At 34.6% G+C, this 144,179-nt stretch overlaps 1 protein-coding gene and 1 pseudogene across 2 annotated transcripts; one reads left to right on the top strand and one right to left on the bottom strand.

Annotated features, from left to right (window-relative positions):
* Positions 1-39,660: 39,660 nt before the first annotated feature.
* Positions 39,661-128,160, top strand: Gabrg2 (gamma-aminobutyric acid type A receptor subunit gamma2). Of its 2 annotated transcripts, XM_004836428.4 has the most exons (10): positions 39,661-40,272; positions 70,489-70,640; positions 72,164-72,231; positions 74,945-75,165; positions 78,400-78,482; positions 81,537-81,674; positions 116,087-116,239; positions 121,986-122,191; positions 124,322-124,345; positions 125,746-128,160. In XM_004836428.4, the coding sequence occupies exons 1-10, from the start codon at positions 40,166-40,168 to the stop codon at positions 126,019-126,021; spliced, it is 1,428 nt and encodes a 475-aa protein (XP_004836485.1). In that variant the 5' UTR covers positions 39,661-40,165; the 3' UTR covers positions 126,022-128,160. The 2 variants fall into 2 exon arrangements, with proteins under 2 accessions (XP_004836485.1, XP_012934003.1); XM_013078549.3 differs by lacking the exon at positions 124,322-124,345.
* LOC106010495 (oxysterol-binding protein-related protein 9 pseudogene) lies at positions 101,212-103,191 on the bottom strand (annotated as a pseudogene).
* Positions 128,161-144,179: the final 16,019 nt, after the last annotated feature.

Below are 144,179 nucleotides of genomic sequence, written 5' to 3'. Positions count from 1 at the left end.
GTTTGTTTGTTTATTTGAGATAGTGACACTATGTAGTGCAGGCTGGCCTTGAACTCACTGTATAGTCCAGGCTGGCATAGAACACATGGTGATCCTCCTCCCTCAACCTCCCAATTGCTGGGATTTCAGGCGTCCACCACCACCACGCAGGGTACTACCCTTGCTCTGTAGACAGAGGTTTGTTGCTGCTGTTGTTGTTTTTGCTGTTATTTTTAGCTGTTTCCTTGTTTCTATAGATGTGTCCTCCTTCTGGACCATGGCCAAGGGGTGGGACTTTGCTTGGACCAGGGCTGAGCAATATTCCTGGCACACACATCCTTTCTGCTGGACCTGGTAGTGTCAGCCAGCCATTCTTAGATGGCTGATAGCCTCCTCTGGCTAACGTGTCCGTGGGCCTGCCACACTTTCCATGGGCTCCTGGAGGAGGTGGCCAATCATTATCCATCATCTCCTAGGCAGTCTACACTGTCTTTGCCCAAAGCTTCTAGCCTTGCTGGGTGTTTTTCTAACCTTTAAGAGTGGGTTCAGAGTTTTCTGTCTTTATTTTCTTTCAAATACATTTTTATGGTGTAATATTCTCATTTTAGAGCATAGCCTATTGAATTCTAATTAGTAGGCTCATACGAAACAAAACTTTTGCTTTCAAGATTAGATTTTTTTCTAAAATGTTTCAAATTTTTGTGCGTGTTTTCACTTTTATTTTTAATTTTGCTCAGTACATGTGAGTCATCACTATTATCTATTTTAATGTGAAAAGCCATGTTTAAAAACAAGCAGAGGTAGCTGATCAGGAAAGGTATCACCAGACTTCATATCAAAATATTGCCCAAGTATAAACTTAAATATATTATTTCAATGTATTATAAAAACTATAATATTCAAATGATGTATGTCCATGAAACCAGCACTATATTATTTTGAGGACATGACCCATATGATCCAGTCTCTAAGAACTGTTGCTGTTTTGCAGCATGATTTACAACCAAATACTAATTAAAGGCAATTCTATTTTTCCAACTTGTCTGAAGGCCATTACAGATGGTCCAATCACTGCCTAACATTATTTCTTATACATTCTTTTAATTTCTAAGCTTAGTCATATACAACTGTCCATCAACTTTGTCCAATAAACTCTTGGTCTCTCATTCATCCTTCATTTAGATTTTCCAGAACAGAACCTCTTACTCTCAAAAAGGAGAGCCTATTCCTACATGTTGTGGAAAAATATAGAATTATAATTCTCTTTAAGTCCAGCCTGAATGAAAGATGTGGCCCATGAACTAGTGCTAGCAACTGGTGCTGAGTGCTTTAGAACACAGGGAAAGAAAAGTCTCCATATGGGTGTGGTTCCGAGATGGGAAACAGTGGGTCAGGAAAGTATGTGTGGAAGGAAGGAATGTTTTGCCAGAAGGAGTGCAGAACAAATGTGTCATCTTTGTCTTGTCTAATCTCATCAACCCCTTAGTTTTCTACTATAGTTCTATTCACACAATTTGTGGTTGTGTATGGTACATATCCTTTTCCAAGGGACCAAGAGATGGAGTGAGACAGGAGGAAGTAGAGGGGAAGAGGATGTAAAAAGAACTAAGATGTGTTATGTAAATGTACCAACTCCCCATAATAAGCATTATGTACTGCAAACATATAGTAACAAACATAAAAATAAAATTTAATAAATTATACATTTCTTGAGAGTAATACTATCCATTATATTCAATTTTCTGGGAGTAATTTAGTGAATTGTACGTACATAATAAAGACATATTTTTGCCTTCTGATGAAAAAATAATAAAGATTCCTCTGATTTCTCTTCTCTTCCATGAACCTAATTCTCTCAAGCAATATGTGGCACATGGAGGCCTTTGAAATATTCAGCCCATAGGAGGAAAGGTAACTATAACTCACAAGTCACTTAACCACATGGAGCCTGGAATAGAAATCTGGAGGAGGGTTATTCCACAAAAGATCACAGATGTATTATTTGTAGATTAGCCAGCATATGGCATGTTTAATTGCAGCTCTGAAACAACAGCAAGACTAAAATTGATGGTTCATTTTTAAAGATTCAAGTTAGAGAGCATTCTAAACATCATTTGAAAATGTCAGAACATTAGTTGACTCAATCCAAGTTACCTAAGCCATTTTCCATAGCTTAAAAAGTGAATTGAAAATTGTAAAAATATTTTAAAGTCTAGGAAGAAAAGAGGATTTTTTAAAAAATGAATGATTTTCATTCTTTTTCTGTCTCCTTTTTCTTCTTTTGCTTTCAGGTAAACTTTATCAATATAGGAAATCAAACCACATGAGGAGAACACAAATATACTCTTTTCATTTGTTAATTTTGAATATGAAAAGAAGCATGAAAAAGAAAAGACTAAGGCCTAGAAACTCATCACACAGAATCTATGCTTATGTTGGGATAATTAAAGAATGAGGAGGCCTCCTTGCTCCAGGTTACATGATACTTTGATTCACTGAAATTACATCAAGACAGAAATATTGGAACTCTGTGTGACAGAGGGTAAACAAACAATTTCGTGTCTCTATGCCATGTCAATTGCAATATCCATGTTATTTATATGTTTGACCCTTACAACTTTAAAGTAGCTAATTAAAGGTGGGCATTTTCAGTTTTTTGAAAAGTTAAGAACCTTACAGTTGCAGTTGCATTTGCTTTGAGGGAAAGGAAAAATGGATTGGCAAAGCCTCCTGCACAAGACTGGCAGGCTTGACTACACTGAAATTCCATGTATTAAATGAAGTTCTACAATGAGATCAAATTATAATTACATTTTTATAGTAGTTGGAAATACACTGCTTTTCCCCAACAGATTTATGAAGTTGTGCTCATCAAAAGGGTGAGGAAAGAATACTCCTTACAAAAGTTAACCCAAGAAAAAAATGTCACCTGTCTTCCCTTAGGACAAGCATGCAACAATTGTTCACAAAATGTAGAGCAATTGCTTGGTTCCAAGACTCTGTTCATCTTTTTGTTTTGTAAAGTCTATTTATTTTTTAAAGGAAGAAAATATCTTAGTGTTATAGAGTGAAACTTATCACTTCCACTCTCTTCATTCACATATTGAAGACCTAACCCTATTGTGGCTATATCTGAAGATGAAGCCTTGAATGAAGTAATGAAGGTTAAATCAGTTCACAAAACTGACCCTCATCTGATAGGATTAGTGTCCCTATTTTAAAAAACAAAACAAAAGACACCAGAGAACTGTCACTATATGAGAAAAATAGCCATATGAAAGCTAGGAAGATAACTCTTCATAAGCAAAACTTGCTAGATCTTGACTGATGACTTCCAGCTTCCAGAACTGTGAGAAAATAAATTTCTGATGCCCACATTGGCCACTTTGGGGCATTTGTTTATGGCAGCCTGAGCAGACCAAAATACTTGCTAATAGCAGACAACTTTAGATTATTGAAAAACAGTACAGTCGGAAAGATAACAATGACAAACTGTTCTGAAAGACTATAATATTTATTGTGCTAGTTTATGGATACATGATATAATTTTTTCTGAGTTTAGCTTTTTCTTTGAAAGTCATTTTTCAAAGAATATACAAACTAGAATATTTCAAAGTAACAGAAATTTTTGAATTCTATGAATCTATATGAATTTCTGTCATTTTATGTCATTTATAAGTTATCTGAAATTGTTAAGTATTCTGAGATTGATCATATTTCTGATTTTTACCATTACTTGTTTCATTTTTTATGCTTTAAAAATGTATTATTGATTTGTCTTTATGATATCTCCATCTCCACTGCACTATACTTGTTCTCTGGTGCCATTAGAAGCATATTTGTTATACATTTTGCTTTATCTTCTTCTGGTAGGAGCTACCTTCTACCTGCAAGCAAAAATCTGATAGAAATTTTGTAAATAGTTTTCATCTAGATTTTTCTGGCTGATAACTTTTTTTAGAGACAGAGTAAAATCCTTTATTGAGGTATAGTACACAATTAATTTTTAATGATTTGATCAGTGATTACTCTGGTAATGTACACATATCATGAACAGTAAGGATAGGACTTTCAAGGCCTTTGGATTTATATAATAAAGTTTTTTGTATTTGCCAAAATCCTAGAAATTTACAAACAATTTCTAGTTAACCAACTTCTAGTTACTTGTATTTTCTTGAGACTTTGTTTATGGACATGAATACTTCTTAACTTGAATGATACATTAGCATGAAAAATGTTACCATACTTACATTTAGTTAACATTGGAAGACTAAACTTTTCTTTGTCAGAATTTTTTCTCCCCAATTTGATAGACAAAGAAACTATCATGATAGCTCAATGTTAATTAAATTGTGGAAAATGCCAAACAAGCCTAATCATGTCTACTGTCTTTCATCTTACAAGGTGAAAGATCAGATCTCTTTGTTATTGTTGGAGAGTAAAGAAACCTCTTTTCATCCATCATGGATTCACTGCTAAGGCCCCTAAAACAAGAGAGATTAACAAGAGAAAAGCACCAGGATTTTCCTAACTTACTTTCTAAACAAATTATGAAATGCTTTGAATCTCATCAATTTATCTTTTTAAATCTATTAACATCAGAGGATTTCTATGTTAGTGTCTTAATTTGGGGAATCATCTGAATTAATATTCTAATATTAAGATATATATCTTACCTTCTTTGATGCCAGTAATTTCAGTATTATCTACTGAAGTTAATTTTTGTTTGCTGTTATTTTGTTATATTAGTATTGTCCTTGCTATAGATCTGAGGTGTCCCTTAAGTTTCATGTGTTGAAGTCTTTGTTCCTAACCTGCAGTCCTCTTGAGAAGTGAGGGAATCTTTAGGAGGTGGGGCCTACTGGAAGGGAATTAAGTCATTGAGAGACTGAATAGGGACATCGGCATCCCAGCCCCTTCCTCTCTCTGCTTCTCAGTTGCCATGAGATGAAAGGGTCTCCTCTGCCTCGTGCTCCCATTCTGATGTAATGTCCTCCACAGGTCCAAGGCAATAGAGCCAAAGAACCACTGATTCATAGCTCTGCAAACTTGAGCCAATTAAACATTTTTATTCTTATAAGGTGATTTTTTTTGCAAGTATTTTGTTACAGCAATGTAAGAAACAAAGGAATTTGAAATGAATGTGGAGGATTGGTGGTTATATTCTTAACATAGAACTCCAAAATAAGACAGCATAAAAAAATACACGATTATATATACCTATGTAGTTACATTGATACATCTGGATGGATAGATAGATAGGTAGATAGATAGATAGATAGAATATTTTCTTTTCAATGCTGTCTTATTTTGGTATTTTGTATTAGGAATAATCTAACTTCATAAAATATGCCAAAGGTTTTCCTTCTTTTTACATTGTGTTAGCTTTTTGTCCCTGTGACAAACAGCTTGAAGGTGGAAAGGTTTATTCTGGCTAATGGCTTTAGAGGTTCCAGTCCATGGTCACTTGGCTTCTTTGCTTCTACATCCATTGTGAGGCAGAACATCATGGCCACGTACATGTGGTGGAACAAAGTGGCCCACCTCAAAACAGACAGGACACAGAAAGAGTAACAGTCAGTGAGGAAGGGACCAGGAAGGAGACATAGTCTCCAAGGTCAGGTCCCTATGACCCACAGCCTCACCTCCTAATAGCTCATCCAGCTATCAATGCATTAACCCATCGATGAGGTTATTGCTTTCATGATCCAATCACTTCCAAAAAGCTCTACCTCTCAACATTCCTACATTGGGGATCCAGGCTTCAGCATAATAAGCCTTTTGGGAAACACTTTAGGAATAAACTATAATGTATATTCTCTGGAACTATTTCTCTTAATTGGAAAATGTTTATTTCTTAAAACTTGATAAAAGTTAGCAGTAAAACTACCTGAACCAGGAACCATTAGTAGTAAAATTACCTGAACCATTTCTTTCTGGAAATATTTTCCACTATGGAATAAATCATATCAAAGTTTTGCATAATAATTTATGTAATCTAGTTCTTTAATAAGGTTTGCTAACTGATATTTAAAATTTTCATTTATACTCTTTAAATTCAAAATTTATGCACATAGACATTTTTATATGTTGTTGTATCTTTGATGTCTGCAACTCCTTTAATTATTTTTTCTCTTATTCATTTCATTAGTTAGATAAGCTTCATTTTCTATGGACTTTTTACTTTTTTCTTTTTCAAACTTTATGAAATTAATCAGATTATTTGTTAATTCATTTGTGTTAGACTTAACTCAGAAGCAGAAATACAAAAGATAATTTTGGTAGATAGATGATACAGATATAGCTATATGCTAATGTTTAACTACCTCCCTTGTCTTCCTATGAGTCCTATAACTTATTTATTATCTATTTAAAATGTGTATGTGGGGGGGGTGTTTATAAGAATTTGGTGTTATGCCAAATGTGAGCTACTAAAACAGCCTTTTTAAGGATGTCCTCTTTGTGTCTTACATTCAATGTTTAAGTCTGCAGGGTAGGAGATCAGGAAGGGACTATGTTTGCATGGTGATGGAAAATGAGGAAACCCACAAAAGCAAGGTGTACCCTATGAGGATGGGCCTGTTGTCTCTCCAGCCCTGCTGCTTTTAACTTTTACAGTGTGTCGTGCAGAAGAAGCCAGTTGCCATCCTCATGCGGTGAAATATTTGCTCTGGAGTTACAGAAGCTGAAGGAAGGTGATGGAGAGGAAATAGGGAAGAGAGAAAGGTACAGACTGGCTCTAGAGTTTGCTAATGAGATGATCCTGCAAGTATAAGAGTTGTGTGAGTTTCAAATGTATTTAGGAGTTTGGTGTTGGATGAAATAATCCATCAGCTTTGCCACAAACTTTTTGTTGTCATAAAATTCCTAAGTTCAACAGCCTCCCCAACTTCCCAGAAAATAGGAAAACAGGGAACTTGAATGGCCTCTTAGGGGCTGCCTGCCAATTCTTTTTTGTTTTGGAAAATTGCAAGGCCAAGAAAATCCATCTCAAGAAAAGCAAAAGTCATCAGCCTATCGGTAAATATAAATCTTTACTATATTTTCAGATCTCCAAAATTTAAAAACTGTTACTAAAGGTTTACTTATTTTTTAATACTAGTATAAATTTTCGAAGTAAGCATTTACACAATATATTAACAGTAATAATAATGGGGGAAAAGGAGGAAATTTTAAATTTTACTTGGTAGGAAAAAATTATTTTCAATGGATTGTCATTTATACAATTATTGTTAAAATAAATGAGTTTTTTATTCAAGCTTGATTCTATAGCTCTTGCTAAAGAATCTTTATAAAAATTTGCTACACATTCTTGTAATTAGAGTTTTAGCTCCAAAAAATATCCAAAAATATCAAGGACACTGTAGCTTTCTGCAATTATCTTTTCTCTTCTAAATACTTCATATGGGAAATTGTAAAGGGAAATTCCAGAGCCCTTGCTTTAGAAGGCAAAATTCTATCTAGATCATCTCTATACAAAGTGAATCATTTTTTATCACCTTACTATAAAATGTGTCAGTTTTGGTTAACCGAATTTGGAGAGATTGTGCAGCCTCCCATATAAGACTCCATTTAATATTTAACTAATATGTGTGTAAATTTCACTCAATTTTACCATCAGGATCGAATAGAATGTTGTTAAATATATACTGCAGCCTATTTACTTTTCTTCCAAACAATTGGGAAGAATATTTGGTATAAAATCAATTGACATATGATATATACTCTTCAAAACTTGACCTTCTGATTTTGTAATCACATCATTATTCTCAAAAGGACATGATGAATTTTTTGCATCAACATGTGTAGACACAGCTGCCAGATGTCTCCTTGTGTGTAGGATTTTCTCAAGAGAGATCAAACATCATTTAGGCTGTCATTGTATTCTCCAACAAAAAATTTTAATGTTAGTAGTCATTTATTTGTATGGGTCTAAATTAATGTAGGTTGACTATATCCTGACATAAATTCCTCAAGGTTCATTAGGTTTGAGAATATCCTCAAAGAGATGAGCTCTCTGTATTAAAATTCTTTAGAGTCTTTTAATTGCCCAAAGTTAAATGACAATTGAATCTGTTAATAAATAAGTATAAAACTTGAAATTTGTGGTTGTCCTGGAATCTTCTGAAAATTGATCACATCAAGTGTTTTCAAAGAAAAGCATTGCATACTTCGTTGATTTCATTTGTTTTTTCTAGTAGCATCTTCTGTTTTGCAGGTGTGTTTCATATGCTCATTGTAGAAACTTAAGTAGGAAGCATATGAAAAATACAGAAACTTTATTTTAAACAATTATTAGTAAGACATCATTTATGTTTTGGTGTTTTCACTTTCATGTGTATATGCATATATATACAAGTTATATGTGTGTACATATGATTTCTATGTTTATATATAATTCTGATTATATATATAAGTATATTTCAGATTTTATTTTGGAACCAAGTTTTTGTCTATCTTATATTTACCAAATCAATTTAATGAATATTAAAATAATTTCATCCAAATTATTAAGAGCCACATAATGTTTAATTACATAAGAATGGTGCTTAATCAATCCCATATTTTACACTTTTATCTTCCTGCCATTGTAATATTTCTTTCAATGATTATTTTAGATGTAGTTATTTGTCTACCTCTCTGTTTATGAATGTTCACATGATAATTAACTAAAAACGGAATTGACATGATACAGAATATGTAATTTTGATTTGTAGTAAAAAAAATACTTGCCATTCATTTTTTTACCAAAATAAAGAAAATAAAACCACTTTTAAATCTCTATTGAAAATACATCAACTTTCATAAAATTGATAGACAAGCATTCTTTGAAAGTAGATTTGTAGTCATCAAAAATGCTCCTTTCCTGCTATTTGATAAGCCTGAAAGAAGAAAATTCCTCCAGAAAAAAGTTTTCTATTTTCTTTAATTATTCAGAGGACAGAAGAACAACAAATCAATTAACAGATTATTCTCTAAAAAAAAATTTGATAATTATAGCTATGAAATTACAATTTGATAATAGGAAATTACAATTTGAGCTGATATACATGAAACTTTCCTGTGCGTCAAATATTTCCCATCCTGTACTAAACACATTTTCCAAATGTCCTTATGAAGAAAACATTCTGTTGTGTCCATTTATCACATACAGAAAAATGGCACCTCAGGAAAGGCACTCCTCCATAGCCCAGCAGAGCTAGGGTGGAGCACTCAATTCTGATTCCACAATTCAGAATAAGGAATTCAATTATTTGACCACATGTTTATAACTCACCCTTCTGATTCTTCCTTTTGATACATACTAAAGAATTCAGTTACTAAAGATGAAAGTAAATATCTATATGGAAGCAATCATTGCCAACACACTTGTGTCCATTGACATTGATATATACACACATTTATTTCCATTTCAGTATTTATCATTACTGTATTATTTCCACTGCTTACCTATACTGCAACAAGTATTGTTATTTCCTTTCCTTACTGTTTTTAAGTTAATATGTAATAATAACTTTAAATTAAGATATATCATATGTATGAAATTAAGATTTATATATTCATATGGCCTAATTTAGTAATATATCTTAATGTGCATATAGACTAGATATGTAGCTCTATGAATTTTTAAATATGAATAGATACTAGCAACCACTATCTTGATCAAGATTTAAAACATTTTTCAGTACTCCATTAAGAATAATATATATATATTTCCACATTTAATCTGTATTCTCATAGAAGAAAAATTATTTCTCTGACCTTTTTGGAAATATTGTAGTTTTGCCTGTTTATAAAGTCCATGTTAATATAAAGATACAATATGTTCATTTTTGTGTTTTGCTTCTTTTGGCATATGCAGTGTAATGAACTTTATAACATTTTTAATGTTATAATAAGCTATTCAATTTGTTGAATAAATAAAAATATCTATATTTGTAGATTTCCCTATTAGTGTACATTTGTTCTAAATCCAATTAAGTTTCTGTGAAATCTGTTGTAGAACATTATACCTCCTTGAAATTGCTCTGTGTGTGTGCATGTGCATGCGTGTGTGTGTGTGTGTGTGTGTGTGTGTGTCTAAGAGCAATTTTTGTTGTATTTATACCCAGTAGTACTCCTGCTGGGCCATGGAGTAGACATATGTTCATCTTTCTTAAAAAATGTGCAATCATCTCCCCAAGTGATAATACTAACTTAAGAATGGAACTAGCAACACTTATTATTGTGTGTGGGTTTTTTTTGTTTTTTGTTGTTGTTGTTTGCTGCTATCAGGGATTGAACCCAGAGCCTTCACACTGAGCTATGTCCCCAAGTCCCCTTTTACTGTATTTTATTTATTTTAAGTTTTTGAGACAGGGTCTTGCTAAGTTCTCTAGATTGTCCTCCTCTTCCACCTCTTCCTTTTTCTCCTCTTTCTTTTGCCCCATATTCTGCTCTTTGATTTGAAATCTTTTTTCCTGTTACTTAAGGAATTATTTTCATTAATTTTTTATAGTTTAGCCCTGCTGTAAGAAACTGTTTAAAAGCATTGGCCTTTTTTTTTTTTTGATCTTCAAACAAGTCGTTTTTCACCTCAGCTACCAAAATATTTTTTTCTATAACATTCTGAGTTGGTAGTATTCTTTTATTTTTCTTGTTTCATTAAAGGCTATCTCTGGACCTTCATATATATTTCTAAAATATTTCCCATCAATGTCCTTATTTATTCCATTTTCAATGTCTTTTTATTCTTGCTGCATTTAAGATATCATCTTTTTTTTTCCAACCAAGAAGAATTTACCATATTTTTGAAGCTCTTGCCTTGCCCTGTGGTCTAAGGAACCATTTTTCCCAAGATCTTAACTGCAGATCTATGTTCTCCTCCTATGGTGATCACTGGTTTCTATTTGAAACATATTTCCCTGTGCCACGTTTTAGAACAGAGATTGAGAAGCATTTTAATAGAGGTGAAAGAGAACATTTTGCTGACCTCTATGTTTATGTATCAGGACTTGAAAGGCAAAGTAAAAGTGGAGTTCATCTTTTATGTGTCACTTTTCTTAATAATTTTACTTATTTTCCAGAATATACAAATGTAAACATCACTTGTGGTTTAGAGAGAGGAAGGTGGGAATGAAAACAAAAGAAAAAAATGAGATGAGGGAGAGAATCTTTGTTTACACATTGCTTTCCATCAACCGGAGAAGATGAATTATCTTTCTGCTTAAAAAGTATATGTGTCTAGAAGCTGGTGCCTGTACTTGGAAGCTTTTTGAAAATTTGAAATGAGTACCTTCACATTTGATTAGCGTCAGTTTTTGACGTACTCTGATCAGAGCAATATATCAATATCTCAGTGTAATATATAAAAATTTCATATATAAAAAATATATGAAATTGGAGAGTCTGAACTATTCCACATTCCTATTAACATGTATCATTAAGATGTACTTCATTGGTAGATACTGTTATAGTCTCCTGATCATACTGGTAAGAGAATACATAAAAATATTCAAGAATACATTTGAAAAATGCTTTCTGAGAAACGTCTGCTCTGAAGCTTAAATGGTGTTACTTTGAGAAGAAAAGTTACTTTGTCAAGTTTTCAATTTAAAGCCCAGATTCATTAGAATGGAAATTTCATTCCTTAATGCAAGTGTTTTCCAGCCCCCGAAAGGAAAATAAATGATTTCTCCCTTAAGTGCCTAGAGAGAATTGGAAAAACAATACCCACAAGAAATATTCAGTGGTAATCCTTATGTCTCAAGGTCTCACAGATATTTGAATTCTGAATATAATTTACATCATATCTTTCTCTCTGCTTTGATCTGACGTTTGTGGATGCTAAAAAGAAAACTAAGTCATTTGTATTTTCCAGGCTTGCATTTGTAAATTCACAAATCTATTGCATGGGAATGTCCTTGATTTCTCATTTAACTCTAGTGTGTTCTGTCAAACATAAAATAAAGAATACTAGATTGATATAAAAAGATATTCCTTGCTATAAATTTTAGAGTTATATTCACATAGGAGAAAGTTTAGAAATACAGTAATACTTCAGTTCACAAACAGAAGTTTGTAAACAGCTCGGTTTGTAAACAAAAGTACTCGGCAAAATGTTGCTTCCATTCACAAACTCCACAACAGGTGACAAACATGACCACAGACATCTTCCCCACACAAACACAAACGCAGCCAACTTCCCCAAAATCATAAAACAAATTTAAGTTCACAGACCAAGGTACCACTGTAATTCTAGAAGAAGTGAAGTTGCCTCTAAGACAAAAAATTTAAAATTTTCCCAAATATGATAATTTCTTGCTATTTAATGTTCTAAGTACAAATTCTGACATATGAACTTAAAATGTAAGGACCACACAAGAAAATCCTACTGAACATTTACAATTGGTGACCTATACATAGATAAACTCACTTTATACAGGAGGAGCCTCTTGAATTTCTAATAAAAGTCCTAAGAGGTACGACATGCTAAAAATTTAAAACAATATCAAACATTTCACATTAGTTATCCATTTTAACTTTTCCAGTATATTTAGAAGTGTTATCTTCATTTTGCTGCAAATAGGAGGAGAAATCCAAGATGATTTAAATGACTTGTCATGATTCTGAGAATTAGTGGCCTTTGGATCAAAAGCTACAGAACTCAATGACTTTGCCATTTTGGTCTTCAAGTAATCATCACATGCATGCACAACTAATTTGATAGGCATTTAGACTAGAAAATTATACTAAAAACTCAGCGACAATGAAACAACTTCTATTCATTATCATTACTCAGTCCTTATTTTCATTATTCAGTCAGTTATTTGTTAACTCATTTAAAATGTTTATTGCATGTAGACCCTCTGTGTATAGAAATTTAAAACAAGACTAAATTTTTGTTTGATCAAATTATATTCTATTTAGGAAGGTTGACACTAGCATAAGAAAAATTAACAATAAAATTGATTCTATTAGTAATAAATTCTAAAAAATTTTAAAAGTATGATAGAAAATGGATAAAATTTATAGAAATTGGATAAAATTTAGCTACACAAAGAAGAATTTTTTGTAAAGAAATATTGAAGTTAATAAATCCACTATCAGCATTTTGAAGACTGGATTTCATTCCTGTCAACACGTAAGTTTGATTAATTCAAATTCAAATTTTCTCTCCATTTCTCTAAAATCATTACAGATGAAAAGCATAGAGCAGCTCACATGGAAAGGTATCCATCTATTACTAACATTCTTCTTTTTAATAAGTTATTGCTTTATAGTGTGAACAGTTTTTAAAAGAAAATTGGCTTCTATATCAGTATATCTTCAAATTTTTCCCTTGTTTATTCCTCTTTTGTCATTGATGTCCTTCTGAACAAGATTCGAATGGTGAGAGAATGATTTTCTTCAGCAGAAGGAGCATACGGACTTGTGACATGCTGCTGACTTTCTTTTTTCCCTACCATGTAAGGAAAAATCAACCACACAAATAGGGGAAAGGTAGTCAGAATACCCAAAAGTTATTTAGACACTGTTGCTGATTTTACTAGATTAAAAACTTGTTAGTACGTATATGCACCTTGTATTTTCCCAATGTATGCCTGAAAATACAGTGAAAAAGAATTCACTCCAAATTTTAAAAACCACACAATTCCTATTTCTTTCATAATGTACTACTAAGGTACATTATAAAATAAGCAGGCTTACTTTACTAAGGTAACCTCTGATTTAATCTTTTGTTTCTAATGTTTCCTTCTAGCATCTGAGACCATCAAATGAAAAATTGGCATGAAGAGAAAATTAAAAACTTGTTATGCATGGAGGAAAATGTATCGCTGAAGACAGAAAATTTAGCAATATCCTTCTTTTAGAGGATAAGATATCCAATGCCTATTAAAACTCTGAAATAGCACTGTAAATTGTAATTACATATCGTTTCATCATGGGCAAACTATGATTATAGGAATATTTATATGTAAATAGCCTTATTACCAAAAAGTTATGGCACATTTTTACCTTTTGCTTCATATTAATTGAAGTAATATAATCTCTAAAGATGAGAATGGAGCCATCTGCTCTCTTTTTCTACCTTTAATTATTTTCTGTTGGCTTTGACAAGGTGTTACTGGAAATTTATTGCAAAGAATTTCACTTCATTGAATCTTATACCCTGTTGTGTAAACATGACCAAGTCTTGTGGCTGGTGTACAAGGTTTTGAAATAGCTAGAATTTCCAAATCAAACTTTAACATCTGCCACAGAGAAAAGATAGAACAGATACCATATGAACTATTGAACTGTTGCAAAAGGCAAGATTTGGTGGCCAAAATCTCTTTTTTGCTAAGTTTTTGTTACCTTGTCTGAAAAAATCATCATGCCTCCCTGAGATTTTGTTCCACAGATGACCAGTCTGTTTTCTCCAGGACTTTACTCTAAAGCTCACTGCATCAGTCAGTGCTCACTAGAGAAGAGATTTAATGCCAGATATGTAAGTATATAAGGATGTAGAAGATTGGCTTACAGTGGCCACCCACAGAGTCAGACTGGAAGAGTGCGGAAGGGCGGTCTGCACACTGGGGATCCGAAGGATCCAGCTGAAGGCTTGAAGGTCCCATGGTGTCCATGAGAGTCCGCATCAGGAGGCTGAAGGGCCTGTGCTGGAAACCGGGAGACGATGTCCAAGGTGAAGGAGAAGACCAGAGCTCCTTGGAAGAAGCCAAAGCCAGCCTGCCTTGTTCCTTTCCCTTTCATACCACTCAGGCAACAAGCCACCTTAGGGCCGGTCTTCTGTCTTCAGTAAATCCCCTCAGTCACACCCAGGACTATGCTCCTCCAACTCAGCTGGGCATTTCTTACTGAAGTTGACACAGTCAGTTAAATCCCACATCCATTAAGGAAGATTGCTTGAAAAATAAACATTTCCTGCTTTTGACATTAGCTATGTCTTTGAAATGATTTTTTAGTAGTGATATTTTCCCCTTGATTATCCCATGCATTTATTTGCATATTAACAGGTAAATTCAGTTAACCTATTGAATTATCTATGGTTTTCAGAATAATTCAATGACTCATCATCGTATGTGAACACTTGCCTCCCATCTCATAATATTCTCCCACACACACACACACACACACACACACACACACACACACTCTCTCTCTCTCACACACAGAGAAGTACTTCCAGAGAGGCACAATCAGAGAATTTGATAACTACCTACATCTTTGACCTTATATCTTCCCACTTTCTCAGCATTAAAAAAACAAAATAATATAAAAACACACACACACCAATAGTATGGAGGCAAAGACATGATTAATCTCGTTCTATACAATGTAGGATTAAGCTACTTAGGTAAATATTTTTATTATTGTGGGAAATAAGGCTTTATTTTTCTCCCTTCTAGGTATGGGAAATTATGAATTTCCTTAATATGAAAATAAAAATAAAATGGAAACTCTGTTAACATGCAACTCAAAGTGGTCTGATATAATATCTCAAACACTGTCAGTGGTAATGTAAATAATTATATTTTCTGGATAATTATAAGCATGTAAGTGTAATAATTTAAAATGTATGCCTCCTTTGATCCAGCTATCAATGCAGTAGTGTGAATTTATCTTATGGAAATAAAATACAAATGATATATAGATGTAGATCTAAGTACTTAACAATCTACTTGGCAGCTACAGTGTTCTTAAATTTGTGAATATTTTAATCCATTTTTGCAGCTATAACAAAACATCTATGATCCGATAATTATAAATAACACATTTTCTTCTCATGGTTCAGTAATCAATTCATGAGGATGTAGCCCTCGTGGCTTAATTACCTCTGAAAGGCTGCATCTCTTAATATTGTTTCACTGAAAATGAAGTTTAAGCATGAAATTTTGAGGTTACACAAACATTCAAACTATATAACAATGGATCATGGAGAAGGTTGTATAATTTTCTACTTGCTCACCAGATATGAATTGAGATCTTCCAAACAAACCAACTACCACTAGGCAGAATATTTTTTATTTATGTTTCAATTTTTATATTATAGATACAGAACTTATACACTTAAATTTAATATATAATAGTATCCTTTTTCTACAGTTTCACTTTTTAAAGGAAACTGCAGTCAGTCCAAAAATATTAAAGATAAAATTTTACAAATAAAAAATTTCATGTTTTAAATCACATGCCATTCTGAGTAGTGTGAACAGGTTTTTTTCTCAATCCATTCCACCTTGCCTAGCATATGAATCATCCCTTTGTCCAGACTGCTGGGTTGCATAGAGTATCTTCCCATTAATCACTAAGTAGCCCCCTCAGATATCAGAATGTCATGATACCACAGATCTTATAGTCAAGACCCTTAATTTACTTCCTACCTGCTCTGGTGTGGGCCATATCTGAATGTTACCCTAAAGCCTCATGAGATCATGGATAGGACCTTTGGAAGGTGATTGGATTATGGGGGCTTATAGCTGGCTTGCTGTTAGGAAGTTGGGCCTGATAGGAAGAGGCAAGTCACTGTGGGCGTGACACAGGAAGATTATGTCAACCTTTCCGGTTCCTCCCATGACTCTCTCTGCTTCCTGATTATCATACTCTGGCCAGCTCTCCCCCACCATGCCACTCTGCCATGCTGTTTCTTTATTGAAACCTGCTGACTATGGACTGAAACCTCATCAAACTGTGAGCCAAAAATAAACCTTTCTTCCTTTAAGTTGTGGGTGTTATGTATTGTTTCCCATCCATGGGGAAATTAACTAAGACCACCCTTAAAATGTAAGAGAAGTGATGCAGGTAATACACATATGTCAGAGAAGCTATTCAATACTTAATTAAATCATTTAATGAATAATAATAATAATTTAATGAAAGATTAAATTGTGTCATATTTATGTTTTAAAGAGTTATTTACTTTGGTAAAATTTTAAAAATCAACTCCCCCCAAAAAATAAAGTAACAGCAAAACAAAACATTTGTGGATTTGTGAAACTGGCTACTATTATTGCCTATTTAACACCCATGTTGTGATTTGCGTGAATAGAAAATATTTTCCTATCTCTGAATCGTTTTTGGCATCTATGATGGTTAAAAAATACTGATAAGACTAGAATTGCTTTCATTTTGATTCACATAGAATTGAATCTTGGCCAGATGAATATTCAGGTTTAAGTCTGTGTACCAATGTGTGTGTGTGTGTGTGTCTACAGTGCAAGGACACTGAAGTTGGCTCAACACTTTCATCCATTTGAGGGACCACTTTACTTTTCAGGAGAAATATGTTTGATTATCTAAATGAAATTTATTGCATTATTAATTTTCTATCACAAGGGAAGCAAGTCTATTATTCTCCAAAATAGAGATGTGAGAAATAGAAATCATTAAAGGCTATTCACAGAAGTTTCTCTATCTTATTTTTATGGTCCCATGTCCAGGGTCCACCATATTACTTCCTCCATACTCCTTGTCTAGCCAAGGTTGGAGATTTAGCAAAGCTCTGCCTACTAAATAACAGAACTGATTTCATCTAATTTGAATTCTGACAAGTTTGTTTCCATGGTCCAATAAATTTGGCAAAGATATTATTAAATCAAAGCAGTGAGTTTCTGTACTGCAGAGTATTTTATATGATATAAAACACTAAACTAAATTTTGATTATCCACTAAGTAGGGACATTGTACACACTATTTCTTAAGCCCATCTGATTGTGATGTTTTCTCCCCTTAGAAGATCTACACCACGAGAGTTGTGATTTTGTGGAATGGACATCGAGAGTCATTCCTGTAAGTTAGTCTATTCTATTATCTACAATTTCCTAAAACAGCATAGTAAATGGAGGGTTTAGACTATGTCAATAGAATATTATATTATGAAGAGGCAGTGGGCTGAGAAGCTGCTATGGGTTAAATGTGTCCTCCAGAAAATCAAGTGTGGCAAACTTAATCCACAGGCAATGGCGTTTGGAGGTCAGGTCTAATAGAAGCATTTACTTCTTCAGGGCTCTACCTTCACAGGCAGGTGAACAGTCATAACAGACCAAGTTCATTCTCTCTTGGGCTCTTGCCCTTCTGTCTTCTGCCATACAATGATGCAGCAATCCTTCCCACACCCTGGCCTCTTAATCATGGACTTCCAGTCTTCTAGAACTGTGAGCTAATCAATGTTTGTTTATGATAATTTTCCCAGCTTCAGTTATTCTGGTACAATGGCACAAAATGAACTAAGAAGAAGGTTTAAATGAAAGTTTGAATATAATAAAGGCTGTCCTTGCATTTAATTATTTCCTTGTAGGTTTCTTTTTTCCTAAACTAGACCCTAAAAATTAATCTGGCATCTTATGTTCTTTAAAAACAATTCCCGCTAGACTTTGGATAGACTCACATTTTCTTTAATCAGGCCAAAGAATTTTCACTTTATATATAGAAGTGTGTCTCACACAAGTTTCTCTACAACTCTCATGCGACCCACATCCTACTTGGTTGTTTTTAGATTCTTAATCTCCATAAAAGGACAAGATGAAGAGGTGAGGAAAGTCAGGTGAATGTTCTGAATGGAATGGAATTAAAAATAATTTGACACTCCATATGGAACTAAGTTCTCTTTAAGTGTGAAACTGAAAGAAAAATAACCTATAGTGTTATGAATTATGCACACACACACACACAGTCCCTCTATGATTTAATTACAGATACACATATATAGAGTTGTTATTTGTGTTTCTATATAATGAAAAATATGCAAGACAGAACAGTAAATAACATGTGAAAATTCAAGAGGATACCTCATAAACCAAGAGCTGCATTAAATGAACATTAAAAACTAATTGCAGATATAATACTACTGAGTTCTACTATGATCATTTTTTCTAGTCTCAAATTTCTTCCAATAACATCAAGAAGGTAAGGCAATAGCAAGGGTACTGAGGTCATATCTAAAATATTTTACCACCTTTATTAATTTCTACATCAACCATTCATCATTTATCCAATGTTTTAGCAAGTCGTGACTGAGTGGGTCACTACTTGTACATGGGTAGAGGGATATTTCAGTCCCTTCATTTTATAGTAGTGGTAGGTAGAATCTTGCCTGCTACCAGTATATAAGCCAAAATACAATTGCATCCAGATGTTGGATGGGTTAAATGAATATTACAATATCGATAACATGGAAATAATGAAATGCCTGGTTCCATAATTTCTGCTCTATCAATTGGATCAGAATGATAGTTTTATAGATCTAGAAAAGTAACATTTAGGTTTCCCCTCAGCCACTTACCTACTATCAGCCATAGCAGGGGCTATGAATTATTTAGCAAATAAAGCTTGATGGTAATGTTAACTATCTGGTAAATCAGATAACATGGATATTAGATAATGTCTATTTTAATTTATACATGAACTGTTCAAATAAACACCAGATCATCAGGTGTCAAGATTGAAAAATTATAGGAGAATGATACAGCTTTATCCCTTATCTTGTGCCAAGACCATTCTGCAGACAGAGAATTAGAAATGCAATCCTTGGCTTTAAAGTGTACCTCATAAAATAATTAGGTGAATTTTAACACAATAAAAATATAGTATGTTTTTACTATGTTTTTAATGTTTGTGTTCTCCTTCAGCCTTTGAAAGAATCTTAGACTAAACTATTATTCCCCACTCTACAAAACAAGAAGTCAGAAACTTCCATTTATATAATGCATGGATGATGTGCTTAAACTAGAAATGCAGTAGAAATGTAGACTTTTAAAATTTGTATATTAATTGGTACATTATAGGTATACATTTACATTTATCATTGGGTGTTTGTACCTGAACATGATGTATCTTAGTTCTTATTTTTCCCCATTACCTGTGCACCCTTCACCCCCACCACCCTTCCCTATTTACATAGACTTTGTTTCCATTATTTTTTCTTTCACATAATTTTTCCTTTCCTTTCTTCCCTTTCCCCTTCCTCTCCCACCACCCCTCCACCTTTGGACCTTTTCCTATTTCAAATTATCAATTATTCATTTTAATCATTTTCATCCTTATTTACACTTTCAGTTTCTCACACTAGAGATACTATTCGGTATTTACACATGTGTGTCCTATTTATTTCACTTAAGAGTATGGCCTCAATATGTATCCATTTAGCTATAAATAACTCTAGTTTCTCATTCTTTATGGCTGAGTAGTACTCCATTTTATTTAAAAAAAAAAACCCACATCTTCTTTATCCAGTTTCCAGCTGATGGGCACTTGGGCTGTTTCCAAACCTTAGCTACTACAAACTGTGGCGCTACAAACATAGGTGCACATATATCACTGGGGTATGATTCTTTTAATTCTCTGGGGAAGATGCCCAGTAGGGGAATAGCTGGATCAAATGGGACCTTTAGTCCTAGTTCTTTGAGGTATCTCCATACAGATTTCCACAGTGGTTGCACCAGTCTGCACTCCCACCAACAATGGAGAAGGGTTTCTTTCTCTCCACACCCCTGCCTGCATTTGTTATTGGTCGATTTCTTGATCAGTGGTCTATTGAGAGATGCAGATGAAAACACTACTGAGATTCCACCTCACCCCACAAAGAAATGTAGATTTTTGGCCTGAAGTTTTTCTTCAAATTCTACCTCTAGCCACACTTTAAAGGGAGGGAGGAAGGAGAACAGGATACAATTAACAGAGCATCTGAAATAAATTCTCCTAATAGCATGGAGTAGTGGTTACGGACATAGCCTTTGACATCATCATGATCTGGTTTTCAAGTCAAGCTCTACTATAATTAGTCTTGTTATCTTCCAAATGTAATTTAATCTTTGTAAGCTTCAGCTTTCTACTCATCTGTGAAGCTGACATGACATTACTCATATTTTAAGGATTTCCGAAGATTAAGTAAGATCATGTGTATGAACTAGATAACCTAGTGGTTGGCCCAAACCATTTACTAATTCTTTCTCTAAGGCAGAAAATATCTAGAGTTTAAAATATCTATTTCTGTACTGTAAGTCCCTGGTCTCTGACCACAGGGGATGTAACAGAGCCTTACACACACTGGCCCAATTATTCTACTTCTCAGTAATTTGGCTTTTGGAATAGAGAGAAAGATAGACACACATATATATTGGAAGAACCATATTAAAAGTAGGGCTTTACAGGCCTGAACTCTTTCCACTTCTTAGTTGGTAGTTGTTCAAGACTTTGTGTCTACAAGATGTATGAAAAAAATCTTATATTTTGTCCTGTGCGAGTTGGCACAAGTTGACTCTAGCAGCTTGCAACAGAAAGAAAGAAAGAAAGAAAGAAAGAAAGAAAGAAAGAAAGAAAGAAAGAAAGAAAGAAAGAAAGAAAAATTCAACTAGTATAAGGCTGAAGAAATACTCCAATTCTCAGGTGGATATTTAAAATTTTTTTCTTTGGCTGAAGTTGGCAAAACAAAGAATATGGGGTTGAGAAATTAGAAGAAAAGAAGCGTATAATATATTGTGTAATATGTATATTTTATAACATGAATAACTCAATTTTACATGAATTGTTTCATGAATAAATCAATTTTACATGAAACAATTTTTTAAAACCTTAAAGTGTCTAACTCCTAATATTATTACATTGGGGCTATAGGCTCCAACATATGAACAGGGAGACACAAACATTTAAATCTATAACATTACACCGCTAGCTTCCTAAAATTCATGTCATTCTCACAAGTAAAATATATGCACATTCAGTCCCAACAATCCCCCAAACCTTACCTCATTCCAGCAAAAACTCTGAGGTGTAAAGCCCAAAGCTTCCTAGAAATACTGTCTAAATTGGGTATGAGCAAGACCCTAGGTATGATTTATCTGAGGGCAAAGTTCTTTTCCAGCTATGAGCCTGTGAATAGAAAGTTATATGCTTCCCAAATCCTAAAGATATGCACTGTGTTTCACCTATAGAGGCCTCTAGAAAAAACAATAATATCCCTGTCATCCACTGGCACTTCAAAGACTATTGGATTTTCTGGTAGCCTAAGTAATAAATAATCTTCACTGTAGCAGAGAACTGTTGCAGAATCTTGCCTTGTTTTGAAGCCAATCAAGGTTAGCACTGGGAGTCACTGGGTAAATAGGAGAGATTAACACATTTAACTGTTCAGTTTCTCCTCCAAAATTCACAGAGGCCCATTAGACACTCTTTTGTTGCTGTTGGAGAGGTATCAGATACAGCTACTTAGTCTTAGGCTTAGAGCAGATATTTCAACACACTCCATTGAAATGGACCTCTTGAAATTTCATTGAAGTGGAAGGCCCCTGAATTTTTGTCTGATTACTTCCAAATTATGACACATGAATGCCTTAACAGCAAGTCTAAAGAAGTTGCTACTTTTTGCTCATTAAGACCAATGAGGATATTGTTGTCAGTGTAATGGACAAGTATGATATCTTGTGGAAGGAAAAACAGTGAAGACTTTTGTGAACTAAATTATGACACGAGGCTAGAGAGTTCATATGACCTTAAATATGGTAATTATTCCTGCTGCAAAATGGGATCGTGCATGTGAATTTTCAACAGTCTCCAGCCTGTAACTGTAGGAGATGAGGGTCTCCTTCAGGGCACTCAGAGAAATTCTCAAATTATTTAGGTGAGCTTGAGCTGGAGATTCAAATCACTGAACTCATAATTTTCGCTCATTGTTTTGACCAATAGCAATAGGAACAACCAATCAATTTTATTGTGTTCTAGACCATTTCAGGAATCTTTGAAGGGTATTCAGAATCACTTCATTCCTCACTTCTTATAAGTGACTGATTAGAATTATTATCTATATTTACAAATGTTATTTAATTATTATTTCAGGCCTTTGGACCTAATGCTCTTAGTTGAATGGTAATGATTACCTGTGAATGCAGGGTGAAGTTTGAAGTATCATAGTGAACTATTTGGCCATAACTAGCTTTGTGTCTTTCTCAAGAAAGTAAATGAATTGAATTGAAGGAGGAAAAGAACTCTATTCAACCTTCAAGCAGATGAAAAATTTTTTAAAATATGAGGTACAATCTCTATTTTTAACCAGTTTACTATTTCTTTGGAAAGATTATAAAATATATTAATGCATTTTAACATTTATCCTAAATATTTAATTTGAAGAGTGCTTAGTTTTCTCACATCTATACACACAGGTGCATATGTATATTCACATATAGATACACAACTTTCTCATTACTAATACATTATACTTTAATATTAACTAATATTTGAGGTTATTTTTTACATTACTTTTTCCAGATTTGAGACTGATATTTGTTAATATGTATGAAATATTACTTGCTCTAGAGCTCAATGTATATTTATTTATCGTTTTGTACACATAGTTGAATATGAAAGAGGGACAGAGAGACAGATACAGGGATTTGAATGATGACCACCATGATATGATGGAGTCTCAGAAGAGGAAGTTTTAAATTATGAGAGGAAACTGGACAGAAATTCTAATTACAGAGATGCTCAAAATCTGGTATTACAGGAAGAGTAGGAGGTTATTCCTTGGTTTTATTATACATTTATAGTGTGATTTTGGCAAGTTATTTGACATTTCCATATTTCAAGTCATGTCTTACTAAAATAGAGTTAGAATTGAATTTTTCTGTCATTAGAGTCCACTCGAAAAATAACTGTATAAGATTTTAAGAACAATAATAAACATTTAATAATGCATATTTCTGAAAGGTGAGAAAATAGATTTTAATTTTGTCTGTAACATAATCTTAAGAATGACTAAAATAACTTTCAACGTAAAAAAATTGCCCATGAATTCATTTAATTAAATAATAGAATTGCCTTAAACTAGACAAGGTATTCAGATTATGAGTGACATGTGGAAAATCGTGATGAGTAAAACAATAAAAAATTCACTTAATCCTGAAAAAGATTAGAAGAAGAATCACCAGAATTCAACTTTCTTCTTTGACTTTTCATTTTCTAACCCTTGTTTTTACTGTTCACCCACTTTGATCAAATTTCATTTTTCTGTAACTCAAGAGCTTCATGATATATGCATATCTCCATATTTTTCTAACAAATCTACATATAGTTGGCAATTAACGTTTGCTGAAAATAAAACACAAATTTAAAAATTATGTTTACAAAGACTCAAATTTGTAATATAAATGTATACATAACAAATCATCTTGTACAAAAATTCATATAAATGTTATAATAGCAATATAACAGCAAGTTCTAATTGCTGTGATACGGTAAGTTATGTGTCAACATGACTGTCATTACTGAATTGAGTGATCTCATTTTACTCACAGTGGCCTATGAACTAATTACCAGTATTACCTGCATTTTACAGATGGGAAAGCTAAGGTTCAGCATGCTTAATTAATATGTATTATAATATAATATTACAACTACTGAACTTTCAACCAGTCTTCTGATAATTCCAATTCATTACATGTGTCTATTGAGTATCTTTCCATCAATCCATTATTCTGCTGCTGTAATTCTGTCAACCCACAGGTCAGCCATTTGTAACTGTATTAAGATAATACAATGCATACTTTCTTAATCTTGGTGATTATTTGATAAGGTATTATTTAATATTCATGTGTTTTCATAGTTTCTGTGGTTTCTTTTGCTGTTGATTTCTACTTGATTCCACTACAATCATGGCATACAGGGGTTTATTACAATTCTTCTGTATTTATTTAAGCATGCTTTATGGCCTAAAAATTCTGTATGCTGCTGAGAAGATTTCAGCAGTATACACCAACATTTCCCATGTCATTAAACAATTTAATATCATTTTAATGATACATATATATTACTCAATCTTTAATATTATTTACCTGTTTCAACTAAAGTAATCTTTTATGTAATTTAATCCATTCCTTAACAGGAACTAATCCTGCAGCTTTGCAAGAAAAACAAGACGTATGACATTTTACTCAATAATTTTTCATAAAATAAAATAAAGCCTTGAATTGAATTATATGTTCATAATTATGCTTTTTTGAAAACCTCTTATAAATAGCAGCTATCTCACTAGAATATGAATTTTTCCAAAATTTTTCGTTCATTGAAATCCTGAAGTCCAAACTCTAAAAATTATAACTGGACAACAACCAGCTTAGCCAGGTGGGCAGGGAGGTCCCTGGCCACCTGGAGCCCCTCTCCATCCAACCCGTGCCACACCCACTGGCAACCAGCCTGACCATGAAGGCCCCTCGCCACACCCACAGAGACCAGCTAAAACCCAAAGGGCGCCTGCAGCACCCCCCATTCTGGCCTCCTGGCTGTGCCGGTACCTGGTTCCACACTACAGAGGCACAGGGGGTCATAAAGGCCATTGTCCTGAACTCCAGAAGACAGAGCAGGAGTGAACAACAGAAAGAGGACTCTCAGGTTCCTTGATGAAAACTGAAGGCCACTAGAAAAGTGAAGAGAATCAGTGCAATAAAGGCACATCAGACCACCGTACTTGGTAACTTGGAAGGATCATCACCTCCCATCAGAACCTGTACCATATTCAGGGGAAGGGAGGAGTTCAACCCTGCAGGAAGACAGGGAGCTCATCTTGGTACTTGCAGCCAGAAATCTGCCTGAATCTCACAGGTCTGCTACTGGCTTGTTGAGACTCATTGACTTAATATCTGCACACTGCTGTCCATGTTGTCTATTGTGACAGGAGACACATACCCTGAAGGAGGCGCTTCGTTTTTATTTATTTGTTTTCAAAAGTATTTTTTGCTCTTATTTTTAATTTTTTCAGATTCTTGAAACTTTTCTTTTTAATCTTCTTTTTCTTCTTTTCTCTTCCCTCTCTCTCTCTCTCTTTCTCGCTGTCCCACATTGTTCTTCATCTCCCTTTTTGTTCCTGTTCTGTCCCTAATTCACATTTTTTCTTTATTTTTCTTTTCTTCTCTTTTTCTTTCTCTCACCTGTGTCCTCTGGCCTCACTGCTAACCTTCCCCTATCCTTCTACCTAACTATCCCTCCCTTGCCAACTCCTTCTAACTCTGCAACCCGAAGGGTAAAGTTGCTATATTGAAGTTTATTCGCTATAAACATATGTTAGGAAGGTCCTTGATTTTGATTAATTTCCACAGTTAAAGGGGATAGATTAATAACCACCACAAATAGTCATTTTTCTAAGATGTACTTGATGCTACGGTGTTGCTCATTGTATCACTTGGGCTGAGGTGTTGCGATTGATCTAATCAGTTGTCCTTCCTGATATAATGAAAATGAGACAGCCTCAGTGTCATTAGAGACTCAAAACCTAAAGACCAGCTATATCAGGAAGATATCTTTGAGAAGAAATTATTCCATAAGGATTCTAAATAACAGCAAAAAGATACTTACAATAAGCAATTTTGATATATCACCCCAGAAATTATACCAAGGACAGTACCAAAAACAAAAATGAGAAGACATTTAAGTAAGGCACAAATTCAGACTTCCACCCCAGCAAAGGCAAATTCTGGGGAAAATGAGGTGGAAAAGTCTGACAATCAACAACCTGGACACCCTGAACTGATAGCACAGGAAGTAACAAAACAGATGAATGAGGCTCCACAAATTCAAAACAGAAATAATTTCCCATATAACTACAGATGGTGAGCAGAGTTAAAGACATAATAAGAGGTTCTAGAACAGGATCAGACAAAAAAAAATAGATGAGCTCAGAACCACGCTAGAAGCCATGGGTGTCCAGTATAAGAAAGAAATGGAAACCATGATCACCCAACATAAGAAAGAAATGGAATCCATGAAACAGATTCAAACAGATATCTAGGAGATTAAAAACTCCATTGAAAGTATGCACAGCAGATTAAAGGAATGTGAAGATAGAATATCAGATATATATAGGAGACAAGATTGTGGTTAATGATCTTGAAAACAGAGATTTCTTAAAAACAGTAAAGGACTATGAGAAATCAATCCAGCAGCTGCTAGATGGTGTAAAGAAGAATAACATTAGACTGATAGGAGTCCACAAAAAGCAGGAGAAAGACAACTGACATAAAAAAAAAACTATTCACAGAAGTAAAAGTAGAAAATTTCCCATATAGAGGCAGAGAATTGGACATAAAAATAAGTGAGGCATATAGAACTCCAACTAGCCACAATCAAAAAATCTACACCTAGACATATAATAGTCAAGATCCCAGAAACCCAACAGAAGAACAAAATCCTACAAGCAATTAGAGAAAAGAAACAAATCACCTACAAAGAAAAGCCCATCAGAATCATGGCAGACTTCTCAACAAAAACCCTCAAGTCAAGGAGAGCCTGGAGTGAAGTATTTCAAGCCCTAAAAGAAAATAACTTTCAACCTAGACTGTTGTATTGTGCAAAATTATCTTTCAAAATCAATGGAAAATCAGATACTTCCATGACAAAGAACACCTGAGAAATTTCATGAACACCAAACCAGCACTCCAAGCAATTCTAAACAATATCCTAGAAAAAGACAATGAAGGTCACAACTCCACGAGGCCCAACAGAGGGAAGCCAGCAGGCAAGGTAAGAAACTAAAGGGAAATGGGGGAAAAAATAAGAAATAAAAGAGCCAACAACAGTAAAACAATATGATGAGGATGAGTCAATATCTATCAATTATAACTATCAATGTTAATGGCCGTAATTCACCAATCAAAAGAAATAGACTGACAGAATGGACTAAGAAACAAAATCTAGCAATATGCTGTATACAAGAAACACACCTAAATCAAAAAGAAATTCATAGATTTAAAGTAAAAGCATGGAAAATAGTTCTCCACGTGACAGGAACCCAGAAAAAGGCGGGGGTAGCAATCTTATTTGCAGACCAAGTAGATTTCAAACTAAAACTAATTAAGAGAGACAAAGATGGTCACTACAGCCTTGTGAAGGGAACAATCCAAGAGGAGGAGTGACAATCATAAATATATATGCACCAAATACGAATGCCCCCAACTATACAAAACAAATATTAATGGACATGGAAAACCAAATAAGCACTAATACAATTGTAGTGGGGGACTTCAATACCCCATTACCACAAATAGATCATCTAGACAAAAAATTAACAATGAAATTCTACAACTAAACCAAGCTATTGAACAAATGGACTTAATGTATGTGTATAAAATGTTCCACCCCACAAAATCAGAATACATATTCTTTTTGGCTGCACACAGGTCATTCTCCAAAATAGACCACATGCTAGCTCATAGGACATGTCTAAGTAAATGTAAAAGAATTGAAGTTATGCCCTGTATATTATCAGACCATAGTGCAATAAAGTTGGAGATCAGTAATATAAGAAACTGCTAAACCCCCACAAACACATGGAAATTGAATAACACCCTCTTAAACAACCAGTGGGTCACAGAGGAAATTAAAAAAAAATTAGACAGTTTCTACAAGTAAATGACAATGCCAGTACAACATACAGGGCCAGGTTTCAGCTCAGTGGTTCCAGTGCCTGCCTTGCAAGTGCAAGGTCCCAAGTTTGAGCCCAGGCACCAAAAAAAAAAGGTCCTGCACAACAAGAGAAACCAGTACAATATACAGGAATCTATGAGACTCAGTGAAAGTAGTTCTAGGAGGGAAATTCATAGCAGTGAATGCCCATATTAGGGAAACACAGAGAACTCAAATAAACAACCTAATGTAGAACCTCAACGTCCTAGAAAAAGAAGAGCATAATAAGCCCAAAGCTCATACAAGAGAGGAAATTATAAAAATCAGAGCAGAAATCAATGCAATGGAGCCTAAGAGAATGAAACAAAAAAATCAATGAGTCAGAGTTGGTTTTTCAAAAGAATAAATACAATTAATAAACCTTTAGCTATCCTTATCAAATGAAGGAAAGAAAAGGTTCACATCCATGCAATTAAGAAAGAAAAAGATGAAGTCACAATCCAGAGGATCATCAATACTTACTTCAACAACCTGTACTCTAATAAAATGGAAAACAAAGAAGAAATGGAAAGATTCCTAGACACATATGAATTGCCAAAGTGAAATGAAGAAGATACAGAAATTCTAAACAGCCCATTTACAATGAGTGAAATTGAAAATGTAATAAAAATTTTACCAACAAAGAAAAGCTCAGGTTCTTATGGTTTCACTGCTGAATTCTACAAGATATTTAAAGAAGAACTATCACCATTAATCTTTAAACTCATCAGTGAAGTTGAAAGGGAAGCAATACTTCCAAATGCATTGCTGGAAACAAGTGTTACTTTGATTCCAAAACCAGGCAAAGACTCAACCCAAAAAGAGAACTACAGGCCAATCTCCCTAATGAACATAGATGCAAAAATCTTCAACCAGATACTGGCAAACAGAATATGGAGGGTCATCAAGATCATACACCCTGACCAAGTCGGATTTATCCCAGGGATGCAAGGATGGTTCAACATTCATAAATCAATAAATGTAATACACTATATTAACAGAGCCAAGGACAAAAACCATATGATCATCTCAATAGATGCAGAAAAATTGTTCGACAAAATCCAACACCCATTCATGATAAAAACCCTACAAAAAATTGGAATAGAAGGTCTTTATCTCAACCTGATTAAGGCTATCTATGAAAACATTATACTAAATGGTCAAAAACTGAGAACTTTCACGATAAAATCAGGAACAAGACAAGGATGCCCACTGTCACCACTCCTATTCAATATAGTTCTGGAAACATTAGCCACAGTGATTAGAAAAGAGAAAGAAATAAAAGGAAGAAAGACAGGAAAAGAAGAAGTTAAACTGACATTATTTGCTGATGGAAATGATACTTTACATAGAAGACCCAAAAACTCCACCAAAAGAATTCTGGACTTAATTGACAGATTCAGTAGAGTAGCTGGATACAAGATCAACACTCAAAAAACAATAGACTTCTTGTACAGAAATAACAGACTCACTGAGAGAGAAATTAGGGAAACAATTCCTTTTACAATAGCATCCAAAACAACGAAATATCTAGGAATCAATCCAACCAAGGAATCAAAAGACTTTAACACAGAAAACCACAGTACTCTGAAAAATAGATCAAAGAGGATATTAGAAAATGGAAAGACATCCCTTGTTCCTGGGTAGGAAGAACCAATATAGTGAAAATGACCATACTTCCAAAACTACTATATAGATTTAATGCAATGCCCATTGAAATTCCAATAATATATTTCACAGAACTAGAGAGAACAATCCAAAAATTCATTTGGAACCAGAAGACACCTAGAATAGCAAAAGCAATTCTAGGCAACAGAGACATGGCTGGGGGTATCACAATCCCCAACTCAAAACTATACTACAAAGCTACTATGATAAAAACAGCATGGTACTGGCAAAGAAACAGACCCGAGGATCAGTGGAATAGATTAAAAGATGCAAAAACAACTCCAGACATATTCAGCCACCTCATCTTTGACAAAGGAGCCAACCACCCTCATTGGAGGAAAGATAGCCTATTTCACAAATGGTGTTGGAAAAACTGGATTTCAACCTGCCAAAGATCAAAACTAGACCCACATCTATCACCATGCACTAAACTAAGATCGAAGTGGATTAAAGATCTAAATATTAAGTCAGAAACACTAAACTTGCTGGAAGATAACTTAGGTAGAACTCTTGATGACACTGGCATAGGAAAAGACTTTATGAACAAAACCTCAGTAGCATGGAATCTAGCACCAAGAATCAACACCTGGGATCTCATCTTATTAAAAAGCTTCTCCACTGCAAGAGAAACCATCAACAGAACTAAGAGACAACCTACAATGTGGGAAAAAACTTTTAGCAGTTGTACCTCAGACAAAGGACTACTATCTAGAATATATAAAGAACTGAAGAAATCAGAGCCCCCAAATTTAAAGACCCAATTCAAAACTGGGCATCTGAAATGAGCAGACATTTCTCAGACAAAGAAGAAAAAACATCAAATAAGCATATTAAAAAATGCTCAATATCACTAGTCATTCTAGAGATGCAGATGAAAACATCACTGAGATTCCACCTCACACCAGAAAGAATGGCTGCTATTAAGAAATCAACCAATAACAAATGCCGGTGGGAGTTTGGGGAGAAAGGGTCCCTTCTCCATTGTTGGTGAGACTGCAGACTGGTGCTACGACTGTAGAAATCAGTATGGAGATTCCTCAAAGGACTAGGACTAGTGGTTCTATTTGACCCACCTATTCCCTTGCTGGGTATCTTCCCAAAAGAATTTAAAAAATCATACCACAGCGATATATGTGCACCCACGTTTATACTAGCACAGTTCATAATAGCTAAATCTTGGAAACATCTCAAGTGCCCATCAACTGGAAACTGGATAAAGATGTGGGTTTTTTATAAAATGGGGTACTACTCAGCCACAAACAATGACAAACTAGAGACATTGATAGCTAAATGGATGCATATTGAGGTCATACTCTTAAATGAAATAAATAGGACACACATGTGTAAATACCAAATAGTTTCTCTAGTGTGAGAAACTGAAAGTGCAAATAAGGATTAAAATGACTAAAAGGAATAATTGATAATTTGAAATAGGAAGAAAAGATGCAAAGGGGTAGGGGAAGTGGGAGGGGAAAGGGAAATTAAAGAAGGGAAAGGAAAAATAAGAAAAGGAAAAAATGGAAGCAAAGACTTTGTAAATAGGGAAGGGAGCACAGGGAATGGGGAAAAAATAAGAACCAAGATACATCTTGTACAGGTACAAGCACCCAATGGTAAAAGTAAATGTATTCTATACCTAAAATGTACCATTAAAAGAATTTAAGCAAAAACATAAAATAAAATAAATAAAAATTATAAGTGCCATAAGTATTTTTCCTTAGGCAGTTGGACATAACAAGGTTAATATGGTCTAAAGAAAAATGTAAAATACTTGAAAGTGTGAATTTTAATATTGGGAAAGAACAATTTGTTTTTTCTTTTTCTTTTTTGCTCATGCTTAACACTTTATATGAGCTTAGTTGATGCTAATGTATTTTTCTCAAATAAAAAATAAAACATAATAACTGCTTACAATTTTGTGTACTTTATGTGTATGAAGTACTTTCGAAAAGTAACAAGATGAAATAGTTGGTTGTCAGTTGGGTGATTGCCTGGATATAATCAAGATTCCAAGAAAGACTATCTTTCTGAAGAGAAGAGTAGGAGGTTCAGAATGTTACCTGCTCTGTGGTTCAAACCAAGTTCTGACATTAAACTAAACTCTTAGCAAATCAAAACTATCTAACTGAATCTCCCCCCAGACCTCGCAACAATAAGCACTCATTTCTTCCATGCTCGAGATGGTAAATTTTGAGAAATAGAGTACTGGTACATTTTTGAACAGTTAAGTATCCAGTAGTTAAAATAGTACAGCATTCTTTGAAAACTGCTGTAATTAAAAGGGAGTAAACTCATATTTCAGAACATTCAATAAACATTCAGACACAAACAGTACGGCAATAATGTTCACTTTGTCTTAAATTATAAATTGAAGTTATTTTCATATATGAGGGAAAATAAAACCTGGCATCTCTCTCTCTCTGTCTCTCTCTTTCTTCTTTACCAATAGAAGCAGCTTTGGTCAGGCTTTCCTAAACTCAATTTCAGACCCAAAATTACATTCAATAACTCTCACTACACATTCAATTTGATATTGATAAATAAAAATGTGGGGAAAGTTATAAAACCATTTAATCTCATGAATACTACATTATCAAACTGCATTAATTTCAAAAAGTTTCAGTTGCAATATCAAATCTCCACAAATAGTCATGATAGTTGCTTAAAATAATTGCTTAAAATGTCAATAGATATTTACTTTCTTAAATTATTTTCCTTAGGTGTGCAAATAGACCCTCAAAAAGCATGAATAATTATGCATACAGCCTGAGAGTAAAGCATATTTTACTAATCTATAGTCTTCAGCACCTGGCAGAGTGTCTGACACCATATTTGGCAAATAATAATAACTTTTAAATGAATGAATGAATAAAAGTTGACTTAAAACTATACTGTGTGGGGCCAGGGATTTAGCTTAGTGGTTTTGGCACCTCCTTGCAAGCGCAAGGTCCCGAGTTCAATCCCTAGTACAAAAAAACCAAAACTATACTGTTTAAGTTTGCTATTAGAAATAGGACTCAAGTAAGTAAGATCAACTTAAAAGCAGGAAAGTGAGTCAGTGCTCTGCTAATGTCAACAAATTCATTTTCCTAATGATTATCCCTACTTATAGTTCCAATGTGATATATAATGTTCCTTGATGTTAAAGTATTTTCACATTTTAAGTTTATCTTACAAATGGAATGTGGAATTTTTGCCATTATTTTTCATCCCAACCCACGAAAAAATTCTTTAATGTGCAAATAAAATCATACAACTTACCAATGAGATATAACCCAAAGAATGGGATTTGAACATAAGCCACTCAGCCATCTAATTTTATTTCAATATGCAAACAGTATTAGGTAGTGTTTACCTTCATGAAAATTAGAGTCCAGTTGAAGAGACGAACACTAAATAACCATAGTTAATGATGATATTATAACCACACATGTTCCAAACAATGAAAAATTTAGGATAGAGCTGAGCATGTAATTCAGAGGTACAGCTCTTGCCTAGAAACAAGGTCTTGAGTTTGATTGCCAATAACACCAAAGAAGAAAGAAGAAAGGAGTGGGCCGGGGATTTCCCTCAGTGGTGCTGCCACCTGTCTCACAAGTGCAAGGGTTTGAGTTTGATCCCTGGGACACCAAAAAAAAAGAAGAAGAAAGAAGAAGAAGAAGAAGGAGAAGGAGAAGGAGAAGGGGAAGGGGAAGGGGAAGGGGAAGGGGAAGGGGAAGGGGAAGGGGAAGGGGAAGGGGAAGAAGAAGAAGAAGAAGAAGGGGAAGAAGAAGAAGAAGAAGAAGAGGAAGAGGAGGAGAAGGAGGAGGAGGAGAAGGAGGAGGAGGAGGAGGAGGAGGAGGAGGAGGAGGAGGAGGAGGAGGAGGAGGAGGAAGAAGAAGAAGAAGAAGAAGAAGAAGAAGAAGAAGAAGAAGAAGAAGAAGAAGAAGAAGAAGAAGAAGAAGAAGAAGAAGAAGAAGAAGAAAGGAAAGGAGTATTTCCGAATGAGAGGAAACCGCACTTTTTACTTGACATGGAAACATAAACTAGTTTGTGTACCAAGGAAGGCTGTGCTGAAGGAAACATGTTTACACTAAGATCTGCATCATAAGTAGGAGATGTACATCAGATAGAATGACATTATAATGCAGAGACAACAGCATGTGTGTAAAGGTCTGGAACCTGGAGATCCTAATGTGTTTTACACAGCACAAAGGAGTAGCGTGGCTACAGCATTAGACGCAGTTCTGAAAATGGCATCAGATGAAGGTTAGGGCGAGGCTGGGATTAGACTATGCTGGGCTTGCTTATGTTAAGAATTCTCAATTTTATCACGCATCAGAGTGATAGTCACATACTCTAAAACTAACACATACACTACCAACACACATCAAACACATATGCACGCACACCCACACACGCACACACACCACAGCTTTTATTATTTTCTCTTATTTGCAGTTTAACTTATAATTTTTTCTAACTTCTAAAACTGGAAGCTTTGATCTTTAATTTAAAGTTTTTCTTTATATTGATAGCTATAAATGTTTCTCTAAGTTCTGATTTAGACCCACAATCCATATTTTGATATGCGGTATTTTTATCGTCATTACTTAAAAGACCTTCAACACTTCCAGTGCTTTGCTGTGTATTATTCAGAAGTATGTTGTTTAATTTTTAAAATTTGGGAGAGTTTCTATTTTATGTTATGATCTCTGAGTGAATTCTAAGTTTTCAGAAGTTTAAAACTTACTGATGCTTCTTTTATGACAAATTTAAAGGAATGTATATTTTGCAAATTATTTTGTAATTACTGAATATGGTGTCCTATAAATATCAAATCAAATGATTCATTTTAATATTTCCAAGTGTGAAGGTGGGGGTTTGCCTGTCTCCTGTGAACTTTTGCTTCATCTATTTTGAAGCTTTGTTATCAGTTACATAAACTTATTACTCCTATGTATTCTTGGTGAATTGATTTTTCATTATAAAGTAAAAGTTCTTTATCTCCCATAAAGTTCTGATATTCACATCTACTTTCAGCAACTATTTTGCTATTTGCCATCTGTTTGTTCCATTATCCCCACATTCTTTATTTTGTTTGCTTTGCATTTATTAAATTGTTTATAATATTAGATTTTAATTTAGAAATGTTTAGCAACTTCTTTTTAGTACTGTATCTTTTTATCGGTTCTTTAAAGAGTAATATTTTCATCTTTAACATATCAAAGTCTATGTAAAGTTAAAATGCCACCACTTCATAAGATATTCAGGAAACGTTCAAGAATACAATTTTATTTAGCTTTAACTGTAGTATACTTTATGTTATTTTCAATGTATATCTATACCTACAAATATATATATATATATATATATGTAAAATGTATCTACAAAATGCACTGTTCTTGTATTTTACATTGCAGACTCAGGTGTCAAAATAAAATGAAAGCAATAACAATTAAAAGTGAAAAGTGAAAAACAAGTAGATGTCTTTAAAAGAAACAAAGATAAATACATGCTGTTTTACTTATTCTCACATATTAACCATCTTCAGTGTCCCAACTCTTATAGATCTGTCTCCATCTGGTATTACTTTCAGTATGAAGTCTTTAGTATTATTTTTAGTTCAACTTTACTGGTGACAAATTCTCTCAGCCTTTTTACTTATCTGAAAATGTCTTTATTTTGCTTTCATGTCCATGCACTTATTTGCTAAATATAGAATCCTTTGCATACAGTTGGTTTTAGCACTTTGAAGATATTGTCACTCCTTATATGCTGGCCACAATATTTTGGTAGGTCAACTACTATGTATTATTGATCTCTAGTGATTGCAATGCTTCACTTGTTTTCTGGATATTTTCAAAATTTAGTTTCTAGACATGTGACTTTTAAATTTTAAAGTGTACTTTTCATTGTTTGTCTTGCTTGGCATGAAATGAGCTTCTTGGATCTACATGTTAATATTTTCCATCAATTTTGGGAAATTTGGGCCATTATTATTTTACCGTGTTCCATATTTTACCATGTTCCAGCTTAATTATTCTCTCTATATACAATTTATTAGTATGTTTGATATTATTTCACTGCTGAGATATTATTGGTTTTTGGTACTTTTTTCCCAGTGCTTTTTATACTGGATAATTTCATAGATCTGTCTTCAACCTTACTGATCATTCTTTCTGCTATTCTGCAATTGTCTATCTGCTATTAAAGCCAAGACAATGTATTTTTTAAGGCATTATACATTTCAGTTGAAAAATTTCTATTTTCCTTTCTTTAAAAAGTTTCCATTTCCAAACGCAGATTCTATACTGTTCATTCATTTGACCGTACAAACATTATAAGTGTAATTTTTCTAAGTTCTTGATCTATTTGTAATGGTTAATTGAATGTTCTTATCTGTTAATTGCAATATGGGTCATTTTAAGCGTTATGTGTTTCTTTTGACTGGAATTGTTTTCTAATATGTATCTTTTTTATACTTTATATATCTTCTGATTTTTATCATGCATCAGACATTTTATATTGATAAAATTCAGATTTGTTATGCTCTTCCGAAGATGATTTTTGCTGTCATAGGAGCCACCTTAATGCTATGGAGGACTGGCTTCACACTATTTTCAGGTTGCTTGGTTGCAGTTTTGTCCTTACACTTGGAGCGAGTCATTAGTCTGAGAACAGAGAAAGGCTTTGATCTATCCATAACTTTGAACAGGTTGTTAGGAAGATCCTGGAACTTGGTGAGATTCAAATGCTAACCTTGGAGGGATTCAGCCTCCAAAATGAGTGGCAGCTGAAATATTGGCTTAGTTTTTTCAGTCCAACTTTCTATTTTTCCATTCTTTCAGGCTCTTGATATTTGTTCCTCCTTCTCACATCATACAAAAACAAATATTTAAGAGAAGTTTATATTCAGATGTGGAGTCTTCCCTTTCTGCTGTTATTTTGTTTGAGATTTCTTCCTCATTTTGGGCTGTTTTAGTAGCCCCAGTATTCATCTGAAACCCCATACCACAAAGGTCACTGCCTTCTCCTGCTTCTAGACATCCTGTACTTTTAGCATTAAGGAGATTCCTGGGAAGTGGGGCTTTTCATGCTCAACTCAAGAAAATTCGAGGAAAATAGAGAATGCCTGGTCACCCTTAAAGTACCTTGAGAGGGAAAAGTCACATAATCTTAGATCTCGTCCAATTCCATTTCTTATTCAACCTCAAATTTTCATATTTTCTAGCTATTTTTTAGGTTTTCTAGTAATTTCCATGGTTGTTTAATTTAATTTTTTCAACAATTATAGTTATTATCTACAAAATGATTATCAACTTTGGCACTGGCAGAATTTGAACCTAAGTAATTAAAAGTAAAATATATCCTAATTCTCAAATGATGAGAAATTTTATACATCACCCAACTTTTATATTCATAATTGGCTTCTGGACATAGGGATCAAACGGTAATATTACTAGTAATAACATAATAAGACTTCAAGTTTAAAGTAAAATTAAAATTATATTTAAAGAAGATTGACTTGCAAACCTGTTCTCCAATACAATGACAATGCCTTATTTAGTTGAGGATACATAGGTGGTAGTTTTCTTCTATTTTCCAATAGTTTTCAAATGTTAATAAAATTTTACATAATATATACTATTTTCAATGAAAATATAAGCATCATGATAATCAAATAATGATTATTTATATACACTATAAACATCTTGCTCTAAATGAGTAAGGATAAATATAACTAACAGCTGATTACAAAATACTATAGAAGGTCTCTTGCAAATATCAATAAATTTAGCATGAAAAGTTTTAGAAAATAAATTTTTGAAACTTATTCTAGATGCTGTTTACTAGATAAGAAAGATCGACAGAGGGAGAAGATTCCTAAGAATTAGGAAGATTCCGATTCAAATTATGCCCAGATATGATAAAAAGTGAAATCTGTGGGTTCTCTTAATACACTAGAAGATATCCTGTTGTTGAAAGAGATTCATCACCCACCTTTTTTTTTTCTTCATCTTACTTGCTTGATTTTTGTAGGCATCTATATGCAGGCATGTAGGCTTTAGCCTGCAAAAGTAATCAGATATTGTTGCTAAAAACAAATATAGTTATGAACAACATAGACTCTTTTAAAAATCAACTGGACTATAATGAGAGGCAATGTTCTTACTGCAGCACAAAGAAAATTTCAAAGAAACTGATTTACATGTGCTCTGCCTTTATTTCAATCACAATAGAAGGAAATCAACTGATGCATAGGAATGCTGTTGTTTTTAATTGTATTTTGCCCAGATCCCATAAAGACATCTTTGCTTATGGCACAGTTCTAAATCCATAGAAGTTTCCAGGTGTGTCTGTCAGGCCTTTTTTGCTTCATTGTCAGAATGCATCTCCTTAGCCTAAGTCATTGGAAGTAGCTACCAGTAATTCTCTCTGCCTTTCTTGTCTATATTTTATATAGTTTTCAATGGAGAGTCCATTGATTATCTTGTGTTCTCTTCCTAACTCGTGGACTTTGGAGTCTAATTTCATTTCTGGAAGACTTTCCTCTTGCAGCAAAAGTGCTAGTTTAGAGATGATTCCCTGGCATTTTCCAGTGAGGGGTCCGCTTCATTCTCTTCACTGATATCTCCTCATGAATATCTTGGTTGTGGCGTGTTGACCCATTGTCGACTCATGAAACCCTCCTCTACTCTTTCCCCTGAGGAGTGAATGGGGTTTCCTCTGTGGTGCATAAAATAGGTTGACATAAAGAAGGATCTGCGTTGTATCAGTATCCATGGTAATATTCTAGCCAAGAAGGAAGATTGCTAAAACACCCACCCACCCCAGGAATGTTCAGGATTTTTACCAAAGACCAATAAAAGTCAATCCTCTCCCAAGAATCAGAAATCCTTCTTCATTGTTAAATGACCTCTTGACCATCTTCTTTTGCCCTCTCTTCATTCAAAAAGCAGCCCCTCTTTTGTGGTCTATATTCGTCTTTTTGTTTGTTTGTTTGGTACCAGGATCAAACTCAGGACGTTGTGTTTGTGAGGCAGGCGGCAGAAACACTGAGCTAAATCCCTGGCCCTATGGTCTGTATTCTTTACCCAAGCAGATGTCCCCATGCAGAGTATTCTTCAAACTTCAAGAAGTTTGTATCATTACATTTTTATTGAGGGTAGAGATGAGACAAGGGCAGTATAGAATCCTGCTGATCATAGAATTATTCTATGGCTTTTAATTTTATCAGAGTTTTCTCCTTTCATTCAAATTAAACTCCCCAAATATCTCTTCCCACAGGCCGGCTTGGAAAGAGGCTGCCACCCCTCCCCCACTGCTTGCTCCCCCACCGCTAACAATGTAATCATGATTTCTAAAACTGCACGATTTTAAAATAAGTACTCTTGGCAGATCTGACAAGATAAACCTTCTGGCGTTGGTGATACAGTTTCTAGGCTTGCTAAAGGATCTCTTGTCTCCATGAACACCAGTCGCTGAGTGTTTGTGTGTGCAGAGAAGGGTTAAAAAGCGCAGGCAAGACACCACGCATGTGTTAATTCCTGCTGCAGCAGCGCGCATCACTTCCACTTTGACCTCACAGTTAATTTGCTGCGTGATAGTTAATCACGCAGAGCCTCTAGTGATTTTTTCTCTTTTAAAAATACACAAGGAGTTGAGAGAGAGAGAGAGAGAGAGAGAGAGAGAGAGAGAGAGAGAGAGAGAGAGAGAGAGACAAAGCCAATAAATAAACCTAAAAGGAAGGACCTGGGGGAGTTCGCGTGAGTGTGAGCATCGTGATTGTGTGCGCCTTTCTGTCTCTCCCTTTCTTATTTGTCTTGGTGTGAATCTCTCCCCGCCAAGAACCCTCCCCCTGGCTCAATTGTACTATTCCCCTACCCTTGGAAGCCGGCTGCCAGAGCTGACGCTTTGATGATATCGGAAAGCGTTTGTGCTGATCTTATTTCTGCCCCCTGAATATTAATTTCCTGAAGCTGGTAGCGCTACATCTCCCCAGTGACGGTCCCTACTAGAGGCAGGTGGGGGAAGCCACCATCAAATCATAAGCATAATAATAATACTAAGGGGAGGGATTCTTCTGCAACCAGAAGGCGAGAGGCGAGAGGCTGGGGGCGGGGGGGGAGCGATGAGTTCGCCAAATACATGGAGCGCAGGAAGCTCAGTCTGCCGGACTCCTGTATTTTCGCAGAAAATGACGATGTGGATGCTGCTCCTGCTAGCTCTCTACCCGGGGTAAGATGTGGTATTTTCAGAGTCGTTTCGTTTTGGAGAGGTGGGGGAAGGGGTGAAGATGTGGAACTGTGGAGATCACTCAGATTTAAGACACTCTCCTAGGATTTTCGGTTTGTAATTCAGGGAAGGGTGAATGCATGAGGCAGGAATGGGAGGTATGAAAAAGGAAGGTGACGTTTGTTTATTAATGTACTGGATTTTATTATTCGTTTTGTCTTGGAGTAGTTAAGCGAACCTCATAAAAGACTTTGCGTTTGGGAATATCATTTTCACCTTGCTGCAATCTGATGTGGAGTTGGGCTATGCTGATACACGCCTGTGTTTGAGGCCATGTTGAAGGCTTTGGGTGAGGGTCTGGGGGGGAACATTTCAAATGGGCTCTTAGCGCTCACCGGAGAAATCTGTGTGTGGGAGGATGGGGAACAGGGGCAGCTCTGTTTCTGTATAATAAAGTATCCCTTGCTTCTGTACCTGGGTATTTGCTCAGCCAGGTTTTCTATCCAGCCTCATTGACCCAGCGACCCCATAGCAAAACATGGTTCAGCACCAAGGACAGCGGATTTGTTTCGGGCCAGAGGGAAGGAGGCTTGCCCAAGCTAACTAGACCTCTCAGTCTGCACAGGACACCCAGACTCTCCGCCTGAAAGCCCAGGGAGCCAAGGAGATCCTACACTGATTATTGCTGCTCCCTCTCTCAGGCTGGAGGGGGTCTGTTGGGCCTGAGCTGGGAGATGTATTTGTGAAAAGACTTGGCCTTGCTACAGTGTTGAAAATCGTGCTGCACCAAGTGAATTCAATGCCGAAATTCTAAAGTACGTATTAATGCTTAAGGCCTTGCTGCACTAAGTAGGAAAGTGGTGTGGGCGTGGCCGCCTCAAACTCCTAAGCATGTGGACTCTGAAATGCTCTACATCTAAAGGTTCTTTCACTTCCTGGAAGAATATCAGGGGAGAATCCCTCCACACAGTGTGGTACAACATTCATCTACCCATGTAAATAGCACCCATCTCTTCATAATTTCCAACTAGGAACATAGGCAGGTTAGAGGATATTGCTGACAACATCCAGTCAACACGTCTGGTCCCTCCTCTCTAGGATGGGTGATGGGATATGTGAGTTTCTGATAAAGAGATTAAGGCAACAGAAGGAGTAAAATCCTAACTTTATAGTTTCAAAGCAAAGACAGGGTCTGCTTGATTATTCCAGTACTTTTCACATCTTACTCCTTCACCAGAAAAATAAAATATATTCCAATTGGAAGTATCAGATTAAGAAGTTTTCTCAGCGGAGAAGTGGGCCTTTTACTAGAAATGGTTTTATATGTAATGCATTTTAGTGAAATCCTAGAAAAATTACTTTTTCTATTCAAAAATAACATTTAATGTGTGTAGTTTGTAATCTGTATTTATTTCAGAGACTAGGGAATTTATTTTTGCTTACTGATAGAAAATGTCCTTCCTTTATTTCTACAATTTATGAAACCTGTGGATTAAACCTAGACAAGATGTGTGGAAGTATATCTTTTACAAGCAACTTAGTAAACAAATTTACGACTAATTAGATGAGCATGTTCTTATGTGTTCTCTCTCCAATATTCCCATTTTAGCAAAAAATACTTTTTATTATTCATAATATTATAGTATTTAAGATGCCTCCTTATTGTAACAGCCCCATCTTTTTTATTCCAATATCATATAAAAATCAAAACTTAAAAGTATATTTTACTTCTCAATTTGTACACGAATAGCCTAGATGAGCATTTAAAATAGTTTTCAGTAATGGAAATCATGTATCATTAAAATTTTAATTATGATATCTTCCTCTAGAATGTGGAAAGTATATGATAATGCAATTATTCTCATGTTTAAATATTAACTCAAAGATATTTAATTTTATGCTTTCTATTTTAACATGATCCTTAATCTATTTGAATTTCCCCACAACTGGTTTATTGAAAAAGCTGATCTTAGAAGGATACAGTCTAGAAATTATGTTTTTTTTCCTCAGGCCTCATCTGTTGAATATATCTTCCCCATATTTCGATAACATACCAGTAAATCTCAAAGCTTTTCCACTCATTTAGTATTTTTTTTTCGCATTTTCTCAGTAGCTATAGAGAATAGAATCATTGCAGATTGGTGCAGGAATGTGATCAGAGTTTCAGTTTGCTGCAATCTCATAAAAAAGCCATTTGAATGGCTGAATAGGGCTGCAGAGAAATAGAATCTTTGGTCTCTAATGATGATTTCAGAAAAAGCAACATGTCAGTGGAGACAATTTGAGACCCTAGGAACCTTTGGGGGTAAGTAAATAGTAGTGGTAGGATCATATAGAAAGTTGCAGAAAAAATTTTAAATTGACTTTTTAAATTTACAAAATCTCAAAGAATAAACTTTTCCACTCTCATTAAATGACTAAATGCATTAGATTGTGTCTATATAAAGGTAAAACAAGGAGGAAAATAAAGCGCTGGATTAAGCATATTAACAACTAATATCTCTTCTTAGAAGTGAAGAAATGAACTTTGGTAACTCAAAATTTTCTCAGCTGTGACCTATCTTGTCTGTGATGTTATCATAACAATCACCTGAAAACTTACTGAAGAGGCAAGATTCCTAAATCAAACACTGTATGATTCTAAATCATTACGAGTGGAATGAAACACAAGAATATTCACTTTTAACAAATTCAGTAGATCTCACTCTGAAGAAATAGTTTTTTATTTTGCTGAATTCCAAAACTTTATCCATCTCTCTAGCTAATGTTTACAAATGCCTTGATTTCTGCTACTTTATTATTAAGCTGGACACAATTTCATATCCAGAAATTTTTTATTTATATGTAAATCATTAAGTGTAACATTCAACCCAAAAGAATAAGGAATAGTGTAAAGAATTTTAATAAACTCACATCATATGTGAAACAATATTTGCTGAAAATAATCAAATGTATATATATGAATGTGTATGTCAGCATATTAAAAAACTCTGTAGTATTCCACATACATATAGTGATACAGGTTGTAAAACAGATTTTATAAATTACATATTTCAATGTAACGTCTTTCTATCTCAGAGTAGAAATATCCTAATTAGAAGGAAAATTAAAATACAGCAGAACATTATAGTAAGCAGGAATAAGTGCTAGAAGAAAAGATATTTTTACTTTTATTAGAATAAAGAGAACATCTCATAATATAGAATATCTGAGAATCTCTTTACAAAGGTCAGATTGAACAAAAAAGTACTGAAGTTTTGATAATCAGACTATTTCTTTAAGAAAGGTGGATTAAAGATTCATAAATACTTTTTGTTCTTGGTTTTTGATAAATAGAAATTTTCCAGATGACACTTTAAGAGGTTTTAAAGGTTATTTTTATCCCATAAGCACATTTTACACAGATTTTAACTTTTACAGACTATGATTGTGCCCATATAGGAAATACTGTAATTTTTTAAATATAACCCTATTAAGACAACCTTGTTATTCCTTACATTTACAAATGTTTCACATAGTTTTTTCTAGCAAAAAAAAATGTTCTTCAGCATGTTTGATTGCTTTAGTTTTAGACATAGCATTCCTCAGAATCTACTTAGGGCTAACATTTGAGCCAGAATTTGCCAGAATTCAATTGTTCATCCGTATTTAGACAAAACATTTAGTAGGAAGGAGATTAAAAATTGGCTTTTAGGGGCTGGGGATTTAGCTCAGTGGTTCTGGTGCCTCCCTTGCAAGCGCAAGGTCCTGAGTTTGATCCCCGGTACAAAAAAAAAAAAAAAAAAAAATGGCTTTTAATTTAAAACATTAGCTATATAAATTCTTCTTTGATATTTTAGAATAGGCCATCTCCTCAAAATTATTACATCACAGAATACTGAATTTAATGACAGAAGTATGATGTATACATTTTAAAATTTGTTTTATGTTACTTAAATTGGAAAAAAATTAAAGAATGAGTTTCACTGATTTTACCGCTCTTGTAAATATGATGTTAGTGGGATTATAGAAGTCTTTGTTACAATTTCCTAGCCCTTAGAAGATAAACCTTTCAATGTTTAATGTAAACGTTGTGTAGATTACTCAAGCTACTGCACTTATAAAAAGGTGTATTAATGAGTTGCACCTGATTAAAGAAAACAATATAATTAGTGACAGATCTAAAATATAACCAGCTGTTATTTTATATATATATATGTCCATCTTCACTTATCATTATGTATACATACCTATATCTCTTTACAAATACACTTATTATACTATGTAACTTCTAATTATCTGTTGGCTTCAAGTAGGTTATTTAATATCTGTTTATAATTTTATTTTCCTTGATGTCAAGTGTGGTTGATTACTGTACACCAATAGTGAAGATTAAACATGTGGGTAGACATTCCACACATATTTTATATATTATGTACAGTTAAGTATATGTATATATATAATAAAAGTAAACTAGAAAATATAACTATATTTTTCCTGACTTTGAAGATGCCCTATAGATCTCTTATGATGCCTTTTATTTTCTGGTGTTGGGGATCTAATCCAGGGCTTTGGGCATACTAAGCACGTGATCTATCATTAAGCAGAGGCCAGCCAGATGTATTCTTGTCTTCATGTCTACCTGAATAAAATATCATATCTGATACATTCATCTGAATTGAAATCCCGAAATTCTACAACTTTAAGCATTTACATTATACAGACACCCACAGGGGTCAAACTTCCAGACTGCTCTAATTATAATTTTTAATTAATTTTCTGTGATCAGGCACGTTGGCAAAAGTAATCTGGAGAATCACAAATACTTGTTATTCCTGTAAAGCATAATTTAATAGTATTAGTTTGGTATTCATAATACTTTGATTCTATTTTCAGATGACAGAATTTAGACAGATATCTTAGATCCAACTGGACTATTGGATAAATGAAAATTCCAAACTAATCTATCATGAAATGCTTTGAGACACTCACTTTTTTGATTATATATTATTAAATTATATCTTATTGGATTGTTGAAAACTCTAGACAGAAATCCTTAGAAATAGTTTGCTATCCAGTAGTTCTACACATTTAGAAACATATTAAATGACATCTTTAAACCTTAAAACAGAACTATATTTAGAAAACATATTTCCTTAATGACCATTCTATGTAAGTAAAACACAGTTCAATTTGCAATTCATTCATGTCCCAGGAATTTAAGTATCCCATTTCTCTCTTTTTTTTGCTACTGGGTATCAAACTCAGGACCTTGCGCTTGCAAGGCAGGTGCGGCGCCACTGAGCTAAATCTCAGGCCCGCCATTCCATTTTTAAAGAGGAGATCTTACTCTCTTTTAAGCAATTTTGCAGTGTAACTTCAGCAACATTTTCCTTCAGTTTGTTAGAAAAATTTCTAGAAAAGTAAAAGGCAAATCTGAGTCAACTATACTGAATATTAAATTAGAAATAATCTTACCACTTCATTATCTGGATATATACATTCGCAATTTATAGATATTAAAAAACATTTCAATCACCTCAATCATACAGGAAATTGCTTAGTTAACTTTACTATAAAGTGAGTTAATATTAAAACACTGAAATTTTAATATCTAGAGGAATAAGAAGCTATAGCTCCTAGAAATTGATAAGGCTTTAATTTTTACAAGAATGTTTGCATTCACTTTCCTATGCTCTCAATAGACTTACGAGTTAAATAGGAAGATAATATTGTCTTCTTTGAGAATTGTCAAAAATGACATATGAAGATTTTAAGGAACTTGGCCAGGACTTCTTGAATATCATCTATCAGGAATGACTGAGATGCCTCTTAATGTATTCTTAGTACATATGATACACTGCACAAGTGTAGTCACTCTTTTTCTTTCTAAATATAAGAAAGTACTTGGATTGTTTTGAGGTGCAAAAGGCCTCTCCACTTTGCCTTACTGGGAAGGTTATTTCTTATTCATTTGTTCCATATAGTAGAGAATAAATATCTTTTAAAAGGAAATAAAAAGCTTTTTTAAAGTTACATATTAGTGGCTTAGGGTAAAAATAAAATTTAACTCCAAATAATATTAATCCCTATAGTATTATAGTATAAGAGCATAAAATATGGTAATAATTCTATACTATTATAATAATCATTTTATAACTTTGCATAGAAAAAGTACCATGTAAATGCTAACTAGGTAGCACTGATATTACACTCCACACGCACTCATAGAGAAAACCATATGAATAAACTAACAGTGGGGGAAAACAAGGGATGTTTGTAAAGCAAAGATCTTTGGAATAATTGAAAGCCTGCCACAAAACTAAGTTTAGTTGTAGAACCAAAATCTATTTAGTGAGGCTTTACTATAGGATGACAATATCAAAGCACTGAAGTTTTAATTTCTAGAGGAATAAGAAGTTCTAATTTCACAGTGAGACAAACACACAGTGAGCCGTGTAAGTAATTTATGTATATTTAAGTTAAATGGACAAAACAAATACACCACGTAAATAGTTCAAGTATTTTTTGAAAGAAAAATATAAATGATAGCTTCTTTTTTGTTTTGTTTTTTGATGGTTATCTATCCTTTTTTATAAATTGCTATTGAAAACACCTTAGAAATATATAATTAGCAAAAGCAACTCTAGATACATAAAAAGTGTAAGTAAATATATAATTTCTTAATTCATAAAAGGACTAGTATTTGAGCAAGGTCTCCTCTAGATATTGGATGAATAATTACTGAGAAGCTGAAGACGTGATACTTGCCATCATGGAATCTGCAACTGTATGCATGAGATGAACAGCAATGTTCAAAAAGGAATACAAATAATCACTGAATTTTAACTCAAGTAAGTTCTGCACAGGATAGAGACATGGTACTGTGAGGGGATAGACCAGACTTCTAGTGTGTGCAAGAACAGAGCAGAGAACCTGAGATGCACAGACCAGCTACAACTCATCACAGTCATTTTCTTGTACAGTTCTGACATTCTCTTCTTAGTTACTGGTTTTAGGTGAATTTGCTCCTGTCAATTGCAAAATTAAAATTAAAATGGATAATTCTTGGTTCAATTCAACTAAATTTTTTAAAATAATATTTTAGATTATTTAAGTACTTATTTCATAAACCCATAGTTTATTGACCAAATTATTAGAAATTCTAACAATTTACATATTTTTAGTTTATTTTACCCTCAGGCAATTTCTATAAATTAAGTTCCTTAACACTACCACCAGGACTTATATCTAGAAGTTATTTAACTAACATTATGATATCTTCCTCTAAAATGTGGAAAGTATATAATATAATTATTCTCATGTTTAGATATTAATTTAAGATATGTAATTTTATGCTTTCTATTTTGATATGATCTTTAATCTACTTAAATTCCCCTGCAACTGGTTTATTGAAAAAGCTGAACTTAGAAGGATACAGTCCAGAAATTATGTTTTTTCCTTTGGCCTCACTGGTAGAATATATCTTCCCCACATTTGTATAACACCTCAGTAAATCCCAAAGCTTTTCCATTCATTTAGAATAAATCATTTTCTGGTATTAAAGTCTCATCTAAATTAATCCTTGAATCTGTTACTCAATTTAAATCTCTTTTTGCTCTCTATTCATATCTAACCAGAGATTTTGGCAGCCTGAAGCTATTTCTTTACTTTTTAGACTCTCCTATCCTCTCATATCCTGCTTTCGGCTTTTCATGGTTAAGGTGAAAGGTAGAAGGTGGGGGAAAAGTAAAAGAAGCAAAAATATCTTAATTTTTACTACCTGGTGACAGATGCCTACAGGCTGAATCATGCTCTCACAGTGGTGGGGGTGCAGTCTCACATAGTTTCTGTGGAAAACCCTCTTCCTTCTGGACCACTTCTCATGTTTCCTAGAATTGCACCACTTCATCACCTGGATTTTTCTCTACAAAGATGAACATTTCACATCTCCCTCCACTGTACTCAGAAGATATAACCACCCTGAATTTCACAGTATTTTCATTTTAAGATGGACCAGCATGACTTTCTCTCTGTCATCCACTTAGTTCATGGGGAACAAAACCAAACCAAAGCAAACGAAAAGCTTTAGCAAATATGCCTATCAGATTCTGAACATGAAGGTCTTTTTACATTTGACTCACTACTGGGGTACTTCAAACCAGGTGATCAGCTTTTAGATTTCTTTAGGAGAAATCTGCTACAGCAGTTATTAGACAGCTTGCATTATAGAGAATACAGGCCAAATTCCCCAAGAATTTTCTGTTCAACCTCGGTTCAGAGAGCATTAAGAAGCAGTTATGCAAGTTTTTTAGGGGGTAAATGTAAGAACTGCCCTATTATTCTTCCTTCATGGTAGACTCAAAACCTAGATTATTAAAATTCTTTCTCACCTGCCCTAAACTGGAAATGACTCCAAAACCACCACGAGAAGACAGGCTATGAAACAACACAGCTCCTTCCCTTCTTAGATTACTAATGCTCTTCCAGAACTCCTCCCTCAGAGAATCATCAAACTTTAATCACATAGCTGCAAGGCAGGTGAAGGACAAGCAACCCAGAATTGGTTTTTGACCTTCTCTAGCAAGTTCTGTCTCTTCTTTGGAGTCTAGCACATTTATATTAAACAAAAGTACAATATTTGTCATCAATTTTTCGTAGATCTCAAATATCAGGCATGATAACAACAGGAAAAGTCTTACTATTCCATGTCTTTTGGAATGCATTTTCCACAAGTAGTCACTAGATAACTCACCTTCTGCAAGTCTGTGATTAATCATCACTTCTCCATCAGACACACATTAATCATTCAATGTCATACTGCAAACACCCCTCTACCTTGTAATTACAATTCTTTTTATCATCTTCAGTGTTTTATTTTTCCTAAGTACTTAATTACAGCCATCAATAAGTAATTCAAATATTTTATTATGTTTTACTCTTTATTATTTTTATTGTTTATTTTCTATCATTCTCAGCTAGAAATCAAGATCTGTGAAAGAAAAGATGGTATTCTGTGTAGTGATACAACCGAGGATTTTAGAAAAATGCACAACCTCTACCAGATGCTCAATAGTTGTGTAAATAGTTGGAATTACAACTCATTTTTCTGAAATTTCTCTTTTTTTGAAAAAAAACTAAAGAATCTTTTTACCTTTTCCACAGTATCTTCTTCTACAAGCATATATGGCTGCATAAAAACAAAAACAAAATCAATCACCCCCACCAAAAAACCAAACCAAAACAAAACTTATCCTAGGCTATGGAGTAGGTGATAGAGACACATTTCACTAGGATTTGATTCCTAGCCTTGCCAATTATTACTTAATGGTGCTTAATTTCATTTTGCCTCAGTCGCTTCATATAGAAAAGCAATATTTTAATTATTGGTAAGTATTTTAAGTAATAATTGTATAATTCAAGGAACATGGTACATAGCAAACATTCCTTATGTTATTATTATCATGACTATAGTTATCATTTTTGGTTTTTTTCCTTGTTAATTTTTGTGTTCAGTGTTAGGGGTAGAACCCAGGCCCTCACATATGCTGGACAAGCACTTTACCATTCCATGTGTTATTATTCTTATTTTTATTATTATAGAGTCATTATTTCCTAAGTATTGGTCTAGAGGCACAAGTAGCCTCTCTACTTCTGCTGAACCCTAAATTTGGGGAGCATACAGAAACTTATTTTTCTAACTTTTCTAATTAGAATAATTGCTAATTGTTTTTTCCTCTCTTAATTTCTATGAAATAAGCAAGTTGGGTGAAAATTTTTAAATTTCTACAATTCCTAATATTTCTAATTCATTTTAAACATATCATTTCTGCAAACTCAATAATATCACTGACAATGTGGACTTAGATCTAGTGAGGAGATATATGCTATTGAATGAGACTCCTTAGTGAGACCAACTTCCTTAATTATGTGTAAAGAAAAATATTTTTCCAAAAGAGAGTGTGGAACCATTGAAATTAAGCTGCTAAGCAAAATTACTTAACTCATTATTCATAACAAATGTGGATTGCTAATCTTGAGAGTCAATTTATTTTTAACAGCAGGGAATTAAACCAATGACTCTTGAATCTGCTGAAGAATAATAAAGAAAGAGAAAAATCCAAGGTGACACTTTCCTATTCAAGGTCATGACTAGCTCTTCATTTTTCTCTGTGCCTCGCTGATCTGTTACCTAAGTTTCTGTATCAGTTACCCAAAATACCTTTCTGATACCAGTTTTGCTCTCTTCAAAGTCATTAGCTATACAATAGAGAAACATCCCCCCAAATTACTCATTGAAATAAAGTTGTTATAAATACTTGCTGCTATAGATATTATCTGGCTTTGGAATAGTTATCTGTCTGTATAACCAATTATCCAAAAGCTAATGGTTTAAAATAAGCAATATTACTTATTTAAAATATTTGAAGAACAGGAATATAAGAGTAACTTAGCTGAGTGATTATAGGTCAGAATCTCTTATGAGATTACAATCAAATTGTGGAATAGTGCTCTCCAGACACTGTGATCTCTTCATGAGGTTGGAAGTTAGAAGTTGAGAGATAGAGAAAGAGAGGGAGGAGGGAGGGGGAGAGGGAGAGAGAGAGAGAGAGAGAGAGAGAGAGAGAGAGAGAGAGAGAGAGAGAGAGACAGGTTCATATAGTGAAATCTCAAAGCATTTTACACCATATGCTGACGGTAACATAGGCTAACTGTGATATATTATGAAAGGGACCTAAACAAAGGCACTGTCTTAGTCTGCTTGGGTTTCTATAATAAAATATTGTAGGCTGGGTGGCTAGCGTATGACAGAAATTTCTCACAATCCTGCAAGCTAGAAGTCTGAGACCAGAGTACCAGCACAGCTTGTTTTGAAGAGGACCTTCTTCTAAGCTGCAGATTGCTCTCTTATGGATACTCACAACTAGTTGTATACACATGAATCTCATTAGATCCCTTCAAACACCAGACTCATTTTTCTAATTCTTTTATAGGTACTGCCTTCAGAGCTTCTTAATTATTTTCAATTTTATTTTGAACCACATTCATCCTCTTTATGAAAATTTCATGAGACAGATCATTTAGGATTTGAGAGATAATTTTTCATACATTTTTCAATTTTATAATTTAAAAGAAATCATAAGTAAATTATTTTAACTAATTTTTTATTTTTGAAAACATGAAGTAATAAAAGTGATTGTCATGTCAGAGTGGGAGGAAACAATTTTACAGTCATAGTGCTCATCAACTCAAGCAAAATCCTTAATAGAGTAACAGTACATAGCCAACAAAGCTAACTCAGTGCCCTAAAATCAAGGATTTGTGAGCAAGCAAGTACTCCTCAGAATATCCAATTAACTCAAAGTTTCCAGGTACTTTTGTTGTCAGTAGGTCATTTATAGTTTTCCGTGTCCAAGATGGAATTCTTCCTTAAAACAGCTGCCATTCCCATTTGTAGCACAATTCACTGATTACAACAAACAAATGAACAAACAAACAACACCTGTATAGAAAGCCATTTGGGAGAGAGAGATGTTTTCATTCAGTTTTATTCATTTTGATTTGATGTATTCTCCCTTGAAGCTTCTTAACAAATGTTGAAGTTACATTAAAATATATCAGAAATATACAAGCGTAGGTACAGCAGAAGAGTGAAGATAAAGTTAACACAGGTGCCTAAAATGTACACTCTTGAATTTCTATTCATTGTATGAATCACACTTTTGCACCTACCCACTATGTTCCTAACACTACACTAAGTGCTGAAGACACAGCTTTGAACATGATAAGCACCTCTCTTGCTCTTGTAGAACTTATACTCTAAACAAAGGCATAGTTTTAAAAACAGAGTAGCACTATAGCATAATAGTATGTTATAAGACTACAGATAATGGTATGTTTATATATTGGTTTGTTTCACTGATTGCCTCTGATTTAGGGGAATTGTGTATCCTGATACATATTTTATGCTTGACGAATTTTTAACCATGTAAATGCAAATGATTCTGTCCATGTTTTCCCCTAGAATAACACGGGTCACTATTTGACTGTCATTGAGCTTTGAAGTACTGTGTTAAATGTGTAATGAAAACTAGTGAAAAGTAGACAAATTCCCTCTTGTCTAACATCTGTTTTTCTGCTTTGAATACATGTTTATTGAGTTTCTAAAAATTTTTTGGCCCTGTTTTATGCTGGGGCTAAAGCAATGAGAAAGAGATATCTTTAATCTCATCCTCACAGTCTTTGCTGACTTGGGGAAGGTAGGTAGTAAACAAATAACAAAAAAGCCTTCAGGTTTTATTAAGAGTTGAAGCAATAACTAAAACATTTGGTGCAGGAAGAAAAATCAAGAAAATTTTACATAAGGTGATCAAGAAAGACCATTATAAAGGAAAGAAGGGTAAGAAAACATTATAAGAAAAGGAAAAAATGGAAACAAAGTCTTTGTAAATAGGGAAGGGTTGGGGGGGCTAAAGGGAGCACAGGGAATGGGGAAAAAATAAGAACCAAGATACATCATGTACAGGCACAAGCACCCAATGATAAATGTAAATGTATCGTATACCTAAAATGTACCAGTAAAAGAATTTCAGCAAAAAAAGAGGCCATTATGAATGATGGATAAGAAGTTGAGCCCTATATGACATTGTAGCCCTGTAATTCTGGCTGGGAGGCTAAAGCAGGAATTCAAGGTCAGCCTGGACAGTTTAATGACTTAGCTAGATCCTGCCTCAAAATTGAAAAAGAGAAGAAGGTTTGGGGACTGAGCATGTAGCTCAGTGAGGTGGTCCTGAATTCAGTCCCTAATATCACACACAAAATAAGTTAAAATAATCTTTTTAATTAAGAAAAGGAAATTGAATTCTGGAGATGTATCTCCATGGTAGAATGTTTGCCTAGCATGTACAATTTGGTTTCCATAAGTGCCGAAAGAAAAATAAAATAACCCAAGAAGCTTGAGGCCATAAATAAAAGTGGAGGAGAACCTAGTCTCCAGCTCCCATACTTATGATGACAATGGACATAGGTTACAGCAGGCACAAGGGCCCTGAAAAGAATAAGAGCTTTGTATAATTTGAGAACTTAAACAAAACCCGGATGTTTGAAAAACAGTGACCAATGATGAAGGGGTCAGGAGACAGAATCCAAGAAGCACAGTTCTGAATACATGTCCTTGGACCCATAGTAAATACCACAAATTTTATTCCTCCTCAGAGGTTTGGATCAAGGGAAATACTACATAGTAATAGCATTAGTTTCATTCTTAACGAAAAGGTGTACCTATATGATTTGGGGATTGACTAGTGTTGCAGTTAGCCAATTTTCATTTGCTTGTTGAATAACTGAATTGTTAACTCTTAGCTTTCTCAGAATCTAGTATCATCCCATAACCCAGCAACACCAAGAACCAGTCACGGATTCTGCTATTTTATCAGTGATTTGAAAGGAATAAAGATTTTATGGTAGTAATTAAATTATTGCACTATATTTATTTAATATGTTTATAGAGATTTAGATCTGTAGACCTAAAGGCATCTAATAAATAGTGAAGACAATCTCTAAATTCCAAATAGGTTATTTTGTTATTAATTGATTGCTTTAAAATATTAAGGGATTCTCATAGAGAGCATTAATAAAAATATGTCTATAGCTGGGCAAGTTCAAACACAGCCTGGGCAAGTAAGCAGATTTAGTGAGATCCTGTCTCAAAATAAAAAATAAGAAAATTATTGCTGAATTTTATCTGCACATAGAAGTACCAGATAAAGTAATATACAAACTAAAAGCCCAAGCAAAAAATATACAAAAAATTTACATTAAATTAACTAAAAACCACATTAATACTTCACTTCTAAAATTTCTTTCTTCCCAGGAGATTGTTAATAAATAAATATTTGACTCAATTACCTCATCCTTTAGTATTAGGAAATTTCAGAACATCATGTCAGAGAATATTATGAAAAAACAATGATGTAGTTTAGATTAATAGTTTTTATTTTAAACAAACAGCAATATTGACATTTTTCAAGGTCCAATTGTGAGAATTTAACACACATGTGTTTATGATTTGGGGGTTGTTGTTTTAGGGACAGGGTCTCCCTCCCTCTGTAGTTTAGGCTGGCCTTGAACTCACTATGTAGCCCAGCTTGGGAAGGAATTTATAATCTTCCTGCCTTGGCCTTCTGAGTGTTGATATTATAGGAAGACACTGCACTGATTTACACATGTAAATTCTTATAAGTCATACTACCTACCTCCCCAAGAAAAGCTTCCTCATTCTCTTCTTTTTCAGTTGGGTTGCACCTTCTCCCATCTTTAATTCCTTGTAACAACTGGTCTATTATTCATCACTGCAGAGGCTTTTTTCAAGAACATTTTATAAATAGAATCATACAGTTCCACATTTGAGATTCATCTAAGTTATTGAGGTGTCAAGTGCATGAAAAGAAATGAATCATTTGTCATTAGTCACCAGGTAAATGCAAATTAAAACCACAATATGATATCACTACATATATATTAGAATACATAAAATAAAAAACAATACTGGAAAGATCCAATGTCAATAGAAATGTCAGATAACTGGATATCTAACACATTGCTAGTGAGAATAAAAAATGATGTATAGCTACTCTACAGAACAATTTGACAATTTTGTGTAAGATTAACAAGCACCTAACATACAACTCCTCTCCTAAATATTCACATGGGATAATTAAAAATCTTATACAATATTCTAGAATAATAGTTTTGAAACATGATTATTATCTAGTTAATTTTTAGTAATACTTACATAAAATGATAACATTAAGTTTTCCAGCCAAAATAGAAGTTTCTTTCATCTTGAGACCATATATAATTAATTATATTAACAGTGAACTATAAGCACATAAATACATGATAGTGGTTATGTGTTTTGGTTTGGTATTACTGGTGATTATGTACCTAATGATGTTGGAAAGACTAGAAATGATAATTACAGAGAAGATGGGAAGAAATATGCATTCCATGGGGGATCCTTTTTACAATCTATGCACTATAGTTGCAGGCTGTTGAAGAAAGAAATGCGTCTTAGTTACTTTTCTCTCGATGCTGAGACAAAATGCCCGACGCCCAAAGTTATTAGAGGGGAAGGGATTTATTTGGCTTACAGTTCATAGAAGTTTCAGTCCATAATCAACTGGCTCCACAGCAGGGTAGCAGAGGAGCAACAGTTCATGGCAGCAGAGTACAGCAAAAACAACAAAGGACCTTATGGCAGAGGTACATTGCATGGGAGAAGCAGTTCATGGAGCCCACACAATACCAAAAGCAACAAGGGACTTTAGCAGTGTCTTTCTGCCCCTTTAATCTCATTCAGACTCCTGGGATCAGGGCAGTGCCAATCCAATCATTCATGTACAGTGACTCAGTAGGCACACGCCCTTAATCCTAGCATCACACATTCCAGATTTAGCTACCTTTGAAACAGACTGCATGACACTTTGGAGGGGACATCTAGACACAAGCTACAGCAAAATGATGGTACATTGCTCAACATAATAAAAAGGAGGGCACCTTGTTTTCCACTGAGGCACTCTCTCCATAATATGAATCCAAAATGGTTTAAGGCTTCTAATCTTATTTTATGACAAAAGACATAAACATAAATTTATAAATAGTGATAAAACCCTGTTTATGTTATATAAACTTTTTATTTGCTTACGAAAACAAACACATTGAGTTAAAATATGCTTAAATTTGCAATAAATTCAGAATTATTTCAAATTTCATTGGGTCTTTTAAAAAAATATTGTTCTAGAATCCCTGGATCAAAAATGCATTCCTAGCCAGGGATTTAGCTCAGTGGTTCCACCTCCTGCTTCACAAGCACAAGGTCCTAAATTCTATCCCTGGTACAAAAACCAATGCATTCCTAGGGCACTAATTTGTACTCATTCTCAGAGACAGAAATTTTTTAATAATAAATTTGTCTTTATTTTTTGAATTACAAAAGGAATACATGCTTATAACCAGTAAAAGTATGTAAAGATGTAAAATATTTAAAGACTTCTCCACATTTCATTCTTCTAGTATCTAAAAAGTAGCCAAAGTTAACAGACTGGTATGTGTTCTCTGGCTTCCTCCATGACAACATGAGTTTTTCAAGCTTTTATATTTTATTTTAAATAGTGGAAGATTATAAAGATGCACAACAGAAAGAGAATCGTATAATAATCTTCTGTGTACAAGACTTCCAGCTTCAACCTTTATGAACACATAGAGAATACGGTTTAACTTCCTCTTTTTTTTCTTGGAGTTTTAAAAACTAAATCTCATGCATCATCCCAAGTAGCCCTCGATATTTCAGTGAGGATATGTAACTTTTCAACAATATCACCACCTACTTGTCACACCTAGTAGTGATAACAACATGTGTTAGAAAACAGGCTGACAAATGGAGGAGTCACCCTTCTAGCCCTCCTGACCCCAGCTCCCTACTGCCGAACACATGGCTTGCTTCTGTGGCTTCTTGTCTAAGTGTGCTGTGTGACCATCCTCTCAGGTGACTGCCACCTGTCTCCTGCCCCTGCAGCAGTGCTGCCTGCCTTCTCCCTAGAGGCTCCCTTGGTGGATCCCTGAAGATCAGGCTCTACTTTAACACAGCTCTGGACTCTGTAGACCTTTGCATACTGCAGCTGCAGAGGGAAGCACAATTGCTTCTTGAAGGAGGAGGTGCTGGGGAAAAGCCAAGGACCTGTATCAGACCTGGGACATAGTGAAAGAAGGTCTAGGAGGGAGGTGGAATTTAAGCAACCACACACCGCACACATGCACAGTGACCCTGACATTGAAGCTCTCCTGGTTTTGGAGAAGGAAGGAGGACAGACTTTTAAAAAAATTAATAATTCCCATTTCTGAGAATAGTGCTTAGTTAATAGGAGATGGCTGTGAATAAACACAAATATTTCTAGAAGAAAATATTCTTCTTACCCATAGAACTGAGATTTGGAAATGAATATGGAGGCTCATTGGTAGATGTAACCTTAATGTCAAGTTGGAGGTGCTAACAAACAGAGACTAGTCATGTTCTAACATGTGAGAATATTTTATCATTGTCTTGGTTTGTTTTGAAGTGTTACCTTCTTTTCACTGTTCATGTATTTGCTTTTCTCCTTAAATAGATAAGAGGTATTCTTAGATTAGCACTGTACTTTGGACTTCTTCCAATTTGCAAATGTCTTATATGCAAGAGTGTAAAAGATAAGATGATTAATTGAAGGATTGGAAAATCTAAATCTGTAAAGAATTGTTTCCAAAATTTAGCCAGTCACTTTGTTTTTCTTGCCACATCTAAATGACATCTGGTTGTTCATTTACCAAATTTTTTTCTTAATACCAACTGCTGTACTTTTAATGTAATTATTTTGTCTCAGAGATTTAATAAAAGTAATAAAGCTGGCAAGTTCATGTTACTTTTCATAATAGCAGATAATTGCCAACTAAATGGAATAAAACCAAAACAATGTTTTCAAGTTTTTATTACATATTTTTGTTTAACGGGATGTATTGAGTTTATTATTTCTCTCCTTAATAAGTAGATTAGCACATTGGAGAGAGTAGCTAAAGACAAACTACAAATAAACTAAACTTTTCCCTTAATATAATTAGATATGCTGAAAGAACATTAAAGTAGGAAAAATTTTCTAATTATGCACTTTAATGTCTCTTAATGCTATACTTACGTGACATTTAAATCATCTTATGTTGTAGGGACAAGTGTCCCAAGCTGTCTTAGGACAAATAGGGCTACCTCAATAAGACATAAATATTGGGATGGTGTTATTTTGAATTGTGAATATATCTTGAGATACAGATCTGACATCTGCCTTGCCTGAGGGCAGTTACTCCAGTGATTATTTATTCTTAGAAAAGAGAGGCCAGGTGGATCTGTCAAATTCTGTTGCAGTAGCTCATAACTCCTTGTGCACCTTTGAAATTATTTGGAAGCCAATGTCCTGCTCCACCCTAGACCAATTAAATTAGTATGTTAAGAGGTTGACTTTCAGCACTGGCTCTTACCTGCACAGAGCCTGTTAGGTATTCAGCCAAGGTTAAGAATGGCTGGCCTGTATTCTCTTTCAGCTTTGAATGTGGGTCAGATATTTTGCATTTATTTATTTATTTATTTATTTATTTACTTATTTATTTATTTACTTATTTATTTATTTCCAGGGATCAAACTCAGGACCCTGTGCTTGTGAGGCAGGTGCAGTGCCCCTGAGCTAAATCCCTGGCTCTTATGCATTCCTAATGCCTAACAGTCATCATGTAAATTTCCTTTTGAACTGTTACATGGTGGTAAATAATCATATTCTTCTCTGACATTATCTTTTTATGGCCTGCATATCTTCTGTGGTTAAGATTGGTCTTAGGGTTTTACAGTCAGAATACAGTAATAAATATAGTCCATGTATGTTTCTAGAATGAGGACGAGAATCCCACCAAATTATATTAACTTTCCTTATAACTGTGTTGTCAGTATAGGCTAATCATAACTCAAGAGTTATTATTTAGACCTAAAATGCCCTTCAAAGGTCTCATACATTCACAGGTGAGGCTTTTTGGAAATGACTGGGTCATGGAGTTTGATGATGAGTTCATGGCTGACTGCACTATTAGACAGTGGTGCCTGGCTGGAAGAGGTGTGTCACTTGGGGCATGACTCTGGAGGGCATATTGTCATCCTCAGCTCCTCCCTTCGGCTAACATGACAGAAGCAGCTTTCTTCTAACATGCCTTTCTACCATGCCATTTCTGTGTTAAATCCAGCCAATCATAGACTGAAACACCAAACCATCAGCAAAATGAAACCTCTGCTCCTTTAAGTTTTGAGTGTCAGGCATTTTGTTGTAGTAATGGGAAAGCTGACCCATATAGAAAATTGGAGCTAAAGAAGTGGGGCCATTTGTTTAACTACGGCTGACCATGAGGAACTGGTTAGTGGGATAAGTTTGGAAAAATTTGGAGATACAAGGTAGAGAAAACTCAGAAAGTTGTGAACAGTGCTTGATTGTGAGTCTGGTTGGAATTTAGAAAACCAGACTATTGATAGGAATGCAGATAATAGAGGCCAGGCTCAAGAGGTTTCAATTGGGAATGTGAACTCCATCAACATTTGTCCTAGAGATTATGAGTGTTAACTTGGCACAAAACCTATCTTAATTTTGCTCATGTCCTGAGACTTTATAGGAGACAGATATTAGAGGTATTGTATCAATGAAACTGGTTGAAGAAATTTCAAGACAGCTCTACATTCAGATTCCAGCATAGGTACTGCTGGCTGATTTATAGTGAGAAGCAGGCACAAACAATAGACCAGAAAAATTAGACAAACTTAAATTTTGGCCCAGAAACACCCACATATAAAGTTGGGACCAGGGCCCGGGATTTAGCTCAGTGGTTCTACCACATGCCTCGAAAGCGCAAGGTCCTGAGTTCAAACCCCAGTACTAAAAAATTTTTTAAAAATTAAATAAAGTTGGGGCCAAAGGAGGTGTGGCTGTTGAAGACATTAAGACTATTAAAAGGAAACAAAGCACTTTGTACAAAATCAAGAATAAAGATGCCTTCAGACCATCTCAGAATCAGCAAGACCCAAGCCATCACAATGTAGAGTGCAAAAATGTAAACCTTTCATTTGACGAAAATCACTGGTATGCAAGCCAAGAAATGTTTACTAGGAAATTGGTTCCCTGGGATTCATTTCACTGTGCCCAGCCATGTGGTACTCAGAGGCCACTACAGTGGTGCAAGGAGGCCTGGGCACCCCTCTAGCTGACAGCTGAATTTGGCATCATCCATATGATGCTGGTTTCACTGCATCCAGAATGTAAGAGTTGTAGGGTCAAGAAAGCATCCATTCAAATTTCAAAGGAAGGCTGGGAGGCCAAGCAAGGAGCCCTTAAAAGGACAGTGCATGATATAGTGGGAATGAAGCCAAAGGGAGAATGGAAACCCAAGGAAACAGGATTTGCCAGGGATGTGGATTGTGTGCTGAGGAAAGTGACAGGTAGTGAGTGGAGCCAGCCCAAGAGAGAGACCGTGAGAATTGTGCACGGTAAGGCCATAGGAATGGGGCTACCCGAGACCTTTGGAGTTCACATCTGGTCAGAACCTGCTGGATATGTAGTTACAGGATATAATGTTTGCTCTGCTGGGTTTTGGTCTTGCTTTGATCCAATTTCTTTCTATTCTCTTATTTTTATTTTTGGAATGGAAATGTTTACTCTGTGCCATTATATTTTGGAAGTAGTTAATTTCCTCTTGATTTTTATAAGGTCTCACAGCCAAGAGTCTGCCAGAGGAGACTTTGGACTTGGATTTTTCATCAATGCTAGAATAATAAGACTTTGCCACTCCTTAAACATGGACTATATGAATTTTACATAATGAGATAGACATCTGTCTTTTGGGGGCCACAGACAGAATATTATAATTTGGACCTAAAATATCTTCTCCCAAATTTTTATGTATTCAGAGTTGGAGCTTTTAGAACGTGGTTGGCTCAAGGGAGTGCTAGATTTATAAATGGGTTAAGCCATTAATGAATTCACAGCTGCATGTGCTAGGAGGAGGAAGAGCTTGGTTCGTAGAGTTGTGACACTGGGGGTGTGGCTTTGAAGGGTATATTGCCAGGCCAGTTTCTCACTTCTCTTTGGACTTCCTGTGTACCAAGAAGTGAGCATTTTCCATCTACCTGTCCTTTCACTATGCCATTTCTTCATTGGAGCCAACTGACTATGGACTAAAATCACCAAATTGTCAGCCAAATTACACTCCTCCTTTAGGTTGTAGGTTTTAAGTATTTTGTTTCAGCAATAAGAAAATTCATTAATAGAACACATGTAGTTTATAAGATCTGCCTCCTGATAGGGCAAAAAAAAATTCCACCTGAGACAACATAACATGAACCAATTTCCATCACCGCCTTCAAAACTTCCATACTAGAATGCAGTAAGCAAGGTGGGCTATTCCACTTGTCTAAAACCATTCAGGTGATGAGGCTGTGTATTAAATCCCATATTTTTATGGCAGTGTATAAAAGAGAAATTATTAATACCATCTTTATCACTTTGGTTAAAGAACATTAAAATTCTTTATGCATAGATAAATCAAAAATGTCAATTTGATATTTACCCATTGATTTTCTAACTACAGTTTAGCATACACACTTTTATTTCTTTCCTATCCAAGAGCCATATACAGTTGAGAAATGACTTTAGAATTAATTTCTTGTGTTAGTATTGCATTTGTTTCATTTTAATCCAAAATATATTTTGTTTATGCTTTCACACACAGTGAATCCATAGCATTTAAAGAAGAGAATGATGATGGATACCCTAGCATGTTATAGATGTGTATTAGCTACAGTAGCTTCATAGTTTCATATATAAAAAGAGAGAATGGTTTTTACTAAGTTAATTTTCACAAACATTAAATCCTCTTTAAAAATAACCCATACTCTCATTGATTCATTTAGGACTTTTAAAAGCATTCACAGTGCATAAGTTCTGGAAAACAATACTTGCTGATAGAAATAGTTCTTGCCCTTAGGGGATTAATGTTCTGCTTTTAACCTTGACATTTAAATCTAATTATTTTAAAGTTTATTGTTGTTATTGGGAAGTACAAAAAGTATATATGACATAAACAGAGCCCAGTGGGTTATTTCAATTTGAAATAAAATCTCATAGTCACCAACCACATCTGGAAAAATATTGCCATTATACCAGAAATGTCCTCATTCCTTTCTCAATATCTGTCCTTTTTCTCTTACTTCAAACTAAATGCTGTCCTTTGAGCAATAGAGTTAAATTTTTCCTGTCATTAAATTTTATATAAATGAAATATAACATATTTTTATGTGCATAGGGGTGTATTTCTAACATCTTTTGCTCTGATTTTTAGTTCTGAAATTCATTTTCCTGCATGAAGCAGTTTTTCACTAATTATTTTGATGTATATTTCATTGTCCAAGTATACCATATTTTATTATTCTCTTGTCAATTTGCATTATAATCATTTCTATCACTAATACAGTAGCCCAACTATGATCTTTCTTATATACATCTTTTAGTAAGCATGTGTATGCATATTTGTTTAGAGTAAATCTAGCAATGGAATTTCTGAGTTATAGAATATGCAGATGGACATCACTAGCAAATGATTTTCTTCCAGCAATGTATGGGGCCTAGCCACTCTACATCTTCCCATCTTTTCTTTGAGAAGGGTTAAAATGAACAAACAATAGCAACAAATCATGATAAAAGGGCTAACCCAGAGACAACAGGACTTCAGTACTAACCCTAGAACATGACCTCACACTGAGGACTCTTTTCTAACATATACCTTTTTCCTCAGTGAGTATGTGCTTATTTTGTCCTATCTTCCCCTATCACCTTCTCAAACGACCCTATTTTCATTTTGCATCTGTGAAACACACTTGTTTTTTTTCAGAAGCTGGTTCTGATTATTATTATTAGCAGTAGAGAAATAACTAGCCTAAAATATTCAGCAAATTTCCATCCTGTAGTTCTAGATACAGGTTTCACCGATATGATCCCATTCATAGTAGCAATATAAAAAATAAGACTTTCTATAAGCTTTTAGAAAAGAGGGCATCTCAGCCAGGCATGGTGGCCCACCCTCTTCTATCCTAGCTCTCTGAGAGGCTGAGGTACATGGACAGCAAGTTCAAGTCCAGCCTGGGCAATTTAGCAACTTAGCTAGATCCTTTCTCAAAAAAGAGATAGATAGATAGATAGATAGATAGATAGACAGGCAGGCAGACAGAGGGTTGGGGATATAGCTCAGTGTTAAGGTCCTCCTGTGCTCAATGCCCTGTACCACAAGAGGAGGAGGAGGAGGAGGAGGAGGAGGAGGAGGAGGAGGAGGAGGAGGAGGAGGAAAACAACTTTTTTGAGCTTTTTGGAAAGTTTATCTCTCTGTATTTATAAGTGGTAAACAAAGAAACATATTAATGAAGAGTCATTGGCAGCATTGTGACAACATTGCCAAGTTAAGTCTGGGTTGAAACTGACACCATGCAGGATAGAAGAGACAGAAAGAAGCTGAGATTGTAAATACATAGTTAAGAAGCAGAATCAAAGCATTCTCATGCTCATCCTACGTTACTCTTTATAACTGTATGTGTCAGTGATTCCCAATTTAGAATGAATGTTATGATACTTGCAATAAAAATTCATCTTAGCTAATAAAACTATACAGACATTTATTTGATATGGGTCATTGGTGACCCTTAATAAAATACAGTTTGCATTTTAAATATTGGAATATATATTGGAAATCGTTTCAGTCAAATAGACACACTTATTGTTAGCTGTTAGCCTAACATCAAAGAATTAAACTAGATCTGAGATCAGGAAGTCATTCAGAGTAGGGTAATTCTCAGATGTTTCACTTTCTCCCCTAATCCCACTTGCTTTGCACATAACACTCCAGTGTACACAAGTATGCATAAAGCAGACATCTCAGCAGGTGCTGCATACATCACGTACTCATTCTCACTGGGAAGTACAGAAAGCCAGAGGCTACCAATGGGTTCTACAAAAGGATGACCTGGCACCCCAGTTTTGTTCACTAAGCACTGTTTTTAAAGAACTCCCGGTTCTCCCAGGAATACAGAGTAGAAACTCAAATCCTATTTTTGTATATCAGGTTCTCTGTGCCCTCTGAGAATGTAAACTCCACTACAATACCCACTCCTGGACCTTCTACCAAAGTCCTCCACCTACAGAGTCTGAAAGGCACCCTTTAAAATGAACGAGATTATATGTGCGTCCTGCTCCTGCCCTTGTATTGCTTTCCAAAAGAGGAAGAGTTTAAATGAGACAGTTAACACATCCTTTAAGTTAAATTGGAAGTTTTGCTGTTACTTCTCAGCAAGAAGAGATCAAATCATTGGTATTTGCAATGGCAAATTTATGGAATCTGAGTGTTTTTAACTTTGTGCTGAAGATTCCATTTCCTTTATTGGGCTCATGCATAAACTAATTTATTCTCCAAAGGGAAAACAAGCTGAAGTGATCTTTTTTTTTTTTTTTTTTTTGCTTTCATTTCTTTTTTTAAATTAACTTTATTGGTACATTTTAGGTATACATTATGATCACATTCATCATCCGGAACTTGTACTGGTGCATGATATATCTTAGTTCTTGTTTTTTCTCATTCTCCTTCACTCCCTTCTACCCCCCACCCCTCCCTATTTTCAAAGGCTTTGTTTCCATTTTTTTCCTTCTTTTCTCATATTTTCCCCTTCTTTCCTCCACCCCCCGCCCCACTTCCTTTTCCTCTTTGAACGTTTCCTTCCTATTTCACAATATCTATTATACATTTTGGTCCTCATTTATACTTTCAGTCTCTCACATCAGAGAGTCAATTCAGTATTTACACACGTGTGACCTATTTATTTCACTGAAGAGTATGGCCTCAAGGTGCATCCATTCTATAAATGTCTCTAGTTTATCATTCTTTATGGCTGAATAGCACTCAATTTATCTTTGATGCTTCTACTGTTTGATAAATATATAGTAGCAGATACTTTGGTCACAATTATTTTTCAAAGCCTTTCAGAATAATGGTTACAGTTTTGGTTTTAGCAAAACTGTCTACTATTACGTATAATTGCATATCTTTACTTGCCAAAGGAGGATAATTATAGGCATATCAGTGCTTAAGAATTAAATGAGAGCAGTACTTAAATCTTTAAAGTTACTTCTATAATATAATTAATATATAACAGTGGTTACTTTAGCATTATTTCTCTGGGGAAAAATGAATATAAAAAAATAATGCTTACCACAAATCCTCAATAAAACATGCTCATGGAATTTGTAGTTTAATAATGAAAACAGAAAGCAGGCAAATCACTCAATACAGATTGTGTTTAGTGCTATGAAAAAGTCAATAAACTGTTTATATAAAGAGAGGGATGGAAGTAATAGAGGTAAGACAGTCACGATGTTTGTGAGGTGACATTTGTGTTGAAATCCCAACATTAAGTTTATATTCCCACCAACAATGCAGGAGGGTTCCTTTTTCACCACAGCCATGGCAGCATTTATTATGTTTTTGATTTCTTGATGAATGTTATTCTTTCTGTAATAAGATTCCATTCAATTTTGATTTGCATTTCTCTACTAGCCAGGAATGGTGAACATGTTTTCATATGTTTGTTGGCCATTTGTACTTCTTCCTCTGAGAAGTGTCTGTTCATTTCACTTGACCATTTCTTTATTTTTAAAAAAAATTTTAAGGAGTCTATTTATTTTTAGTTCTTTATATATCCCAGATATTAGTCCTTTGTCCGTGGAATAGGTAGCAAATTTTTTTCCCATTCTGTAGGTTGTCTCTTCATTCTAGTAATCAATTTCTTTGTTGTGCAGAAGCATTCTTAATTTGATGTAATCCCATTTGTTGATTCTTGCTGTTATTTCTCCTGCAATGATGGTTCTACTTAGGAAATCCTTTCCAAAATAAACCATGACGAATATTAGGTTGAAGGGTAGAGGAAAGGAAAAATTGCAGGCAGAAAAGAGAGCATATATAAAGCTAGTGCAGTTTGGCTTGGCTTCTGGAACAATGTGACCAACTCTCAGGTAGCAGGAGGATGGAAGGAACAAGAACTTCCTGTGTTAGTGATGCTTTTGCAGCAGGGGATTTTCCTTGGACTCTACAGCGGATGCGACTATTAGGGAGCAGAGAAATCCTTGAGTACGGCTGAAGTAGGAATAGAGACTTGTGAGGTATAAGAAGTGGACATAAACAGTTTAAAGGTAACACTACCAAAATAAATCTAATGTACAGCAAATTTTAATAGGAAAAATATAAAGTATTTTATGGCATTTATATCTTTGTAAATCACAATGTATTTATCAAATTCATATTGGTGGACATTTGTATTTTTGCAGTTGTTGACCATTATTAATGAAACTGCTATGAATATCCCTGAAGCTTCCATGAACCTGTTAACATAATTTTGAGACACATACTTGACTTTTTGACATATAAAATACTACATATGATTCATTATATCTATAAAATATGTTAACCAAAATTGTATCCCAAATATTAGTAAAATTAATGCTATGAAAAAATGAAATATCTGTGATTTAAAGGTACATCAAGTGTAAAAAATGACCTTTTATTTATTTCAACTATCTTACTTCTATATGTGGTCCTGGGGATTAAATATAGGGGCATTCTACCACTGAGCTATATTATCAACCCTTTATTTTTATTTTTTATTTTGAGACAAGGTCTTACTCAGTTGTTCAGACTGGTCTCCAGCTTAGATTCTCATGCCACAACCTGTATTGATATTATGATGCTTTTTGTATTAGTGTACTTAGATACATCAAAGAAAAAAAAAAGTGTTCTTGTTTCTCATTTGCTGTTTTATTATCATGGTAGAGTGTAACAATGAGACATAAACATAGAGCTTTATTAAATCTTTGGGAATATAAAATACCTAGATGAAAATGAAAAATTCTGTAATATACATAATTTATCATCACCTTGGCAAACACCAAATTAGGTATCAAATTAAGATACTGAGACTCTTCTATGTAATTGTAAGCAAATTCTTAGCGAACAATGTCTATCCAATATATTTTGTTTCACATGCTTCTTTTATTCCCAAAGAAAATCAATTTTATTGATTTGAAGGTGAGTTTATATTTATTATAATGCCTAAATTATAATCATGCATAAAACTGTAAACATGAAAATCTAAGTGAATAATTTAACTTACAACACTGAGATTTGCTTTAAGAGCTAAAGCGGAAACCAAGGAATCCGTAGTTTTAAAAAGCCTATTAGCCTGCACATTTACACACACACAAGAGAAAAAGCACAGCTGAGATAAAGTCTCACCAATCTAACCACTATAGGGCTGATATTCTCAAATTTTAATATTTGTATGACTCTCTGGAGAACTTGTTCCAAAAAGATTCCAATTTGGGAATCTAGTGGGTCTCAATATTCTGCATTTCTGAAAATGTTGATGCTACTGGTCTAAGCTCCTAGACAAATGGCTTTGTTACAAAGTTTTGAATCTTTCAAGAAATGAAAGCCACATGACCTTCACTGTCTCTCAGGTATTATTACTCAATGACAGAAATGCTCTTTAAGAATGATTAAACATTAATGTCAATTTCACTTTTCTCCCTCTAAAACTTTTCTTTTCTTTTTCTTTTTTTAAAACTAAAAGGCACCAGGAGGAGTAATAACCTCTGGCTGCTGCATCTAGCTGCTGCATTCAGCTAGGTGTCTTTAGTCAGAAGTTCAAGTTTCAAGCCCTTTCAAAAGCTAAATCAATTTTCTGGAGTCATTGCCAGTCTATTTCTGCCCAGTCTTTCTCCTGGAGTTCACAGGTGCACAGAAAACCTAATGGTCAGACTTTATTGTTCCTAAATAGCCTACCTATGGGTACAGAGATTTTACCTCCAAAGAATCCCACAGCAAGAAACAGCCAATCTTGAATATCTTTTTTTACAAGAAAAATCTGGAAGCAATCCCAGATTATGCATCAGCCCCTTTAATTTAGACCTCAGCTGGGAGAGCTGCAGGAAGAAATATTTCATTTATAATAGTAGTAAGGGCTCATTATTTTTCTTCTTGGAAAACTGCTTTTAGTTCTTCAGAGCCCATATTAGATAAAAATCCATGAAGCAACACCTATAGATTCAAGTTTTAGTTACATGGTTAGAGCTGTTGCAATAAATCTAATAGTGGTCACTTCATAGCAATGATTATAATGGGTTTATTTCCAGGGCTACGTGTCAGGTTTTTGCTAAGCACTTAATAAGAATTATCTTCATATTTTATAAAAATGTCATATGAGTAGTAGTATTAATTCTACTTTTAACATGAGAATTTTGAGGCTTAGCACAGTAAAGTAATGTGTTTAACACCATAAAACAGTTAACTCCCAAGTGTATCCTCTTAATTTCTTCTATTTTGCCTCCCTATGACTAAGTATACTTTCTTAAATGTGAAAAAAAACCCTCTCACCAATATGTTTATTTGAACTAATCAATTAGACTATTGTTTCAGCATCCAATAAGTACTGATTCTGAAATATACTGGTGCAATTCTGGAATAAAGCTTTCATTCTAAGCAAGTAGTTTTTATCCCTTAACATTTTATTCAATGTGCTTTTCCCCTTCATTGGCCAGATACAAGTAAAAACAGTAAAACAGCACTATCATGCTTGGATTATTTTTTTGTTAATATAGGAGGCCCTAAAAACAAGCAAATCAAACAGTCTAATATATAATCCCTCCCATTAAGGAAAACTCGATTGGGTACATGCATCTGAGAGATATGAGAGAGAGAGAGAGAGAGAGAGAGAGAGAGAGAGAGAGAGAGAGAGTTGAAAATGTACTTTTGCATCACTGATGACATCTGTTTGGGCAGCCATATTCTTTTCCTCTATTAGAGAATTTGAAAATCTCTTTGCCATATAGCTTTTTCTCCCTTAAACTAGTAAGATTTGGGTCATAGGATTAAAGCTCTACTAGGCAGAGCTTAGTAATGAGTAATGCTCTGGATGAAAGATGAATTGAGGCCCTAGAGGGACTCTTCTAGACAGAACTGGTGCCTATTCCTGAAATGAGGTGTTTCTCTTTGAGAGCAGATTGAAGCACTGTCCAGCCTGTCCTATTCACTACAGACTCTATGAAATTAGGGTTTGTTTAAAGTGCCTATGCTTGCTGAAATGCATTATGTAAGACACCAGCTATGTTAGGATTTTTTATACACATATTCTCAGAGTGCTTCCTAAAACAAAAAATAACAGAAGTGGAGGCTATTATGCTTGCTTACTGATTGATCCACACCAGTTATTATTCTTAAAACTTCATTTTCCATCCATATTATCAAATCACATTACATATTTAATCACTGTTCTTCTGTAATAGTTACACACATACACATATATATGTGCAAATGTACATATCCAAGCTGCATATATATGGATATGTGCATGTATGTATATATATAATATAGTTAAACTAGGTGTGTCCAAATATTTCAATGACTATGACTGAAGGAAGGTTAAATTTTATTTGAGGATATATGCCATATACTTAGAAAATAGACTGAAGTTCATGATGGGATAGGAAACATATTTTAAGTTCATATTTCTAAAAAATGATATCCTAAACCACAGATTAACTGGCTACTGATAAAAAAAATTTAAATGGAAGCTTTTGCAAGAATTTTCATTGTCCCTAGATCAGGAAAATATAATCATCTTGTATGGGGGAGAAGCTGGATGTCAGAACTGGGGGCATGAGAAGAAGTAAGCTCTTCAGAATTCCATTCACCATCCATATTTGCCCTTCATTACCTTCCATCCAAAGTGTTGGATGGGGGACTTCTAGCAGGTTTGGGCATATGAGACTGAATTCTAGAACATTATGTGAGTCTTTGATCAGTCAAAACAAGTAATTTCATTTACACAATAGGAGTATATCAACATTTACATGAAATGGTAGCTTAGGAACCTTCGCTCTAATAAAGTGTGGCTTAACATCTACAACTACATTTGTCTCCATAGTATCAGGATCTTAACAATGAAAGATAAATGAACCACTCTTGTCTCCTGTTCAAGTAAAGGGGTTAACACAAAGACACATAGCCCGGGGGAAGAAAAGACAGCAAGACTGAGTTCTCCTCAGTAGTTCAATTGAGGGGTGAGAGGCAAGGCTGGCTGTTTGTGAGAATGAATCTAATTATCACTCTCTTACTTTCATTAATAGGGGAGGCAAGTTAACTTCTCCAAGAATAAGAAGACATCATCCCTCAATTCTTAGACTACTTTCTGATCACTGAAGCAGTGTGTTCACAAAAACTATTTTATAAGTCCTTCATGAGGCTGGGCAAGTGGGTACAAAGAACATAAAATATGAAAAAGCCAAAAATAAATAATAACTCATAGTATATTTATAGATGGGAAGGCTGAACACTCTTGAAAATTGGCAGTAATGTATTAATATATTTTAATCTCCATCTGCACAATTTAATTAGTTACATTAATCATCAGGTGGAATTTTTTACTGTTTTATATGTTCCTGTAATCATACTTAATCTTTCCTTTTCCACCAGTGTGTTGTGGTAAAAGAGAACTTGATGTAATCTGTGTGTTTCTTGGCCAATATTTTTGTTTTTTAGCTTCACTAGCCAAAAGTCTGATGATGACTATGAAGATTATGCTTCTAACAAAACATGGGTCTTGACTCCAAAAGTTCCCGAGGGCGATGTCACTGTCATCTTAAACAACTTGCTTGAAGGATATGACAATAAACTTCGACCTGATATAGGAGGTATGCTAAAGCATTTGTGCTGTGCTGTAGAGTGGAGCACATACATGTGTCTATTTTATTAACCTTGTTAGAAGAAAATATTACCATATTTCTATAGGGAGAACATTTAAATTATATTTCTATTATATGTTATAACATAAATGAAGTGTATATAAGTAGCATTCCAGTTTGGAGGTAGTATTAGTGTTGCTAAGTTCAACATGAAAAAAATATAATTTTCGAGTGAAGCATGAAAGTTAAAAATTAAAATTTTCTTAGATATTCCAGACAAGGCAAGAGGAATAAATGATAATGTTTTATGAAACAACTTCAAAAATCAAAAAAGAAAATAGAGAGGCAATATTGGTTATTTATTGCTGCATAATAAACGATCACAAAAATCTCAGTAGCACACAACACATTTACTTAGCACTTCACTAGGGGTGAGTAAAACTGGGGCTGCTCAGTAGCTCTCATTCTTCTGCTGGAACCAGCACAACAGCTAAGAGGATCCTTCACAACAACAGAAGGTAACACAGTGGAAAATAGAAACTCCTAAAACTTAATGCCTAGTTTTAAGATTGACACACTAACTCGTCTATATATTATGCACCAAAGCAAGTCTGGTCAAGCACAATACCTAGAAGCAGAGAAACAGCCTGAGGTAAAAGTATGGGTGTAAATGTTGGTATTCATGAAGGATCCCATCTATCACGGACAGTTTAGGCATACTGCTTTCAAGGGAAATTAATAAAGATGAGGAAAATGTAATTGTTGAATTTAGATCCAGAAAAATGTGATGAATCTTTGTTCATTAATTGTCAAATGAAAATGGAGTACATGCATTTGTTCATGAATGTTGTACTACAGATTTTTAATAATAGTCCTGCCTGATAAATAGGTGTATAATGGGCTTCCATATGGTTTTCTCATATTATCTGTGTAGCTATATCCTCTAAAAAGTCATTGAGGAAGATGGATTTTGTGCTGGATAAATGCTGAGGATAAAGTGGTCATGAAAATCAGTAGGGATCAATGTTTCGAAACAATTCATTCTACTTAAGTAATTTTGTTTTCTCTATTTGAGTCAAGTCAGGTTAAAATATGCAAATAGATTCCAGGTCCTGAAGGAAAAATGGTGAAATTTAAGATATGAGAGAAAGATGAACAAAAATTGAGAATAGTGTCTTTTAATTTCTTCATTTTATATAGTTTTTAAAAAATAATCAGTTTCAAGATGCTACTATGCTTCTTATTAACATCATATTCTTAAAAGGAGATACTTCCAGGCCAGGAATTTAGCTCAGTGGTGCTGCCATGCAAGGTTCCAAGTTCAATTCCCGGTACAAAAAAAAAAAAGAGAGAGATACTTCTTTGAAAACAAAATTGTTACTCAAATGTAGTTAATTAGTAACTAGTGCCAAACTAGATATAAATAAATCAATACTAATGTAGCTCAATAAGGCTGTTCTAGAAAATATAGACTAAGAGAATACAATTTTGTGTCTCTCCACATGCACATATATTTATGATTTTCTTTACAGTGAAACCAACATTAATTCACACAGACATGTATGTGAATAGCATTGGTCCAGTGAACGCTATCAATATGGTGAGTTTCAAATAAAATTTCTATTTTATAAACATAGGAATAATAAGAAACATGATAAAAAATTAGGTTCAAGATTTTGGAATAGAAAGGCAATTTTCAGATCCATTTGTTCTCTTGTAATTTAAAAATTATTAAAGTTTGAACTTTTTTGCTTCAAGAATTACATGTAAAAAAATGTTAAAAAAAGGATTAAATGTGATCACATGTAAAATTAAGTTGTGTAAATATGCTATTATTGAAATGTAACAATGATTATGTACTTGTCAGTGCTAACCATAACAAAATAAAGTATAATACTACACTAATTTTAAAAATATTTATGGTGTGAGGTGGCATCATTTTCTTCAAATGAGAAATATTTCTCAAAGAAAATAGTGTATCATTTGTAATAATAAAGGTAACTTTGCTCCTATATAACAGTTTGCTCTGAAATCTGAAATGAGAAACTGGAGCCAGTCCATAATATAATAGAGTAAAAGAGAGTAGGGAAGAGTAGAATAGAATCAGTGTGATGTAACATAAATACTTGTATTGTGTGTTACATGATATAATGTAAGACTGTGACATAATATGGTGATGCTATAATTTAAAAGTAGTGTTTATCAAGCTAGCAATATAGATACTTCATTAAAACAGTGAGAGATAAAAGCTTTAATTTTTCTCAGTTATGGTAATAAAAATACCGCCACCTGTATAGTCCATGAAAATAGTTAATTAACCATTAACTATTAATTCTAACTTTTGTATCTTTCTCATTAACATCCTCAGAATCTTTCGTATTCTAATATGAACTATAAATACTTAAGGAGAACTTGTAGGTATCAGTCTAACTTTATTTTTATAGGTTGTTAGTTTAAATATAGAACATTTTTGCTTTAAGAATAGGAGACCCCAGAACTACCTCAGCATCAGTGTTTGTGAGACACTGGATTTAATCCTCAAATATTTTAATTTTGTTTGTTTTGTGGGGATTTTTTCTAAATTATCCAAACTTACTTATTTTACTTCCTGGCACATCACCAATTAGGTGATAAAGGGTTTGATAGAATAGGTTTCCTTCTCATTATTCACAGATTGTAAATGGGGAACTAACTAGTGAACAGGGCTGGCTTCCCACCATAGAGGTGCAATCAATTCCAATGAGACTGCACCAGGTGCTACAGACACAGAATATAACGTTGCAGATGAGATAAGCAAGCAGATCCAGCAGTCTGCATATTCTTGGCCAAATCAAGCATGTCCATGGTTCTTCATATTTTTCAACATAAAATGGTGTGTAGGGAACTAGGCTAGGAAATGTGGATGAACTTCTCCTCGCCAGCTTTTATATTAATTTTCTCATTTATAGACATGATTAAAATCAAGCTATAAAATAATACAAGATGTACTTAGAGCAAGTTATTGGGAATCGTAACAATATAAAGCCCTTGAACCAGTTGTTTATTATAATAGTTTACTCTTTGCTTTTATTGTTCACATAAAGTGATTTATTAAATGAGATGACACATGAAGTGTTTAGCCAGAGAACTGACATAAATAAGTACTTGATTAATAATAACAACCAGAATAAAATGATGCCAGCCTGTTGATTAACAATTAGGATGATAATAATGATAATGATGAAGTGGAGAAGCAAAAAGGCTTAGTTTTAGAGCTGGAGGGAACCTCAGCCTGTATTTGTGTTAATTCTTCATTTGTAAAGATGAGAAAAAAGAAGCCAGAGACTCAAGCTGTTTTCTTCAAAGGCTATCTGTGAATATGACAGTCACACTAGAACTCCAGGGTTCTGACCACTCTTCAATGGTGTGAATTTCACACTATATTTGCTTTGCTTTGCCTGAAATCAACCACTCTTTAGTTTAGTGATATATACTTGAGAGGAACCATTATAGTCTTTTGTCATCATACTATTTAAGAATATATTTTCTGGTAGAGATGTGTGTGGTATGAAAAATTATTTTTACTTGGCTTACTACATCTTGTTTAGAGGGAAGAAAAGCAGCAATAATAAATAGTAAGAAAATAATGAGCTTTTTTATTGCTTGCATGCTATTTTCCAGGTTTGGTATAAAGGATTTGATGTGAAGCTCTTTTCTAGCTTCATGTTATCTAACCTGTAGATTCCTTAGTATCTTCATTTTATTATAAAGCCACTGAACCTCCACTCCTGGAGCTTAATTTTTTTTTCTTTTGAGTATTGTAGTCCTTGATTCACTCTACAGCAGTGATTCTGAACATAGCAAATTCTGTACCTAGGATATTTTTGGTAGTGTCCAAAGTAATTTTAGTTTTGCAAATTGGCAGGAATGGTGGTAGGGTGGAGGGTTTCCTACTGACATTTAGGATATAGAATCCAAGGATGCAGCTAAACATTCTATAATACACAGGACAGCTCTCCATAGTGAAAGAAATACTGGTTCAAAATATTATTACAAAGTGTTCTATAGATACGGAAAGCAAAGGATTATGTCTGAGCTATGATCCTTTGTCAGAATTCATTGAAACAAATTTAATTTTTCATAAAACTATCAAGCTGTTCTACAAATTTAGTGAAGCAATAGCCTTATTAACTAAGGTATTTCTTTTGGATTATTCAAAGCCAAAGTAGCTTTGGTTCATACTGACAATTGCATGAGAATGAGATATTCAAATATTCTGCAATATATTCATGTTGTATTTAAAATGTTCTGTTTTATCTTTTTCTTTAAAACAGGAATATACAATTGATATATTTTTTGCCCAAACATGGTATGACAGACGTTTGAAATTTAACAGCACCATTAAAGTCCTCCGATTGAATAGTAATATGGTTGGGAAAATCTGGATTCCAGACACTTTCTTCAGAAACTCCAAAAAGGCAGATGCGCATTGGATAACCACTCCCAATAGGATGCTGAGAATTTGGAATGATGGCAGAGTGCTCTACACTTTAAGGTATTCCTTTGGAAAAATAAAAGAGTAATTGCTATAAATAGAACAAAAAGTAAACCATACTCCCTTTTTTAAAAAAAGAGGAAAATATTCCAAACTGATATCAGGTTCAGCATGTTTGATTAAAATAGCATGTGACATAAAAAAAGTTAGTTCTTTGTATTATCAGTAAGCTTCTTCAAAGCGGACAGCCCATAAACACAGGTAGAACTTATTTTCTATGACTAATGTGAAGTGAAAAGGTTGTTGTCTCACAACTGACATGAAATTTTCCTCTCCTTTGTGAAATTACCTGACCTTTGTGCCAATCATGGCTTTTGGGTATGTGTCCTGTTACATAAGACTATGGAAGCTAAAACAGTCTGGACCACCATACGTGGAAATGTTTCATTCCTAAGGAAATCATTACTAAAGGAGAACCTTTGAGGTAAAAGTCTCCACACAATGAGAGAGACCCAGCGTTTATTACCTCCCATCTCCAGGCACCCTGATCCCCATGACATTAATAAGGTGTGAATTAATTTATTGACATTTACTGACATTAATAATTTATTGACATTAATAAGCTGTGAATTAATTTATTGTCTATTTGGTGAATAATCATCTTTTGGGAAAAGTTGGTGGGCACTATATCCTCTGAATTTAAATATTAGGTAACACTGGAAAAGTTCTCTACTTAAATTATTTTATGGCATTATTTTAGCCCACTTCGTATTCACATGCATGTAAAATACTTTTTCATTGAAGTTTCCCATTGGTGACAGTATATTATTAAATAACATACTAGGTAAGTAAATATGCTTAGGAATCAGACTGATCTGGATATGGTTCTTTGCTCTCTATCTTACTATCTGTATGAAGTAGGGCAACTTTCCAGAATTTCTTTGACAGGGAGTAAAGGGAAGAAATAAGCTAGGTTCCTGGTTGTAGAAGACATCTCACAGCTTTGCGTGCATAGTAAGGATGACGCTTTTACTTGATTACATGTTTTGTTTAGATGAATGAAGTGAGAGCTGATATAAATTTTTAGGAAAGACGGCATCATCATGCCACAGTGCATCTCCTCCTCTGCTGCCACTACAACTGAGCAAACTCATTTACCGTGCATTGTTTAATTTCTATAAAACATAGATAATCATTCTTACCTTACAGGATTGTTACAAAGATGAAATGGGGTAATATATAAAATGCTTAACATAAAGCCTGATACATAGTAAGTAGTAGATATTAAAATTATCTATATTTTAGTAAAAAATGCATATGATTCTTCTACATCTTAGCATCCTAGAACTTCTAGCTTGCAAATTATTCATACTATATATACATGTGGCATGTACTCTATACCTTATAGAATGCTCAACATGAAATACAGCATTGATGATGTCTCCAAGTCCTTTATCAGAATTACATTAGCTATTAGGAAAAATGGCCAACAATCACAAAAGAAAGTCATTGCATCTATTTTGTGTTCATCAAGCATTTTATTGAATTAGAGATAAGGTAATGACTAAAATGAGAAACTAGTGGAAATCAAAGTCTATCTGATAAAGCATATCTCAGTCTAGCTTTTGAAATATGAAGTCAGTCACCTTAACTCAAGCTTTTTCATTATTCTCATAAAATTGTAGTCATTTTTTACTTCTATTAATTTAAGGAATCAATACAATATTTAATTATGGAAACCACCTAAAAATGTCACTCATATGATTCAGTTAAGACTTGAACCATTATCAGTTTATATAGAGAGATTTTACTCAGGTTGCTCACCTATAGTGAGCTCTGTGCATGTGTGTGTGTTCATGCATGTATGCCTCTATGTTTGTATATGCAATCTATCTGTATTACTTCCAATTTTAATAATTCCTGTCTAATATGAAGAGGTAATACTAGTAAATGTCAAATTCAATTTTTATTTCATTTATAAATAAACTAATCTTTATTTTTTAAGAGCTTGTAATTACGGACTGACAATGATTAAAACTTCTAACTTTGGAAACAAACTTAGGTCCACCTTTCAACTGTGGCAATAGTTATGTGACTTTGAGGAAGTTTAAGTACAATAAAGTCATAATAACAGTTACTAAATGAGGAAATAATTCAATTTCCCCACATCTACATAGTCAATTAAGGATATATTCCAAGACCAGTTATCATTCTATTATACTACAGAACAGTAAAATCTCCTCAATTAAAAGTCATGTTAATTGAAGAATCTTTAAAAATTAAACTTTATAAAATATTTTCATAACTTGAATAGTACTGTCTGTATATTGCAAGGAAATACAGCTAATAATATAAAAATTAAAAATTTTTTAACCCATTACCACAATTTGGGATTATATCTGCACTTCTCCAGAGGTGATCAAAACATTTGGACTCCTTTATTTTCCCTCCTAAAAATCCTAGCTCAGGACTTCAAACTCAAAATATACATAAACTTTATTTAATAAACTGACCATGAAATAAACTGAGACTCACTGGCAAACCTTTTTCTAAATATCTGTGACTGTATATACATTTCTTGTTTGCTACGGCTCTTTACCCTGAAAGGCACTATTTCATGATTTCAGAGTATTCAATTGTGAAAGTGTATAAAACTCTACTGTGCAACATATACATTTTTAAACTTGTAGAAACATAAAGCCAGCAAATAACAAATTCTTACAGTCAGAAAGTCCTGATTTAATTAGAAGATAAGATCTGAGAATTGTCAGCATTCGTTTACTTACAAACAATAAATAAGCTTAAATTCTTAACAGTTTGTTAAGTTAAATATATTCACTGAGTAATCTTATCGTGTAATTAATTTTCCAAAACACCGAACAAAATTTAAGTAATACAGATTTTGAATAAATGGAAATGAAATGAATGAGATACTATTGTTTGGTATGGAAAAATGAACAGACTTCATTTAGGCTTTTATTCCCCCCACAACAGGCTCTCCTTATATTCCAGACTGGCCTTAGACTCACTGTTCACCCCAAGATGACCTCAAACTCACTGCAATCCTCCTGCCTCATCCTTCCAAGTGCTGGGGCAGGGGGCGTTTCCTGTACTACTATGCCTAGCTTCCATTTAGTTTTAATTCATTTTTATTTAATATGATGAATTTCTTCAGTGAGCACCACTTTGTGTTATACACCAAAATGTGAAATTATACTCTAGAAATTCTGTGAATGTACATTTAAAAATTACACTTACAGCCTTCCTATTTATTTTTAATACCTGTCTACTTAGGTTGACAATTGATGCTGAGTGTCAATTGCAGTTGCACAACTTCCCAATGGACGAACACTCGTGCCCCCTGGAGTTCTCCAGTTGTAAGTAATATTCGTTTTGCATTTTGTATTGCCTCTCAACAGGTAGTCTTTGATTGTAATTACAATTAATTGGAAAATTTGCAGACAAATGCAAGATGGCCCTGATCTATGTTATTGACTTTGAATATTTTGGCAATCTCTTTTTTTTCAAAACACCTACTTGTTCCAATTAAGAAAATGGATCTGTTTTATTAGGAATTACAAATAGACTTCACTGAATTACAAACTTTTAACAAACTGGCAATGGTCCTTGGAACCCTTTGTTAAGATGGGTTGTTTTGCCAGAGCAGGACTCAGTAGGAAGGGTACAATGGTTGATAATGCATCCTCTACCTCATTCCTTCAGTGGATCCAGTAGAAGAGTGTTGCTAATGAACAACTGCCACATAAAAATAATGTTTTGTTGTCATCATATATGTGAAATTCTTGATATATTGACACAGTTAGATTCAAGAAAATCATGACACCTTTTTAAAATGTTTTCATTAAGTTAATTGGTATATTTTTGATATAAAATACAGTTACATTCATCATTGGGATCTTGTACCTGTACATGACCTATCTTGGTTCTTATTTTTTCCCCATTCCCTGCCCTCCCTTCACCCCCTCCACTTCTCCCTATTTACAGAGACTTTGTTTCCATTTTTTCCTTTTCTCATATTTTTCTTTTCCCTTCTTTCCTTTCCCCTACCCTTCCCACCTTCCCAACTTGTTTAGAACTTTTCTTCCTATTTAACATTATCAATTATACCATTTGAACCTTATTTACACTTTTAGTTTTTCATACGAGAGAAACTATTTGGTATTTACAAGTGTGTCCTATTTATTTCACTTAAGAGCATGGCCTCAATGTGCATCCATTTAGCTATAAATGTCTCTAGTTTCTCTTTCTTTATGGCTGAGTAGTACTCCATTTTATAGAAACACCACATCTTCTTTATCCAGTCTCCAGTTGATGGGCATTTGGGCTGTTTCTAAGCTTTAGCTATTACAAACTGTGCCGCTATAAACATGAGTGCGCATATATCACTGTGGTATGATTCTTTAAATTCTTTGGGGAAGATACCCAGCGGGGGAATAGCTGGGTCAAATGGGACCTCTAATCCTAGTTTTTTGAGGTATCTCCATATTGATTTCCACAGTGGTTGCAACAGTCTGCATTCCCACCAACAATAGAGAAGGGTTCCTTTCTCCCCACATCCCTGCCAGCATTTGTTATTGGTTGATTTCTTGATAGCAGCCATTCTTCCTGGGGTGAGATGGAATCTCAGTGTTGTTTTCATCTGCATCTCTTGAAAGACCAGTGATGTTGAATATTTTCTTATTAATAACTATTGTCAATAGGTAATACAATATATAGAGAAGGTCCATTATAATTCTAACCCAGGTTAAATTTTAATCATCTTCACAGATGTCAGAACCCAAGCAAACAAGTCTCAGTTCCCCAAAATGTTCACTTTAATATTTTAGAACCTCTGTTAGATTGTTCATCTCCTCCTTCTTACACTCCGCCAATTTTGCATATTAGGCAAAATAAAAAACTGATACTTTGAAGTGTGTGTTTATAAACAATTTTCCAACCAGATATTTAGGAAGGGTCTTAGTAACAACTAAATCAATGCTATAAATAAAAATAAAAATGAATGACCAGAGGAGCAATTACTTATTCATCATTACATCAATTCCAGTGGAAATCAGAGGAAAAATATACATATACATTAGATATATTTATAAAAGTTCTCATTATAAATCATTTTTCATGTTGCTTCATTCACAAATAGAGCACATTTAATTATAAATATAATACTTCCATGAGCTTTAAAGAGATTAACCTTTTTATCTTTTAATTTTCTAAATTGGACTACTTCTCCCTGAGTAATCTAAAACCCAAGAACTGGTAATTTCTGTGCCTTCAGTTTCCAGATGACTTACTCTGAGCTTAAATAAAATATAATATTACTTTCACTACAGAAAAATCAGTCACCAGATCATTCCCCACAGAAAATTCACTAATATAATTGTTCTTTTCCTCAGTTTTCAATCCATTCCACCACAAACATCCCCAACAATTCTCTAAGGATTATTTTTTTTGTCCTGACTTATCTGAACACAATAAAGAGTTAGATAGAAAATAAAATTTTAAAAAAGAAATGAATAAATATAGTAGATTTTACTACAAGCATTGAATCATACTTGACAATGAAAGGTTATCTTTATATAGCATTATCAATGCATGAATAGTTGAGGTGATTTTTAGGTTTCTTTAATTTATTAGTATTTGAGAAAGTTTATTCTACATTTAGTTTAATAATGTTTTCCATTCAAGAAATATAGTCTGCCCACTAAGTATCATGCTCAAACAGAAACAAGTTAGAAAAAAATTAAGAAATTTTCCCAGGGAATTTTGACTTGGAAAATTGTCCTTATAATCATTATATTATCCCACCTTTCACTGTAAGCCCTTTTTCATGAAGACTTTTTGTTGTCTTGGTATTAGGATAATTAGTGTCTTCCCCTTAGCATGCCTACTTACTGCTTTGTGTATATGTACACATTAAATTAGCCTAAACAAATGGAGAGATAATAATAGAGAGATTTAAAATTTTTCCCAACTATTTTTCACTCTGGAGAGGACTTGAGTCTACTATTTTTCTTTATTTTTTGCTTGAACATGAGTCTCAAAATCTTCCCTGTGACTACCCTTCACTATAAAACAATATATTACTTACTTGTTAGTTTATACTGGTCACTTTTTATAAATTTCCTAAGATGATGTAGAATATGGATAGCATATAGGAATTTATGTACAGTATGCCTTCTGTGTAATTTAATCTATTATGCCAGGGTAAATTTGACCTTCTGGTTTTTGAATTTTGATCTAGATTAACACACAATGGTATTATATTCATCTTGACTACTGTAACAACTCTTAGTCTAGGATGTTCATCTAACTATGACACTCTTATTAGTTATCAGTGTCTCATTCCTAGGAGGTGGCTGGTACATATATTCATGAATTAGCATTTGTAATGTGAGTTTTCCTATCCATTGTAGATGGCTATCCACGTGAAGAAATTATCTACCAATGGAAGCGTAGTTCAGTTGAAGTGGGTGACACAAGATCTTGGAGGCTTTACCAATTTTCATTTGTTGGACTGAGAAATACTACTGAAGTAGTCAAGACAACTTCTGGTAAGATGCACTTGAAATGAATTTTAAGTGATCCTCTCAGACTTTAAGTTCTCTTATTTATGATTTGGAAGACTTTTCAATGCTTGTCTACAAATGATATTAAAAAAATAAAGAAGTGTTTTAATTTCCTAGAGAAAATTACAATCGGTACTCTAGTAGAATAGATAAATATGAATGTATTCCATCAATTTGAAACAAATTGGATTCAAATTGGATTAGTAAATTATCTGTTAATTTTTAAACAAAAATTAATAGCAATTATTTTTAAGAATAAAACATTTATTGGATGCAAATTTATTGTTTCTTTTAGGGAATATTTTTCTAATATGTTGAAATAGCATTTATCATAATCACACAGAGATAATGTACATTTTACAAATGCAGAAAAGGGACTGTTGTGGATATAGACTCATTCTTCTTTCAATAGCTTATTATTTCAAGTTGTTTCTATTAGTGGATAAGACTATGATTTGGGTATTGGACAGATTTGGGTTCAAATCTTTATCAGTTAGGGTTCAGCTATAGATACTGGATAAACTTATTAAATCTCTGAGGGGATCTGCTTTTACAAATACTCAAAATAGATAAAAGGAACTGCTCATAAGGATTCTGTTTATACATAAAAAATGTAAAATTCTTAGAATGATACCTGCCACATAATGAGCACTCAGTTAGTGGCAGCTCTTACTAACACTAACATTGGTTATAATTATCCCATGTGTTTGAGGTACAATGTATTCCAGACTTTATATTTTTCAAATGAAGCTAAAAGTCATTATTTGATTTGAAATCATGTGATTTCTTATTATATTAGTAGTACTATTTAATTTAATTAAAATCTCATGAAGGAAAAGTTAGACATATTTCCAGACCAGATCTATCTCACGTATATCTAGTTTGAACTCTTTCCAATGTTGAGCATATACTACATGCAGATTACTCCAATTAATCCTTTAAAAAGTATGTAAGTTTAAGCATGTGCCAATTTAAAATGTAAACATTATGTTCTAAGCTTATTATCTATTAGGATTTGTCACTTGGTTTCCATGAGCCAAGCAGATTTCTGTTGATTTATTCAAACATTTCTTATTTTTTTCTAGAATTTATGGGACATATTTTTGTTCTGCATAATGTTGGAATAGGCTTTGGTGTATTCTACAGAGAGAAGTAAATTAAGGACCTACACAAAGATGTCAACTTAAGATTCTGCCTCCAAAAACATCATTCTCTGTCATGAAGTTATCTGGCTCTATTATTGTTTTTAGTATTCACAATTTCTTCCAAAGGCTTTCTGATTTAGCTAAAAAGGTCAAAGCAATGTTTGAGTATATTTGGGAAAAGTGGCCTTCTGTTTCCTTATATACAAGAAGTTCTGACCATAAAGTACAGAACAATCTTTCACGTGCTTCAGGGTGAAAAATTCAGGTTTGCTTTACAACTAAGGTATTCCATCCATGAAAGAAGAACACATGTAAAAATAATCTCCAGTTTTTTATGCTTCCAGAATGAGGAATTGGGCAATACATTCTGCTGTATATTAATATTTCATAATTATTCCTGTCCCCTAAAACAGAACACACAAACTCATGACTAGTAGATTTTTTTGTGTAGTCATTCTGACTCCAGAATTGGATTAAGACCAAGTGGCTGTAGTGGAAGGGTTGAATTTTACATAAAACGGCCTAATTTTATTCCTGCTTTAATGTTCATATGGAGAATAATTTAAGGCATTTACTGACTACTAAGAGATACTTCCAGGAGAAAATCTTCCACTTACTTTAAGCATAGAAAAGCAGACTACCAAAGTCCTACAAGGCTATTAATCCTTCCAAGAAAATCACTGCAAAAATTTTTTGAACAAATACGAGGTATGATTTGAGTAGCATCAATTAATAGAATTTAACAACTCCTTTTGAATTTTCTTCTAGTTGTTAGGCTTCACATTTGGTCTTGGTGCTTTGTGTTTTGTGTGCTGCATTTTTCTAGCTCCCTCTGTGAAGAGAGGGGGCTGAACTGAAAGCTAGTATCAATAACAGAGAGGCAGCCTGATTTTTGTCACAACTGATTTTGTACTGATTGGAAGTTCTAGTTTGATATCTTGATTATTTTTTATGAAATTCTTATCTTTGGAGCAAAACCCCATAAGTAGTTAATATCTACAAGATTTTGTTTCAATGAACTTTTCTGGGAAACTATCAGAAGTTCAAATTACAATTCTTTTGAAATTCAGCCCTTACTATAATGTGGCTTTCTTACAGACTTGTAGTAAAATATCTCCTTTAAGTCACCTCCATTGAGACTGGACAGGAATATTGCCTAAATATGACATAGCTGTTTCCTAACCTTCATTCATGCTACTTTATTGTATCTTATGAGTGAATCTGCTGCAGGTTCCTTAGTGCTCCCGGGAAAATATGGTGTACAAGAACCAGCCAAAAGTGTCCTGAGACCAAAGAAAGACTTGGATAGATTTAGAATTTCAGATTGCAATTTCTGAAGACTCACTGATAGAATCATGGTCAAGGGCAACAACAAGACCAGGGGATCCTTGTGATTAGGGTCAAATGGTGGGGTGTATATAATGCTCAGCACAAAAGTGACTTGTATGCAAGTCAGAACATACCAGGTTTATCGCCAGCTAACATCAAGGGTGTTAGGCACATATCTAGAATGAATGGTGCCAGATCTGATAGTAAAGCCCTGGTACTACTCTATGGATGTTGTTTATTTATGTTGTGTGGGAAACTAGGCAGGGAAAAGAGACCAGGGTTGCTCTGGGGTAATCACGGCAGTTATAAATCTAGGCTGTGGCCAGGTCAAGCTGGATCTCTACCCTTAATAATTTGTTTCTTTAAAATGATTTATTACTTTTAGAAAAATGAGTATTTTTTCTTAAAATTAGGCCATGTGGAAAACTAGAACCAATGGACATAAATAGAAATTGATATAGAATATAATTTAAAAATAAACAAATGATCTTAAATTTTAAGTACATATATTTGGGTTCTCCAGACTCTGAGTGTATTGAAAAAGAGAAAGAGAAAAAAAGAGAGATATCAGAGAAATAGTTTAGTACAACTATTACCAAACTAGAACATTTTATTTAATGTAAACAAGGTAGAGGGAACATTTCACCGGAAAATGTTTGCCTACAACGTAATTAAATGCTCTTTGATAGTCCTTTCGTCCACCACCTGAACCATCTTCTTTCCTACCAGTCTCATTGTATCACACTTCACAAAAACTTTCCTTGGTGGTAGATCAATAAGCTTAAGGATAACTTTAATTCAGAGTCAATACATCAGAACTCATTCTGGATTTATAGTTTCTCCTTGAAACCATCATCTTTTTCTCACTGTTCTATATCTGGCAAAAGCACCACCATTGCCCCAGCGAGCCAGGCATGAACACTCAGAGTCCTGTCTCTACCTCCCACACTAATGAATCATGAAGGAACTTATGCCTCTGAAAAAATCTTATGTAACTGCCCTCTTTTTCAATGCCATTGCCACTGTTCTAGTTCATGATTTCATCTGTTCTTATCTAGGCTCTGTCAGTAGCTTATTAAGAGCCCACTGTCAGTCACTCCCTTCTGCGGCCTCTGCTGAACACATTGATGACAAAAGCTCACACTATGTGTATCGTAAGGTAGTTTGTCTAAATGACTGACTTTAATTTCAAAACCATAGGCATACCTGCAGTCATCACCACTGATGGAATCACGGTGACGGAGAAAGCTGAGACTTCGATGGGTCTCTTGCAGGAATCCAGTGCAAGCAGAGGGACGTAGTGTAAATTTGTTCCTTGAAAAAAATACCATTTGAGTAAAAACATGTTAAAAGATTTGCATGACTACTCTTTAAAATGAATTTGAGAATTAATGTTTTAATTTATAGTATATTTAAACCAACCTGATCAAGATAGCATTAATTTTTATTGTTGTTTCTTCCTAACTCATTTGAAATGATCATTTTTGCTACATTTAAAAAACATTTACACCATTGTGATCAGATGTACCTAAAAGATTCCTCCTGTCCAGCTTCCACCCCAAAGTAAATTTAAACATTTAAGATCCAGATCATTACAGGATATCTCCAATGAATTTATAATATCTTGCATTTAATCCAGAAACCTCAACATAAATTTCCAGTTTTTCACACTTCTTTGTCTTCCATTTCATCCATTTTCAAATTATCTGCTCCTTGCAAACACCATTTTCAAATGAAAACAAAAAGATATACTAAAAAGTAGCATTTTTTAAAATACATGTTTTTCCCCATGTTCAGCATATATCTGATTGTTTTGCTCATAAATACTTAACTGCCAGCTCCATAAGATGATATTTTTATTTATGAATACAGGGGTACAACAAATATGTGAGGTTGATGGCAAGGCTTAAAGATGAATTTCTCAAGTTAGACAATTGAGTTTATTGTAACAGTAAAGCCAACCATGGTTTCTTTTCTGCCTATGCTTATATGACTAAGCGGGCCATACACCTTGATTTTCATCATTTATGTCTATTGTTCACTGGTAAATGGTGAAGAGCTATTGAATAAAAAGCATAATGTTTAATTCATGAGCTGTGTAATAGCTCCTTGTTACAAAGAAAATGCAATCATGGGCACCAGTTGTAACAACCTAATGATTACTTTTCCTTCCTTGGTGGTTCCTTGTTAACCATATCAGTGACTGAGAGTAAAATTAGATCGATACAACAATAAAAATGTAGGGGTAAATCTTAAAGATCAATGCCAATTGTAATTTTACTTACAGGGAAATTACTCCAAAGAGGTGAAATCAGAAGGTGAGCATTAGTAGCCAGGTGTCTAACTCCCACCTAGAGCAGAAATCTTTAGTTAGAGACAAAGTTAATTTTATTTATTTCAATCAGCATTAAACAATTGATAAATTTCATAGGATGATATTAAACATCTTTGCATCTTAAACATCAGCATTCCATTGCCCTGGAATTTATAATTTTGTAAAGCTGAATTTGTCAACTGACTCAACAGGTGGGGACATATACTTTCCAGTTTCCTAGTTTTAGTGTTTTTTAAAAATTACAGTTTCTTTACTCTAGAAAGCAATATGTATGCACAAACTTATCAAAAATAGGGGAATTTAAAGATATTGAATTCCCAAATGACAATACATATATACCTATAGAAATGAAGAATGTTCTCCTAAAAGGCAAAGAGAATTTCTACCACAGAACAACACTGGAATATGACATGTGAAAACCATGACTCAACCAAGGTTTGCCTGGAAATAAATGCTTGACTTTCAAGGATGTGTCTGAATGTACCCATTGTAGATATAGTTTCCTTTTTACCATCTGCACCTGGGCTTATGAATCATAAATATCTAGTGCAAAGAAGTTAAATTTATTTTAAGCTCGTTCAGTTTATCTTTACTATCCACTTTCTTGGAAAATACATTTGGAATAAAAATAATCTTCTGATGTTCTAGATATGAACATTTGGGGCCTATAGTCTTTGCATTTCTCTCTCAACTTTCATCCAAGCAGCTAAATGCTTTGTTGCCATTTTTCTTCCACATTGCTGATTAGCAGCCTTGTGTTGCCAAGTAACATTTTGTCCTTTTGTAGTTTTCTGAAGATATAGCATTATTGTTCAACAACAAAATCCTCTTCTTCATTTTCTGTAATAAAATCAAGCAGCTGAGTATAGGGCAAAAAAAGTATCCTCCTTATTTGAGGGTTGTGGTTTTGGTCATACTGCCATGTGTTTGAATGATCTTGAACAAGTAACTTTCTCCTTTGATTCACCATTTCTCCACCTTAAAGAATCAGAATAGACTGATTTCGAAGATTCTGTACTCCATCAACTTGCTATACTATATTTCTGTATATTTAGTAGCTCTGTTATAAAACAAAAATTCTAGTGGAATTTAAGTGTTCTATATCCCCAAGAATTTCTAACAGAAATGTATCCTGAAAGAATGAAGGCCTTTTCTAAGATCATGGAGACATGACTAAAAAGATATTCATATTTCCTTACTGACATATATACCAATCAAGCAATGACTCAAACACTAGGTTGTCTCTGAATTTCACTTGCAAAAAGACATGGCCTTACACCTATTTTCTCTTGTTTTCTTATATGTCACACTCCAAAATTAACTGAGGTATTTTATTTGCCATATATCAAACACTTAAGTAGCAACTGTAGGGGAGGAGACCCAGGACATTGCCTTAGAAATGGGTGATGAGTTAGTTAAGGTCTGATGATGTGAATTTGGCATGGGGAATATAGACCCACTCTGAGTGGGAAGAGTGAAAGTAGCTGATAGTTAAATTTACTGTGAACAAGAAATTGGGAGGAGGGAAAGGTAGGGCAATGATTGTGACAAGGAATTTATAGTGGAGAATGAACAGAACCTCTATCTTCAAAGAGAAAAGATGCTTGCACCAAGAGTATATAAAGGACCTTCATTTATTTACTTATTTTAAATAGCTTATTTTTATAAATCTGGATGAATTTGTACAATCCTGTGGATCAGCATTCCATTACAAAGTAATTGTGATATTGCATCTACAAAACTAGTGGTAATAATAATGATAGTAATAACATGTGCTACTATCCATAAACTCTTTATATTTATAATATAATCCCTTTATATTTATTGCCTCATTTACTTTCTACAGCTAGTCTGTACATGATGTTCATTACTCACAAGAGGTTATCATGTACATCCAATTTTGAAAATTATTCTGAAAGGGTGAGGACATTTTCCAGACTCACGAAAGATATGACTGAAAAGATAATTTCCTTACTGACATTCTGCTGCCCATCAAGTGATAACTCAAACACTAGGATTGTTCCTGAATTTCTCCTTGCAGAAGGACATGTCTTTAGACTGATTTCTGTATTGTGTCATTTGGTTTTCTGCTGTTGTTATGGCACCGCTCTATCTATCACCTATCTCTTTTCTCTCACGTATTTATCTAAAGCCTTCCTGTGTACAAGTATGGGAGAATCAATCTGAGCTGATTAGTTTAAGTGATGCTATGCTTGAGTAGCAAATATACTCAAAATTTCAATGTTTTAAAGCAAAAAGAGTTTGCATTGCTATCCATCCTGTACTTTCTTCTGTGGCATGTCATTCTCACAGACGAAGGAGGAATGATAAAGAACAAAGTGATTCTGAAAGCATCTGCTTTGATAGACATAAGCCGTTTTGATTTATATCATAATGCCAGTCACAATGGAAGCCTGATATCCAGGAGATGAGATGCATATTCTGTTCACAACAACAATGGGCAGGCTTCTGAAGGGATGGACTCAGGAAAAAGGAGCAACAAATATTTTGAACTAAAAACATAAGTAAACATTCCATTAGTATATTCCCTGGTGCTGTGAATGCCCCCTTACCTGATCACATTAGCAGGAGTGGAAAGTCAGGAGGACCAAGTCATACATTCTCGTGGAGTCTGCTTTATGAACAGTGGTGTGTACAGGGCACAAGCCCAGCTGACTCTGAAATACACATGCTAACTTTGACAAAGATCCCTCAGAATGGGAAGAAGGAATTCCTAACCATGCATGTGGGGAATGAAGTCTTTGGCTGGTGCCTTGTCAGCTTCCGTTTCTTTTGGTCTTCAAAGCTCAAGGTCACAAGTCAGGAGAAGTTATCCCTGAAAAAAGAAAAGGATAACTTACTCTCATGTCTCAGGCATGACAGTGGCTCTCACTCTGAGAAGTATCCTCTGGAAAATAGACTGTTAGGGGTCAAATCTACTTCACTTTGTCAGTGACCTACAGCAATGACTTCTTATTTGCCTAAAATTGGTTTCAGCAGGAATAGATGAGAAGACACAATATTAACATGAAAATTTGGGGAGGGTGATAGAAACTGTCATGTCTTATAACTGTGGGCAAGATTTCCCCTGCTTTATTGCTGGGACAGCTTTATTCTTTACAAGAAAAACAATACCATAAATACAATTTGGCAATAAATTCAATTTTACAGATAGTCAGTGGTAACTTCTAAGAAACAATAAACTTGAATCATCTTTTTGTTGGTTAAAAGAAAATAATTGGAAATAATTTAATAAAGGATGGCCACAAAATAACGAAAAGGTCAAACATGTTTAATTAGAAAAAAGCCTTAATGTCTCTAATAGTCCTGTATAAGAAGAAAACATGGTTAAGTACAGTAGTTTCAAGGAAAATTAAATTCTTTCTTCAATTTAATCTTAATATTGAAGTGTACCTTTAATCTTTTCTTTTATAGGAAACATGCTTAAAATGAGCTCTGGCTTTTCCATTGTATATATGAAGTACATAAAGTATACTGCTACTAATAAGCTAAAACATTGTCACATGGCTAGATAACAGTAGGAGTAGAGCTAATCAACATGTATTTGAACTCCAAAGCAAGTGTCCCCTGTATGAAAATGGCTAAAAAATTTTAGGCATATTTAATGTCTTCAAGAAAAGATAGATGATTTATAAATTATAAACATTTAAATAAAATAGTTAAAAATGTATATTAGTATATAATGTATGTAGTATAAAACAATACATAAACATTTAGTTCATATAATCATATTTATAAATTTACATTTTATTGAAAAGTTTGTAGAAATTAATGACTGAGTCAGTGGTCTACTACCATGACTTAGATTTCAGAAAGAGTAGATTTCAGAAAGTACTGTTAATAGGTGCTCCACAAAGTGGCTTCGGAAGAAAAGTTCCTGAGTACTTGGGAAAGGGAAGTTAAATTGACTTGTGGGTAAACAGTTTGGAGGTCTCACACACACACACACACACACACACTCACACACTCACACTTTCAGAGTTTGTTATTTTCCATTCCTCATTACTAACAGTACTCTATGTCATAGTTATAAAGACACAAGTATCAATCAATGAAATCAATGAAACCTTTGACTTTTGTAGATGAGTTCATATATTTCCTATGTTTAAAAACTGGTGTATAGAGAAATAAAATGGTTGCATATGGTCTAGGAGGTAGTTCTGTGGAAATGTGGCATATAAACATTTGTTTCCAATATCATGATAATAGATCTCTCTTAAGTCCCCTTGATAAGTTCTAGAACATAAAAGTTTACTTTGGCAGGTGTTCTCTCTGACATTAGATAGATGCCAAAGTGAAGCAAAATGAAGAAAACTAAAAATTAAGAGAGAAAAACATGAATGAGTTAACAAGAGGACAGTTGCTGGAAGACTTTAACCTTAAATACTTTGTGAAGAATAATTTACAAATGGCCTAGGATTCTTGGTAGCTTTTGTACTTATGAGTCAAAATATTAGAGAATAGTGAAAGAAAAACCCAGTTCCCTGCCCCAAGCTGCCTCTAACTTGTTATGTCACCTTGATCAAATTCATCTTTCCTTTGGGCTTCAGTATATCATTATTAAGAGGTATATGACATCAGCAGGCTTCCTTTGTCAGAGACGTTTATATGAAGAGAGAAGCAAACAGAATAATGGAAGTGAAAATGCTTTATGACATACCAGGAGTGCAGTACATATCAAAAGTAAAAGGAAAAAAAAGTATTATCATCAGCATTTTAAAAATAATTATCTGTTAAGATGCTCTGCAGGTCTGTTGTTCTTAAATCATGCTTTGGAGTTAAGGCTCAGACACACATATATGCATATACACATACGCACGTATTTTTGTGCCAGTAAGAAATTTGAGACACGAAATAACGAGTCATTTGTTGAAATCCAAAAGGAACTAGGCTGAGAGTGTGACTCAAGCTCCTATTTCTCACTCCTGGGATCCTGTGATCAGACTTTGTCGTCATCGGGACTTAAGGAAGATGACAAGCAGTACCATCCAAGAATGTTACCAGCAATGCAAAAGGCAAAATTCTGACTTTTTCTGCTATTCTTGGAGAAATATTGCTATTAAAAGCTCAAGACTAAATGTAGATGGGAACAGATGAAGGAGGTTCCACTCAGAGAAAAACAGGAAGGTGGAATTTGAATGGCCTCTAGGACCCATAATGTGTTTTTGCCTAAATCCAATAGTCGTACACAGTTTTGGAGTCCCTGAGTATGGTGAACTATGCTAAGTTAAATGCAGTCTTTTAACTCTTTGGGAATTGGAAACAAAACTTTCAGATGAAGAATGCTGTGTGGAAAGTAACTTGAAGTAAGACCAAACATAGAGATTTAGAAACAAATTTAAAGAGAATTGTCCTTTAATTTCAAAGTCATTGCTATATTTTCTTTCCTCTAAGTGGAATGCAAGGAAAATTACAAAACCGCATCAGTACTATCCTCCATTGTGTGAGACTGACAGAAACAATGCTCATTTCTTCATGAAAATTAATAATCTAGGTGAACATTTCTGTCAGGATAATTGCTGTTTATTTTCAGAACTCTTAGTTACCCAAAGTTTGTAGTAACCAATAACATGTTTTATTTGTTGAAAACATGCTGCATACAGCAAACTGCCCAATTTGTATGAAGTCTTTCTTTTAATCCACATAAAAACCTCAAAGTGGACATGATTACATCCTTCCTTCAGAGATAAAACTGTAACTTGAGGAAATTAGGTAAGAAGTATAACCCTCCCAACTAGTGAAAAACAAATACTGCAGGAAATGTAGATTCAACTTGCCATGCATCCCAAGTTTTTAAACGTTCTGTTGTCTAGCATTCCTTTGAGAATGATTGCAGTGAAAGGGTTTGCAGAGAAATAAAGTAGGAAGAGGAAAAAGGAAATTATTTCTGCAATTGAACGTGTTACTATAGAAACCCGTGTAAATGCAGAGCAGCATGACTCTGATGCACTTGTCAAACTGCCACTAGAATTTGCAAAGGTAGTTCACCAGTTTCTCAGCCCTGTCCCCTTAACATGTGTTAATTTATGAAAATAAGCATTTAAGGGTCACATGAGAGACACCTGAATGCATCAGCTTATTTCTCAAAGCCATATGTGCTGAGGGATTTCACTCACTTGAGGAATAGTCATAGACTTAGTAGGCATGGAAGATTCATGTGAATTAGTCAGCATACCCAGTCAAAACTTCAGACAGAAAGGTGGTTTTTTCACTCTTAACTCCTTCAGGATGTTCATTGCCCTAAAGTAAATGTACTTCACTTTTTGGGAAAAAGGAAAAAAACCACATTTTTTTTTTAATACTATTTAAATAGTAATTGATTATTAGTAACAACTTTAATTCTTTCAATTACTCCATGATGAGGGTTTTAATTCTGCCATTCTATAGATGGAGAAATTGATGCTCAGAAAGGATAAGTAACTAGTCCAAGGTCCCCTGGCTAGTGGGTGGAAGAGCTGAGATTCAGATTCAGTTTTGACTGTAAACCCTGCTGTATACATTTATGTAACCATGTGAAGTACCTTTGTTGGGGCCCAAAGCTTCACTTAGCTACTTTTCTGGGTCTGTTTAATTTAGTTCATGGCTATTTATTTAGGGACTCCTGTGCTCCACGCATCACTAATTGGGTTGATGAGAGAGCAGACCACAGGCCAATGGAATGGTAATGAGCTGGATCTAAATGAATTTAAAAAGAAAATTTTTACATAAATCTACGTGACAAATCTATAAAGCATTCATCATATACAAAAAATCAGTATATTTTTGTACTACAGCTAGCAGATCAAGGAAGGCCTTTTCAATAGGATGTTGTCCTTGCTTTCACTTTTTTAAATGAAGTCATTATCCTAAAAATACCTGAAATTCTTAAAATACCTGCATATGTTTGGACTATAATTTGAAGGTATGGGAACAGTCATTACCCTGTTTAAGAGCTATTGTAGTACTTCATTGTTTGGGACTTACTTTAGTGCCTTCTTGCTTTCTCCCCTCTCCTGGCAGTTGGGATTCTCCTCCCCAGGTCTGGGATGCCTCATGCCTCCCAGAAAGTGGCTGGTGACAGAAAGGTGCCTGCAGATTTCAAAGGTGCCTGCCAGCCCCACACTCTGATACCTGGAGTTTGCTTGGTGGGGAGGACTTTACTAAAGCATCAGACAGTGGCATAGCAGCTGTATCCCCCTAATGCTGCCTCAGATTGTGTATGTTTTTTGCTTGCCTTCCTCTGTAATTTTTTTAACTTTCAATTTCTGCACAATGGAAGTACCAGATCATAGCATTACATCCAGACAAACCTGATCCTCCTGTGGCTGGAGATACAATAGTCATTTGATGTTTATTTTGCCATTCCATCTACTCACAGTCAACTGAAGTTCTTCCTCAAGTCTGGCAGAATATGATAAATCACAGTTAAGGGGTATATCAAGCACTCTTTGTGATCAGTGCTCTAGTATTGCAATGTAGGTTTTAACATGAGGTTTTACCTACATGGGTTCTTCATGCAATGGAGAAAATACAGTCAGCACTGCAGCATTGCAACATTTGCCTAAATGCATCTTTCTAACTTATATAGTGGATTAGGAGAGTACTGGATGAGTCAGATAAACTACTTTCTGGTACCATCTCTGCAAGCTGCATGAATGTGGGCCAGTTTCTAGATGTCTGAGACACAGTTTCCATGTCTTTAAATAAAGATAGATGGCCAGGGATTTAGCTCAGTGGTTCCAGTGTCTGCCTTGCAAGCGCAAGGTCCTGAGTTCGATCCCCAGCACCAAAAATAAATAAGTAAATAAAGATAGAAATTTTCAAGTTAGCAAAACATAAAGGAACATTAAAATAATTAAATGAGTTTAAAGCATATGAAAATGACTTTGTAATTGCAAAAAATAACTATGGGATCATTTGTACTGCATGTATGGATAAGTTAGTCCTCTCACTAACTTTGCCACATCCCTATATTTGGTGTTACTAAAGGCAAGAGTCAGATTTGAAAACGTTTTTGAGTTTACAAAGAAACAGAAGAGAATCTGTGCAAATAAGTCAGCTTAATTTATGCTGTTCCTTATTCCCCTACTTTGGAACTTGAAATATTTCACTGACTCTGTAGCAAAACGCACAGACACACATATGCATGTACACAAAATACTAGTACACATGCTCATCTTAAAATCTGACCAAAAATTCTTACATAACTTGAAATAATCTTAAATTATTCAGTGTTAAGAGGGAGATACATTAGGTAGGGGATTTAGCTCAGTGCCACTGTGCCTGCCTCGCAAGGTGAAGGTCCTGAGTTTGATCCCTGGTACTGGAAAAAAAAAAAAAAAGGTAGTTACGTTGGCCACATGTGAGGAGAATGTGGAATATGTGAATGCAAACTCTAGATTCTGTACCCTAATAAGAGTTAGACATCTGCTAGACTATTATACCTGTAAGGTTTAAAAAACCCACACTAATCAAATCAATAATTTACTATTATCCAAACAGTCCTTCACTGCTTCCTTTACCATAGTAAATATCAGGTATACTATTATTTGCTTAATATTTTTATATAAACCACCTTAAAACTTTGATTAAACTACAATACAAGCTGATGCTGAAGACCACAGAATCTGGAACCAAAGTGCCTAGACTCACCCAGCCTTGACTTTACACAAGTTCCTGTCTTTCATGTGCCTCAATTTATTTATCTAAAATAATGAGGTACAGTAATAATAGAATCTCATAGAATTGTACAAATATCAACTAAAATTCTAGGAGAACTGCTTACATGAGTGCCTGGTATTTTGTTGCTAGTGTTATAAGTATAAAATCATCGTGTGGGAATTGAGAAGGAAAAAACAAACTCATAAAGTATTTTAAAAGTCTCTACATTTATGATGAAAGTTTCATTAAATGCTATGACTCCTATAATGAAAGAACACTGGCTGTAAAGTCAATGAAAGATGATTTTCACCCTGTCTGTGCTATTAGCTGAATGTCTTGGAAATACTGACCAGTCTTATGGAGCTTCATCTTCCCAATCTCCATTGAATGGATGAGGCCTTAAACATGTATTATATCATAACATGCTTACAGAAAGTTGTAAGACAAAGACACAAAAGATCAATGTTTGCAACTGATGCATGCCTGTAATACTAGCACCCTGGAAGGCTGCAGCAGGAAGACTGTAAGCTCAAACCTACCCTGGGCAACTTACTGACTGAGGGAGTTCCTGTCTCAAAATAAAAAAAAAAAAAAATTTAAACGGCTAGGTCTGTACCTCAGTGTGAAGGCCTTGGATTCAATCCCTAGTCATACACACACATACATACTCACAAAGACTAAAAGAAAAAGGATAAAATTTCATATGATGGACTGATTTTTAAATGAAAAATACCTGGCTAAAAATTGACTGAAAGCTCCCTATGAAATTACATGATACTGTGAAAAGAAAGGAAAAAGACAAACTAGTACTTCTACATAGAGATTTCTCTCTCCTTGAAACTTGTGATGGTCTGGTACTATTTGATGATAGAGACCACCGCATCTTCACAAAGCTCTTATCAATTTTGTCAGATATTGTATAGTGAGTATCTACTCTAACCACACAATATTTTTTTTACTCCCTGCAATTTACAATAAGAAAACAGGAGTTTCCTTTGCATTCCTTTCTGTCTCTGGTTTAATTTTCTGAAAACAGTTAATGCATTCTATTTTTCCAGGAACCATGCCAAGTCTGCTGTTTAGAAAGCCCAGGTAGCAACCACTGACAATAAGGAAGTTAGAGCTGAATGTTCCAGGATATTAAAAGGCACATCAAATACAACAGAAAAGGCTTCAAATGAGGCCTCTGGAAGTAGGAATACAGAAGTTATTAGAAGAAATTTGAGGTCGGATTGATCACTTATGCAAAAAGAAGTAAAAAGACCAGCTTATCCTTAGCAACCCAGGCAGCACTTCTTAAACTTTGATTGTGCCTAGGAATCTTCTTGGGGTCCTATATAAAATCCTGATTCAAAGGCCACATCTCCAGACATTTTGATCCTCAAGTATGGAAGCAGGGACTGGAAATTTGTGTTTTCATTAAGTGGCAAGAGGTGATGAAACTATTATCCTATGAGGTCTTCTAAGCTCTGTATATTGGACTACCTGCCACACTTTTTTTTTAACACTTATTAACATTAATCATGAATGACACTTTACACAAGCTGAGACTTTCTTGTTTATTCTTGTATCTCCAAATCTTACCAATGGGAATGGTGAGCAATAAACACTGGTTGTTCTAAAACTATTAGATTTCCAGTAGTATTTGATATGTCTGAACTTTTAAAAGTTCAAATTCATAATAATATGATCCCAGAAGTAGTTTCTAGGAACCAACACTTCTACACATTTAAGATCATTAGAGTTTGCTAGTGGTACTTTTAAAGAATGAAGAAAGAAGGTTATTTTACTTTTTTCTCTTCATTTAACCGCTCATCCAGTGTGCTTTAGGGCGTCACTAAACCTAAGACGTTTGTGAGATTGTAGAGTTGGGTGCACTGTTATCATATAGTTCAACCAACACTGAAAGCTCACATTACCAGACAAGAGCAGTAGTGATGCTTGATCTAAAGGGTGAAATTAAACAGTTAACCTTCTTACTGTGTAGATTTCCAGTCTGAAAATGTTTCTGTCCTCCTCTGTTATGATGTCAAAATCCCTACTGTTAAGCATCTTGTCCACTGAGTTCAAAGGATTGTTTCTTTAGGAATCTTCTATTAAATGCAAAGGAAAAACAATTATTACACATCTAGTCCATCATGTTTGTTTTCCTGCAGCCTCAGACAGAGGGAGGAAATGTCACACAGAAGGCAGCTGACTATAGATAGAAAGAAAGTAACATTCCATTTATGTTGTAGGCATAGCAAGAATCAGAGTCAGGGTAGAAATCCAGATTGATCTCAATTCCCACATTGCTTTTACTGACTCGACATGGGGAGAGCACAGAAGTAAACTGATCTGGCAGAGATGCTGTTTGAAATTGGGTAGAACACGGAAAGGAAATCTGGTTTCATGGGACAGAGAGTTTGAAGAAGAAATGACCAGCAAAATGGGGAACACGATGTATAAGTTCAATTTTCATTGTGGTTTTATTTGTGTCCTCTGTATTTAACCAGAAAAAGGAAAAACCCACTTTTCTTAAACTGTCAGTCCAAATCCTAAATGCCTTTTCTTGTCTGGAGATCACAGAGTTTGGATAAATGCCAAGCCAAGTCTCTCCCCTAATTAGCCATCCCACTTTCCTTTCTTGGCTGAGATACAGTGATGGGCTATATTGATTTCATCTCAGATTCTCATCAGAGTGATTCAACCTGCATTCAGCAAGTGGTGCTTTTTCACTTGTAGAGGCAGAGAGACACTGACATTCCCTCCCTGGAGGACAGTTGACTAAATGTGATGAGATTGCTGCCAGCATTTCTTCCCTTATCTAGTTCATTGTACGTAATCACATGCCACAGCCCTTCAAGGAGCAATTCCAGAAGCTGCCTGGCTTCCTCTCTCCTGATATCTGGAAGAGAAACAGGAGCATTTGCCCTACGTTGTTGGGCCCAAGCATAGTTCTCACAGGTGGATAATCAATTTTCCCCAAATCCAAGCTCCTCTGTCTCCTATACTTTCCCTCTTCTTCCACATCTGAGGTGAATAACCTAGGATACAGGAGACAAATAGATCACGTTCTCCGGGAAGCAGGATGGGGAGAAAAGTGCCTTAGTTTTCTTATTTCTGAAATGATAGAATTGAAAAAGTTGATATTAAAATTGCAAATTTCTATGATTATGGTAGTTGCATCATTTTAGTTACATGGATTGATAAATAGGCACAGAGATTTAATGGAATATCTGAGAAAATTTTAAATTCAGGATCAAGTAACTGGAATTCTATATCCTAGATTTTTACTAACTATATGATCCTGGGTGTATAATTTCAACTGTGAGTTTAAGTTATGGCTGAATTGTATCACCCTTGATAGTCTTTCTAATTACAAAGATTCTAAGTTGTATATTTTCTCTTTTTCAGTTAATATACCTTTAATATATTTTATAGTGATTGTGGTTCAAAGGAATAGTTCTAGAACTAAAAATAAAGGAAATTTTACTGATCAGTGTCTTAACCAGAACAATAACCACATTGGTATAAGAAAGAGGGTTAAAAGGAATATTAACAGCACAGAATTTTCTTTGCCTTTCTATAAAAGATGAGCTGTACATGTTTAGTGAATTTGACATTGGGATGGTTTACATGTCGTGTACAGAAGCTAATGGCTGGCAAACAAGAAAAGAAAAGCGTCCTCCCCCTTTTCAGAATATGAGCCTTAAAACAACAGCAAGAGTACCTTCCTTATCATAGCAAAGGTTAGTTTAAAACAGATATTTTCCTTTTTATAATGTCCTACATCAACAATCTTTCACAACTTGTTCCAATTACTATGCCCCTGCAACTGAATTCTATATGTTGACATGAAAGTTGATTTATACATTAATGTATATAAATTCTAAAATTGGAAACCTATAGAAACTGCTTGAAAAGAAAGAGTAAGGTTTTTTTTTTCCCTTAGTGAATGAAAGGTTATTTTTGCTCATTCCTTTGAAACCATATTCCAAGTAAGTTATAAATTCCTTAGAAGTTAAATCAATTTCTCCTTGAGAAATCTTTTCTAATACAGCTGACTGAGAAGTTGTTGTCTTAATCCTGAGAGAACAGTAATGCTTCAGCAAATAAGGCACTCTTTAAAATTAATGACAATTCTTCCCTTCTCATTCTTTGCAAATCATAAAAGCTGTTATTCCACAGCAAAGATTAGTTGACTCTGAAGTTTAATTCAGGAACTTAGGCATGGCAAAGGAGAAAGAAAAATCTATTGAATACTTAATGCATTAACTGTAGTTCAGTTTTATAACTCATAGTTTATTCATTTTAAATGACAGTATTTTTGGCGGGGGAAAGCATTCTGGATAAACTGAGTGAGGTGGCTCTGATTTTAGGTTCTAAAATGGCATGTGCAGTGACCTCTGGTAGACTGTTTACCTCTCAGGCTCCCAACTTATAACCTGTGAAATGAAGGAACTGTCCCGATCTCTAAATTTCCTTGCAGTTCTGACACTGTAGGATCAAGTCCAAATTCAGCAGTGAAAACCCTGAAAATTCTCTGCATAATTAGTGCAGAGAGAGCTGCAGTTTTGCTGAGCAGAGCACTAGGCCATTGTTCTTGATGCTGATTAGACACAGAATGCCATCTGTGAAAAAAAATTAAGTGCCAGCTCAAGAGAATGGATTTGTAAGGTCTTTGCTTATCCCCTATATGAATCTTGGAATACCAGAAACAAGATACAGGGCAGATGCCTACACACCTCTGTTCATATAATCCTTTCCTCGGAGAAATTGCACCCAGAGGCCCATTCTACTAAACAATATGATATAAATCTTCTCCATAGACAGAAAATGCTTGATACCAAGCTGCCAATGATCTGCCCTTTATAAATGAAAGAGATCCAACAAACCAAATTGGCAAAGATTTGGGTACCAGAATTTATTCCTAGACTTGAAAATTAAAAACTGGGACAATCTTGAGTTCTGAAATCCAAGCACAGTCTGAAAATGCATGTGGTTGCATGTTGTTTTTGGTCTCTGTACTATTTTACTTAATTTCATTAAGTCACAACAAAGACTTATGACGTGCCTACCAATGGGATAGATAATGGTAAAGTATTTTTGAAGTTCCATTATCCAGCTAAATCTGTTACATTTTATAAAAGAGAGAAAAAGGAAACCAAAGAGGTGAAAGTATTTACGCAGGATCACAGGAGTCCAGCAGGAGTTAGAAACCAGTTCCTCTGGCTTTGAGTTCTGTACTTTTCCCAATATATAAAGTTTCCTTACTGAGGAAGCCAAGCTTTCTAAAACCGACTCTGTGTAGTATGGTGTAATTTACAGAATTTAAAAAAATAAATTCAGGAATGATTTTTAACAACAATTTTTTTTAAATCCCAACTATTACAAAAAATAAAATTTCCTGGATGAAAGTATTCCTTGGGGTGGGTGAAGAAGGACTTTACAATTGAATGCTTAGGAATCAAGAGCAAGTAAGCCCAAGGTTTTTAAGCTATAATTTTGCAGAGCATCAGCAGGAGCGACTTGACATCTTGGGGAACATTTTATTTTATTTTATTTTATTTTATTTTATTTTATTTTCCAGGTTTAGATAAATTTAATAGTTCAATTCTAAAATAAAAGTTATTATAGATGAAATAACTAAATTTCCTAACACTTGATTTTTGATACATTGCACTAGTTTTCTAAACCAACTCTGAGGAACCAGTACTTACAGATGAGTATTTATGAAAAACCTGCCATCAACATGTATCTGTTTATGTGTATGTATATATATGTGTATGTGTGTGTGTGTGTATATATATATATATATATATATATATATGTAACCCAAGATACATAAAGTAGGAAACACTTGGTATGTCATATCTTAAAAGCAGAACTAGAGTGCAGGGTATGAGATTTGAGTTTATAAATGCTTTTCAAAGCATGGGGTTTGGAAAAGAGCAGACATCTTGTTTCAAAACCTGAATATTTTCTCAGGACTGAAGTCAAAATTGTAACTGCCAGAGGAAAAAAGAAGCTTTTCCTCCTTTAATTGTTCATCTGCATCAGAAAGTACAGTATCCCTGAGATAGGAACCACTGCAGTAAGAAGGGAGCAATAGGTTCTCCCAAAGGAAGATTTGTTTGTTGCTTCATTAGGTGGAGCTACCATCTGGGTCATCAGGTGTGAATTCATATTTCCCAACTTAATGCTTCCCACCACCAAGACGTTTCAGTAATGGTTCATCGTAAACCCAGCATTCTCCATCTTCATGGAATAACCTTATCTCCCACTGAATTTCCTTTTCCTTCCATTCTCAGGCTTCTGCTCTTTGCCTTTCTTAAGTCTGTACTTTGCTTCAGTTGGTGCATCAATGTCTCTGAGTTTTAAATTGAAAGTGACATCCTTCTAAAGGCAGCGGGACTCATACTCATTCTGATCTTCCAACTTCCTCACTTTCTTCTTGATTATAGGCAACTTCTTAGTATCTACAAAGACTGTATTTCCCCCTGTTGCATACATTGCGTACATTATACCATTCCATTCCCTTTCAATTGAACAAAAAGACTTTTATCATTTGGAGAAAAAAATCTCAGCAGTAATTCTGTGTTTCTTGCCCCCATAGAAAGGTTTAGTGTGGAAGACGATGTTTGCACTATAGCCTGTTTTGGAACAATTAATACTGTATTCTCCTCCTAATTCTACCCAGGGCACTGTGAGGTAGACCTTCCATAACCATTAAGGAATGTGAGGATGTAATGTTCATCATAGTCTAGACACGAGACACAACCTTGCCCTATGTTGTGCACTCCAATTGCCATCCCAAGGAACTTTGATTTGGTCCAGATATGAGCACTGAATTGTATTTTCTTGTTAAAACACTCAGCATAAAAGGCTGAAATTGGTGGATGATGGGAAACCTGCTTAGCCACAAATGTTACACTATTTTTAGAAACCCAAGGAATAGGTCCTTCTGAAACTAGTTCTGTGTTCTCTTCAGTGTCATTTGGTAATGTCCAGTGACACTGAAAGATCTCACCCAAAATGCGGCTGTATGGCTTTTTGACAACTGATCCTTTCCTTCCTGCATGAAAGGCTGAGAGGTACCATTTCGCGACCTGAACCATTCAATCCCTGGGATCCTTCTGGTCACTAATGCTCACAAACAGGTCCGAATGTGCAAAAAAGTCTGCATATGTTTCTAAAAGAAATTTTCTTTCAAGAATAAATGTTGGAAGAACTACCTTAGTAAGATCAATTCTGAGCCTAACCTGAGACAAGAGGTGCATGATGACACTTTTGTGCTCCTCCACGGACCCTGCCTCCCTGTCATCATCTCTGTCATCATGTGAATCAAAAAGGTCAGCATCACTTGTTCCATTGGACATGGAAAATTCAGTGATTCGTGGTGTCTGGACACTTTAGGCTATTTCCCGAGCTGCTGTGGGTCAAGACTGAGGCAGATCCAGAAGAATCTATTAAGTGCTTTGGGGATGAGCTGCTTTGATGGAATTCATCAGCGTCATAGAACTCATCTTCACTGCTAGAGTATGAGAACTCTGAGACTGTATTTGGAGACAAGTTGACATGGCTTGGAGAAGTCAGACTTCTACTAGGTGGTGAATGCCCGCTGCCTGCACCATTTGACATTGGAGTCTGATGATGTCCCAAGGTAGCTAACACAGCCCAATGGGTAGGGAAGATGGACGCTGCTCTGATTTACACAAATGAGCAGGTTCTGGAGGTAAGACAGTCTGGGAAGGCATTGTGTTGATCACAGGCTCCAAGGAACTAGGTTGATATATTGCATCTACAGGTTTAATAGTACTTTTAGCAATCTGCAGCAATACAGTACAGTGTTTAATTGATTCTACCATGCTATTTGCTGTCTCCTTGAGAGTTTCAATTTTCTTTCTCTGTTCATCATCTTTACAGTTTTGAAGCTTGTTGTCAAAAAGCTTTAGTTGTTCTATCAAGATCTGTAGGTAAGCATCAGCCTCTGTCAGTTTCTTGTCAAAGTCTTGGACACTAGGAACAAATCCTGAATCTAAACCCTTTTGTGTTTAAAATCATATTCTGAGTCATCTTTCCAAAGGAAAACTAACTACGATAATCCCCCCAAAAAGGAAAGCGAGTCCTCCCAAGTCTGGTTTTGGGGCGAATCTCCTGCCACCCGGGTGAGGAAGTGGGGAGCGCTCGCCCCAGACAGAGGGGGCCCCATTTTATTTTATTATTTGACCTTTTGCAGCCATTCCCTGCAGTTTCCCTAATTTGAACTTTTTTTTTCAGCTGCTTCCAGTGCCATTTTAGAAAGCTTGTATTACGATCACATTAGTTTCCTCAACCTCCATGGAGACTTTTCTTTAAGAAAATTTCACTGCCTGGGTAAAATTAATCAGGTCAGTCTTCAAATGCAAAGTTAAATCAGGCTCACCAAAAGGATAAAAAAAACAAGAAAAATAAAGATTTTTCTACTAAGATGCTTATTTCATCAGAAAAACATTTTTCGGTTTAGGGTTATAATAATTTAGCAACAATTCTCTGTCTCCAGAGTTTGGAACTATTTGTGTGATATGGTGATAATTTGTACAGATAAGGTTCAAGTATCATCTTTATTGGTGGTAGCATTGTTTTGGAGGAGTGGTTTTTAATTAGTAGGACTTGGATTGTTACTACCTTCTCTAAGCCTGACTTTGGTATTAACCAACCCAAAAAAGACGTGGGTGTGCAAAATGGAAATACTTGCTAAGAATAGCTGGCTGATACCTCCTGAGTGCCCAAAGTTGGGGTACATTAAGACTATTCCATCAACCTATTGTCATGAGTCCATGCCTTAACACAAGCGAGCTTATCAAAAAGAAAACAGAAGTTACTAGATCCATGGAGTAAGTAATCATCTAAGTAGCCAAGTGTCTTGATTTCATCAGTCAAATAATATGATATGAATAAAGGCAGAGCACACAAATAAGTGGAATATTTTCTTTCCAATACTGCTGAAAGGGTGAGCATTTCTGTGTCACAGGTCAGGTAGAAATGAGGGAAATGGAGGACATTTAGACCGCCAGTGAGAAGCGTGTGCCACAGTCAGTCCTGGTAACCAGCTGTATCATAGGCTTTAGCAAGTTCTCTAAAAAGCTAATTCAAGATAAAATATGCTTAGAAAATGTCAAGGTAGAGGCACACATCTTCCTGTACTGCAGAAACACAGTGATGCTAATGCACATTGTGAATCTCCAGTGCTATGACACAATGTGACACAATGTGACACAATGTGAATTTCCAGTGCTGTACACAATGTGCATCAAATGTTCCTGATGGAAGAAGTCACTATTTTTAGTATATTACAGGACCAGTGCTCAGTGAAATGTGTTTTCAGAAATACTGCTATAGCAGTTCTTCTAGCTGATCTCTACTTCTTACTCCTCTATCGCACTCACTCATTTCTTTTTAAATATTGTAATTCTTGTGGTTCTAAAACACTGCCAGAAAAAAAAAAAAAAGCTGGGGATGGTGGTGCACACCTGTAATCCCAGCTCTCGAGAGGTTGAGGCAGGGGGATCGCCAAGAGTTCGAGGCCAGCCTGGGCTACATAGTGAGTTTAAGGCCAGCTTGAAGAACATAGTGAGACCCTGTCTCAAAAAAAAGTTGCTAGAAATGTGAAATCCTGAATGTAGTAAACTCTAGGCTGAAAAGGGAAGAAATTTTATAAAAACTAATAATTTATAAAGAATAAGAATATTTATAAATATTAGATTTATATAGAATAAGAATTTATAAAGAATTAAAATGCTTATTTTCAATTCCACAAGGCAGCATCCACCTAGATATAAGTGTAATAATATGTCATAATTCAAATATCCCCAATATTTGCACTGTCTTTCTAAACATCGCATGCATTATCTTTTTAGAACTAGTGGAAAATGTTGGGTAAGCCTTGGATTTAGAGTCAAAACCTACTTATATGCTTTCTTCAATATTAGCAGCTATCAGACAGTTACTACACATTAGAAAACTTTATATGCTAATCATTGACATAGGCCTAGTAATACCCAAACATAGGATTCGGGTGGCCTTCTGTAGCAGTCTCAGGCTCTTAAGAGGGGCTCAAAAGCAGTGGTAATTACATGAAATATTAATCACTGCAATATTAAATCTGTGAGGTAGATTTTTGTCATCTCTAATATAAAAGGAAACTGAGGCCCAGACAGTTTAAAGTAACCTCTTAATATCACAAATGATCGGGCCAGGGATTTAGCTCAGTGGTTCCAGCACCTGCCTTGCAAGTGCAAGGTCCTGAGTTCGATCCCCAGTGCCAAAAAAAAAAAAAAAAAAAATCAATATTACAAATGGTTCCTAACCAATTTGAGACAAGAACTCACTTTTTATTATTGATATTTTGCTGGTTTTTTCCAAAGTTTTAATTACCAAACAGCTTTTCAAGAGAGTATGCTTTCCTCAAAATAAATGGAACAAGTGGCTGCCCCTGGCTAAAGACTGGCTGCCAAGAGTGACTGGCACACCATTTTCTATCAGAAAATCATGTTCCTTTCCACAGGTCACAAATAGGATTTCTAGCCTAGCATGGTGGTGTATGCCTATAAACTAGCACTTTGGGAGGCTGAGCCAGGAGGATCTTAAGTTCCAGGCCTGGCCAACTTAGTGATTTAGTGAGATCTTGTCTCAAAATAATAAATAAATAGATAGATGACAGGCAGATAGATTGATAAGTAAAATATTTTAAAGGGGTTGGGGATATAGATCAATGAGAAGGTCCTGGGTTCCATCCCCCATAACAACAACAGAAATGATTTTTATTCATTTCCTCTGTGAAATGTAGTCTTGTTATTTATATATGAAATATACTGATGATTCCTCTGTAGTTCTGGGATTAGAACTCTGACAAAGTAATTATCATCTCTCACTTAAAGGAACATAGAGATTTCCTTCTGCTACCACTCACCTACTCATGTATAGTTAACTAGAAAGAAATGGCACCATCCTTTCTCAGGACTTCACAGATCTTCATGGATACTCCTTTATATCCCACTTCCTGTTTTAAGGACTAAGTTTCTTATCAAAATTAGTAGAAACAACTACACTACTGTATGTCATCCTGTTGGTCTCTCTCTTCTGAACTGCTGAAAATATTTTCTGTGTATTACAAGAGCTAAAAATGAAATATTAATTCAAATTTTAAAATTTCTCTTGCAATAGGACTTGTGAAAGAGGCCAATTAGATGATCTTTTATTGCCAGGTAAAACTGTGCACACAAAGTAACTACATATAAAAGAATATTTTATTACCTTTGACTACCAAACCATGTTGATATGTAATTAGCCTGCATTTCAGTGTCTGAGCTGAACGAAATCAGTAATTTTACTGGCACAAATCTGTGAGCTATATTAAGGTGGGAGTATATTAATAGTTTTCACAGATACATTGATACTGATTTAAACAAGAACAAGATTAGCTGCTTCCATATGATTGCCTAAAGTTGCAAGTAGTCCTTTAACAAAGGCAAAAAACCAAACCAAAACAAAACAAAAAAACAACTTGTCACTGAACAGGAAGTTTACCTACCAATGTCAGAGATTTTGCAGAACAACTCTCCTCCGAAAGCTATACTTAGTATTTTGTTTATACATTGTGATTGAAAGATTACAAAAATACTTTCCTTACCATTAGCAAATGTGGTTTTCGCTGCAGCTTTACCAGTAATATAAACCTACTTATTTTACTGGAGAATTTAAAGGACTTAGCAAGGCCAGATACCTTGTTCTCCTTTTTCTTTGTTATCACTATATTTGTCCTTAAATCCTGGGGCTAGACTTGCTACTGAAAAGTGCTCTGTACTTACGTAAAAACATGTTTTTAATATCTAGTCAGATATTTGCAGGAGTTAGATTTAATTATGGTGGGAAATTGCATTCCCTCTTGATGGATCAAAGTGGCAGATATATTCATTTGTATCTATAGCTTTCAATTTCTCAGCCATAGTAGTTGTATTTAAGTAGATTCCAAGTGAATTCATTTGCTGCACTTTTAGAATTTGACTGTGGGTCCAGAATAATGAATTGCACTACAAAACTCTACACTGAGTGAGTCATTTGTGGTGGCATTTTTAGAGAGCAAGAAAGACACTGCTGCACTAATTAATAAAGAGTGTTGTCTGATAAAGTAGTGCAGAAAACCGATGTTAGAAAATTCCTCATTTGTGAACCTACAGAGAACCACCCCATTGGACGATTTGTAAACACTCTTTTCATCTAAAGCTATTCTCCAAGAGGAAAACTCTGGTATAGTTATTGAGTCAGATAAGCTAGTATTCTGTTCCCAACCTTCTAAAGGTTCTGTGTACATGATATGTGATTTAAGAGCAAAGGAAGGCAGTTATTGTTTGAGATTGCTGGCCTCAGTTATTCAAAACAGCTTTCCACATTAACCACATCCAATAATTTCTCTGCTTTTCACTCCTCCCCTCCCCGCTTTTATCCCATGATCCTAACCACTGATTCAAAGTAAAGAGAATTTTTCTATAAAAGGTGCACAGATTTGGGGAGCAGGCTCCAGAGCCTGCCACCAGGAAGTTATGTTTTGGATGAACCATCTTTCTTTCTTGGGCCTTAATTACTTATTTTTCTACAGGACAGAATTGCATAGCATAGAAAAATTCTAAGATCTTTTCAAACTGATTCTCTGTCAATGATTAGTAATCTTTTTTGTATGTTTATTATGGGTCAGTATGGTGTTTAATGTTACATAAATTAACCTACTTTTAAGTGACATTAAAGAACTTTTTACTAGTGCTAGATAGTATACCAAACACCGTTTACATATAAATTGCTTTTATGTTCACAATAAGTGTATGAAATGAGTTCTACTACTATCCCGGGTTTACATATAAGGAAGTTGAGACTCAGAGTTGAAATTGTGTGAAATCACATAGTTACTGATAAGACTGGGAATTTTCCCCCCTCAGTACGGGGCACTGGATTCAGGGATTTCACAATAAGCTACATTCCAGCCCTTTTTAATTTTTTTTTAAATTTTGAGACTAGGTCTCCCTAAGTTACTAAGTTGCCCAGGTGAGGCTTGAACTTGTGATCCTCCTGCATTAGCTTTCCACAGGGTGGAGACTACAGACATGTGCTATTAGGCTCAGCTATGGCTAGGATTTTTGAACGCCACCAACTTGGTATCATGGTCCTCGCAGTAGACACTATAATTGTCCCCTGGCACTATGTTGCCTTCCTTGAGCTGATGCATCCATCCCCTGAATGCTTAAGAGTTGGCAGTTCTGCCCCTTTCTCCAAGGAACTGGCTGTGTCAAAAATGCAGCTCTCTCAACTCAGAAATTAAGAACACTTCATCTCAGGTTACAAGAGGCAGATGACAGCTCCTGCCTCTGTCTCCAGGTGGGACTAACACTATAGTGTACACATCCTCCTAGAAGCTGTCTTCCTCAAGCTGAAGCAAATCTGTGCTGAGGATTTTTCTTTCCCACTTCCCTCACTGGCCTTTTTCTGAGAGCCTAACCCCAACAAATGACCCTGTAAAAGTCCTGGGGTCAAGCTTCATTTCTAGGGAACTTAATTTATAACGGTGCACCCTACCTTCTTTTCCACGAGTTCTACACTCAGTATAGATTCAGAAGGGATCTTGAAAAGATAGATTTAACCTAAAAAACTACATTATTTGTGTCTTTTATTTTTCATTACATTTTCCTCAGTGGCTCTTCTGTTCTTATTCTTCAACATTTGAACTTAACAGACAAAATGAAAATGGTGATTTTTTTGAAAAACAGAAACATACCCATTAGACAATGTGCAAGAGATATATGATTCTGCTTCTGCAGCCAAGACCCTGGCTCTCTTCTCTCACTAATCAGATCTGCCCAAGAAGCCAAATTGCCCATGGATTCTTTCCTAATCATACTGAAACCCAATGAAGTTGATTTCCTTTCCAGTTTTTCTTCTTGGTAAGCAGTCCATATTGGTAACAGCACGCTGAGATCTTTTCACATCAGAGGGGATTGACTTCAGCAAGATATCCAGGAAAAAAATGTCCAAATGAAGTCATTTGTAAAGTACAAATGTAATATTTTAAAAGCTCAGGTCAATCCCTTCCCTGGTCTTCAAGATTTCTGGTTTATAGTTTATCCAGGATTTTCTTGATGACATTCTGAGCTAAAGAATTTGTTACTTTAACAAATAACTGTTGAATTTATTCCGTTACAGGCATTTACTAGATTTGGAGAATAGAGTAGTAAATAACATAGGACCAACTACTTTCCTCACGGAGCTCATGGGTTAGTTACAACCCAGAGTGAAATCTACTATTCACATCAATCATATCCTTTCCACTATTGCCTTACTTATATCTTTCTATGAAATTTTACTGAAGAAACTTGACAAAATAAGGGCTTCTTTTTGATGACGGGCTAAATTAATTGATATTTGAAGAATGAAAGCAGTTAGTTCTGTAAAGATGAGAAAGAGGGGGATATTAGAATTTGAGCTGCAAATCTATTGTAGTCAGAGTTTACAAGGGAAGAGATTTAATGTAGGGTACATAATTTACAGGATGATTGCATAATATTCGCACAAATGTCAAATGCAGAAGAGTGCAAGAGATCTGTCCTCATTCTAGAGACCTGAAGAATCCAGCCCAGGGCCTGGATCCCGTGGCAATGTCCCATACAAGTCCAGCCAGAGGCCTAGAGCCTATCCACAGCAATGTCTCATGCAAAACCATATGGAGGATCTCCGCCAGGAAGGCCCAAAGGCCAGTGGTGGAAATTAGAAAGCGTGCACTAGCAGGTTGAAGGATCCATGCCACCAGGCTGAGGGATCTGCACTGGAGCTAGGAAGCAAAACTCAAGGCGAAGACCAGAGCTCTGTTGAAGAGAGCAGCAGCCATCCCTGTTGACATCAGGGACTCAAGTGAACAAGAACAGCCGAGTTCCTGTCAGTAAAACCAGCCGTGGCAAGCTTCTCCAGAAAGATCAACAGCAGCAATCTTCCCCTCCAGTTCTCCTTTTATGCCTTTGGTAACAATTCTCAGGTTGGTCTTCCACACCCAGAGCCATGCTGACTCAGTTTGGCTGGGCAGTCTCAGTGAATTTGACCATTCGTTAATCGACCAAAAAGTATTAGCATATAACATGTACTCCTTAATGGCAAAGGCCACAAGTTAACTACATGTTTTTCCCCTCCCTTGGCTTCACAGGAACTAGGAGATGAGAGACTGCTGAGTGTATTTCAGAATAGTTAATGAGAGACTAAGATACCACTAGACATGGTGATGGGTGGAGAGACTACATGGAGGTTGCAGGCAGAGGTCTCAGTAATTTGGTAGATTTTTCTTCCCAGCTATGTTCTAGCTGGCTAAAAGTCAGAGATGGGATTGTGTTGAAGGACTTGGACTTCCCTCACACTCTGGGAACTCACTGGGCCTTGAGAAAATATCTTGGGGATAACTGAAAGGCAATATTTGAGAAACCATTTTTACCAGTATTTATTTCAGAAATCTAAGAGTAAGTATGTCTTAATAACGGTCACATTACCTTCTAAAAAGTTGATATCAATGTGTACACCTCCAGTCCTCAAATATGTGAAGCTCTGCTATAGGTCAGATCTTGTCAGTGCTGAACATTACCAATCAGTGAATTTTTCCCCAGTCTGATAGGATAAAATGAAACATTATTTTATCCTGCATGTGCTGATCAGTACTGAAATTGAGAATCTTTTTTTATATATTTAGTATCTATGAGTTCTCCATTTGTTATTTCAGCTGAGTTAAACATTTAGGGTTTTTTCTTAATGAGTGAGAGTTATTTCTGTATCACCGATATTAGCCTTTGATGGTTTCTTTTTAGTTTGAAAATATTCTGTTAAAGTGTTGCAGTTTTCCTTTTAAAACTAGTTATATAATTCTTTATAATACAGAAGCTCTACATTTTACACAGTAAAAGTGTAATTTTTTTCTTTATATATTTTATGTTTATATGATAAAGCCTTTTCTCTAAACAAATATGATAAAGATATTCTATATTTTTCTTGTGTATTTATATTCACTCATATATTTGTATCTTTAATTTATTTCATGTGTTAAGGTGAGGTATAGATCTAATTTCAGAAAATATTTCCTCAAAAGAAAATGGAATCAATCAAATCTACCTGCCATAGGTCAAAATTAACAATTAATTAATTAATTAATTATTTTTAGTATTTCAAAGGTTCAGTGGAGATAAAGAAATTGCATTAGTTAATTTTTTGAGAGGAAATATTTTCATGTATGGAATAAGAAGCCAACTACCTTAATAAATACTGATTTTTTTGCTGTCATATGACTTTTAAGACCAAAGCTAAAATATAATTACAGCCTCATTTTTGTTGACATTGATATTTGCTTCCTAAAATTAGTCATAAGAGGTTTATATAAAAAAGGAAAATGATAGACATTGTGGTTGTTATTTCAGATTATATATCTCCTCTTTTCAATCACAGTCTGTCTGTATATACTAGATTTGGGTCAAAGCAGGGACAAAACTAATATTTTAAATATTATGAAGGTAAACATTGCTTAGTAGGATAAATCAATGGAAAAACTAAACTTGAAGAGCCTGAAATAACAACCTTTGACACGGCTGGCATTTAAACCTTTTTGACTTGGGAGATCACTGAGGCAGCACTTGAAGGGGATTTGATTGTATAGGCAGGCGCCTCAGCCCAAGAGTTGTTTTTTTTTTAAGTTCTTTTATTGGTACATTTTAGGTATGCAGTTCGTTTACATTTATCATTGGGTGTTCGTACCTGTACATGATACATCTTGGTTCTTATTTTTTCCCCATTACCTGTGCACCCTTTACCCTCTCCACCTTTCCCTATTTACATAGATATCATTTCCATTTTTTTTTCCTTTTCTCATAGGTTTTCCTTTCCCTCCTTTCCTTTCCCCATCCCCTCCCTTCACCCCTTCGTCTTTGAACTTTCTTTCCTATTTCACATTATCATTTATTCATTTTAATCATTTTAACCCTTGTTTACCCTATCAGTGTCTCACACTAGCCCAAGAGCTTTTAAAACTACAAAAAGTGACGTGGCCTCGGAGATAAGACAGGAATCAGGCAGACACTGTGAGGATGCTTTGCTTTTAAACAGCTTGTTCCTGAGTTTGGATCCATAATCCACTGAAGGAAAACCTTGGTTTTATGGCCAAGATGAAAGATGTTCTGAGGCTTGTAACAGAAATTGATAAAAAAGAAGACTCTGGAAGCTTAGGCCCTGATCTAAAGGGAAAGGGAGAATCGAGTTAAGATAATTATCTTGTTAATCTTTGGCAAAATTAAAGTTCAACTTTAAAGAATCAGATCCTTAATATGCAAGTGCCGTTTCTCAATCCGCGATGAAAAAGAGGAAAGACGCTACTAAAATCGGGAGGCTTTATAGTATTTAAAGTATTAACATTTGTAAATTTTAATTTAACACATTGAAAATGGGGAGTAAATTTAAGGACATAGTAAACAGGAGAAAAACTACCCCTGGATATAATTATTTCAAAAGAAATGCCGCTTTGTTTATGTTTCCTATGGAGAAGCAGAGAGCGTTTATTTGCTTCCGGTATTCTGATCAATGAAAAAAATGGATGTTAGCAAAAATCAATGAAATGTTTTTTACTCTTTAATCCTTGTCTGTGTCTGTTACATTTGAAGTAGGACAGAAGCAGAGGCCAGACTAATTTATTACATGCTATGACTTTAAATGGCTCTATATTCAGATAATACAGTGCAGCACAATAAAAAGAAATTAGGTAAAATGTCGCTATCGTTAATAAAAGATGTCAACCTTCAATTATTTGACCATAATTGCTAAATAATTTCTCCTCACTTATCTCTGTGAGAGTACTAGTGTCTCACTGGAAGCCCAATGTCACTCTTGGTGCCAAATCACGATTACTCCCTCATTCAGACTTAGCTTAGACCAGAAGTGATGAGAGAACCTTCCAAAACACAGTGCCAAGAAATATTCAGAGCCTACTGAGGAAATCTTGCAGCTCTGCAGTCCCTAAAAGTAAATCTAGGAAAGATGTTCTATCTCAGTGGCTTGGAAGCCTCTGAGGTAGAGCCTGAGAAGAGCTAGAAGCTTGACTGAGTGGTAATGCCCAACCTCAGTCAGCCTCCCCCTCATGAGGCTTCTTACTCTGTCTTATGTTCAGATCAGATTAAAGGAGCCGAGTAGGGGACCACAGCTATAAAGCCAAATCATTAAGTTGGAAAGTGATATGAATTTGATTATTGATATATCTCAAAACTAAATATTATTTATTAAGAAAAGAAGCAACATTTGAAAAGTGGTGTTATGCATTGATCTCTCATTGTAAATTCTGATAGGGTCTTTGAATGTGATGTTCTGTAAGGGAACATAGAAAGTGTAAATGTATAGGAACTTATTGTACAGATGAATCCATAGTATACTTTATAAATTGAAAAATTAATTTTTTTTAAATTAAATTTAAATTTCAGTTGGAATGATACAAAATAATGGAAATGATTTTTTTAATTTGCTTCTTTCCTTCATAGGTTTTTATTTAAGATTGAGTACATGTTCTCAGTAAATAATGATCAAGTTCATCACGGGGGGATTTGTACATGTACATAATGCATCTAAATTCATTTTCTAACCACTTCTCTTCCTCACCCTCCAACCCTTCATCCTCTTCCCACTTTCAAAAGATCTGTTTCCATTTTTTCTTCAAATTTTTCCTTTTTTAGTGAATAAAATAACTTTTATTTATAGTCCACCCACTCCCAAATTCCCGATTTCTTTCATCCTGATCTTTTTCATTTCTATTAGTACATGTTTGCACTACATACTGATTACATTCACTACAGGGAATTAGTATATGTATGCAACAGATTTCAATTTCCTTCCTCCCTCCTGCTACCCTCCTTTTATTTTGCCAGCATCCAATTCATTTTATCTTATGATACCTTATAAAGTTAATTATTATATATACAGATTGAAAACCAGACTAATAGCCCAAAGAATATATAAAATATGTAAAACAACTGTACTGTCAAGGTACACTTTTACATGCATTGTCTATGTTGGATTACAATACCTTTGTTTTCTTTCTTTTTTCCTATTATTTGTTTTTTAACTTTGCATTATGCATTATATTTTGTATATATACATATATATGTATGTATATATACGGGGGGGTTCACATAAGAGAAACCATGTGATATTTAAGTTTGTGGGTCTGAGTTACTTCACTTAACATCATGGTCTCAAGGTGCATTCATTTTCCTACAAATGACTCAAGTATACCCTTATGACAGAGTAGTACTCCATTTTGTATAAATACAACATTTTACATTTGTTTATTTCTTGATGGACATATAGACTATTTCCAAGATTTAACTACTATGAATTGTGCTGCTATAAATAGGGGTATGCATACATCATTGTGGTATGATGTCTTTAACTCTTTTGGGAAGATACCTAGAAGGGGAATAGCTGGGTCATGTGGAATTTCTACTTTTAGTTTTCTGAGGAATTTCCATAGTGATTTCCATAATGGTTGTATCAGTTTACTCTCCTACCAACAATGGAGAAGAGTTCCTTTCTCCCCACAGCCTCATCAGCATTTGCTAGTGGTTGATTTATTGATAGTAGTCATTGTTTCTGGAGAAAGATGGGATCTCAGTGTTGTTTTAATTGGCATTTCTTGAATTCAGTCTGTGTTCAGTTTTGCTGACCTTTTTTTTTTTTTTTACATATTTATTGGTCGATTGTATTTCTTCACCTGAAAAGTATCTATTCATTTTAGATGCCCATTTCTTAATTGGGTGTTTAAACTTGGGTGGTCTAATTTTTGTGATTTCTATGTATATTCTAGATATTAATTCCTTGAGGAGTAGCTGGAAAATTTTTTTTCCCATTCTGTAGTTGTCTCTTCACTCTGCTAGTGGTTTCCTTTGTTGTGTAGAATCTTTCTAATTTGTTGTGATTCCATTTGCTGATTTTTGGTATGATGGACTTTTAAAAGTTGTTTATATGTCATGATTATAGAAAAATCAGAGACTTCCATTTTTTAAAATAAAAAATAATTTTCATGCATACCTTTATGATTGTTCTTTGGTTCCTCAGTATTTTTTAATAGTACATATCTTCCATGATTTATATGCATATTTTTGTTTTTTCAAATATTTCTTAATATAGTTTCTGGACTTCTTACCTTTCTATTTAAATTTTGAAATCCATCCATCCATTTATTAATTTAACCAACATATATTACTGAGCACCTATTTGAAGTCAAGAAAAACACTGAGTTGTGAATGTCCCGTGATGAGATAAATTGGGCACAGTTCATGGACATAAACAGGTAAAGTCAGTACAAGAGACTGATACTACAAATTAAGTAACTGCTACAAAATATAATTTGATAAAACATCAGAAAATGTCTTGTCTTAGGAATCTTGCTATGAATTCTGAGTAAAGTATTAATTTATCCATGTCAAGTCACAAGATATTTCTCTCTGTTCTAAAAAGGCTTTAAGACAGATAATGTCTACAAAATGTAGACCACATTACAGGTAACATAAACATCTGTAGAAAAAATTTCCCAACCAAAAAAAAACCAACTTTGTGTGTCAATTACAAAGAGAAGCCAACATAAAGACTCATTTGAAAGAAGAAGATATAATCAACATATTAAAAGTGTTTTTATGTATTGTAGTAACACTGCTTCTAAAACAACCAGGACTCAGTTAAGGAGCAGTATTGTGTTTTGATTGATTGTGCTTTAATTTCAATGGTTAGAAGTTTCCAACATAAAGCACATCTAGAACTCTCGGTTTAAATGTGTGTGCAGGAGAGCTGAAGACATGCTTATTTTTAAATGCATCCTGTTTAGATACAATCCTGGACAGTGCTTTGTTCTTTTGCAGGAGACTATGTGGTTATGTCGGTCTACTTTGACCTGAGCAGAAGGATGGGCTACTTCACCATCCAGACCTACATCCCCTGCACGCTCATTGTGGTCCTGTCTTGGGTGTCTTTCTGGATCAACAAGGATGCTGTTCCAGCCAGGACATCTTTAGGTGAGATTCATTTCTTCCTCTCCTAAATCGATGTGCTTTAAATCCAGTCTGTAGTTACACAGAAATGCATTTGCTTTATTTTAAAGAAAGCCAACGTATTTAAAACCAGTCTTAAACTTCCCTAGTTCTGTAGTTCTGTTTTTCTTATTTACATCAATTGGAGGGGTTTTCTTTTAGCACATTTTAAAATAAATTTAATTTAACAACAACAACAAAAACTAATGTCAACAGAATTTTGTTTTAGTTTCTGGGCACTAACATGCTGAACTTGCTCATACCAGCTCATGAAAACTAACTGTCTATCGTTTTCCGATTCTGTGTTTATTTGTGTTGCATAGTTAGCTAGAAGTCAGCCAGGATGGTAGTATGAACAACATAAATATCCAAACATTAAAAATCAGGCTGTTCTGTTTTCTTTTGCCAGTTATTATACATTTCCCAGCACATAACAGTCCATTGGTTAATAGCAACATGCATACTTATTTTGAAGATATTTGAAGTAATTGGTTGTCGATAAAAGAGCCAGGGAAAAGAACACTTTTTTGGAAAAACATATTCACCTGCAAAATTTTAGGAACAAAACCACTTTTAAGATTATTTGCAGTTTGTTCAGTGTATTATAATTAGTAATATTAGTGTTAGATTTTCATATCTTTTCTGCAGCTGAGGAAGAAGTCTTACATAGGCTAAAACAAAGCCACAGACTCCCAGGGACATTAGGGGCTATGTGCATGAATGAAATGCTCATATTACATGAAGCTCTGTAAAGTATTAACTAAATACACAACAAGGGAAAGATGAATTGTAATACCACAATCCCCTCTCATTAGCTGTGTGATGCCTAAAAGTACTACCCTAGATAATCCTCTGACTAAAGAGGTAATTGTTGTCTGACTAAAGATGCAATTGTTGTGAACTTGGGTTATTAAGTGTAACAGATCTGGAATTTGAGTCACACAGACAGTATGACCTCGGAATGCCCGTTATTCTCTACAAATCACACTTTCCCCGTATGTAAAGTATTTATCATTTTCTGTATTTTATTTGTAGCATTCAATTAACATTATTCTATGCAAAGCACACTGAAGAGAGTAAATCCTCCTAAATGATGGCCACTATAGTCTTTTTCTGATAAAATGAGTTGTACTAGGTTATTAAACTGAGAGCAGAAATGATTACTGGAGAAGAAATCTTTTGCATATCTGTCCTCTTGCAAACCTAATTGAGTCCCCCATCTGTTTCACAATGAAGCTATTTTAATTTTTCCTGTTATACGCAGTACTTTGTGTTAGAAGTCCTATTCAGCAATTCAAATGTCTAATGCTACATGCTGAAACAAAACCAACATACATGGAACCTAATACTTGAGGACGATTACTTATCACTAGTGAGTAGAATGTGTGGCATTCAAAGCTTACCTTTCCATCTCTCAGATCAGAATGTAAATGGTTTGCATTTCTAGCATAGGGCTTGCCACATAGCTGGCACTCTGATGATTATTTAATTGATGTATATGCTTATGAATAGATGGAAAAATACATCAATATATTCTAGTCCACCCTGTTCCCCAAAAACATTTTAAGGAAAAGATTTTAATCTCTTCTCTTGAAGCCTGGATTCCTGCTGGCCAAAATCCCTTCTATGACCAAGTAGGTAGCTCATTCAGTCACTCACTAACAATTGTCCATTGGCAAAAAGATTGTGTTGAAAGAAGGGACCAAGGTGAGTTAAGGAATGTGGGAGAGGGTCCTGAGTACCATGTATATACTCCTGTTGCTTGATTATTTACAACTCAGGCATGCTCAAAAAAGAATACTTTTTAAAGTGTTCTCACTAACACCCAACACTATGTTATTAGAACAAACCTAATATGTGATTATTTAATTTTTCAAAAGCACAGCCTGGGTGTTAAGATTTAAGAAAAAAAAAAAGGTGGTCCAGGGATGTAGCTCAGTGGCACCATGCCTGCCTCACAAGCGCAAGGTCTTGAGTTCGATCCCCAGTACCGCAAAATAAATAAATAAATAAATAAATAAATAAATAAATAAATAATAAAAGGTAATTCTAATGCTCAGTCACCTTTCAGAATGCTGCTCTAGTTTTCATTGAGTTCCATTACCTTTTTCAATGTTTATAATCAGGGCATAAAGGAGATAACTTTGAATGCCTGTCCCTGCAAACTTTAAGCTTATTGCTAAAGAATAGTTAGACCCAAGTTGCTGGATGAGTGAGATAAATATGCCACAACTGCTCAAAGATATTGGCTGTTCTCTGAGCAAACATGGCTGGTGCATGAGTCACAGTCATACTGAAGTTGATACTGTTTGCATGTAGTTTGGTACACAGATGGTAGCTAGTGAGATTTAATACACTGTAATGATGACACATGAAAATAAAAATGGGGTTTTTTCACCCACATAATCAGAGGTGAACTAACATCTTTGAAAAGCTTATTTTCTTGGTAGAAGTTATAGTTTTCATCTACCTCAAGTAAGAGAAGTCTAATCGCTTTGTTTGGTTAAACTAGATTTAAAAACCATTTCAAGGTATTAAATTGTTGGTGGGTGAATCAGATAAAACCATGACTTCTCGACTTCTTATTCTTGATGTGATAGCAATTCTATTCCCTCTACCTCCAAGCAGCATTCTGAAAATATGAAGTAATTATTCAAGATCACACATTGCATGGCTGTGATAAACATCCATGCAGCCAAGACAAGTATATAGTGTATGTGTCAGAATTTTTTTTGCTTAAAATATCTCATTCCAGGTTTTAAAAAGTGAACTCATTTGTATTATCCACCATAAAATACTGAAATTTTGCGCCAGGGATTTAGCTCAGTGGTTCCACCGCCTGCCTCGCAAGTGCAAGGTCCCGAGTTTGAACCCTGTTTCCAAAAAATACCCTGAAATTTTCACCTGTCATGGGTCAAGTTTGGCTTGAGGCCTGATTGTGAAATAAAGACCATGGTTCCAAGGTAATCTTTAAATTTTTGATAAAAATAGGTATAATTAGGTACAATCAAGAACTCTAATATTAATTAATTCATAGACAGCCTAATTAAACTTTTTAAGTTTAAGAAATAGAATTTTGGGCCTGGGATTTAGCTCAAAGGTGCCCCAACTCCTGTTTCACAAGCACAAGGTCCAGAGTTCAATCCCCGGTACCAAAAAAAAAAAAGAAAAGAAAAGAAATAGAACTTTATTCCCTAAAATCAGTGATAGCAATTTTTAACTTTATTATTGAGACTTTACTAGATATTGTCACCTGTATTTGTCATTTTCTATGGGATAATCACGAGGGGCCTAACTTCCTTCCATTAGGTTCCCCTGCTAAAGGGTCTACCACCTGCCAATACATAGAAGACCCTCAGATCCACGTCATTTCCCCAATCAATACTATAATCTATAGTAGCTCCTAACTGCCTGATGCTTCATAAGATACATATAAGGAGATTGTGAAGATTTGATTGGATAAATATATAATGCACTTGATGTTGTACCCAGTCAAAGGTGTTAAGCTGTCTCTTACATATCATAAATAAGGATTCCTGTTCTCAAATGGAGATTGAGTCTCTTTGAGCATTCACATATATATTATTCATTGATTCTTTACACTTTCACTCAACAAATATGTACTGAGACACAGCACTATGCTCACCTGTGAGTTTACAATTGTCATGAGACACAGATGTTGTCACAGAAAATACAAAAGAGAAAGAGAGATGGATCATTAGACAACCAGTAGTAAGGCCTTGGGGATTTAGAAGTATAGTTCCCTTGATCACTCCTCTCCTTTACTAAAGCCTATTCTTTCCTGTGAAGTGAAGTTGTTTCAACTAACACCCTTTACCCCTCAGTGGGATTTCATAACACTGAAAACTTTGATGTTAAGCTAAGATTAAATGACCCAAGAGAGCCACATGTTCTTGGAAACATAGTTAAATGTTTTAAAAATGGCTCTGACAAAGAACTTGAGAGATTAGGGAAAAAAAATGTCAATTTTTCTTCTCTTAATGTTTCAACTGTTTTAGTTCTGCTCTTTCATCTTCTGAGCATATTCTATCAGTGACCCACGTCTTAAAAGAAAATGTTTCCCCTTTCCTGGATGATGCCACTTTTCTTCTCAGCAGCTTCTTTCCCCCATGCTCTTCATTTCAATCTGGCTGATTCCTTGTGAGTTATCCAACATATCCTTTTGGATCAGGATAATGTGATTGTCCTCTAAGAGTCTCTTGGTTGGCAATAATAATCACTGCATGTTACTAAATGATATCTTTGTGAGCCTTTTTCCCCTGTGAGAAATATATCACAGACTTGGTGATAGTAAAGGGATGGACATATTCTTTCTGGAGTAGAAAAAAATATACTGCCAATTATTAGAGGAAATGCAAACTTAGAATCAGAGAATAAGCCCTTCCAAGATTTAAATCAAAAGATGGGAAAACAGAGGTCCAAATGGTTAAGATGACAAAGTTCCTATTGCATGATCTAGAACTGATTAAAATCCTGAATCCATGTTGCCTTTCTTAAATAAACAGATTTTCCCAGAGAACCTCTGATTGTTCCCTGGTTATTGCATGCAGGTTATATTAATTTTATTCCCTGTCAGGAATCAACCATTTGGGGGTAGTTAGTTTTCTTGGGTATGGTTATATAATATAGAAAAAAAAACAGTTTTGAAATCAGATATTGAATTCTTTTGTTCAAACCTTTCTTCTGCACCTTTACTAACTTCTGGATTTGGTGCTGGGGTTTTTGCCTCATTTTCCTTACCTATACAATCAGAATGGAAATATTCATCATGAAGATTCAAAGAAATAATGCACATAAGGGCTGGGGATTTAGCTCAGTGGCACCATGCCTGCCTTGCAAGTACAAGGTCCTGAGTTTGATCTCTGATACAAAAAAAAAAGCACATAAAATATTCGTGATAATGCCTAGAACAAAGGAGTTTTCAGTAAATTCTACTTATTATGTTATTTCTGAGATATTTGTTTTCATCCTACAATAGTTATCAAATAATTCTAAGATCATATCGTGTCATTTACATGTGACCTACCTCTTCTATTCAATACTTCTGCATGATTTCTCCTTGCTCTTTGAATGAAACTATCACTTTCTGCAAGCACTGCATGATACAACTTCTATTTCACCAACACCACCATGATCTCCCTATCCCTCCCCATATGTCAGGTATTCTAAAACCTCAGAAGTAGACAATATTTCCTTCTCAGAACCCTCAACTTATGTACTCATAGTCAAAACTTTGGTTTTTATTACATTTGGAGCTTGACTTCAGATATCAACCCCTTCAAGAGGGCCTCAAAGAGTTAGAATTATGAGGTAGGTACACCTTGAAATACCTCAAAAGATGGGCCATTTCCCATGAGCATTGCATCTAACTAGGTTATCGCTGTCCTTGCCATTTTCCATGGCACATACTGTAACTTGAAATCAAGTTTTCCTTTGCTAACTTGATTTATCCTTTGTCTCTTTCACTGATATATAAGGCACATACAAACCAGGACCAAATCTAATACATTTATTCAGTGCTTGCCACCATTACTGATACCCAGTAGATAGCAGTATTTGCAGAGAGAGAGAATTAATTCTAGTTATACCTTCTTTCCCAGTTACTGAGGTTACTTATCAGAAGTCACAAAAGAAATTTCCTTTCAGGAGTGACTAAGTCATCAACCGGCTGACACTACAAGGTCATCTATTTTCTTGTGCTTCTCTTTAGGTATCACCACTGTCCTGACAATGACCACCCTCAGTACCATCGCCCGGAAATCTCTCCCGAAGGTTTCCTACGTCACAGCAATGGATCTTTTCGTATCTGTTTGCTTCATCTTTGTCTTCTCTGCTCTGGTGGAGTATGGCACTCTGCATTATTTTGTCAGCAATCGGAAACCAAGCAAGGACAAAGACAAAAAGAAGAAAAATCCTGTATGTATCATTTCCCATTGGGACCACTGAGATTTTTATGCAGAAAGAGCACATAGGTTTCAGTTGGTTTTCTTCTGTTAGCTTATCTGTATGCTAAGGCTCAGCACTTTGGGCTTCAAAATGAAAATAGAATGAATGAGCTTTTGTCATGCCATAAATAAAATTTACGGTCACCAGTTAGTTGAGAGAGAGACCTGTTCTCTACATCAGAGTCCTTCTCCTAATGTAACTAACTACCTTCTCTTTGCATTTTTGGGGGATTAAAATTACTGCTCTGGGATGCATTGATATACCATTTGCTATTATTCCACATTTCACTGATTTTCATCTTTCTGTCCAACTCCCTATAATACTTTAAATTACTGATATTTTAAATTAAAACTTTCATCCAAGACATTTTGCTGGGAAGCCTCGGGTTCTTGAAGATTCAAGAACTACCAAACTTTTGCAAATAACTTAATGTGTGCATGTGTATTGAGTGTGTGTACATGCATGTGTGCGTGCATGCCTGTATATGTGTGTGGCTATCAGAGGACTTCTATTGGCTGTGTATTAACATGTATGTTTTTATTTTTAAAACAAATAGCTCATTATGGTTTGAGGAAGTTACTCAACCTCCCTGGGTCTTTTATTTTCTTATATATAAAATAAAATTAATATTGTTGAAAATAAACATCTTAGAAGGTTGGTATGAGAAATAAATGTAGTAATGGAGGATAACAAGCAAAAATAACCCTGAAAATATTATCAAGAAATCACATAAAAATCCTTATCTTTAGTAGTTAGTGATGACAGTTGATGATGATTTATACAATTACAACCTAAATTTCTTACAATGTCTATAGGATTTGGAGAAAGGTAGGAACGACTTTTGCTTGTACTAAACTTTAAACAGTGAGGATGAGACACAAATATAAATATCTAAGGCACTGTGTTTCATTGTGAGTATTGGGGAGAGCACGTGGCTCACAAGGGCCTTCTAAGACAGGAGCTAAGGTAGTGGTCGTACACTCTGGCTTTAAAACCTTGCCTGGTTTTAGCTCTGAGACATGAGAACCATGACAGGGGCAAACTATCTGATTCATGAACTTTTCAGCCTAAAGTGTAAAGAAAGAATCTAGAAGCCCACTTAAAATTCTACAAATGGCACATGTCTATTTGAATATGAGACTTTGTAGCAGGTAAAGAAAGACCAATAATTATTCCTGGTGATTAATAAAAACAAAAATGATTATTTTTAATTTCTTAAATATTTACTATACTTTATGCCTTCCTTCCTTCTATCAGTTTGCCTCTCTCTGCCTTTTAATATTTTCTGTCCTTGTTTTATTTTCCTTGTTGTGCTCTTTTTTTTGTTTGCTTCCCCTCCTTCACTTTTCATCTCATCCTCTCTCAAGAAGATGGCTCTTTTGACACTCCATGTACCTACCTGCCAGCTAGAGTGAGCATATGAGGGCTGGCTTTCAGACAATTTCTAAAGAGATATTTAGAAAAAGTCCTATGGTCTTTTCTACCAGTGGTGTCATTGCTGAGTGGATTTGTTACAGAAATAGAAACAGTTGGATTTCTTAGTGTAGGGTCATGGAAATAGCAGGAAAAAAACAGGAAAGAGGATTCAAGGAAGTGAGAAAATGATATTACCAGAAAAATTTCCCCTTTAAGCCAATTCCTTAATTTATAAATGCCAGTGGGACCCTAAATGGTGAATGAGAAGCTAAAATTTCATTTTCCTGTGTAATAAGATCTTGGCTCATTTTGTCAAGATTGACTTGTGAAAGCCTTCTTGATGGCAATTAGAAAATAAATTAGTAGTTTTTCTATATGGGATATCAGATAATAGGAAGTTTATTAACCATTGAACAAGACTGGCTTTTGCAGTCAGATAATTGTGGGGTAATTTATTGATGCTTTCTCTAGAATCACAAAGTTCCGTTTTCCTGCTTTAGGAATATGCTTTATCCAAAGCTCAGAGCTCCTCTTCTGTGTTCATAATTTCAGTTTGTTTTAACTACTATGTTTTCAAAATGTATCTTTAATTTATCTTATTTTGTCTCTCTTTTCTTTCTGTTCCCTTTTGCCTTCTTTTTATTAAAAAAAATGCGATTCTCTTTTCTGTCTACAAACCCAAAGCTCCTTCGGATGTTTTCCTTCAAGGTATAATGTTTTTGGAATGGGAATTCACTGCATGCAACTGCTGAATTTAAGTATTGATGCTTACATGGTGTTTTTTTTTTTTAATGAATAGACATTTAAGCATTCTGCTGATGATAATATGTTAAGATAGAGAAAGTTCTATGGATTTCTAAGCTGATTCAGCAAATACTAATTCACATAAATTTTGATCTTACATCAGGCTCTAAAGCTATAAGCCCCATGACATGTCCCAAGTAATGAGGGTCTCTTTAAATATCAAAGCCAAATCTGACCCACTCTCCTCAGATTAAAATGTGATGCAGTTTCACTGGCTATCACTACCATATATGCATTCTCTTACAACTAAATGTAACTCTGTAAATCCTAATTCAAAAATTGGATTTTCGATGTTGTTTTGAAAACTTACTCCTCATTTTTCTGAGTTGTACTTATGAATTTTTTAAGAAAATCCTGTCTTTAAAAGACTAAGTTAAAACATCCATCCTTCCATCCTATGGCACTTACCAGCCAGCTGCCTATATGAAATATGGCAAGGAGATTTCTGTTCAATTCTGATAGCTCTTTAAGAAAAATTAAAATTTGTTTTTATATTATCCTAAAGCTAACTCAGACAAATCAAAATTAAACAAATCCTTTAGTTTTATAGAAATTTTATTAGGCTCTGGAAAAAAATGACAGATTAGCATGTAGAGAACTAGTACTAGTTTCTCCTCAAATGCTAAAATGAGTTTGATAAGTACTTACCTTCTTTTTCTTTGGAAATTTCATACATACGGAAGTAAATATTGCTGACATTCTTAAGCTTAAAGTTAGAGAATGTTAGGCAGAGTATCACATTTTTCTAAAATTTAAACCTTTGTAATATAAAGTCAAGAAGCTTTAATGTTTATATTTACATATATATTTTAACATTTTCTATTAACATCATTTAACACATTTGCTCAATGTAATAATGAGGTTTTTCTATTTGCCTATAAGTAAGCATGACTTAAAATTTGATTTCAAAATAGATGCATTTTTATTTCTCTGTTTCACTCACATGCAATACCATTAAATGCCTTCATGTTAACCAACTTCACATCTAATGATTACTAGAACAAGATTTCATGTAGTTTGATTTAAATCTTTAAACTTTGAGTTCTTTTGGTGTTCAATATTCTTGCTATAGCTATTAGCTTGATATCATTTTCAGCTGCACTGCTTTAAGCTCAAACTTTGAAATCTGCAAATGTGCTATCCTTCTGAGTTCAATTTTATCATTGTAGATCACGATGTCATAGCAATTTCCTGAGTATCCATTTTCTGATTCATCATCACATTGGTGACATTGTGGAAAAACAGTCTAAGATCTGTCAAGTATTACTCACTTTGATCCCTCTCCCTCCCAACCCTTGTCTCAGGCCCCTACCATTGATATACGCCCAAGATCAGCCACCATTCAAATGAACAATGCCGCCCACCTTCAAGAGAGGGATGAAGAATACGGGTATGAGTGTCTCGATGGCAAGGACTGTGCCAGTTTCTTCTGCTGCTTTGAAGACTGCCGAACAGGAGCTTGGAGACATGGAAGGATACACATCCGCATTGCCAAAATGGACTCATATGCTCGAATCTTCTTTCCCACTGCCTTCTGCTTGTTCAATCTGGTTTATTGGGTCTCCTACCTTTACCTGTGAAGAGATACGGGTTTTGTTGATGAGGGTCTTATTCACTGAATCTCATGGAAAGAAGATGTCCTTTCTACGTTTATTTAAAGAATCCTCCATGTAGTCAATAATGATCGAGTTTGTTTTTATGTCATAACACGGTAAATTGTATAATGTATTGTTTGTGCCCAACTCTCCTTTAATTAGTGTAATTTGAACTTCAGTGTGTGCTGTGTTTCAAACCTGCGAGGAAAAGTAAAATGAGGGCAAGAACATTGAAATCAAGCAAGATACTTTTCAGTTACAGCAACTGATATAGGCTATTTATATGGTAGTGGTATTCTTACTGATTCATAATGCAATTAGATGCAGAAGTCCAACACTATATCATTTGTGCACTCGGGGTCAAGTTGTGATAAAGTTGAACACAATAGAATATGTCCCACATTTGAGAAGAATCACAACTCAATTTAGATATTAAACCCTAGTTTAGAAACCTGTTATGCCTTTTTCCCAAGATAGGAAGAAAACTTCCTCCACGTCACATGTACAATGATGTAAATATTTCAGTACCATAGAATGCTTCAAGTTTAATGCATGCCTCTTTTTAAAGCCAAAATAAATGGATTGAAGTTATCTTCATAATGTACTGTCTTTTATTTTTGTCTTTGGGCTTTAAAAGAATCATGAATGTAATTACAAAGATTTGGGTTTAGAATTGGAGGGAGGAATTTTCAATGCTTTCTCCCTCATGCATGAAGATTTGGATTTTTTTTTTCTTGTATGACATATTACAAACTTTAAGTAAAATATAGGCTGAATAACTGACATTTGCCAACTCTAAATAAGCCCAGTTTCCTAAGTGGAATATTAAGTAATGACATGTGCTTGCCGCTATTTTTTCTTCCTTTTAGGATGATAGATCTTAACAGAACTTACTCTCCATCTCAAGACCTGCTTTTAGTGACTGTGAGTGCCTTGTGGGCAGAATCCCTGTCATTTCTTCTTTGGGTTCTCAGCACCCTGCACAGTGCCTGGCACATAGTGCTCAGGAAATAGAGTTTGAGTTGAGTTGCCCTCACAAGCTTCTGGTGAATCTTTCTGTGTTGGCCTTGGAAAGAGTGAGCCATCCTTTCATAGTGGCATTAGCAAGTGATATTGGATCTTATAGAAATAAGCAGAGGATCCAATGAACTTTGGCTATTTTTTCATCTTGAAAAAATTGTTTTAGGCAAAGTCTGTACTTCTTCTAAAACAGTAGCTCTGTCTTATGTTTGTGTACAGAAATGACTACTGGAACATAGAGTTTTATTTATTATTCTTCCAGGTTTGGGTATGAGTCAGTTATGACCCATCCAAAATTCTGCTTGTGAATTTATGATGGGCATAACCAAGATTCATACCTGACTGAGGTTTAGAATGTAGTATTCTATACTCTGAAAAAAATGTACTGAAGATTAATTTAAAAATTGAAAGAATAAATGAATAGCTTACATGGAGGCCACTAAGCCTGGGTTAGTGGCCTCATTAGACTATATTTTAATTAAAAGAAATGATTGCCATAGACTTGAAACATGATGAGTTCAGCCCAATTTTCATATACTCATCCTGAATCCTTATTTTTCTAAAATAGTATCCCTTGTTATGCTTTATGGCAATCATTTCTCTAAGTCAGAACTTATCATAGCTAGTATAACTTTACAGATAATCTAAAAAGAATAGAAAAGAGAGAGTGGCTTTTTTGCTATAAAACCATGTAAAAGTCATCATCAAGTCATGTGGATGAATCTTGAAATACATTTAGCTGCCAACTTTACAACCATTTAATGTATCAGTGGTGTAGTATTTAACCTCACATGTAAATAGAATGAATTATTTTCTTGTTTCAAACTGTCAAAATATTCAATGTTGACTTTTTGGGAGAGTTGTTGGCAAATTTCAATGATGAGAAATATGTTGTTATTGTCAACTTGAAATGTGTTCTGTAATGAGGACACTAAAAAAAGCTAGCTTTCCAATGTGTGCACAGTATTGGCAATATGATATATATTATATATAATTGAATCTTTAGTTATCAGCTGCTCCCTGTCTATGTATTTGAAAACCTTTTCACAAAGGAAATTGCTTAACATGTGGACTTTTACAATAAAAATTCTACATTGCAATCTATGGTGGCATCTCTGTGGTCTGTTTGAACTATTTTTCTTAAGGACTGTGACCCTCTTTACTATCTTTCCCCCAAATTACATTTCAGTGAGCTTTATTTTGAACTTAATCATCATGTTTCACAGGGAGACTCTCTTCCCTTCAAAAGAACTAAGTGATGCATTTGGGTGTAAATAAGGAAGGCAGAAATGTTACATAATATTATGAATGGTTGTGTGCACTCTATGCTGACAAGGTTACAAATATGAATTCTGGCATTAGAGTTTGGATCCCAAATTGAGCACTAACCATTTCTTTGCCACTTGTCAAATCAGGCTTTAGAAACCTCCATTTTGCCAGTTATAAATTGGGCATAATAATGTTGCTCCATCTAGTAACACTCAGCAAATGCTCAAAGATCTCTACCTCACTTCCAATGGCTCCTGTGCACTAATGCTCTGCTCCTCCCACTCGCATCAAATTAGCCCTCCTGCAAGCAACAACCAGTAGTCATAGTTGCCTTAAAGTGATGCTGTCTCATGGTTTACCATCTTCAAGGAGAATCTGCATCATGATTCTTCTTTTAAACTAGATTGGAAATACAGGTCTCTTGTTAAAAAAAGGAAAAAACTTACACAGAGATTAGTTATTTGAAAGACCTAAATAACCCCAAAGAATTGTACCCCCACAAATTTAAAAACATATGGAAATTACCCCCAGCTCCAGAGAAAGTATCATATTTTCTTGAAGTCTTTTAAAATTCTCCAAAGAATAAAACACTGTGATCCTTCACTAACAGAGCTGCCCTAATCTTCCTCTGCCTGTCATTCTCTTGGCCCCTTGTGTTTTTCTGTATCCAATGTAAAAATTTCTCACCTTACAGATATGTACAAATGCAGTTGTCACATAGGACTTGTCTGCTGGAGACTAAATGCTTTCTCTTTAGTTGAGTGCATATTCATGGTATGGCCTTCCTCCCCTTTTATGTGTAGTAGCAAGAGTGTCTATGATGAAGGTCAAACTAAATTAACCAAATGATGTGGTCTTTGGAAATTCTGTTAAAATTTGCTGTCTCTGTGCTTTGTCATTATAGATTTTTGTCAAATGTGTGAGAGAAGAGAGAATGACCTAGACCAATAGTTCTGCTACATTTTCAATATCCAGTGAACTACCAGAGATCACATAGGTGGTTAATGGGAGACTGAAGAGTGTTAGCTAAGCATTGCTGCTTCCACAATACCTCATAATGTTTCAGGTTGTGAAAATAAGATTTGAAGTGCTTAATCTTTCCGTTTATACTTTGGGACATGCCAGACTTAGGGAAGCCTCCTTTCTTTGACATCGACCTCACTTTTTTTGAATTGTCATGACAGCAATTTTAGAATATCTAGTGACAAAGAGAACTGAATGGATTTTGCATTTCTTTTATTCCGTACTATATAGGATGACTATTCAATCTAACCCATAGCACTTTTGGAATTCCCTTTCAAAAAAAGAGAGTCATCACTCATCTAAAAGATATCGGACCTGGAGTTGACCTTCGTCTCTCAGGTATACAGCAGCAGACAATGAAGGAGTTTCCCATGAGATAGGAAGTGATTATATTTCAATTATAAAATATGTCATAACTTTTTTGCATATTGGAGGTAATAAAGTTTCCAACAATTATTATTTGTATAACCAAGTGGAGAAGTAGAAGCAGTTGCTCAAGATTATTTAGGTTCAAAAGCTGAACCTATGTAACTTTTATGTGCCTCAATTTCCTCTCTGAAAAATGGAGATAATGTTGGTATATATCACATACTTTTATAATGAGAAGTAATTGTGTTAATGCCACAAAATGACTGAATGTTACTAATTTCCCTCAGCATAGATATAAAGTTTCAGAAAAGAAAGGGCACAAAAACCATGTATACTGTGCTTCAGAATAATGATTATCATTTTTGAGAACTTTCTTTTCCCCTAAAAAAAGGAAAAGCTCACTGAATCATGGATAGATAGAATGAGGATTCTCTTAAAACTTCTTATTTTGATGGGCATCAGTTTTCCATCGGAAAAGGAGAGGTTTTGACCCTTCTTCTTCTGACAGGCTTTTATTCTATCTCATCTCTGCTCTTCATTATGGTCTGATATCAGTGATTACTATTTTACATTCACACTCTATTTTACTCTATCTTTTTTTCTCATTTGTTCTCTTTCCTGCCTAGACTTCTCCAAAAAAAAAAGTACCATATTTCTACAATTTCTTTCTCTGCTAAACAAACTCAGCCATCTCTAATTAAAGATTCTACCTTGTCCATGGATTCTTCCTGGTTTTACTAAAGTATAATGTGCTATTTTTTAACTCTTCCATCATTCTATATAATTTTTGAGTGGTTCAATCCTAGGGTTTACTTAATCTAAGTACTTAACATTCATTCAATCCTCTGAGTAAACAAATTTTAAATGAACAAGGCTGTGACAAGAATATAATATAAATAATTCACAATCCATTTGCATTTTAAATCAGGTTGTTTATCTTTGCACTATCTCCCTGCTGTACGAATTTTCCTCATAATTTTTCCTGTAACTTGTATGTGTTATGGGTCTGGAATGAAGCCTTTTGTCAAATAAATTTTTATTAAGCACCTATAAGTTTAATTCAATAGAAAACTTTCAGTAGACACATATCACAGTCTTCACACAAGGCACTGTGAACACAGAAAGACAGCAATTTCAATCATTCTTTGTGCTGAAATATCAGAATATGACAAAGGAGACAAATAAGAATGCAAATAACTACAATGGAGCTGCACACAATAATTTTAGGTAGAAGAAATCATTATTCTGTGTGTAAATCCAGAAAAGAGTTTCTATGTAACAGAAAGTATTCCATCACACTGTACATTAGGCGCGATTCAAACAAATTATGAATATTAAAATTTTTTAAATTACAGTAAAAGACACATTGCCATCAATCCTCCTCAAACACTCCCCCTTGCTTCAATTTCACTTATCCCATCATTCTTGCTATTTTTCTGAAACAGTATTGGAAGTTCTCTGCCATGAGTGTCTTTGCTTGTACTGTTGTGCCTGCCTCAATTTCCTGAATTGTTTCAAAATGTTTACATTTCATGGCCATTTTGACCTTGGGGAAGAGCCAGAAATCATGTGGTGCCAGTTCTCATGAATAAGGTGGATGAGATCATACCATAATATTTTTAGGCGCCTGTGTTTCTGTTGGATGGCATTCAGCAGCATCAACAGTCATTGTATTTTTTAATCAGAGCTCCTAAAGACATTCGTAAAAATGGATTTCTGGAACTATTATAGAAAGTGTAAAGAATGATTGGATGTTTTATGTAAGAAAAATTATTAATGGAAATATATATTTCACTGTATATTCTTTAAATTTAAACATTCACCATATATTTTGATCATACCTTGAATGAGGAAAACCTGTCATTGATTTAAAACTTTCCTTCTGATTATTAATGAAAAACTTGTAGGTAGTTTGTGAAATGTGAAAAGCTATAAAGCAAAAATATGGTTCTTAATCACATAGCAAGAGTTAACCTATAAAAATATCATATTTTTTCTTCTTCCTCCATGCATATTTAATCATGTTCATGCACTATAGATACATATATTAATATAGATCTTCTTTATACACTAGATTTTTATACAACTATGCATGTGTTTATGAGTATACATAACATAAATATTTTCTGGCAACCAATTGTTATAGAGCTGTACCATAATTTATCTACCTAGTCCTTTATTTCTGAAAATTCCTATTATTTTTCATTTTCTATAATACCCACAGTAAATATCTTTGTCAGACACTGTGTATATCTTCTATGGATATATTCCATATAGTTCATCCCTAAACATGGCCTTTGCTGAATAAAAGTGTACAAACATTTAACAATTGGAGTCCTGGAAGAAAACAGATGATACACTCCAAGGGATAGTTGAAGAACAATGAATGCGTTAATTACAAATATGTAGCCCAGTTAAGATCCACCAGTAAAAGGATGGTATGGTATCAAGGGCCTATCAATAGTGAAAGTATTATTACCTGAAGGAACTTCCTATTGCCAGTATATCATGTTACCATGAACTTAGTGGCTTGGACATACACAAATGACCATATCTGAGAGTTGGAAGTTTCATTGACTAAATTCAAATTATAGGCAGTGCTCCATAATTTCTGGAGGTTTTACATGTTTTTCCCATGTTCAACATTCTTCTTGTATTCCTTGACCAGTGGCCCTCTTCCATTTTTAAAGCTAGCAAATGCATCACTCAAATACTTCCTTTATTGTACCTCTATCTCTGACCTCTTGCCTCTCCCTCATAAAGATGCTTGTAATTACATTGAACTCACCTAGATAATCTGCTCATCTCCAGAACCCTGAACATGCCTACAAAGTTTCTTTAATCATATAAAGTATCACATTCTCTATTTCAGGGATTAGAATGTGAACATCTTTAGGGGCTATTATTCTGCTTGCCATATGACCCTTGTCAAAAAAAAAAAAAAAAAAGCATAAAAGAAAAGAAGGAAAAAATGGAAATGAAGCTTTTGTAAATAAGAAGTGGAGGGGTGGAAGAAAGGGAAGGGGAATGGGAAATAACAAAAACTAAGATATATCATATACAGGTACAAAGTCCTGTGATCATAATATATACCTAAAATGTACCAATAAAGTTATTTTTTTTTTAAAAAAGAAAGCATTTGACTTTAAAAAGGACTTAGAGCACTAGGACAAAAGTCATTAGGCAGGTGCTTTGGTTTTAGATAAATACAGACTGCCAAGTATTTGCCAGTTAGAAAGGGTGGGTAGGACCAAGTACCCAGAATTCTCTCTTCTACATACATACGCCTAATTAGTCAAACTGAATGGAAACTAGAGGGCAAGGAAACCTGAATAGTGTAGGCTGAAGGGATGCGTTTCCAGGGCACACAGAGTGAAGGGTAGAGAGCGGACTGAGAAAAATATGTAGAAGTTACTCATCAAAAATCAAGAAAATTAATACTTGTCATTATTTATCTGATAACCAGTTTTCCAAAGCTAAAAGAACTAATTAGGTTTGTCAATTATATTCTTATTTCATGAAGAAAGTAGTTTTAAAAAGTATTGTATTAGAATACTAGAGAGCCATGTATTTTATGCTGGGTAGTCTGTTCAACATGAAGAAACTTCTAACTGGCTATATAATGGTTAAATGAATGCCATTATGAAACTACTTGCTGGGAGTTAATGTAGGTTAATAGATGTGGCCCTCTAGTTAGTCCCATGGCAAGGGTGCCACATCAGCCAGTACTTTGCAGGTCAACACAACCTTAAGCTGTTTTAACAAAGAGTGGCACATCTGAGCCAATATTTCTCATCTCATCATATTACAGAGCCTAAAAAGTGGCAAGGCTTCTGAGTCACTGGGAGCCCAAGGGTACAATTCTATACTGAGTTCAAGGCTAAAAATATCAAACTCATAGTCCTATTTCTGTAAACACAATGATGATAAGAACAATTAAAATTTAATTGGCACAGCTTAACCTAAAGTGACAACAGCTGAACCATTTGGCAAACAGACCATCTTGTTCTATATTTTGCATTAATATTTTCGGACAGAAGTAGATCATTGGGCAACTGCAACCTGAGTGAACTCCTACAATATACACACACCATACACACCCATGCGTTGGTAAGATGTATCATTGATGCAGGCTTTTTTACAAAGCTATAAGCTCCGTAATAGTTTGGCTACTAATTTGATCTCTAAATCTTTATATGGCCTAGCATGGTGCCTAACCCATAGTAGATATGTGAGGGATAAAGTTTTCAAAATAAAGTCCACACAAGAGGGAATATGGCAGTGGAAGGCCAGCAATGTATCACAGTCTCTCCAGGATCTAGAATCCAAGCCTGGACAAGAACAACTTATTAAAGAGAAAGGTGAGAAGAGCTCTGAGAATCAAGCAAGAGCTTACAGGAAAAGTACAAATCACAAAGAAATAGAACATACCAGAAAGAAAAGAAAGACGCTGTCTGGAACATTGATGCCTGTTCCTGGGGAGGGGCATCAATCTCCCCAAACACAACCTCCCAGAAGAAGGTTGGACAATAAAAAGACCCTCAAATATCTCTCTGAGTAGGTTAAAGAGGAGTATGAACACTAAAACAATGAGTCATAAGGACACATCACAGGGATATAGATTCTAATAAAAACGATCCACACAGTATGAAGAAAGTTTTTCTACTTTGTTTTTCAACCGGTAGCACCAAAACAATAGAAATATGAGAAAGTAAGGTAACAAGGCACCTCCCAAAATCCTTAGCCCCTCAAAGTCTGATCTTACCAACACTGAGAAAGAGGAAGTTTCAAACAAAGAACTCAAAAAACCAAATGGTCAATATGTTTAAAGAGCTCAAAGAAGAAAAAAAAGTAAGTAATTTTGTAAGATGCTTTACAAGCTTAAAGATGATTTTATTAATCAGATAAGGAATCTTACTAACAAAATGTTTATTGAAGTTAAAGACAAAGAATAAAACAATTCAGTTAAATTAGACTACAAATATGGATGACAGTTTAGTAAGAATTAGAACTTATGAAAAGAAAGCAAGTAGAAATTCACGATATGAAAAATACTTGGCTAAAAAGCATGGCTAGCAGATTTGACCAATCTGAAGACAGAGTATCTTCAGAAATGAAATTCAAGTTGAATATAGTAGATCATAAGCTCGGTGATACCGTAAAAATGATGAGACCATGCAAGCTGAATTCAACAGCTACTATATGACTAAAAAATATAATACAAATTACAGGATTAAAGAAAAATTAAAAGATGACTCAAAAAGCATAAAAAATATATTCACTGAAGTCCAAATCAAGGAAGAGAGTTCATTATTCAAATGTAAGTGGAATATAGAACTACAAAGGACCATGGTCAGTCAGAAAAGAACCTTTCCACAACACACTGTAATCAAGCTTCCAGAAATTCAATACTAAAGGGGAGAATACTAAAAGCTGTTAGAGAAAAGAAGCAAGTCACTCATAAAGGTGTACCTATTAGAATTACAGCAGATTTCTTAACACAAATCTTAAAGACTAGGAGAGCTTGATATAAAATTTTTCAAGCCCTAAGAGAAAACAATTGTTAACCCAGACTTCTATATTCTGCAAAATTAGGCTTCAAAATTGTCATAGAAGTAAAGATTTTCGAGGCCAGGGATTTAGCTCAGGCAGGCACCATTCCTGCCTCGCAAGCACAAGGTCCTGAGTTCGATCCCTGATGCAAAAAAAAAAGAAGTAAAGATTTTCCAAGACAAAGAAATTCAAAAGAAATACATGACCAATAAATCACCATTACAGAAAATACTTACGAGAATCCTAGACAAAGAGACCACCAGCACCAAGGAGCCTAAAGAAAAGTATACATTAAACTGGGAGAGTAATCACAATAAAAAAATTTTAAAAGGGACCAGCACTGGAAAAATAAACCAATAACAAGAATCAGTAAGTATTTTATAATAGTAACAACTCAATGTCTATGGTCTTAACTTTCCAGGCAAAAGACACAGATTGGCAGATGGGATGAAAAACAAAATGAAAATATATGTTGCATATAGCAGACATACCCATTCCAAAAGAAAGGTGATAGACTACAGGTGAACATGTGCAAAATATAGACCAAGCTGGTCTGTTTGCCAAATGGTTCAGCTGTTGTCACTTTAGGTTAAGCTGTGCCAATTAAGTTTTAATTGTTCTTATCATCATCGTGTTTAAAGAAATAGGACTATGAGTTTGATATTTTCAGCCTTGAACTCAGTATAGAATTATACCCTTGAGCTCCCAGGGACTCAGAAACCCTGCCACTTTTTAGGATCTGCCATAATAGATGAGAAATATTGGCTCAGAAGTGCCACTGTTTGTTAAAATACCTTAAAGTTGTGTATATTTTTCCATTCATTCACTTTTAGTCTATGAGCTTTCTTTTGGAATGGGTGCAAATACAGCCCAAAAGCAAGCAGGAGTAACTATCTTATTTTCAAACACAGCAAACTTCAAGCCAAAACGGGTCAGACGAGACAGAGGCCACTTCATAGTGGTAAAGGGAACTGTCCAACAGAAAGAGATAACAAGTACAAATACTGGCACCAAATGTTGGCACACACAGTCTTATAAAGGAAAAACTACTGGATATGAAAGGACCAATATAATTATAATAGGGGACACTAGATTGACACCTCACTCTCACAATTAGACAGATCAAGCAGACAAAAAGTTAATAATTAATATTATCAAATATCCCTGTTACCCCAAATGATATATAGATTTAATTCAATCCCAATCAAAATATCAACAGTATTATTCACAGAACTAGAGATAATCCCCAATTTATATGTAACCAAAAGAGTCCCAGGATAGCAAAAGAAGTACTAGACAACATTAGCAAAGTAATTGGCATCACAAACCCAGATTTCAAGTTAAATTACAAAGCTAGTGATAAAAACAGCATGGTGCTGGCACAGAAATAGACATTCATACAAATGAAATAGATTAGAAGATTCAGAAACAGCCACAGGAACAATCAGGCATCCGATTTTTTTTATAAAGGGGGTCAAAAACATAAACTGGAAGAAAGATAGCCTTGTTAACTAACAGTGCTGGAAAAACTAGGTATCCATGTACAGAAGATTGAATCTAGATGAATATCTCTCACTCCATATTAAAATCCAATCAAAATGGATCAAACACCAACATAATAAAATAGAAACAATCTGCTGGAAGATAAAATAGGTAAAACTCTTGGAGACAACGGCGTAGTCAAAGACCTTCTGAACAGAACCCAAATTGCACAAGATGTAATGCCAAGAAACAAATGGGATCATATCAAATTACAAAGCTTCTGTACAGAAAAAAAACCAACAGAGTAAAACAGAAAAAAAAAGATTGCAGGATAATTCTTTGCAGAGGACTAATATTTAGAATATATAAAGAACTCAAAAATTTTACACCTCCCCTAATAAAAATCCCAACTAAAAAATGGGCAACTGAAATGAATAGATACTTCACAAAAGAAACACAAATAGTACAAATGGCCAATAAATAAATGAACAAATTTATGGCTCAGCATTGCTGGCCATTAGAAAATTGCAAAGTAAAACAACACTGAAATTTCATCTTATTCTGGAAAGAAATGCTATTGTCAAGAACTCAAAAAACAATAAATTCCGGTTAGGCTATAGGGAAAGGAAACCTACACTGTTGGTGGTAATGTAAACTAGTATAACTGCTATACACATCAATATTGGAATTCCTCTAAAAACTAAAAAATATAAATTCCATTTGACCCAGCTGTTCTCATTTTGAGTACCTTCCCAAAAGAATAAAGAGATCATACAGTGGTTCATGCATACCCATGTTTGCAGCACACAACTCATAAATACATAAATCTTGGAAATGGTCTGTATGGGCATCAACAAATAAATGATTTTTTTACAAAATGGAGTACAACCAAACCATAAAGGAGGATACATTTCAGTCATTTGTAGGCAAATGGATTCACCTTAAGATCATAATGCTAAGCAAAATAAATTAGACAAAGAAAGTGAATTCTTGGATGGTTTAGTCTTATAGGAGAAATTTAAGTATATATAATTTAAAGAGCACAATATAAGATAAAGGACAGGAAACAGGGAGAAAAACCTTTTGCCGATGAGAACAAGATGTAAGGATGGAGGGAGAAGAGAGAGGTAGAAGGAAAAGGGAAAGTAAAGTAGACTAAGGTCCAATATGTAAGTCTATGAACCTGCCACCTGGAATGAATGTGCTCAATATGTATCACAAATGTGCACTAATAAAAAATTAAACCTGTAAAACTCATGCGACAATACTATGATTTATGAAATGGTCACTGAAAATACCTGTAACATTTTGGATTTTTGAAACACTAAACAGAATATATAAATAAAATATATATACATATATATATACCATAATCTACCAAGGCATACCCTCAAACCTCTTCTGCAAAGTAGTACACTAGTACACTGAAAAAAAGAAAAACTCATCTTCTGATGTTCATAGTAAGATCATTATAAAAGATAACACCTACTGAAAAATAACGAATTTTCAGAAAACATAATTACTACCAATTATCTATCAATGGCAATGAATAGACTTAGTCAGTTTTGGTGACAAACAAGAAAACATTTCCTTGAATGAGATTTCGCAAGGTAGAAGCTGTCCGACAAGGGGGAAGGGTAAAAATATTTTGTTTCTGATAATGGGCAGTTATTTATGTTTGTGTCAATTAACATGAGTCCTCATCAAAACCAGTTTTGAGAAACTCTTGTATTTTGTGCCTATTATTTTCATATCTAATCAGAGATAGAAAAATAAAAGATATTTTCTTCTTATTCCGCTGTATAATTTTTATATCCTTTAAAGACTTGTCTTGAAAATTTTATAAACTTTATAAAAATGTATGAAATAGATCACCTTTATGTCTCTAGAGCGAGTGAAAATAATAGCAAGATCAAAAGCAAGAGCCAAATTGAACAACAGAATACAGAGCACAAAGACAAAAGGACAGGGGTATTTGTTTCTCAGCCCACTAATTCATTACTGCTAGGAGTAAACCGGAATTCCAAATGAAATAACTGCTTCATGTTTGGACCGGATTTTCCTATAAAGAAAAATTTATATAAACCTTTTATTACCATGAGTAATAATTTGAGCATGTATATTTATATTTGATCATTTTATTAAAAAATACTTTTCACAATATTCCATGTGTTCTGATGTTTATGACAAAGCTAATCACAGTATATTGCTCATAGTTTGTATTCAATAAATGTCTGATTTAGTGTATTATTCTTGTAATAAATTACCCCTTGTGGAGCCACATTTTTATGTAATTCATTAAAAAATTTTAAAAAGTTAAAACATCTTTAAAGGATTAGCTCAGTGGTTCCACCACCTGCCTCACAAGTGCAAGGTCCCAAGCTCAATCCCCAGTACCAAAAAACAAAACAAAAAAATCTTTGAAGAAGGAAGATGTAGTAGCTAACAGAGAAAAAATATTAGCCATAATGTGAATAAGTGATAAACTGTATTATAATCAAAATAAATATTTCTTTTATTTGAAAGCTACATTTAAGAAAGCAATTCACAGGGAAGCAAGGAGTTATTTGCAATATATATGTATGACAAAAGACTCATTCAAGTGATTGAAGAATTTCTACAATTCAATAAGAGAAAGATAATGCAATAAAAAGTGGACTAAAAAGCAAAAAGTTTCTTTACAAATAAGCATTTCCAACTATTTTATTGAGTCATAATGGGAGTGCAAATAAAAACTACAATACTAAGTCACTATAACACCACTGAAACTAGTTTAGGAAGAAAACCCAGAAAATTTCTGGTATTAGCAGGAATACAGAACAACAGAAACTCTCATACTCTATTTATGGAAGTGTAAATTGCATGACATGTTGAAAAACTGTTGGAAGAATCTACTAAATATAAACTGCACATACACGGTGGCTTACTAATTCCCTTCAAAAAGCATAAACATATTCAAACACACATGCACAAAACAGTTATAGGAATACTCATCAGAGCACTATTTTTATAATCTAAGTCTATGCATTTTTATAATCTAATCTATGTTTCCCCTCAAATGTCTATCAATGAACTGCAGAAATGATAAAAATTCTGTGGTATAGCTTCACATTAATAAATCCTAAATTACCAACAGCAACCTGATAAATTGTAAGTACATAAATTGTATAATGATGTGGTTGAGTCCTACATTTGTAGTGTAGAGCAAACTGCCAATGTCAAAAGACAATATTTATAATTTTAAGGACTAGATATGTGTCCAACCCAAGGGTTAAAGCTCATCTTAAGGTGACGTGATGTTTGTGGGGTAATTAAGTCATGAGGGTGTAGCTCTCATAAATGAGACTGGTGCTTTTCTAAGAAAAGTCCATAAAGCTAGCAAATTCTCTTTCCACCATCATCTAAGGATATGACAAAAATCAGCAGACTGTAACCTGGAAAAAGGCCCTCCTCAGACAGCAAACATGGTATTACCTCAACTCAGATTTCCAGCCTTCTCGATCATGAGAAATACATCTCTGCTGTTTACAAGCCACCTAGTCTACAGTATTTTCTTACAGTAGGCTGACATAACTAAAATTCCAGTAATATACAATTTTTAAAGTATCAAAACTATTCTGAGTTGTGGAAGTGAATTCTTGAGTATACGTGGAGGAAGAGGAAAGGGGGATTCTTGACCACAAAATGAGCATTTCAGGTAAATTATTTTATATATATATACACGTGTATATATATATATATATATATACAGTTTTAATAAACTTCAGGACTACTTAAAGGGATATATTTGCGCATGTATATTTTCTATAACCGTTTCTGTCCTTTTCTATGTTTAATATACCATGAAAATAACGTGCATTCTTTGCCAGACAGCATAATGTAAAAGATGCTACAGAAAATTAAATCAATTATGTTCTAGGTCTGTTTTTACTACTAACCATCACTGTGACTTCTGGAAAAAATATAGCAGTTTTCTAATGAGGGGTTTGGACAACATTAACTCCAGTTTTACCTTTTATAACTTAAACTCCATAAACTATATATGAACTTTTACATAGACATCCTAGCAGATGAGATGATATTGCTTTTGAAAGAGAACAAAGGGAATGAGCGCAATTTTCATAGTACCCAAAGATCCTCTGGTATATTCTAAAATAGGCCTATATTAATTTAATTTTAAAAATCCATTCGATCAGTTGATCACAAATTTTAACTATGGACTTGGAAATAGATAAAATTTAAATATTATCTTGTAGTTGGGTATATTCTGCAAGTTTTACGAGGAGAATAATCCAAATATTGTGAAAACATTTCTATACGTTTATCCATACCTGTACAGCAACCCTCAACAAATGAGGAAATCTTTAATGTTATTTACTCCCATGCATGATACATACACTGGCAAATCAAGTATTAGGCATAGAAAAATTGACTACATCTTCTTCAGGGAACCAGAATCTCAATTATTTGTATTAACCATCTCAGAACCTGTAACCCTGCTTCACTGACCAGTCATCTGGCCTTTTAGCCAGGTCTGGAAATTAGCTTCTTTCATATTCATTTCCTAGAGAAAGTTCTGTAAAGAGAGACCTCAAGCCTTTGTGCACCCATCTGAGAGCAGCCTACAAAAAGCCACTATCTTCAGAGTAAATTGAATAGCAATTTCTCTGGGAGAGCCTAATTGTGGATTTTGAAAACTAAATATTATATCTAGTATTTTTTAAATCAGAAAAATCATAAAGGTAACCTCCAAACTGGAAATAGAGTAGATTAAAAGATGGTAGACACACACAGTAAAATATGCTAATTATATGCATGCTTTTTGGAATATTAAGAGATTTTTAATGATATAGGGTGTATGATATAGTGATGATATATGACCTCCAAATAATAGAAGGGAAATATAATTCTCACCCTGCTAGATGTCTGATATGCTGAATTTGTGTTCTCTAAAATTGAAAAATGAATTCTAGGAACAATGGAGGTTAAGAGCAGGAAATATTTACTGAGAAAAAGATAGCTTCTGCCTAATAGAGTCAGAAGGGGGCCCAGAAAGTGGGTTGCCCATGGAACCCTCTTCTCAAGGGAGTTTTATAGAGGAAAACCATGAGTTGAGGCCAGTAGAAGGTGGGACAAAACTATAGTTGACTGATAAGATCACAAGTAAAGTCGCTTAGGTAATACTGATCCAATGGAGAATCACAAAGTTGGTATGATGAGGTGGGACAAAACTATGGTCAATCAAAAAGATTATAAGTATAGTTGCTTAGGTAATATTGATTAAACGGGGATCAAATGGGGAAGCAAGTCACTTAACAACCCTACAGGGACTGCACAAGGATTTTTCCTGGAAGGGATGGATCAGGGACCTTTCCTGTAATGGATGGGTTAAGGTCTTGGTCCCTACCACAGGTGATTGATACCTGTTTAGAATATCAATCACTGCTATTCCTCCCGAGGGGAAGAATGTGAGGAAAGTCATTTTTCTTTGTCTTAAAGCTTGGCCTTCAATGTATGTACCTTCACCTACAGTTGTCTTCTACACTGATTTCTTCAAGGGTCCAGCCCTATCTGACTGCCTATAATATTTCTAACTAATTTAGCTGTCTACCATATTAATATTTTTAAAACATCTCTAACTTATAAAAAAATCCATAGTGAATACAAATCAATTTTATGTTTAGAAAAGAAATATACTGTTAAATTAGAAAATCGCTACAATAAAAATGTCTGGATTTTCGAAATAAAGTATAGATGATCAGTAGAGGAAAGAATTTCCCTAGAGAACAAGAAATTCTATCTAAGAAAATCAATACCAGCAAAGTAGACTATAGCACTACATATATAATTCACCAAAAGAAAAAGGTTTTTAAATGTCAAACATTCTAACAACCACAAATTGAGTGCATTCTCTTTCTGTTGTTGTTCAAACACATTTCCTTTGTCCTTTCCCCAAGCCCTTCCTGTTTCAGATGGCATTTCAGGAAGCTATTTGAAGACTCAGCTCCTCTCACACCCACACTTCCATTTTTAGTTCCTTTCCTTTTCTGAAACATAAAAACTGCTCCTAGGAAGTGACAGAGTAATAGCTCTGGAGACACGTCTTTTCATTTCCATCATTAGTAGGGCTCTGATGACAATAATCAGTCTACGCTCCACTGCCCCACAACAGGATTTTAAATGTTCCTGAAGTGTTAGGGCCCCCAAACTGGGTCACGGTGGCCCTTTTCCAATTAGTCACAGGTACTTTGCTTGAAGCTGATCAGAGAACATTGCAAAATTCTTTTTCCCTAGTGTGGATGGGTTAAAAATGATTAAACAGTATGTTTTGCTCTCCACCGTGCCCACATAGACATAATAAAAATGATGTGTTTCATGAGGACACAGTGGTAGGTACATATCAGTTTATAAAAATATATATACATTAGAATTACATGGTGTGTAAGAACTTTTCAGATGATCTGCTTCATTCAGTGAGGACTTTCATCAATTATTCATTCATTCAAAAGTATCTACTAAGCAGTAAGTGCTAGAAATGATGGAGAGAATAGAACAATGAATAAATCACAGAAATAGACTTTGTCCTTTTTTGCTTTTAAATGTTCAATTATTTAATAAATAGCTTGAACATGTACTATATGTTTATGTTATAAAGTATTAAGGTTCAGATGGTGAACCAGTCTGCTGGATATGCTGTTGAGGCCCATATCTGCTATACAACAACAACACTACAACTCTCTCCTCCTGCATTTCTTTGTCTGGCATCCTCTGGGTCACTAGAGTTCATTTTGGCAACTACACAACAGGCTAAAAGTATAATTTCTAATGTAAATTAATAGCCACCCTGGACCCTATAGTCACATGCCCTCCTCTTACCTGTCTTCAACCAACAACTAACTGAAGCACAGTCAGCATGTTGGTCAAACAAGGTAGTGTGCAAATGTTAATCCTTTCCTAGCATGGGCAACTCTGAAGCACAGATTTTACACTCAGTCCTAAAGTTACTCAGATTGCCAAACTCCATTTATCTAGGATAGTAATGTACTTAATGAGCTTTTTATGGATGGCATTCTCTTTCTTGTTTCTCTTCTTTATCCTGCCATCATAATTCTTTGGGATCGTTTTTGAAATTATTTTATTCTTTGTGATCATTTTTGAAATAATTTCCCTTGTACTTTGCTTCTGCAAGCTAAGAGAAAGTCACGATGCCTACCCTAAAGGGACATATCATGCAATGACAGGGTCAAGCAGGAAAATGGCTACTTAAAATGCAGTGTGGTGCATTATACGATCCAGGTAATGGTTGTATTCTCTGAGAGAGCACAGGGAGATTTTGATGGGAGAGAGATGGCTACAGGAAGAAGTTATATCTGTTCTGAACTGTGCAGAATGAGATGCAGTCAACCTCTTAAGTGAAGAAAGAAGGT

Source organism: Heterocephalus glaber, unplaced genomic scaffold, assembly GCF_053883595.1.
Source record: "Heterocephalus glaber isolate CG9 unplaced genomic scaffold, H.glaber_assembly_v1.0 deba00001606, whole genome shotgun sequence".
NCBI lineage: Eukaryota > Metazoa > Chordata > Mammalia > Rodentia > Bathyergidae > Heterocephalus > Heterocephalus glaber.
Note: the sequence above shows the minus strand (reverse complement) of the source record. Positions and strands in the feature narration are given on the sequence as shown.

Bases quoted from the DNA above. Each gene is read 5' to 3' on its own strand.
- Gabrg2 (XM_004836428.4), top strand. From the start codon at position 40,166: ATGAGTTCGCCAAATACATGGAGCGCAGGAAGCTCAGTCTGCCGGACT. The intron at 81,675-116,086 runs GTAAGATGCACT...GTTCTTTTGCAG, and splicing joins AGTAGTCAAGACAACTTCTG to GAGACTATGTGGTTATGTCG. The intron at 116,240-121,985 runs GTGAGATTCATT...GCTTCTCTTTAG, and splicing joins TCCAGCCAGGACATCTTTAG to GTATCACCACTGTCCTGACA.